At 35.4% G+C, this 144,179-nt stretch overlaps 1 protein-coding gene and 1 pseudogene across 6 annotated transcripts; one reads left to right on the forward strand and one right to left on the reverse strand.

Annotated features, from left to right (window-relative positions):
- Nucleotides 1-19,218: 19,218 nt before the first annotated feature.
- LNPK (lunapark, ER junction formation factor) lies at nt 19,219-84,718 on the reverse strand. Of its 6 annotated transcripts, none has more exons than XR_012507050.1 (15): nt 84,560-84,718; nt 79,090-79,178; nt 77,489-77,530; nt 76,306-76,493; nt 64,652-64,710; nt 59,994-60,034; nt 53,836-53,919; nt 53,701-53,752; nt 37,273-37,485; nt 29,456-29,561; nt 28,139-28,209; nt 27,182-27,352; nt 25,554-25,636; nt 25,212-25,379; nt 20,104-20,243 (listed from the first exon to the last, which is right to left on the reverse strand). XR_012507050.1 is itself a non-coding variant. In XM_074363919.1 (14 exons), the coding sequence occupies exons 2-14, from the start codon at nt 79,114-79,116 to the stop codon at nt 20,235-20,237; spliced, it is 1,158 nt and encodes a 385-aa protein (XP_074220020.1). In that variant the 5' UTR covers nt 79,117-79,178; nt 84,560-84,718; the 3' UTR covers nt 20,101-20,234. The 6 variants fall into 6 exon arrangements, 4 of the variants coding, with proteins under 4 accessions (XP_074220019.1, XP_074220018.1, XP_074220020.1 ...); XR_012507049.1 differs by having other exon boundaries at nt 53,836-53,931; XM_074363919.1 differs by lacking the exon at nt 25,212-25,379 and having other exon boundaries at nt 20,101-20,243; nt 53,836-53,931.
- A 41,824-nt stretch (nt 84,719-126,542) lies between these two features.
- Nucleotides 126,543-127,325, forward strand: LOC105073458 (small ribosomal subunit protein eS4, X isoform-like; annotated as a pseudogene).
- Nucleotides 127,326-144,179: the final 16,854 nt, after the last annotated feature.

Below are 144,179 nucleotides of genomic sequence, written 5' to 3' on the forward strand. Positions count from 1 at the left end.
GTAACCTATAATGAAAAAGAATATAAAAACACTTATATATACATGCACATGTATGACTGAAACATTATCCTGTACAACAGAAATTAACACAACATTGTAAACTGACCATACTTAAAAAACAAAAGTCAGGCAGAAAGAAACACAGCTGGGAGTTGGAGAGAGCAGGAGTTCTGAGGGCACTTGAATGTCTAGATCCTGTTGTCCCCAAGGATTAGTCACATACCTCCCCTACCTGAATTTAGGCCACGTACAATAAACCTATAGGCTTCCAAAACATTCCCCTCTTTCTTAATCTAGCTGAAGTTCTGCCACTTGCAGTCAAAAAGGTCCTGACTAACACAAGCATAAAGAATTAATGTACATAACAATACTCAAGAAAAAAAAACACCTTTACAAACAACCTGCAAGCAGGGGCTGCTGTACACATCTTAAAATACCATGTACATATACATGTGGAAAGAGTTTGATCAGGGGACCCTTTCCTGAAAGTAGTAATTCGCAACAGATAACTCAGTTCATGTTGCCAATTGATTCAGCTTCATCCATCCCTCTTCTCAAACCCCAGAAATTTTAGGGCTAGGCAATCCTATATGCTTTAAACCATGGCAGTTCCCAATAGTTTCCCGAGTTCTTAAAAAATCTGGAAGAGGTCCATTTCTAAGTCAAATTGAACACAAGTTGTGACTCCACAGTGAAGCAACTTATTTTTAAATAAATATGCCAGAGGCTAAAGTCCAAATGTGTGCTTTTTCATTCAAAGCCATCCCCTGCGGTCTGTACTTGGTCTGTGAGGCTGCCGTGTCTCAAAGCAGCATAGGAACTCCATTTGGGGCATGGCCTTCACAACTTACCACCTATGCTCTGAATATTCTTAATGGTACCAAACCTTTATCATTGGAGACAAGTCTGCACTTTTGGAATGAGCCAAAATATTTGGAGCCAAGGCTGTTGATTAAGGTGAGTAACACAGCTTAGAAAACCACTTGGCATCAGAAATAAAATTTGAATATAAATATGGAGATAGACTTTTCTTTCGTTACTGACAAATTGCCTCTGACAAGTGATTTTGCTCAGTTATAAACTGTTATAATTTTATTATATAGTTTAACTGCGAAGTAAAATTTAAAGATCTTATTTGTATGATTTATCTAATCAAATTCATAAATGAGGAGAAGGAAAACCTCTTCTCCTGTCCAAGATCTGACAACAAGAGAAATGCCACTAAAAGTGTGTGGAAGAACCATGTCAACTTGTTTAAAAAAAAATTACTTTGGATTTTACAGAAATGTCCATTCAAACTTCAACAATACTGAATCATCTGGACTACCATCTAGCCCAAGGGAGACATTATTACCTTGAGGGATGAGAAGGGACAATCCTTCACTCTAAATTCTTCCCTCTAAACGTGATCATTTTCTCTTTGAAAAACATAAAAGTTAAAAAATAATATATTTTTTGCCTTTTAGAAAGTTTTCTTCCTCTGTAAGTTATTCTTTTGCCTACCCCATGAGGCCAGTGAGTCTACTGAGGACTCTCTAAGGGTCCAGGAGACAGAGATGTTCGAGGATTCTCGTCATATTTTCAGAATGATACACTATACAGAACTTTCCAAATCCTCTTTTTCACATATTCTCTGTGAAGTTGCAACCCTCTGTGAAGAGCGTTTCAAAGCAATCTCTCATGTTTCCCAGAAAATAAATACATCTGATTTGGAAATTCTTACATCAGCAAGATTGTGCGAATATTATTTGTACCAGTTATTTCTTAAATAAATAAATAAAACCCAAGAAAATCTTTTTAAAACATCATTTCAAACAATACAAATAGAAATGTGACATGCATGGCATGGCTGTCTGCTTTACTTGCACTGTTTTACTGTTTCATATTCTGAGCAAACAGAGAGGCTATTTTCCCCCAAGGGTTCAAGAGGGCATACGATTTCATTTCTTCAGAAAATTGTTTCTCAAGATTTCAATCTTCTTCGCTGGAGATGACAAAACATAATATCAGAAACACTTATGCTTTTTATGTACTATATTTTCAAAGCATAAATAAAAGCTCAGTATATATTTAAGACAGGTAGATTCAAACTTACGTATAAATCACAAACATATTGCAAAATAGTTTTATAATGTAAGAATATTTTTATTTTAAAATGTTTAAGAGAAGGTCAATAGAAAAACTAAGCCCTTTAAAAATATTTTGCATTGTCACTCTTATTTTACTCAGGTAGCATTCAATTTTCTAAATCTTGGGGTTAATGAGACAAGTAATACAAAATTAAATTGGATTTTTAGAAAGAGGGATTCAAATGAAGAGCATTCAGCTAAAGCTTCTTTTTCTTTTTCTTTGTACAGTGGTGAGCACTATTTTGGTTTTCAACCCCATTACACTTCTATTCATAAAGCATCGTATAAAAACTTTAAACCTCAAATGTTTTAAGAATAAAACAAATCATGCATCTATGAAAAGATGAGCATAACGGCTTTTTTTGTAGCATGCCTAGTGCACTTCTTAACTGGTCTTGCACAGCATTAGCTGAAGAATTTCCATTAGCGTTAATATCCTCTTAAGTTTCTACTGTCCTATCATTTAAAGCAATAATTTGAGGATCAGTTCGATTTCATGGGAATTTCACGATTCCAGGTCAGCTTTGTGGCTCCGTGACACAGAGAAATTCAGTTGTTGAGACACTGAAGTTTTCACGGTCTTTTGTACAGTAATTGACACCTACACACCCACCATACACATTATTTAACTAACGCCATGGATGAAACCAGTTACAAAACAACGCCCATCAGCCTCCCACTTTTCTTTTCTTGGCTCCTAGCTTGTTTGCAGACACCACAGCGAATAGGTTATCCAGGAAAACATCAGGGTTGGTCCCTTAAGAGATTTAAGAGACACTTGAATACTTGTGTCCCTGTTCCATGAGGTTGCTGTCTTGGGTTAAGGCCTTGCCTCTATAAGGTCTCTGATAAGATATCAATTTCTGATCTGGGAAAACTTAGCAGGAACTCGTTAGCAGAGTTCCCTACATGTAGCTGATGTTCAATATATGCTTATTGAATTGAAACAGCACCCATGAGATCATGTCTGTGGGATTTGTCCAATTAGTAATGAGCTGAAGCATCAGAGGACAGAGTGAGAGTTCTGAGTGCAGGGTTGGGGGGCAGAGGAGAGAGCAGAAAATACAAATCTCACCTGAAGATACAAAATTCTTATGTAACTGGAAAAGGTTTAGGAAGGGGCTTCATTGTGTGCTGAGCAAACTATATTCTTTTTTTTAAAACATCATTTTATTGAGTAATAGTCATTTTACAATGTTGTGTCAAATTCCAGTGTAGAGTACAATTTTTCAGTTATACATGAACATACATATATACACTGTCACATTTTTTTTCACTGTGAGCCACCACAAGATCTTGTATATATTTCCCTGTGCTATACAGTATAGTCTTTTTTTATCTATTCTATATATGCCTGTCAGTATCTACAAATTTTGAAATCCCAGTCTGTCCCTTCCCACCCCCTGCCCTACTGGCAACCACAAGTTTGTATTCTATGTCTATGAGTCTGTTTCTGTTTAGTATTTATGTTCTTTTTTTTCTTTAATTCCACATATGAGTGATCTCATATGGTATTTTTCTTTCTCTATTTCACTTAGAATGACATTCTCCAGGGATATCCATGTTGCTGCATATGGCGTTATGTTGTTGGTTTTTACGACTAAATAGTATTTCATTGTATAAATATACCACATCTTGTGCAGCCACTGTGGAAAACTGTATGGAGATTCCTCAAAAGACTAGGAATAGACTTACCATATGACCCAGGAATCCTGCTCCTGGGCATATATCCAGAAGGAACCCTACTTCAGAAAGACACGTGCACCCCAATGTTCATAGCAGCACATTTACAATAGCCAAGACATGGAAACAGCCTAAATGTCTATCAACAGATGACTGAGCAAACTATATTCTTGACACCAAAAATTATTTTTACTGGTTGCAAGAAAGTTCAGAGAAGTCACCGCTATAAGCTTAGGCAGCATTTTATATTTTCTCATTCATTCAAAATAGAAGAGGCCCGAGGAATAGGAACATTGCACCATGACTGAGAGGTTGTGAGACCTGAATTTGACCTGACTAATGAACCTACAAAAACTTCAGCAAGTCTCCTGGCTGACCTTGGAACTTTATCCTGTTACACTCTTGATAGAAAATCCTGCTCCAACCTTAGTGTAGCATCCTAGGACAAACCCTAAAAATGAGCAGTTACAACAGCCATATAACATGCATTAAGAAGTTGAAATACAGGCTTTTCACACACACAAAATAGAAGACAGCTGATGGAAGGGATAAAATGGAAGAAAGAGGCTGCTAATATTTGACAAAAGCAAAATACCCAAAGATCAGAGAGAACCACATATTAAGAACTTCTAAGACAAACCACGTGGCTAAACTGTTCACAGGTTGGTCTTCTTCTCAACTTAGTGTGGCTGAAGATTCTATATTCCATGTTCTTCCTGCATTCAGCTGCTATTGTTGGGTGATGTAAAGCATTAATGATCTCAAGGAAGATCATGTATGGCCGACATGACTTCTGAGTCATATTGCCCTCATTCTCCTATTTTCCAGTTGCATAAGAGTTAATTCCTGGAAAACACGCTACAGACTCTCCTGGAAAAGCTGTCGCCCAAGTGTTGACATGGTACTTTTTGAGAAAATAGAAAATGTCTAAGTTTCCTATATGCATTAGTCCTTTAGTAATCTGAAGGCAGAAGCCTGAACCAAATAACCTCCAAGCCTCATCTAGCTCTTCCATTTTAGGAATATTCAATGCTGGAGTAACAAGAGCAATTTTATTTTTTAAACAATAGGTAAATTACAATAACTGTAGATGATATAGACGTAGATGACAATAAATATAGATACTAACTGGCGGGAGAACATTGCCTAGTACCTCACGTAGAAGAGGAACTTTTCATTGAGAGGTAATGATTTTGAAATTCCAACGTAACAAGGGCGCTTAGGCAAACAACAGAGATTAAGCAAGTCATCTATCAGGGGATACCCCAGCTTTTGGGAAACAAGTGCCCAAGGTCTACCAGGGTTTTAGATCCAGGAAGGATCTCTCAAGGTCATCAATATTTCCAGCCTTCGGGATTGTTCAACTAATGCATGGCCAACAGGCTATGTTCTATTCTGTTGCGTTTCACCAAAAGAATTTATCCAGGCCCCTTTCTTTTAGGCTCTTCTTGATGCTAAACAGCTCACGCTTTTAATCTGCTTTATTCAGCACAAAATATGAAATACAAAATAAAAGCAGTGGTTGACTTCCATAACCACCTTTTGTTTTACCTTGTTGGCTCCCTTGTGCCCTATTTGAATAGTACTGTATCTCCTTCACATTCCATTCTTAATGAGGTTATTTACCTTGCATACCCAATGAGATTGTGCCTTATATAATAAATTCTCTTCTCTGAGATATGTCTAAGAGGGCAGCCTATTTAACTATTAAAAGGATTAACCTTTTAACTGAGAGTGTTCTTAAGGCTGGACACAACTTTCATGCTGAGCTTTCAATTACTTAAAGATGTCACCATAGCATACAGAGGTATTTACATTTACATATACTAGTAGATCAACCTTAGAAATAGGCACTCACTAACTCTGCAAAATAGTTGGTAAAGAAAGCTCATTTGTTGCTACACGCATATTGCTCTTGCCTTTGTGTGTTAGTGAAATACATGTGTGCTAATAATGCAAACTGGAAAGTAAAGAATATCATTTTTAATGCATTAGTATTGCCATCAATTATGTGTGCTAATGAAATACATGGAGGGACAATCCACACAGACCCTTAAAATTTCCTTTTAGCCAATAATTTTTCTTTTCTTCCCCACTCAACTTTTTACCATAAGTGGTAACATGGACTACCTTAATTCTTCTCATATTGTCATTCCAGGTAGGAATGAAAACAAACAGAGAAATGGCCAAAATTCTAGAAACAGAGAGGCACAAGTAAAAGCAAATGGCTTGAATAATCTACCATTTGGACAATAAGATCGCTTGACTTCATCGATGGGGTGGTGGAGGTGAGGCGGGAGGTGGTTGGAGGTTAGGGAAAATAGAGAAAAGTCTTACAATTATGTATTTAGGCTTATATAGATTCTTGCATTTGAGGAAATATTAAAAATAATTTTCATAAATCATTTTTCCTCCAAAATCCAGTTGACTTTTGCATTATGGCACATCTCACTCTCAGATTCTCATGAAGATTATCACTTAGTCTGCTTGATTAAATGTTGTTACTGACCTAAAAAACATCTGTTTATAGTGGCATTCAAGGAACTGGGAGAGCAGCTGTCTGAGGTTAAAACATTTTGATCTCTTTTCTCAGGAAAGGACTAATTGAAAGGAGAATCTCTCCTTGGACAAAACCCATTTTGTCCTGCAGTAGTCCCTGGAAAATCTAGTCTGTTTACTAATGTTTTAGGGCTTATGTGTTATTTCTAGAGAATTCAACTATTTATTGATAACCTATCAGGTACTGAGAATACAACAGGGAATAAAACATTTAGAAATTTCTGGCAATTTTCTACTGGGGGGAGGGGTACAATAAAGATGCAAAATATACAGTACTTTAGATGGTGATAACATTGCTATTGGATGTTAGTGATGATAGAGAAGTTTTAGACAATTTTAATGTAGGAAAAAAGCAGGAAATGAAAATGAAAGGATATTTTAAGGAGATTGCTGTCAGGTTAGGGAAGGCAAGTTGATATCCGAGTAGAAACCTGGGGATGGGAGGGTCCAGCTAAGCAAATACGTTTAAGGCAGAGAAACCATTAAGAGAAAAGGCTCTGAGGCAAAAGTATGGCTGGCGGGTTGGAGGAATGCCAAGGAGGCCAGTGAGGCCAAAGAGAGACGGGACAATAAGAGCAGGAGCATGAAGCAGGGGGTGAGAGTGGATAGTGTAGGACTTTATGAGCCATTGCAATGTCTTGGGCTTTTACTCAAAATAATAGGGGGAACTATGGGCCTAAATGTCCATCAACAGATGAATGAATAAAGAGGATGTGGTATGTACACAATGGAATATTATTCAGCCATAGAAAAGAAAGAGATCCTGCCCTTTGTAACAACATGAATGGACCCTGAGGGCATTGTGTTAAGTGAAATAAGTCAGAGAAAGACGAATGCTGTATATCACTTATATGTGGAATCTCAAAAAGACAAACTCAGATAAACAGAGAATAGAATGTTAGTTACCAGGGTTTGGGGGATGGTGGGAGAAATGGAGAGCTATTGGTCAAAAGGTACAAACTTCCAGTTATAAGATGAACAGTTTGGGGATCTAATATACAGTGTGATGATTCTAGCTAATAATACTGTGTCATACACCAGAATATTGCTGAGAGTAGATATTAACTTACTACAAAAAGAAATGGTAACTATGTGACAGGACAGAGGAGCAGCTAATACTACAGTGGTAATCAGTTTATAATTTATAGATGTATCAAATCAACATGTTGTACTTCTTAAATTTACACAATGTTATGTGTCAATTATATCTCAATTAATCTAGAAAAAATGAAAAAAAAAAAAAACGAGAACAAAAAAAGATGGGGAACTATGGAATGGTTTTTGAGTAGAGGAGTGATCAGACCCTATGAGCAGGCTCACTTTGGCTGCTGCTGAGAATGGATTGTGAGGAAAGTGGATGAGTGCCTGTTACAGTAACCCAGAGGAGAGATGAGAGGGGCTGGGATCTGAAAGAATCGAACCTTTGTTAAGACAGCATGGAGTGAAAATAGAATTTGTCTATACAGACAGCCAAATATCTAGGTTACAAATGATTTTATTTTACAAATTCTAATTCATATCATTTATGTATTGTGAAATCAATCCATCGGTAAGAGCACAATTAGTGGCCTCCCATGTTAAAATACATTATAAAGCACATTGCATTCTTTAAAGTTACTGCACATTCACATTAAAACTTGAGTCAAATGTTTGAGGAATGACAGAAGGACCCTGTGGAGTCCAGGGGTTCTGTGGAGCAGAACATGAAAACTAGAGCTCCCTAGGCTGCTGGGAAAGATGCCATATCCTGTGAAAACAGATGAAGGTGGCCTCAGACCACTCTTGGGAGGCATCAGGAGAGGTGGGGACTGTTGAAGTGACTGGAAGCAACAGGACAGCCCACTTCCTCATTACTCTCCTGGGAGGGACTGAGTCTCACAGCCCTGAACTACTTCTTTGCCTTCCTTACCAAACATCTGCCAATAATGTCTGATAGCAAAATATGTTAGCAGAAGTTTGTAGAATGCATGCTCTTCATGACCAGAACCATCACAATGCATGAATTACATATAGTTAACAGGAGTCATGAGAATTACATGGAGAAGCCACAAAAGACTAGGGGAAATGTTGATATCCATCCTGAATTCAATAGAAGGACATGCCAAACACTGGGGACACAGGTGCTGGGTGAGAACAGGATGATTGCAGAAGAGGATACAAGAGAAAGGAAGGGGAAAGGGGCCAGACAAGGCAGCTAACTAGTATGGGGTCCTCCATGGGGCCAGTGCCTCTAACCAAAGGTTAAGTGGAGAGAGGCAGCTGATCATTGAAGGTAGACCTCTAGGTAAACCCAAGGGAATGGGACAGCAGCATTCCATACCCCTCCCTCCCTGGCTTCAGTAGAAGACTTAGAGGCACAAGGAAATCCAAAACTGAGTTTTCTTCATTTCATTCAAAAATCTTAAGTTTCAGAGAAGGTAAGCATCTATATCAGGGGCATAGCATCCTACTAAGAAATGATTCCAATTCAACAACATGCATGGAGAACATACTGTTTGCAAGCATTGTTCTAAGTGGAGAGGTGAAGGTAACCATGAGACAATTAGTCCCTCAGTGAATGTGCAATCCAGAAGGAAATATGCATCCTTTGTACAAGCCAAACCAGTATTTGACGTGTTCTCAGAAAAATGTATTTTTTTAACTGAAGTATAGTCAGTTTACAATTTTGATAGACAAGAAATAGGAGATATTTTTCAGGACTTTCAGTGAAAATCTCATTGGAAAGACTGTTTTTTAAATGTCACAGACTCAGAGAATTTAGATGTTGGTTTTAGAAATTTACTTAGTACAAAGAATAGAAAGGTAATTTTATACAGAACAACTTATGATCATCTTTTCTGCTGGTTTTCACAAATCAACTCAATCTGCACGGTAGCACAGAAGTTTATAAAGCCAGCGGTGAAACGGAAAAGAACGCACACTGTTCCTTATTAAGTGGAGGAGAAGCCAGCAAGCAGTACCATATTCTTTTTCAGCTTCTAAATTAACAGCAACATCTCCATTAGTGTTTCACAAAATCAGGGCAATCCAAGGCGTGACTATCTTGCTAAAGGGATTCTTCAAGATATCCTTCAGAATATTGACCAAAAATATTACTATGGAACATTTTTACATGATATTTTAATCACTTTAAAGCATATAAGGTAGAGAGTATTGCTGGCAAAAAGCCATCTTGAACAAATGAACAAGACCAAAGCTGGTATGATATAGTAAAATATTTATGAATCAACCTAGGTTCAAATCCTGCCTTTGCCACTTACTAGCTGTGTGACCTTAGATGCATTACTGAATTTCCTTGAACTTCAGTTTCCTTATCTAGAGAATGGAGATAAATAATTTTCTGTTTCAAAGAATCCTTCTAATGATCAAGACATTATGTACACAAGATGTCTTACAGCAGGTTGGATCTATATTAAACATTCAATCAAGTGTGGTTCCCAGGTAGGAAAATGGCACATCAGAAAGCGGCCTCTGTGTACACTGCTGTACATACGTAGACATTTAACATAACTGCCCATAAAATGAATATTTCTACAAAATCTTACATGTGTTATAAATTTACCTATCTAGTCTAAATCATGAAATTTATTCTCATCTCTATCACAAATTATCACAAATTCTCAATTTGGGACACTTGAGTCAGATTTTGCTGTAATTGCTATCACAATTCCAGAGTAATCTGCACCAAGATGCATTACTGCGTACTGTGTTGTGATTATTTCCAAATGTTTATCAGAACCCAGATTTAGGAAATTATTTGTCCATCCATAAGAAGCAGTCTTGACAACTTGTGAGATTTCCAAAGAAATATATTAAGGGAAGATCAAGGATTATGGTGCCATATTGTGTATAAGAAGCAACTGCTTATTAAGACAAAACCTTTGATTCATTCCTCTTAATTAAAGGAATTAATGAGCTGTGCATGCCTATATATGTGCGTATAAGGGAAGGAGGAGAAACTATGTAAATGTATGCGAGCTTTCCTACCATTCTACTGGCTGAAAGAACTTTATTTAAGCTGCTGGAAGAAAAAAATTATCTGAGCTTCTCAGATTCCTTCCTAACTTTTAAGTCCACATTTTTCATAAAGCATTCATTTCTCGTCTTTATTACAAAGTAACAGAGGTCTTTATGCTTTTACTGCCCTGATAAACTTTTTTTCCCTCTGCCTTTTGAAGTTGAACTCTTTCCTAAGACTTTGCACATATGAAAATGTTCTGACTTTGGGAATAACTGAACTATTTACTTGAATTTAGAAATCTTTCTGTAACACAGTGATTTGTTGTAGATCACCATTCTAAAGTTTTAATTTTTCACTTTAAAAAACACTTGCTAAAAGTAATACACATTCTTGATATTCAGTTTGCAAAGTACGGGGGGGGGGGGAGTGAAAAAAAAAAGTAACATATACTACAACCCAAAAATGATTTGTTAAATTTGTTATTTTATAACATGTCATGTTGTTACATTTTTATAAATCCCCCTTAGATCCTTGTACATGAGACCAGACTATGTATAATGTGTAACCTCATATTCACTTTTCTCTTAATATTAAATATTGAGCATTTTCTCACATTAAAAATACTTCAAAAATATTTAAATGCATTATTTAAACCCTCACCCAACCTACAAAGCAAATGTACAAACTCAAAGTATATCCTGAAGGAGAAATGGAAGAAGTGGAAGGAATGAGACCAGGCATTGAAGCCCTCCGCCAGCATTCGCCAGAGTATGAGGACAAAAACTCTTTATCACTTGATAGCTGTTCTGTAGTCCGTAAAAAGTTAAGAGTTTGAAACTCTTCCCAGTAACCAGGTGCCCATGACTTCAGGTGCTATGGAATGGTCAGTTACTGGCTTGTGCTTTTGGCAACAGCAGTTCACGTGAGAGAAGCTACAGGAGGCAAGTGGGACCCCACAGAGCACAGACACAGTTTGGTTGTGTACATATCAATTTATAAAGCACATAAGCTGAAAGGACTAAAGACTGAAAAAGAACCTAAGGAAGAGAAAGCAGGTAGTGTGTTGCCATGACAGAAAGCAGTGAAATAACTGTAAAACTTTTTCTTAGCATTGTGCTTTAGATTTCTTATATTAAAAACCAAGAGAGAGAGAGAGAAATAGGCAAGTGTAGGTGATAAAAACTAATTTTATGGTTGCCTGAGCAGAAAGTTCCAGGATGGGGGTGGAGGGAGGAAACAAAAGGGGGGTTGGTGGAACTTTAATCATCAAATCCAGTAAGATACCTTGTGATTCCTTACAATACCCCTATCTTATTTTCAAAATGCAATCTCACTAAGCTGACAAGTTTTAAGCAATTTTCACATCTAAGTGATCACAGATAAAGCTATCAGCAATCTAAAAAACACACAAGACCAACACAAGTAACTATAGTTTCATTTTTATACTGATTTTGCCACTGCTATAGTATTGCTGCTTTGTACCTGCCATATAGCTTCTGGCCATGGGGATGATTTGATGTATTCTTTAATGCCCAAAGACAAGGTGCTTGAGATTCAATTGATTTTTTACATCATTAAATATTTCAGTAATGTTAAGTAATATCCTTGATAGTTCTTCTCCTAGAAGAGAGCTACAGCATTCCTGCTCTAGTGATTCATGGTTTCCTTTGAAAATTAGATGAGAGCTATGTATTCTCTTCCTAGAAAAATGTGCATGCACACTTAAAAAAGTCGGCAGAAAAGTTCCAGAGGCCCTGGGACTCCCTGAATCCCTGCTGACAACCTCTGTACCAGAAAAGGAGGAATTCATAAGGAAATAGTAAACTGGCTGAGCACTGTAAAGGGAGATCAAGGAAGGACAGGACGTAGAAAAGGAAGTTTCCCATTCTAGTCCAGAACTGGCCTGGACTTGCCCTATTTACTTCTTACAGCAGCTCTGTGTATTCCTCATCATTTTTCTATAGTCAAGGAAATCAAGGTTCAGAGAGATTACATAACTTCCCCACAAGGTCATACTACGAAAGTGGCAGAGTCAAAATGCAGGCTCGGTCTCCTGACTTTCTAAGTCCAATGTACATTTCACTTAGCACTTTCTAAGTCAACTTACTGGGTTTTCATCTTGGGACTTCTTAAAACAGAACTGACCTATTAGACTAAACTTCTACTAGCCTGTGAACTCCCTGAGGGTAAGGTCCATGTCTCATTCATTTCATATCTCCAGTGCCTGGCACATAGAAGGCACTCATAGAAGGAGAAATGAATGTATAAAGTAACACACTGGGGCAACAATCCCATACACAGTGGTAGAAGCTACATGCAGCTGTGTGTGGGCATAACATAAAAATCCCTGTCACCATTAAATATTCCTTTAGATAACCACTGGGCAGAGACTTCAACATATTTTAAACTGCAAATGGTAAAACTCTTGTACAGAAACAAGATTCAATCCTTTTGGGAAAAAACACATTTATAAGACACAAAGTAGCTTTACAACAACCTGCCTAACATTATCATGTCAACAATTAACATCTTTTGATAGTGAACTACTGCATCTTATTAAAAAAAAACCAAACCCATATTGAAAACAAGGGCATAAATTAGGACTGTTTCTAAAGATATCTAATTTTACAAATTTTATAAGAACACAAATGCATTTTTTGTTTTTGCAATAATTGCTCTGAAGATTAAAACTAAAGCACCATTTCAATGTAGTAAAGGTAATTGCTGCATTTACTGCTCATGTCATGTTGATGTATGACCATGTATCAAAGGTCATCCTTCTGTACTCATACATTATCAAATTTGAAAGCACAATATTTGATTCTGACCAACCTTTAAACTGCCCACAATGTGTGTGAAAAATAGATGAAGTTCTACTTTGGGTTTAAAAAAAAAAAATGAACCCATGTTTCGGAAGCAGAAGGGTCAAGAAGCCAGTGGCGAGGTTAGATGTCAGCACCATGAATCTCGCACTGTCTTAGCTTATCAATGAGGACTCGTACAATGATCACAAGCTAAAATTGCTGTACTAATGAAGACAAAGGTCTAAAAAATTAGATAGCACAGGCTCTCTGACAGAGGGCAGTACCTTGCAGACAATAATGAAGAAATAAGGGCATAAATCACTCTTTAGAGACAATAAAACCTATAATGCACAAATGGAACTGTTTACATGACTATTGGAGGCACTGTTAAAAACAAGTGTCAGCCACCATACCTCTTGTTATGAACACAGCAACCCCAAATTCAGCTTCTTCATTAGAAGGCAAGTCATCTGCTGCCCACCTCCTCTTCCTACTCCAAATACACAGCACTACCATCCTAACTCACAATTTAGTAGTCTTGTACCATCCTGACCTAAAAGAAATACTGAACATTCTCGCTTGCTTCAAACTACTGCTGACAATTGTTTGCTGGGGGGATAAATTGGTCTTATCAGAATCTACTAAAACCTGAACAGCTGCTGCTCTCTCCTTTGCTGGTTGAGGGGAGGGGAGGTGGTGTGGCAGGGTGGGCCAGGGGGAGGGCAGCAGGAAAGAAAAAACATCCCCACTCTTAAGTAATGATTGTGACTGTCTTCAAATAAATAAAATACTATTTAATTTCACCAAGCCCAATTACAGGAGATTGCCTTATTAAAAAGATCATACAAACATGCAAAACGAATCCAGGTCTTCAAAAATACGAGAAACCCAAGAGCCTGAGTCTATTTTTTTCAGATGCCAAAAAAGGAAAGGGCTTATAGGCAGTAGAGAAAAGGACAGGACTTCAAGATCCCAGATTCCAATTCCATTTACAATATCCATAAACTAAGTGATCTTGGGGAATTAATTTAATCCCTACTTGACAGGATTCCATCCCCTCACATGTCTGTGTGAGACTGTTAAGAGAATGGATATGAAAGTAACCAGAGCACACTGCCTGACCAGAAGTACATATTCAAAAAAAATGTGCATGTAATGCCCCACTTTCTTCATTCCTTCAAAATCAGACTAAGATAGAAATATTTATTTTCACAAAAATAAATGATTTTCCCCAGTTTTCCTAAATCGAGTGCCAGGGATCTGGTAAAAGTCTTTGGCAGTTGAAAATTTGGCCTATTCTCATATAATCCTGGAATAAGAACTTAAACTAATTTATGAGGGAGATTTTTGAGAACTCTTTTTAATCTTCTCAGAGTGCTTCCAAATTCTATCAATTTTGCTGCCAAAGGAAAAAGGAAGGTACAAATATTAAAAAGAAAAATGCATAAAGCAGAAAATCTAGGTTTAAAAAAAATCAAATAATATAGAAGTAAGTAGACAGTGTTCTCCTAAAACCCATGAGTAGTATAAATGAAACTACATATAACAGGGCCTGTAGAAGAGAAAGGATAGGAAATTAAATGGAACCTAAGTTTCATACAAAGGCAAGCTGATAAAGGTAACCAGGGGACATCCACTATCCAATAAATTCAACATTTTTAAAAGGCATTTTAAAATAGTATTAAAATAGTGTAGATTTGTTTCTGAGAAAAGAAATTAGGCTGAGACAAATAGTTTATGGATTGATACACTTTAATAAGGTTTTAATTCTGTACTCATTTTAATTTTTAATGTTGATTATATTCTAATAAATGTACTTTTCTATATTTTCTATTTATCTGTCTAAACTCAGATCCTGAATCTGTGGACATAAATCAAACACTTACTCATCCTTTAAAGGAGTTCACCAGCATACTTGTTAACCAGTCTCATTTGCTTCTGTCTTTTTTTGTGCATAGTAAAGTCAACTGACCGAGTGACCATGAAAAGGGACTGACTGGGGTTCCTGTTTTTTAGCAGCTGTTCCTCTTCAGCAATGACCATGTTATTGTGTGATTATCTCAACTGGTTTTAATTGAGGCAGAAACTAAAGCTCTACCAATGAACTGTTCAAAAACAAGACACTAGTTTCTTACATTAAAATTGTTCACAGTAACAACAGAAATTTTATATATTCACATTTTACTTATTAACTTGGTAGATTTAATACATTTAGGTCTCTAATAATTTTGAAACAAGTCAAATTACAAACTAAGATTTAGCAGATCATCAATTCACAACTGTATCTTAGTCCATCTTTATGTAAGTACTTTTATTATTTTTAATAGCTCTTTGGGAGTTCATAAATTATATTTAAATTTCTTCTATAATTTTTACAATGAACTGAAGTTATACTAGATAATAACTTACTAATTATTTTCTTTCAATTTTCTAAAGCAGCTCTGTTCTCCATAATTGTTTCAAAATAACTACCATAATGCCATAAATTATCTTCATTCTTTGACCCTTCCACTAACTTACTTGCACACAATCCAAGAGGTAATATTGTAGAGTAATACTGTAAAGTATTATTATAAGGAAAAGAATTAGAAAAAAGTTTTAAGATAGTTAAGTAGTTACTGTCAGCTGGAAATAGAAGTAAACATGTTACGTATTTTAAATAAACTCTAACACCAATACTGATTGACAGTGTAAAATCGGTGGTTTAATATAAAGCATCCTACATTAAGAGCTGAGATCTGAGTGATGGCTTGGCTCAGGTGCTAGATATCCCTATGACTTCATATAAGTCATTTATATTTTCCAACACTCACCATACAATATTTAATGAAAATCATTATACAGTTAGTATCTCTTCCCCAACCTCACGAAGCTATAGCTCTCCTGATTCACTTATGTTCACCAAATAATAGTGACTGTATCTAATGCATACAATGAGAAAGACCAATTTCAGGAATAAAAGGTATAACTTAGTAACAATATTAGCAAAATTTCTAAACTTGGGTTCTAAATGGAACTATTTTAATTAAATTCAACAACTATTACTGAGTGTCCCTATGTCTATGTGAGGAAGAGCACTAGGAGGCTGGGGGATTAGTAAAAACTTTGTACATGCAAACCACAGAAAACAGTAGCACAGCTGTATTAAAAGTGGGGGGTGGGGGGGGACAAGGCAAGAGGAATGGTGGCAGTAGCTGTGGTGAGAAATGCCAGAGATAACTAGGAGTAAAATGACTTAGGCTTTGCAGGCCGTAAGGGTAAGTTTGGATTTTATTCCAAGAACAGTGAGTAATGATCAAAGGGTTTAAGTAACAGCATGACATGATTTGTTTTCCAATTGTGAAAACTCTTTCAGGCTACAGTGCACAGAATAAACAGCCATGGGCAAGACTGGAGACAAAGAAATCAGTTAAGAGACAAATTTGAGATGATACAGGCCTGAATTAGAAGGCAGTACAAAAGTAATTAAGAGCAAGATTTCTGAAGTCATTTGCCTGCATTCAAATCCCAGCTTTTTCATTTACCAAGTTGCTTACTCACTACACCTGTTTTCTCATCTATACTTCAGAGAAAAAAAATTTCTCACAGGGCTGTTGCCAAAGAACAAATAAAATAATACTCATACAACAGTTAGCATATTGCCTGGCACAGAGAAAGAATGCAAATGTTTATTACCATTAACATTAGTGGGATGGAGAAATGAGAGTATAACTGGAAGATGTTTAGGAGATGGAAACTGACAGTTAAGACAGAAAAAGGGGAAAGGGATGAGTGGATAGACTCCACTCTAGTTTCTGGCTTGAATAGTACCACTATTTGATGAGATTAGAAACACAGAAAGTTTGAAAGTTCTGAAGGTTTGAAGCAGAAAATAGTGTTCATTTTAAAATAAACTGATTGGGACAGACATTCCAGCAGGCAGGTGAAATACCACTCTGAAGTGAAGGAAAGAGATCAGTAGCGATCCGACAATCAGAGAGATAGATGGTAATTAAATCCAGGAGGGTTGATGAGAGCCCTAGAGAGAATACATGGAGGGAAGAAATGCTGACATAGTAGAAGCTATGGAACACCAACATTTAAAGGATGGGCAGGGGAAAAGAAGTCTGAAAATGACAGAGACTAGCCAGAGGAGCAAGAGAACAGTAGTGTGAGAACTCAAAAGCTAAAAGAAAAAAAACTGTTTCAAACTAAAGGGAGTACTCAATACTGTCGGACAGTGGAATAAGTTAAGACTGACAGTTTTCACTGCATTTAGCAACAAAGTTATTCATTCACATAATAAATATGTGTGGAGCACTGTGCTAGGCCCTGGAGATACAGGGGTAAATAAGACAGGAGTCTTGCACACATAGACTCTATGTCATGAAGGGATACAGTAAACTAGTAAGCAGATAAAATACTTACACATTGTGATAATAAAGTGACATGACCCAGTAAAAGGCAGAGGTCAGCTTTAGATAAGGAGCTTGGGTGGGCATCTTTCTGAGAAAAAATTTAAGCTGAGACCTAAGGTGGGAAAGGGGTTAGCATGGTCAGAGAATTCAGAGGCCCTGAGGCTATGTGGAAGAGGGATGGAGAGAGAAGCCAGACCTTGTCTGTAGATTATGCTAAGGGTATAGTGAGAAAATTTAGATAATGACCTGTTGAACATTAGTAAGTAGGGAAATTAAGATCTCTCTAGCTAATAGCCCTTAGCATTAAGTTTGCTTTTTCTCACTTATACTAGTCTTAATCAGAAATAGGACATTTTACCATTCTTTCAACCATCAGCTGTTTATTACACTATTAGAATAAAGCTTTCTATTTTAAAGGGTACTTTATGATTACAGCATGTTACCCGTTGTATTAATTTTACTAATCCTCCTTTTAACCATCTTCTGTATTTCTTTCAAAGATATTTCTCATAATATATGCTTGATTTTATCAACAAATTATATTTCTCTGAGGTATTCCTAATTTTCCACTGATGTACATCTGACTTTGAATGTTTTTTAATAAGAAAACTCAGTAAGGTGTTCCTAAAATAGTATGGTCCAATAATGCACAAAAAACCTGATATCAGGCTTCATTAAAAAATACTATATTCAGTAGGACTATATTCCATAGTTTCAGCTTCCTATTTCCTTAATTTATGCATTTATATACATGTATATGATAAAGAAAAGTTGATGAAGAAAACTTTGGCTTGATTCTGAACAGCTGAATTATATGTTCATATTGTTTTTTCATTTCCTTACCTGCAAGAGGAAGGATATACAGCCCTTTCATATTCATAGTATAAAATGCTACCATTTACCATTTATCTATTAATTATCAGGCAATGAGCTAATCACACTACATAAATTATTTCTAATTGTACCCATACCCCCAAAAGTAGGTGTGATTCTTCCAATTTTACAGATGAAGAAAACAGTCTCAGAGAGGTCAGGTGACTTGCTCAAGACTGCAGAGCTGGAATTAGCCCAGTTCGGTAATCTTGAAAACTCTGGTCACTATACCATTACACCTAAGACCATTAACAGACTGGGCTCCTTAAAAATACCTATCAGATATAAGATATTAAAGCATAAAGATGAATTTTTAAATGATAACAAATGGTATTGTCCCTCTGGCATAATAACTTGATTACAATTTTCTTTTTAATAATAGAGAAGAGAGATAAAAGGAAGATAGAAAAGATAACAGTGTACTTAAAAAAAACGTCCAAGAATTACCATTCTGGGTCAAAAAAATTTCCCAGTTAATCCTTAATACAAATTAAATTCAATGAACAACCAGTAACTAACTGCTTATTCTCACAAAACTATGTCTCTCGAAATAAAAAACTACAAATGGCCTAAGTTTTTCCTGAATCAGAAAAATCTAATCTCTAATTAGATTTTAATTGTCACTATTTCTAAATGTCACTATTTCTCTGAATTGGAAAGGCAACAAGTCTAAATAAAAAGATCATAATTTGATCTCAGTTGAGTGTATAGGCTTATTGAATGGTGAGCTCTTCCTACTAAGACTTTTCAGGTAGCCAAGCATCCACCCAAGATGTTGTCTGAAGGAGGCTTGATATTTAACAAAAAGAAACTGCTGCCAGATATCTTTATTTTCCTTAACAAAATACACACAAGAGCACAAATTCACTTATAATATCATCATTATTTTACAAATATAAATAACGTTCAAAATGCAAGTACAGTCAAGTGCAGAGATATTTCCTATATGTTAATATGTAAACATAAGCTAATTATATACATCAGGTACCTCTGGCCCAGCTGCAAAATAAGAGACATCCAAAAGTAACTCTGCACTTGACTGTTCAACTTTATTCTTAATGAGGATTCATGTCCATGCCTATATTGTTACTGCAGTAACTTTCATACCTCTTAATGTAAATGCCTAAATAGACATTTCACCCCCTGGCAAATATCTCAAGAGTTAAAATTCTATCCATTTTAATTATGAAGTATTAAAAAATCTTAATTGAGTTTCATTCCTTAAAACAAACACTTTTAGAACTTATTCCTAACTAAAGTTCTTCCTATGTCAAAATGGATAGTATTTACAGGTCACAACTAGAAAATAAAACTCCTATCATATTTGTTTAATTTTAGAATGAAAAAAAAAATACCTAAAAGCTGTCTAAACAGTATCAGTTTTTGTACATTCAGAAGGATCTTACTTTACTGACACCACTTGCTTTTAATTTTAGTACCCAGTAGACATAACTTCAACATACTGAAATAACTAGGCAATCTAAATTCAAATGATATCAAGCATGTCTTTTGAGTGGGAAAAAAAAAGCACCACCTAAAAAAGCAATAACTGGCATCAACAAGACTACAGATACCCAGTTGAAGGCACGTGGAAGCGTTTACTACACTGTCAAAGGTTCTCCACATAGTTCAGGATTAGGAATAGCATCAGCTCTGGGAACTGCTGATTTGGCTTCACTCATTGAGGTTTCCTCGTTCTCAGTCTCTTCTTGCTTCTCCTCTGGTTCCTCTGTGCCAGGTGCTTGTTCAATCACTTCTTTGGTCTGCTCTGTATCTGGTGTTTTATCATCTGTCTGCTCTGTACTGTTATCAAGAACATCGTGTTCTTCTAAAGATTCTGAAAAGATAAAAGGGTCAAGATTTTAGGAATATCCAAATGTTGAAACTACTGAGTAAGATAAGCACACGCATATGTGGACTAAGAAACAGTCTAAGAACAGTCTAACATTATCCTTAAAGTCTTTGAAAATATGTCCTTAACCCCCTATAGCATACCATATATGAACTGGTGTGAATGAAGGGGGAAAAAATTAGGAGGGAAACAAAGCCATAAACATACTTTTACCTAAAACCCCATATATCATGAAATATAAGAACTTTCATAATATTTAGCAACTTTCCTAAAGATGGATTTGAAAGTTCAATGTTCAACTATATCAAAGTCCCAAGAGAATCATGTGCTGTAAGACAACAGCCTAGCAAACAAAGCAAGTATACTGACTCCCAGATTATGTTTCCTGAAGGAACTGGTCTCCCTTGTGCCCAGGCAACCCTATGACCAATGTGTAAATGTAAACTTTCGTGTTTGTGTACGTGTAGGTGGTGTGATTTCCCACACTGATGTACTTCTCTATTATCCAAGGACTGGGGAGGTCTGGATCCACCTTTTCCCCTCATCCCTCTGCAAGACAAGTCCTCAGGATCTAAACCGCTGGGTCAGAAGGGACTGCCAGGGAGAGAAAGGGATGAGTCTTTTGCTCCTGTCTCCATAGCAAAAGCCAAGGAAGGGTCTTAGTCCCTACCTGGAAATTTACTCCCTTTAAACTCTTTTGAGTTTCATTAAATTCAAATCTCTTAATAATAATTTAATAATAACAACAACAATAATAACAAGTTTAATTCTTTAAAGTTTAAAGAATGGGATAGGGAAGGGAATGACAGAAACAGAAAGCTTTGGGCCACCCAATTTCCAAATCAAAGTAAAAACCTAACGCTGAGGTGTTTCTTTGTTTTGTCTTTGTAATAAATAGCAACTAATATTCTTGTTAGGAGAAATATGTTTAAACCACATCAGCTACACAAATAGGATTTTTGTACCCTCACAGATGATCCCTTAGAATATATTACAAATGTTACTGATTCAAAAAATCTGGAGGGAAGGCCAGTCTACATTAGTAAAAAGTTCCAGTTTAGTTTCTTGTATAGTACAGGCCAGAATTTTCTAGATAAATAAAATAAATAGTTTTGCAAAGAAATTATGTACTATATATACACATGTTGACATGGAGGTCTTACAAATTTATGGTTTCATCGTATCAGTTTTAATAAATTCAAATTATCTGTATCTTACACACTCTATGCCAAGACTCAAAAAATATTTTAACTATTTCTTCAAACAGATACCTTAGACGCTAGTTTACAGAATTAATTACAATCTCTTTCTCTCTTTTTATATATAGAATGAAAGGCCAAAACTGCACAGTTAGGGACATCCAAGTTAATGAGGTTTTACTGTATGAAAATTTCACATGATCACAAAAAGCAGTGAGGAATGTTCACGTCACAAAAATGCTATTTTTATCTTAAAAGGAACTTAAAATGGCACCACTGTACCACTTGGAATCTTACAAAAATCCAAAGTGGAAAAGCAGTAGGTCATTTGAGTTTTGTTATTTGAATGCCTCAGTGCTCAAAGGAAAAGCAGAAAGTGAAATGAAACTCTACAGACATGTACATGTCATTTCTGCTACAAGGGCAAACAAGTCCTTCAGCGAAAAACTTCAGGAGTCACTAACCATTTGCATTTCTACCTTCACAGAATTTATCCAGGGCAGAGTTTTAAGAGCCATGATTTTCCACAACTCTCTGGCCATAGAGCAATACTTACTTGCCAAGAACTTTACAATTGATTATAATTTAGTAAGCTTTCCAATAAAGTCACACAAAATGAAAAAACATAAAGCTCAGAATCCAAGACTCTGTTCATCAATAAACGTATTTAAGTGAACACAGGCCCACATAATTTTTCATATTCTGTCTGACAGACTGCCTCAGTACTGAACTTAAACAGGGGAGGTATCAAAGTTCATGATTTATCATATTACCAAAGCTTTGTGATACAACTATTTTCAGAAACAGACACATCCCTAGTCAAATCCAATTTAATTAAAAAATTCTGGGGTCTTAAAGAAGTAGTTAATACAAAGAGAAGAACTATAGTACTTAATTTCGTAACACTACAGGGGTGAATTTTAAGAAATACCATGTGCTGTCACAATCAGAAAACAGCATTATACACATATACAAGTACACCAAAACTTGCTCATCAATACTGTATTGTATTTCAGAGACTATATAGAAGACTAAAAACTAGTGAAATGATGAGTGGGGTTTGAAAACAAACAAAAAGCCTATTAATGACTACTTTTCTCTCCCCAGGTTAATTTGCAGAAGAGTAATTTTAATAGCAGTAACATTACAAAAAACCTGTATGTGCACATGTGTCATGATGCCTATAATGCAGACATCAGCTAGTAAAAACAATGTAGATATTCAATGTTTGGAAGCCAACGCCATTTTGTGAGAAGTCATCCCAACAAGATTTAACTGAACCAGGTGTGCAAGATCAACAGAGAATTGTATTATCAGTTTAATAACTAAACCACAGAGCTTTATAATAAGATTAGTAAATGTATTCCAAAAGTACACTTTATTTCTATGGGAGAGTATCATTTGCCTATTCTAAAAACAGTTTTTCTATGAAGCTGTGGTTTAAAATAGCTTGGTGGTATAAAATGCATTACAGTAGATGTCAATATTTAGGCATAAAATGCTGAAAGAGAAACCAGCCTTTGTGTTCACACAAATTAAATACTTCTCCCTTATGTACCACCAGTTTAAGACTAAACCTGACACAAAGTTACCTGAATGACCTAATTTCATCTGTAAGAAAATTTTAAAAATCACCTTTGACATTTGTTATGCCCAGAAAACAAAATATCACAATGCAATGAAACAAAAATGACCCAAGGAATTTGTTCTTTTCCCCACTCCTGCCCCTACCCCACTCCCACCCCAATATTCTTGAAAGAGAAGCTTTTTCCACCAAATTTTAACAGCTGTTGTTTGGGCAAAGCTTCCAGATGTTTGGGCAAAGCTTCAATTCAGCTACACAACTCACTCATAACACTGAGCGTAACTGTGTAACAAATACTGCTATCTCACTCATACACCACACACATGCAAAAACAGGTAAAAAGATCACCTTACCTTTAGGTTTTTATTCTAGCTCTTGAAAGAATAATTTTCTAAGAAAATTAAAGAATAGTCTAGCAAAACAATTTCATATATCTCCAAAAGAAATACATAATTTCCACAGCAAAACACATGATTCTACTTAGATTATGCCTTCAAAAACCCCTCATATTGTAGTGAATCCATTTAGATTCTTTTTATTCCTTTTTGCAATAACTTAAAAAAAATTTTTCGCCTTGCTAACATATCAGTATCCACTCTATGTGTAGACTATAAAACTTACCCAAAGGAAATCTGTTAAATTAATGGACAATTTGTCTTTGAACTCAGATTTTAAACAAAACAAGTTTTTGCAAGATCACTCTGCCTTAAGGGAAATGGCTAACTTATATTTAAGGAATAGACATGAATTTCACTCCGAAAACTCAACTCAATGACTCAATGAATAAAATTCAAATAAATGAAAACCACCTATGAAAAAACAGTTCATATTAAACACACAGACTATTGTTTAATTATTTACCATTGGTGAACAAACCCATTAGGTGAGTATAAATGTTAAAACTAGTAGGTGAAGATGTTTTAGAAAAGGGAATCAAAAGGCCAAAAGATCTCTATGCCTAAAACAAATATGCAAAAACATACTACAGGTAAGTTTACATCTTCAGTAAGCTATATATAATTAAATATAAATAAAGGTATAAGCTTTTTGGACCTGATAAATACACAGAATTCAACAAAATTTACATTATCAAATAGTTCAGTTTCTTACAGCATCATAATAAATAATACTAAAAATAGAATTTTCCCTAGTTCAACATAACCTAATTGTAACAGTACATTGCTTAAAAGAAAGGAAGAGCAGAAATCAAATTATCAAGATAAATTACACTTTAAATAAATTTTACTTGCTATTTTTGATAGTACTGATTAGATGCCATGGGTTTTATAATTAGCAAGTTACTTCCACTCCCATAAGTGCTATATTCTACTAAAAGAATTAAATAAGATCCACTCAAATATAACTGAACAATGAAAACAATATTAGTATTTTTCAAACATGCTAACTACAAATCATTATACTGGAATACTAACTGCAGAAACCTCATATGCTGATTAAGAATGCTATGTATCAGTTATTTTGGAAAGCACATTAAAAAAAACACCTGATAAACCCACTTTAACATGGCTTAGCAGAGACTCAAATATTACTATATTATTCATTTCACAATAAAAGAAACCGAGGAACCAAAAAGCAGTTCATCACTTTGGCATACCATATCTAGTATGTTCTTAGATAAAATGACAATCCTAATTTCTTGCTTTCTCTAACGCTCTATTACCAAAGCATCTGGATACACAGTTCTAGAAAAAATTCTAGGAATTCAAATGAGCAATTAATGGGAGGAATTTCTTCTAGGTCTCATTCTTTGACGAAAACTTTCCAAGATTTCATATGTTGTTCTAAAGAGTGATTCGAAAATTTCAAAAGCCTTGTGCCTCATCCTAAATGCAAAATCTTCCAGTAGCACAATCAAGACAAAATTTAATTTCAAAGTCTTGCATCATAAATTGAAAAACAAGGTTTCTTCTATTAATCCTACATTTAAATGGTTATGGAATATTTGTTGAAAAAAATTCAGATGGAAGAAAGTTACCTTTTAGTTCCAATCAAAGAGCTATTTCAATATTTTTTAAAATTTAAAAAATTAAAGCAAGAGAGTTTTTCTTTCAGACCTCAAGTTTCCACATTAAAAATGCAGAAATCAGCAAATATAAGCCCTTAATAACACTGGCTGTCAGCAGAGAGACTGAGATGATATGCTCTTACTTCATAGTTCAATCTAATCATCAGGGTAAGCCACCAGCATTCAAATAAATGCAGCTTCATCTGTTCATCAGAAATGCTTCCAGTTGTTTACTAGTGGAATCCAGCTTGGAAATGACAACTGTGTATCACAGTCTTGAGGCAGGAGTCTTGGAAAAAATTTTCAGTCTTCTGGAAAACCAAAAAAGTAAAAGGTGCTCATAATAGCCATTTTGATAAATCCAAAGAGATGAAGAAGTTACTATTCTAGAGACTACCTTAACCAAATGGAATTGGTGCTTCAGTTTCTAGCACTGTGGAGTTATCAGACCCTGCTTCAAGCTTGTCTTCACCTATTAACATTACCTTATTAGGGTTGAGTTTGAGCCAGTTAGACTTCATTCCAGAGATTTCTGACAGAAAATGAGACATCTGGGATATTGCTCCTCCTAGATTAGATGAGAAGGAAAGGTACAGAGCTGGGTGTTGTTTGCTAACTATGCATCTTGACCTTAGTAGAAGATAGAAAGCATGGGGCTCATTATCAAGATTTCTATTTTGTTGGTTGTTTTCTCTTTTTTTTTGTCCCAACTACTGGTTTTCAAATATTCACTTTAGCTTTCATAAGCAAGGTTACTCATGGAAAGGACTTCAATTTTTCCTCTAGGCATCTTCAGTATGAAATTCTTTAATTTTCAGTTCCAAGAGGCTGCAATGGCAAGGCAGATGATTTGCATGTGACAGCATGCAGCTCAGAGCATGACTTAAGCAAAGAAAAAATCTGATATTCTGTTTGGAGTGGACGTTTCAGACTTGGAGAAGACGAATGCATTGATTCAGTGTTGGAAGTACACAGGCCTCTTGTAATGGCTATTTGTATTCAAATTCATTTTGATATTTGTTAGTAAGCCAAAAGCCAAGCCCAAGTCAATGCATGATATTTTAAGTTCATTTTCAAAGTTTAAACAAACAAACAAACAAAGACACTCAAATTATCATACTAACCTTCCAATATGTGAAAATTCACTACCTCATATATTATTCTCAGTAAAAGCAATCTTTCCACTATTCAGTGATTTTGTAAAGAAATCAAATACATGTAATTGATAATTTCTAGAAGTTAAAAGGATGAATACTGACTGTTAAACTATGTGAACAAAACTTCCTATATGGATTTTTTTTTCTATACCAGGCGAAGCACCAAAATATCAGGGCCTGTGTCATAATTTTAGCAATCTTCATAATTCAGAGCTGCTTAACAAACAGCTCCTCATCCAATATTAATAGCAAGAAATAGTTGGCAATTAATAGTCAGATCTTCCACCTTATCTTTTTCATTTTTCATGAAACTTCCTCAAGAATTCCTAAAACAGAATTGAAAGACAAGTTCTAAAACCCAATGAATCCTAATAAAAATCTGTTTCTCTAAAATAAGGTTGTTTTACAACAAAGACATTCATCAGCAGCGTTAATCTCCTGGACCTCGATAGATTGTTCCAAAGTCCTATCAACACAGTCATCTGAAGAACATAAGGATGACTTTCCAATTCCAAAGTTTCCTGCTTTTGAGTAACTCCTATTCATTCAAATCATAAGCACAAATCTATTTTTATCAATGTTAATTATAAATCTTATAAGAAATTTACCCGTAGGAGTAGTAGTTTCATGATGCTAATAATCTGCTTCATTTAAATAAATTGAAAAATTCCATGAAAACATTACTAGTTAAATCTCCCAAGAGCTATTATAAGAGATAATGCCATAAACAGTATTTACCTAGTTGTTTCTAGATGTTGATTAACACAGTATAACTTGTGCTTTAAAACTGAAACACATCATACAAATCACATAGGAGGCCATAGTATCAGAGCAATAGCTGATATATACATGCTGCAAAATCTGATCCATTGCAAGAAGCCTAAAAGCATTGTGCTGTTATTGTTAAACAGCAAACATTATTAAGAAATAAAACTTTTTAATTAACATGTTCATACCTTCACTGATCTGGTTCTCTGATGAAATCACACTTTCTGAGGGCAAGGAACCAACTGAACTTGAACCTTCCACTGCCTGCCTCTTCTCAAAACTAAACTCTGGAAGTCTTGGAGCCTGGGGCCTGGTCTTTCTTGCAGGATTCAAGAAAAAACAGTAGGCACAACGAAAAGCTGCAGAGAATTAAAAAATAAATAAATAAAACCATGAACCAAATAAATTTTAAGGACTAATCAGGTAACACTCAAGATTACTTTTACAAATAGTCAAAGAACCCTTCAAAAGTTATTTATCCCTTGTGAAATTCCATGTGGTTTTAATAATATTATGGCAGGTGTTCTAACAAAGTTTATTTTAAAGCGTACTTTCTAATTATTATTAGAATTATAATATCAACTTTAAAGCAGAAAAGATAGTAAGTTACATAGCAGGTTAACTAATAGTAAAGCAATATTAATAATTACCTAAATGCATTACAGAAATTACATTTCTAGTCACCAGGATCATTAGGTATGTTCAAATCCAAAACCTTGTTCATTTGCCCCCCAAAATGTAGTATGTCATATTTGAGAAGCATAATTAATTTAGTACAATATTTTTAAATAGTAGCTGCACATGAAAATACTCTGAGAATCTTTAGAAAAGATATACCTGATACCTGGACCCCACCCTAGATCAATTAAAGCAGATTATCTGTAGGTGGGACCTTGGCATCATAATTTTAAAAGCTCTCCAAATGATTCTGAGGCACAGTGAAGTTTGAGGACAACTGGCTGAGAGACTGTACATTGTATGAAGATAAAAGCAGAGTTGTCTTTCCTGCTTTGCTGTGTGTTCTACAATATACCTGAACAACATGACAGAGACAGTACCTAAAATATAATGACATTACATGGGAATTGGTATAGAATGAAATATTTGAGTAAAATATTTCAATCTAACTGCCCAATAATTCTTACCAATGTATTCAAATTCTTCTTTCAAAGCCATGCCATTGTGAGAAAAACATTGCTGACATATAAGGGCATACCTACACCAAAAGGAAAAGTGAACAGACCAATTACAAATCAGACAAAAAGCCCATGAGAGAGGCTACTTCAGCCATCACAGTGAATTTATATTTTAACATAGCTAAATGTGTCACAACAGATTAGATGTTACTTAGTAAACAATAAACAGTACACTTTAAGCATGACAACAGCCAAAATTTCAACTACTTTAAAACATAATTTATACATCTACTTAAAAATAAACTAAGCAACAGTCAAAAGAAAATAGTCTTACTAAGTAAGCAGAACTATATTTGATAACAGAACACTTCAGTTTCAATGTTTCCTAACATATATTCCTGGAGATGACAGACCCCAAGTCTGTGGTCAGATAAGACTGGAAAAGATGAAACCTCTCAAAGATTCACAATGATTATTATTAAAACCTCTGAGAAGACTTGCAGTAAAGAAATGAATTTAATTTTGTTTAGCTGAGTACAAAGGCTAATTCCTATACATCATGATTACTGTATCTATCCCAGTTACACTTAAACATCTTCCTCATTTTCTATTTATATACCCTCTGTGTTCTCTGTGTATGTACATAACAAATACTTGGCCCTGTCAAACAATATTCTACCTGTTTTGAATAGCATACAATTTATTTCATTAACATTAAATTCTAGTCCCTTTATTAAAACAACAATATTAACTGATAACACTGTCAAATATTTACTCTAGTATCCTAAGAATTATTTAAAATCTATACTGTAACAATTACTCTCCTCATATCATACCTATCTTCCTAGAGTTACTATAAGGATTAAATAAGATAATAAATGGAAAAGCACTTTAGAACTGTAAGTGCCAAATATATGAAATTGTCCTCACTGTTAGTGAAATTATCACCATCATTAAGTCTAGTACTCATATCTATAAAACTCCAACTCTGCACTATTTATGTGCTCTTCAAGTTTAAAGGATTCAATGAAATGATTCAATTTTACCAAAAATAATCTTATAGTACAATTATAACAAGGCAGAGTTACAGTATTTTTTCCATTATATATAATACATTTTAAAATATTTTACCTAAATACTTTATCCAAACTGCTACTGAAAAATAATTGAATAAACTCTTTTGCAGGGCTATAAAATACCCCACTACGTTCTAAAATCAGGAAACAAGAGCCACAAAATGGTAGAAAATCTAATACATGTGCACACACACCCTAACCAATAAGATTTTCTTTATTTTCATTTATCTACCACCCTAGTAAACATTACCTGTTTTGTGGACCATCACCAACTAAATATTCAACAATTCTATCCAGAGCACCTCGTTCTCGGGGCAGAATGGGTCTTGCTAAAGGTGGGCCAGGAGGATGAAGACCTAGTAAATAAATAAATAAGTATATATAAAATTTATATATATATTTAAAATTTAATTCAGTTGCCAAGAACTACCTATGCTTGTTAGAACTTTTAAATAACTTTTTAAAAATAAAAATAGCTATTAATCTGTTTTCAAATTTGCATTAAAAATACTGCATTACAAAAAATTTATTTACATATGTGTTATATTATAGAACCAGCAACAAAATCTATTAAGGAATAAAACTATGTTGAGTTCTGTACAAATTAATTTTTGTAAGTGCCCAGACTCTTAAAAGCTTATGTAATAATAAACTAGAGGACTTCCACTTTGGACCGTAATAGAGTAATCAGTGTTGGATTTAACCTTTCCACCCAAAACAACCAAAATACTGTGCAAAATATATGATGCAATGGTTTTAAAGACATTGGGTATCAGGCAATGTAGGATAAAGATCTCTGACAGACAAAAAGCAAATTAAGATGAGCCCTACAATTGCCCCAGCTCATTGCCTGGAGAGTGTTTCCAGGTAGCAGCTCAGGCAGGCTAAATCCAGGTGAACTGCATCAGTCTCCCTGAGTTGAGGAGATAAAGCTGGAACTCAAGGGAGGCCAAGGGAGGTTGAGTTCACTGGAAAGAGTACCAGGGAGGAGAGAATGCATAGAGCAAGAACATCAAAGATCTCCAAAGGAGTCATGTGAGAAAACTACCTGAGGACAGAGAAAGAAATTCCCTAAAATATTAAAGGTACCAGTGTTCACATGGGGCAAAAAAAGATCACATGTTCCCAGCAGCCAGAGTAGAAAACTTCGTAACTCATAGGTCATTGGGTAAGTATTCAGAGGAGCTTTGTATAGGAATGTAAAAATACCCAACATCCTATAAGGTAAAATTTACATGTCTGGCATCAGATCAAAAAATTATTAGATACGCAGATTAGCAAGAAAATACAAACCATAATGAGAAAAATCAATCAAAAAAGTAACCCAGAAATGACAGAGATGATAGCATTAATGGACAAACATATTAAAACTCTTATTATGATTATATTCTATATGCTTGAGAATCCAGAGGAAAGACTCAATATATTAAGCAGAGACATAGAAAAAATTTCAAAGATTCAAACTGAACCCGTACAGATGAAAGCTACAATGTCTTAGATTAAAAAAATCCATAGATGTAATGAAAAGCAGTTTGGACATTACAGAAAAAAAAAATTAGTAAACTTGAAGACAGAGCAATAGAAACCATACAAAATGAAACACAAAAGACTGAAAAGATTTTTAAATGAACAATCATCAGTGAGCTGTGGAACAACTTCAAGTAGCCTAGTATACATATAACTGGAGTGCAGAAGAGGAGACAGAGGGAAAGAAAAATACATTTGAAGAAATAATGCACAAAAAATTTCCGTATTTGATGAAAACTGTAAACCCACAGGCCCAAGGATATCAACAAACACTAAGCACAAGAAACATAATTTTGCATGAAGGCAAGCATAATCAAATTGCTTAAAAACAGTGATAACGAGAAAGCCTTAAAAGCAGTCAGAAAAAGACACATTATGTACAGAGAAACAGAGGCAAGAATGACAGATTTCTCATCAGAAAATAGGCAAGACAGAAGACAGTGAAACACTATCTTTAAAGTTCTGAGAGGAAAACTATCAAATTAGAATTCTGCATTAGTGAAAATATCTTTTAAAAATGAAGACTTTCTGAATACAAAACTGAAAGAATTTATCACTAGCAGAATTGTGCTATAAGAAATGGTAAAGAAAGTCCTTCAGACAGGAGAAAAATGACACCAGACAGAAAGTTGGATCTACACAAAAGAAAGAGGAGTACCTGAAATGGTTACCAACTGGGTAAATATATAAAACTTATTTAAATCTCTTTAAAAAACAATTGATGGCTTACAGAAAAACTAATGCAGGCTTCCCTTGCTATCCAAAAGTTCCTATGAAAGCTTTCGTAAGCCAAATGGCATAAAGTGAAGAAGTAATTACCTTAGGACACATCTTGCTAACGGATGCACAAAATAAATTGAGATAAAGCACAGAGGCTCACAGACATAGTTCAAAGCTATGGTGGCTTGATGCTGAGATGCTGAGTGTAGTTCCCAGGGAAGGAGCTTGGCGGTGCCACTCTTGCTGCTTGGGATGTGCGCTGCCTCTATAATGGCTCGCTGCAAAACAAATGCTAAACGCTATTTTCGCTTATCACCTTTTTTTGTAAAAGCGAAAACCCTCTTCCAATTTCTTTCAGGTAGTGAAAACAGGTACTAACGTAGGTCTTTCACAAAAGCAAGGTGGTGTAAAGTGAACTTTCAAAAAGCAAGGGATATCTGTAATTCCTTGAGGGGTTTACAACACATGAAAAAGTAAAATGTATGACAACAGCAGCACAAAGGCCAGGAGGAGAGAAATGTAAGTATACTGTAGTTTGATTCTTAAACTACATGTGAACTAGTATCATACCACTTGAGATGAACTCTGATAAATTAAAGATATATACTGCAAACCCCAAAGTATAGCTAAATAAGCAATGAAAAAAAAGATAAAATGGAATCATAAAAGATACTCAACCCACAAGAAGGCAGAAAACAAGGAGAAAGGTAACAGAACAGATGGGACAAATAGAAAAAAACCAGCACGATAAAGAGATTTAAACTCAAACATAAACAAATCAATCATTACATTAAATGTATGTGGCCTGAACATCCTCACTATCAGGCAGGTTGTCATAATGGGGAAAAAAAACACCTAACAGATGCTGCTTACAAAAAAACTCATTTTAAATATAAAGACAAAAATAGATTAAAAGTAAATGATAGGAACCTAATTACCTCCCTCTTCCCTAAAAAAAGAAAACCTTAAAAAAAAAGTAAAATAAATCTGTTCAAAAAAAAAGTAAATGATAGAAAAATATATATAAATACACTAACACTAAAATATAAATACACCACCACTAATCAAAAGAAATCTGGAGCAGCTGTATTAACTGCAATCAGAGTAGATTCTGGAGGAAATATAATCAGGGATAAGAAGGGTAATTTCATAATGACAAGGAGTCAATTCATCAAGAGGACATAACAATCCTAAACAAATATGAACATCATAACAGAGCTTCAAAACACATGAAGCAAAAACTAATAGAAATATGAAAAGAAATAGACAAATACACAATTATACATGGAGATTTCAACAGCAGCCTTTCAGTAATTGACAGAACAAACAGAAAATCTTTAATAATATACAACACTATCTACTACCAACTTGACCTAATTGACATTTATAGCCATTCTATCCAACAGGAACAGAATAGATATTCTTTCCAAGTGAACATAAAACATATACTAAGACAAATGATAGTTTGAGACATAGAACGAGTCTAAATACATTTAAGAAGATTAATATAATACAAAGTATGTTTTCTGGCCACAACAGAATTAAATTAGAAATCAACAACAAAAAGACATGGAGAAAATATCTGAATATTTGGGGACTAAATAACATACATCTAAATAATCCACGTTTAAAGAAAAATCAAAAAAGAAATTACTAAGTATTTTTAACTGAGTGAAAATGAAAAAACATATCAAATTTATGACATGCAGCTAAAGCAACACTTAGACGAAAATTTATACCACTGAACACCTATAACACTAAACACCTACAAAAGAAGATGGGTCTAAAAATCCATTAATTCAGCTTCCACCTTAAGACAAAAGGTAAGAGCAAATAAAATCCAAGGAGAACAGAATAAAAGAAATAATAAAAATCAGAGAGGGAATTAATAAAAGAGAAAATGCAAAAATAGAGAAAAGCTGCTTCTTCGAGATCAATAAAACTGATAAATCTCTAGCCAGACTAATCAGGGGAAAAAAAGGAAAGATACAAAATAAAATATTAAGAATGAGAGAACTGTCATAAATCTAGATAGTAAAGATATTAAAAGAATAATTAGAGTATGTTATGAATAACTTTATGCCAATAAATTCTGTAAGTTAGATTAAACAGACAAATTCCCTGAAAGACTAACAAACTACCAAAACTCACAAGAGACCAGGCCCAGATACTTCAACCTGTAAATTCAATCTGAAACATTTGAGGAAGAAATAATATCAATTCTACCAAAACTTGTCCATAAAACTGAAGACAAGAAAATACTTTCTCATATTGAGGTGAGTATTACTCTGATACCAAAACCAGACAAAAATATTACAAGAAAAAAAACAAAAACAAAAACAAAACTATTGGCCAATATCCCTAAAGAAAACTGATATAAACATTCTTAGCAAAATTTTAGCAAACTGAACCCAACAACACATATACAAAATAAAACATCATGACCAAGTAAAATTTACCTCAGGAAAGCAAGGTGGTTTAACATCTAAAAATCAATGTTAAAAAATCAATCCATGTATTTCATTATACGAATAGAAGTCCAAACAAACAAACAAACAAAACCTAAAACCCTATAAGAGCATCTCAATAGATGCAGAAAAAGCATTTGACAAAATCCATCATCTATTACTGATAAAAACTTGCAGCAAACTAGGAATAAAAGGGTACTTCTTCAATCTGAAAAAGGCTATTTAAAAACAAAAAACAAAAAACAAAAAACAAAAAACAAACCCTTACATCAGGCTGAATGGTGAAAAACTAACTGCTTCCCTCCTAAGATCAGCAATAAGGCAAGGATGTCTGTGCTCACCACTTCTATTTAACACTGCATTAAAGGTTCTAGCTAGTGTAATAAGGCAAGAAATAGAAATGAAAGGCATCCAGATTTAAAAGGAAGAAGTAGAATTGTCTTTATTCACAGACAATGTGATAGCTTGTGCAGAAAATACTATGGAATCCACAAAAAAGCTATCAGAACTAATAAATGAGTTAAGCAATATTACAGGATACAAGATCAATATACAAAAATCAACTCTATTTCTCTATATATTAGCAATGAATTGTAAATAGTTAATAATATCATTTACACTAGGATCAAAAATGAATTAGATGTACATTTAACCCAAAAAAGATGCACAATCTATAAACTGAACACTCAACTGAACACTCCAAAACAATCCTGAGAGAAACTAGAGGAGATCTAAATAAATGCATAGGTATATTGTGTTCAAATAATAAATTAAGCAATATCAGAGGAGATGAATGGAGAGCAGAGAGAGGAGGAAAAACCTAAGATTTAGTTAATGATTACATCATATCATATAAAAGCAGTAACAACAAAAATAGTTACACTTTCAAACTCTATGAATTGTAACTCCAGTCTCTGAAAACTGAAAGAGAGCTGTTTGCAGGAAATACTCTGAACTGAGAGACTACAAAGAAGAAGGCACTTAGAAGAAAATGAGAGAATAAAATAAGTAAGATGGGATGTTTGCCTTTGTAAAGCAAGGCTAGGTAAGAGTAAGATAGGCAGCAATGGAGGTTTACATGGAGACCTTGTAGAAGACTTTGAAACAAAATGAGGTCTTGTTGGAACAAGCCCTGCAATACAAATGGTTTTCAAAATGACTGTGACAAAAACTTAAAAGCATTCAAAAACAGGTTTAGGGCAGCAATACGATATTAATATATTAAAGAGATTTTTCAGAAAGAGATTTGCTTTCACAAATCTAAAGGCTGCTACCATCTTAAAAAGGGCAAACGATGTAAAATTATACCTAGTAAGTGAAATTAAGGTTTTAGAATAAGTTCTTAGTATTACAAATCAAGTACATTTTTCAGATTTCATCAGTTATTGGCATACTTGTACCAAAACATTCAATCATTACCATCAAAAAATAAACTTGTACGCAGACACTGTCATCCTTCGTTATCAAATTTTCAACTTGAATAAACATGCCAAATTAGATTTTGAAAGCATCTAAGCCAACTTAACTTTTGCTGGAATATTTTACTTCTATACATTTAAAATGAAAATGTCCATAAAGGAATCTGGATACATGAAACAACAGATTTCATAAAAATATATTAAATCCTTTGCATACTAATAACTTTTAAAGTAACACATTTTCGTATTCATGCTGTTATAGATAACGGCAATTAATACAAACATCAAGAGCAATCATTGTAGAAATACTGGTCATTTTTACACAGTTGGCAAATTATCAAGTACCTGCTGCTTATTAATTTTCAAACATATGGGAGCCCTGTGGTAATACACATTAAATTGATTCTCTTCCACAAATATGGCATAATGAAAAAATGAATTATTAATCTTCCCTATAAGAAATCACTTAACTCATTCATATTTCTGGCAATGTACAACTTAGATACATTCTTTTACATAGAAACTAATTAAAAACTTCAGTAAAATATGCTATATTTACATGATCACAAAATGGTAGGCCATCATTCCTGCTATAATCCTATTATTACATGTACTATAATACAGTTTTTATTACTTTATATGTTGCTAAACTTAAATTTCTTTAAAACTAGTCACACAAATGTATATAATTCACGCATTCTCACAAAAAAAATTCTTTCATTAAACAACTAAGAACTTTACAAACCACGGCTGTCTTAAATCAACCAGATAACTGAAAAATGAATAATTTTCAATAAATTTAATTTACTCAGTTTCACAAAATATATGGCTTCCTTGAGTGACATCATTATATGTCAAGTTTCGAAGCATTTTTTCAATTAACTAATAACTAAAAGTTATGATTTGTATTTATTTCATTTGTAGCTAGCTTTCTTAATTTATTTATAAATTAATAGTTTTCTAGTTTTCTAAAATCTTACATGAAGAAAATGCAGGAAAAAATCTACTGTATTAATAACATTAGATTGCTTATTGACTTTATTACATAAGTGCCCTGAGTACCTGATACCAACTACTGACTGGCCTCAAAATCATTATAAAGTACATGTTAGCAATTAGTCATGAAATATCAGAGTAATCTAAATTAAAATTAAATATCCCAAAATAAGATAAATAATTTACTATCATATTCAAGAACATGACATGGAAATCTACATAAAATAATGTGATCTGCTGAAGTAGTGAGCTTCTATACCCCAATCACACTCCAAAAGAAAGTTGCAGGGTAATGTAAACTATTACACTACAAGAGTCTTCCCCTAGAGGTCTACCACATTGAAAAAAGAGAATCCAAAGAAATAAAATAGTTGTAAAGGCAGTATGTTATTTCAGTAGAACTTTATGTTAAAGTATCTGTCAGAAAATACTAAGGTTCTACGGCTTAAAAAAAAAAAGAAATCTACCAAGCGCATATTAACATTAGTAGTATTATACACTATAGTGCATGAATATTCTTCCTGAAATACGTTAAGTAACTGTCATATTAAAAAAATAAATGAAGGGTTTAGCAAAAAGCATGAATATATTCCAAAAGTGTTCTCTTCTATTCTCATTTTATATAAATCTGGAGCCATTCTAAAGCTGAATATAAAAAGATACGCTATACTGTTGACTACAGAATACTACAAAGTTTTATTGCCATTTAAACAAAGAAGCCGTAACAGTTAAATGAGCTCAAGAAATAGGTTTCAGTATCACAAGGTGCCAGCTGTAAAGAGTTATGGCTAATTGAATATGGAACTCCTGCTTAATCAGATAACTGCTCTGCTATTTCCAAATGAAATGCCATTTCCATACTGTCTGAAAATGGCCCGTTTTATTGGTAACCAGAGAAAACAATATAAACTGTAAATAACATTAAGTGCTCTGTTTACCCATTCCAGGCACTGAAGTAGCAGGAGATCCAAGACGTCTTGGTAACACATTTGACGATAGGGCTGGAGTAACAGTTCTTTCTGGGGGTCCACCAGGGGCTGAAGTGTCCTTTGGTGGTCCAGGAGATACCGGAACTTGTGGAGGAGGGCCCTGGCTAGAGCTTGCTGGTGCTGGAGAAAGGTTTCTTTGAGCTGCAGTTCGCTGACGAATCTCTGAGAGTAAGAATAAAAAGTACGGATTAGTTCAATACCCAATATACCACCATTAGCCAATGTGACAAATGACCTACATTTAATAGTTCTGTGGCACTAGAAAGCATCTGTAGGTCAAACTGCTTGGAATAAGCAATCTATAAAATGTAACACTGAAAATTGACTATAAACAGAGTACTCTATTTCTGAACCTACAATTCAACCGCATATATAAATTTACACAACAAGCCTTGATCTAAGTCTATCTGCTGATATTATTTTCAAAATGAATTCAAATAAAATAAAATCATCACCCAATTATGCATTGTATCCTTTTACAATAATCCTTCCCAAGTTATGATAAAAGAAAGAAAACTTATCAGAATTACTGAAAATTACATAACTGTTTTTTCAAGTTCAAAAAATGATAATGCTAAGAAATGAGTGAACAAGTATATTCTGGAATTATCAAATAATTTATTAAGTAATTAATCTAAGTAGTCATAGAAATGCTGAAAAAGTATTCTTTACTATTAGGTACTATTCCCATCTCCTTTATACTACTGCTATCTTTTTGGGTAATTTTTTTTCCCAATACATTTAACAAAGGAAAATTTCCACTCTGCATTCACAATGTACTATCATAAATAAATCTTATCTTTTAGTTGCAGAAATTACAAGATTTTCCTTAACAGGGGTTGGTAAACATGCCAAATTCAGGCTGCCACCTCTTTTTGTAGTTTTATTGGAACACAATAATGCCTTTGTTTACATATTGTCTATGGCTGCTTTAGAAGAGTTGAGTAGTTACAACAGAGACCATATGGCTCTCAAAGCCATTTACTATATTTACTATCTGGTTCTTTACAGGAAGATTCATGATCCCCTCCCTACTTGATAATGTATAATTCAATTCTATCATTCCCTCTTCCCACCAATACTTATTTGAATGTTGATGGTAAGATCTCAAATTTTAAAGAAGCACTTAACAGCTTTTTAATTCTATATTATCACCTTAAATTATTATAAATCCTGAAACTACAGGCTAAAACAAAAGAAGTTAAATTTTAACTTTAATTGGCATGATTGGTTTTAAAAAATGCATAGTTTCAGAAGCAAAATACTTTAGGGTTCTATTTGACAGTTAAAGATTTTTATGAAAAGTTCATTGCAATTAAAACCACAGCTTAATCTGTACTGCCCCTGGGGCCCCTAAATTAGGCAATCAGAGATTTTTACCACCTTAGGCAGGGTCAATGCCCCTACCCAGTCCTGAAGCAGCTACAGAAGATGGACCACTGTCCCTCTGCACCCCCATAAGATTATGGGAGTAAAATCTCTGAGGGAGGAATGAGACAGAAGGGAAGAGGGCAGGACACAGCCATTAAAGGAATGCCACAGCAATTAGTACCAAGATGGCAGGAAAGTCAACTCCCAACAGATCTGGAGGCCCAAGATGGTGGGAGATTCAACCTCCAGTGGACCTTGAGCTATAAACATTGTAATGTATGCATTATACACATTGTAATGTACTAGCATGGTGAATGGTACACCCACAAGTGCCATGACAGTTCCAAAGCTAACCATGAAGGGTCAAAGAGAGGGTGGTGGCCCAATTCCTGGGAATCCATGCCTCTTCCCCAAAGTAGCTGGAATAATCCTCTCACTTATTGGCATATAAAAACTAGCAACACCACACATCTCTTGCCTTCCAAGCCTGCACTCTGTCTATGGAGTGTGCATCTACCTTTACTTTAACCAAACAACCCTCCCTTCCCTGTGTACATCTCTCTAAATAAATATACTTTTACTAAAAAAAAAAAAAAAAAAAAAAAGTACAGCTTAATCATTAGATTTTAGTTTGCTATAATTTAATCTAATACTTAAAAACCTGGGCCCTGTGGTCAAAAAGGTTTGATTAGACTCCTACATAACCTCAGATGGGTTAACTTCACTAAGCCTCTCATTATCTGTAAAATAAGGATAGTAATATCCTAACTCAAAATTGTTATGACAATTAAATAAGATAATGCCTATAAATTGATAGCTCACATTTATTGAATACATATTATTTCAGATGGCAGTGTTTTCACACAACAATATATTTTCAAATAAGCATTTAGCTATAATTACTGGGACCAATCAGTTTTCCATTAGGTCTCAACTTAATCTCTAATCCAGCCATGGCAATGGTAAATTACAAGCATGTCCTCATTATATAAATGGAATTGCCTTTATATTTGGCAATTTTCCTTACAGTTCATAGAAAATTTCAGATTTTACGTAGACTAACTGTATCCTAATATCTTCTGCAAATTAGCTGGTTACTTAATTATCTTTTACTCACAAGGAACACCTTAAAAGATGGTTACACATTATAAAGGCCATTAAATGCTGCAAAAGGTACTGAGATCAATGAAATTATATAAAGGTTCAGTCATTTAAATTAATTTTTTAAAAATTAAACATCAAATTTTGTAAATCACTCTTAAGCAGATTTCCAGATAAAATATGACTGAAAAAATGACATTTTTCTTCCAGATAAATAAATGCTTAACATCTATTAGACTATATTAAAAGTCACTATTATCCTTTCACTTCTAGAACAAACACTTGAGACTGCTTCTTCTGAGTGTATTTACCCTGTGAAAATTAACTAAAGCCTTCTTTTTTTTTTTTTTAACATCACTCATATGCTACTATAAGGTAAGGTCTATAACTAGTTAACAAAGGACACCATGTCTAGCATTCCATAAAAGAGATTTGACTTAATAATTTCTAAATCTAAAATTAGGCAGACAAAAGCGAAAAATGGTATGTAAGAGTCAGGAAAGGGAGAAAACAGAGTTTCAATGTTCCTAAAGGAAAAAGCAGGTAACAACAAGTTATAATGACAAAGGTTGAAAACAGTTAGCAATATAATACCAAATCTATATTTGGTAAAGTGTTATGAAAATTCTGGTAGTCTCAATTTAAAATATCTAAGATTCATCTACTTTTAGCCACATGCTGTTTACAAATCCATTGTATTATAATTCTCTTAAAGAGTTTCTAGTACTCAATGAAGTAGTCACATTGGTTATATTGGTTATATTTCCTGCATTTAAATGCAAAATACCATCCCTCAACAACATTTACCAAGCATTCCACATCCATCTGTAAAGCATAATGACAGTTGTATAAAGTCAATTCTTGACCAGAGGATGTTTCAATATCCTTATCAATGATCAATCAACAATTCAATAAAAATCACACCAAATATGAGGACATTTCTATAATTTTAAATTCAAAATAAGGCAAATAGAAGCAAAATGAGATTAAAAACTACTATATTATGGTAAACAAAAGGAAGAAAATAAAGTGTAAAATACTGATAAAACAGATACTTGTTAACAACATAGACTCTAGAAACAAACTATCTTGACTTAAATTTTAGCTCCACCCCATTTATTAGATAGATGTGCATTCAGCCTTTTCCAGGTTGACGACATCTCTCAGTTCAGCTTTCTAATAATGAGAAGACTTAACCCTTATGGTTGTTGTAAAGAATAAAAGAGATAATCAACACAAAGAGCTTAGCCAGAGAACAAGGACTTAATAAGCAATAATATTAGAAGTAGTATACATCTAAAGGTTCCAGAGATTACAATGAATCTAAAGCTGAGCAATCTAGAATTTCTAAAGCAATTATTAAAATAAAATATAGACATTAATTTACAAGTTAAATACTCTCCTAAAGTTACTTGTGAACTTGTTTAAATATATAAATTCACGATTTATGTAAAAACTTAAATTACTCTAGCTTGCTATTAAATAACTCTTGAGATGAATGTTCATAATAATAATCTCTTAATTTATCAGATTTTAAAATACTGATTATTCACATACTGGTAGAAGGTTTTGTCTTTGTTTTGGTATTAAGCTGTCATAGGAAGAATGCAACACTTAGGAGGCCTGGATTTTCATCCTAGCTGACATCACCAGTTCCTCATATGAACTAAAAGGTCTTCTACCCACTCAGGTTTCAAATTTCTTTAGAGTTGGCAGAACTAAAAAGAGAGTCTTTGTATTTTCCCTGGCACTGGTTAAAGACCTTCTGAACTACTGTGTTCAGTTCTAAGCCTCATAAGAAAAAATTTCAATAACTAGGACTTTAGTAATGAGCAGCATAAAAATCTTTAAACCTGTGAATGATTCACAAATGCAGGTGAGGACACTCCTAAACTTAGGGTGATTTGGTTCTTTATGCGATTATGAGATACAGTTAGATCAGAGTGGAAATATATTTTCATGAGAGTTTCTATTTTTGAATTTATTTATATATATATTTATTTATATATTTGAATTATATTTGAATTCAGATCTCTATTGGTTAAATTTAAATGATTCCTTTAAGTAATAAAAACAATAAAGATCATGCATCTGATATCTCTTCCTTTTACTTTCAAAATTTTCTAATGTTTACATTCACTGTACCATCTTCTTCACATCCTACTCAAACTATGCTCCTTCAATTCAGCTTCTGCCCTACTTCTCTACCAAAATTGTTTTCTCAATAGGTCAATAGCTTTTAATTAATAAAAATGACTCCATAATCTCTTTCTTTCCATAGAGGCAAAGCTTTCGGGGGGCGGGAGGAGAAAAACTTCCCTAACATTTCACTCCTCAACCCAACACAATCTGGTTTTTGTCCTCCTTCTTAACTATCAAAGTATCAACCTAGCACTGAAAGTACCGTTGTTTTGGTTACCAACTTATAACATTACCATTACTGTTGTTGTTGTTACAGCAACTTTTTATTAAATTCCTATTATTTTCTAGGAACTATACTAGGCACTTTACATGAGTTTACTAACTTCATCTAATATTTAGACTAACTTTTTGAGATAACTCCTATCCTCAGTTTTCAAAAGAAGAAACCAAAGCTGGGAAGACAAGTAACTTGCTCTCACAGAAACCAGGATACAAATCCAAGTTTTTATAACAATGATGCCCTCACTCTGTTATACAACTTGTCAGATTCAGTGGCCTCATTTGTCTTCTACTTACTTGATCCTTTGCAGAGTTTGACAGAGGATATCATCCCCACTGACACTTCAACTTTCTACATGCCAGTTCAAGTCTGCTTTTAACTCTGCTCATTTCTTCTTTTTCCTGGGATCCTTTATTTTCTATCTACTCTTAAATGTTAATATTCCCTGGGGTTCTGCCATAGGTCCTCTTACACTATTTTCTCTCTCTGGACAATTTCACTCAATCTCATGGTTTCAATAAATATCACCTATACTTCCCAATGACTCCTGATCTGTATTTATAACCTCATTCTTTTTTCTAAGTGCCACATGAAATAATTACCTATAAACTGTACCACTTGGATTTAATTCCCATGTAACAGATTCAAAAGCAAATTCATTATCTTCTACACAAACCTACTATTCCAATTCTCATGTCCTTTATCTTGTTCAAAACATTAATCTGGGGGGAGAATATAGCTCAGTGGTAGAATGCATGCCTAGCATGCACAAGGTCCTGGGTTCAATCCCCAGTTCCTCCATCAAAAATAAACAGATAAATTAAAAACCTAATTATCTCCCCCCCTAAAAAACATCTAACATCTACCAGTTCCCAAGCCAAAAACCTTCACTCCTCCTCCCACTCCCCACCTTCCAAATCCAATCACCACCAAGTCCTGTCAATCAACTCTGTTCTTAAAGGGTGCATGCAAAAACTCACTTAATCCAAATTCAAGTACAGAGGCCAGGGTCAGACCTATTTGCCAATCTCAGAAAGCTTCCTGGAAAGAGAGGAAGAAGGCAGCTGGAACTGTCCTGGGGAATGAGAGGTTGGAGGCACACACTTTTGGGATTTCACTTTACCCTGATGACACCAGAATTAGCAGGCACCATTGCGGAATCCTCTAGCCTATTAGGACAGGGAACTGCCTCACCCACCGGGTTGCTCACAGCAGTCTCATGTCACCAGGTCTCATAGCCAGAAGTGCTGGGGGGTCTGCACTGCCCAGCAATGTACCCCCAGTAACAGCACAAGGCAAGTCCTCTCAGCCAGCTGGGCCTGGGGCAAGCCCCAGCAAACACACAGTAACTGGCCCCACAACAACAGAAAGGGGCACACAGCCCACAAAGGGTACACTCCTGAAGCATCTGGATCTGGTAGACAGAAGGGAGCATGAGCGTTGGCCCCACAGGACATCTCTTACATAAAGCCACTTCTCCAAGATCAGGAAATGTAATGGATCTATCAAATACAAATAAATAAACACAGAGAATTAGGCAAAATGAGAAGACAGAAGACTGTTTCAAATGAAGGAACAAGACAAACCTGAGAAAAATAACTAAATGAAACGGAGATAAGCAATCTATCTGATAGGAAGAGTTCAAGGTAATTATCATAAAGATGCTCCCCAAACTCAGAAGAATGGATGACCATAGTGAGAACTTCAACAGAGTTAGAATATACTAAATTAAAAAAAAATAGAGCTTAAGAATATAATAACCAGAACAAAAAACACACCAGAGGGAATCACTGGAAGATTAATTTAAACTATATAGAAAAACAGACCAGCAATCTGAAAGACACAGTAGTGGGAACTGACTAAGCTGAACAGAAAAAAGAAAAAGAATTCAGAAAAATAAGAACAGTTTAAAGATCCTCTGGGACAACATCAACATTATAAGAATTAACATTCACATGATAAGAATTCCAGAAGGAAAAGAGAGAAATAAGGGGGCAGCTAATGTATGAAGAAATAATAGCTGAAAACTTCCCTAACCTGAGGAAGGAAAACAGACATCCAGGTCCAGGAAGCACAGACAGTCCCAAACAAGATGAACACAAAGAAGCCCACACCAAGACACATTATACTTAAAATATCAAAAGATAAAGAGAGAATCTTAAAAGCAGCAAGAGAAAAAACAATTAGTTACACATAAGGGAACTCCCATAAGACTATCAGCTAACTTTTCAGCAGAAAATTTGTAGGTCAGAAGGGAGTGGCATGATATATTCAAAGTAACAAGGGTGGGGGGGGTGGGGGAGTGGGGAGGGAGACTACAACCAAGAATACTCTACCAGCAAGGTTATTATTCAGAACTGAAGGAGACACAAAGAGTTTTACAGACAGCAAAAACTAAAGGTGTTCATCACCACTAAACCAGCCTTACAGGAAACATTAAAGGGACTTCTCTATGTGGAAAAGAAAAATCCACAACTAGAAATAAGAAAATTATAAAGGAAAAATCTCATTGGTAAAGACAAACATATAGTGAAGGTAGTGGATCAATCACTTGTAAGGCTAGTAAAAAGTTAAAAGGCAAAAGTAGTAAAATCATCTATATCTATGGTAAGTAGTTAAGAAATACACAAAACAAAAAGATGTAAAGTATGACATCAAAAACAAAACGTGGTGGGAGCTAAAAATACAGAGCTTTCAGAATGTGTCTGAATTTAAACAAGATCATCAACTTAAAATAGATGATTATATACATAGGCCATTATATATGAACTTCATGGTAACCACAAACCAAAAACCTATAACAGATACACACAAAAAAGGGAAGGAATACAAACATAATGTTAAAGATAATCATCAAATCACAAGGGAAGAAAGCAACAGAAGAAAACAGAAACAGAGAAGAATGACAAAACAACCAGAAAACAATAAAATGGCAGTAAGTACATACTTATCAATAATTACTTTAAATGCAAATGAACAAAATGCTCCAATCAAAAGACAATGGATGGCTGAATGAACAAAAAACCAAAACCCATTTATATGCTGTCTACAAGAAATTCACTTCAGATCTAAAGACACTTATAGACTGAAAGTGAAAGGATGGAAAAATATATTCTAAGCAAATGGAAATAAAAAGAAAGCTGGGGTAGCAATACTTATATCAGAACAAAATTGACTTTAAAACAGGCTGTAACAAGAAACAAAGAAGAGTATTACATAATGATAAATAGATCAATCCAACAAGAGTTATAACATTTGTAAATATCTATGTGCCAAATATAACAGAAGCTAAAAATATAAAGCAAATATTAACAAACATAAACAGAGAAAGAGACAGTAACACAGTAATAGCAGGGAACTTTAATGCCTCACTTACATCAATAGATAGATCAACCAGACAGAAAATCAATAAAAAACTGTCCTCAAATGACATATTAGACCAGACAGACAATATATACCAAACATTCCATCCAAAAACAGCAGAATACACATTCTTTACAATTGTATGTAGAACATTTTCCAAGATAGATCACATGCTAGGTCACAAACCACTCAATAAATTTAAGACAAATCATATCAAACATCTTTTCTGACTACAATAGCATGAAACTAGAAATCAATCACAAGAAGAAAATGGAAAAAACACAAACACATGGAATCTAAACAACATGCTACTAAACAACAAAAGATTCAACAACAACAACAACAAAAAAAATCAAAGAGGAAATTTAAAAATACCTTGAGACAAATAAAAACAGAGATGCAACATACCAAAACCTATGGGACATAGCAAAAGCAGTTCTAAGAGGTAAGTTTATAGTGATATAGTCTAACTCAAGAAAGAAGAAAAGTCTCAAATAAACAATCTAACATTATATCTAAAGAAACTAGAAAAAAAAGAATAAACAAAAACCAAAGTTAGTAGAAGGAAATAATAAAGATCAGACTTGAAATTAATGAAACAGACTAAAAAAAGAAGAAGAAAAAGAAAAAATCAGTAAAACTAAAAGCTGATTCTTTGAAAAGATGAACTTGACAAATCTTTAGTCAGACTCATAAAGAAAAAAAGAGAGGGCCCAAATAAATAAAACCAGAAATGAAGGAAGTTACAACTGACACAACAGAAATACAAAGGATAATAAAAAATTACTACAAACAATTATAAGCCAATAAAATGTACAACCTAGATGAAATGGATAAGTTCCTAGAAAAATACAATCTCCCAAAACTGAATCATAAAGAAATAGCAAGTATGAACAAACCAATTACCAATAGTAAAATTGAATCAGTAATCAAAAAACCCATGACATTTTTCACAGAACTGGAACAAATAATCCTAAAATTTACACGGAATCACAAATGACCGAGAACTGCCAAAGCAATACGGAGGGAAAAGAACAAAGCTGGAGGCATAACCCTCCCAGACTTCAGACAATACTACAAAGCTACAGTACTTAAAACAGTGTGGTACTGGCCCAAAAACAGATACAGGGATCAATGAACAGAATAGAGAGCTCAGAAATAAACTCACACACCTACAGTCAATTAATCTTTGACAATGGAGGCAACAATATACAATGGAGAAAAGACAGTCTCTTCAACAAATGGTGATGGAAAAGCTGGAAAACTACATGTAAATCAACTAAATTAGAATACACCCTCACATCATACAAAAAATAAATTCAAAATGGCTTAAAGGCTTAAATGTAACACAGGACACCATAAATCTCCTAGAAGAGAACACAGGCAAAAACATTCTCCGACATAAATCGTAGCAATGTTTTCCTAGGTCAGTCTCCCAAGGCAAAAGAAATAAAAGCAAAAATAAACAAATGGGACCTAATCAAACTTATATACTTTTACACAGCAAAGGAAACCATAAACAAAATAAAAAGACAACCTATGGACTGGGAGAAAATATCTGCCAATGATGCAACTGATGGGCTTAATTTCCAGAAAATACAAACAGCTCATACAACTCAATAACAACAACAAAAAACCCCCCAAACTCAATCAAGAAATGGGCAGAAGACCTAAAAAGACATTTCTTCAAAGAAGACATAAAGATGAAGATCAACAGGCACATGAAAAGCTGCTCAACATCACTAGTTATTAGAGAAATGCAAACCAAAACTACAAAAGTATCACCTCACATCTGTCAGAATGGCTATCACCTCACATCTGTCAGAATGATAAATGCTGGAGAGGACATGGATAAAAGGGAGCCCTCCTACACTGCTGGAATGGAATTTGGTGCAGTCACTATAGAAAACAGTACAGAGATTCCTTAAAAAACTAAAATAGAGTTGCCAGATGATCCAGTATTCCCACTCCTGGCCATGTATCTGAAGAAAACTCGAATATGAAAAGATATATGCACCTTCAGTGTTCACAGTAGCACTATTTACAATAGCCAAGATATGGAAGCAACCTAAATGTCCATTGACAGATGACTAGATAAAGAAGTTGTGGTATATATACTACTCTGTCATAAAAAAAGAATGAAATAATGCCATTTCTAGCAACCTGGATAGACCTAGAGATTATCATGCTAAGTGAAATAAGTCAGAAAAAGACAAATATCATATGCTTTAACTTATATGTGGAATTTAAAACATGAGACAAATGAACAAAACAGGAAGAGACTCTCAGACACAGAAAATAAACTTACGGTTTATTTACAAAACAGAAACTCACAGACATAGAAAACAAACTTATGGTTACTAAAGGGGAAAGTGTGTGTGTGGGGCGGGGGGTATAAACTAGGTATTCTGGATTAGCAGGTATAAACTACTATATATGAAATAAATAAATAAGGCCCTACTGTATAGCACAGGGAACTTATTCAATACCTTATAATAACCTATAATGAAAAATAATATGAAAACGAATATATATAAAAAACTAAATCACTATGCTGTATACCAGAGACTAATGCAACATTGTAAATCAACTATACTTCAATTAAAAAAAAAATTAAAGAAAAAAAACAACAAAAGTTCAGGACCAGATGGCTTCACAGATGAATTCTATCAAACATTTAAAAGAGAGTTAATACCTATCCTTCTCAAACTATTCCAAAAATTGAAGAGGAAGGGTCACTACCAAATTCATTTCACAAGGTCACCATTACTCTGATACCAAAATCAGACAAAGACACCACAAAAAAGAAAATGACAAGCCAATATCCCTGATAAACAAAAGATGCAAAAATCCTCAACAGAATACTAGCAAACCAAATTTAATGATACATTAAAAGGATCAAACACCATGATCAAGTGGCATTCATCCCAGGAATTCAAGGATAGTTCGATATTCACACTCAATCACTACAATACACCACATTAACAAGACAAAGATAAAAATTATGATCATCTCAATAGATGCAGAAAAAGCATGACAAATTTAACATCCATTTATGATAAAAACTCTCAACAAACTGGGTGTAGTGGGAACATATGTCAACACAATAAAGTCCATATATGACAAACCCACAACTAACAGCAGATTCAATGGAGAAAAGCTCAAAGTTTCTCCTCTAAGAATCAGGAATAAGACAAAAGTGCCCACTCTCACCATGTTTATTCAACACAGTACTGGAAGTCCTAGCCACAGAGAGACTAAATAAATAAATAAATGAATAAATAAATAAATAAATAAATAAATAAATAAATAAATAAACAAATTTTAAAAAGGCATCCAAATTGGAAAGAACATAAAACTGTAACTATTTACAGATAACATCATATTATATACAGAAAACCCTAAAGACATTACCAAAAAAAAAAAAAAAAAACAACTTGTAGAACCAACTAATGAATTCAGAAAAGTTGAAGGATACAAAATTAATATACAGAAATCTGTTTTGTCTCTATATAATTAACTATCAGAAAGAGAGATTAAGAAAACAATTCATTTATAATTGCATCAAAAAGAATAAAATAGCTAGGAACAAATTTAACAAAGAAGGTGAAAGACCTGTACTCTGAAAACTGTAAGACACTGATGAAAGAAACTGATAATGACACAAATAAACGGAAAAATATGCCATGCTCATGGATTGGTAGAATTAATGCTGTTAAAATACCCATACTACCCAAAGCAATCTACAAATTCAATGTAATCTCTATCAAAATACCAATGGCATTTTTTCACAGAACTGGAACAAATAATCCTAAAATTTGTATGGGACCACAAAAAACTCCAAATAGCCAAAGCAATCCTGAGAAAGAGGAACAAAGCCAGCGACATCATGCCCCCTGATTTCAAACTATACTACAAACCTATAGTAATCAAAAAAGTATGGTACTAGCACAAAAACAGTCACATAGATCAATGGAACAGAACAGACAGCCCAGAAGTAAGCTCATGCTTATAGTGAATTAATCTATGGCAAAGGATACAAGAATATAAAGCGAGGAAATGGCAGTCTTTTCAATAAATAGTGTTGGGAAAATTGGACAGCTGTGCACAAAAGGATCCTACTACTTTCTTACACCATATACAAAAATAAAGTCAAAATGGATTAAAGACTTATATGTAAAACCTAAAAATTTAAAATCCCTAGAAGAAAACATAGACAATAAACTCTTTACATCAGTCTTAGCAAAATCTTTTTGGATCTGTCTTCTCAGGCAAGGGAAACAAAAGCAAGAATAAACAAATGGAACTAATCAAAGAAAAAAGTTTTTGCACAGTGAAGGAAACCAACAACAAAACAAAAAGGCAACCTACTGAATGGGGAAAGATGGCAAATGACATATCCAATAAGGGGTTAATATTAAAACTATACAAATAACTTAAACAACTCAATACCAAAAAACAACAACAACAACAACAACAAAAACAAGCAATCTGATTAAAAAATGAGCAGAGGACTTGAGACAACATTCATCCAAGGAAGACATATGGATTACCAACAGATACATGAAAAAATGCTCAATATCCCTAATTATCAGGGAAATGCAAATCAAAACCACAATGAGATATCAACTCACACCTGTCAGAAAGGCTATAACCAAAAAGACAACAAATAACAAGTGCTGGCAAGGAGAAAAGGGAACCCTCGTACATTGTTAGTGGGAAATGTAAACCAGTGAAGCCACTGTAGAAACAGTATGGAGGTTCCTCAAAAAATAAAAACAGAACTACCAGAAAATCCAGCAATTCCACCTCCTGGGTTTCTATCTGAAGGAAACAAAAACACTAATTCAAAAAGATACATGCACCCCTATGTTCATTATTTATTTATAATAACCAAAGTATGAAAGCAACCTAAGTGTCCATCCATAAATAAATGAATAAAGAAGATAAGGTATATATATATACACATATACACGCATACAATGGAGTATTAGTCAGCCAAAAAACAGAATGAAATCTTGCCATTTGCAACATGGATGGGCCTAAAGGGTAAGTGAAATAAGTCAGACAAAGAAAGACAAAACCATATTATTTCATTTATTGGGAAATTTAAAAACCAAAACAAAGGAACAAACAAAACAAAATAGAAAGAGACACACAGATACAAACTGGTAGTTGCCAGAGGGGAGGGAGTTGAGGGATAGACAAAATAGAAGGGGATTAAAAGGTACAAACTTCTACTCATACAATAAATATATTATGGAGATATAATGTACAGCATAGGGAATATAGTCAATAATATAATAATTTGTTATGGTGACACATGGGTATTATATTTATTGTGGAGATCACTTTGTAATGTATATAAATGTCAAATCACTATGTTGCACGCCTGAAATTAATATTGCATGTCAATTATACATCAATACCTTTTCTTAATAAATAAAAAGAAACATAAGGGATAAAAAAGGGGAGAGAGGCAGCCAGCAGCCAGATTAGCATTATGTTCAGTAAATATTATACTGCTTTTAGTGCTAAACCTAAGCAAATCAAAGAATACTATTCTTAAATTTTATAATCAGTTTCAGTATAATATGTATCATTAACACCTAAATAATAAAAACAAAAGAAAGCAATCTACTACACATGAATCAAAGTTCTGGTTCAGCAATCATGTAAGAGAGCTAGTAAAATAAGGACACCTTAATTAGATTCAATTTGGAGAGCAGATCTATTCAAGTGCCACACATGTACATACATACACCTTTAGTACTTTTTCCCCTTGTCTATTACTTAAGTTCAGAAATAAGTGAAAGAAAAAAAAGGAAAAGAAACAGGGAGGGAGACAAGAAGGTGATGGGGAGAAAGAGTGAGAGAGGAAGGAAGGGAAGAAGGAACGAGCAAACAAGCAAACGAACAATGGTTTAAAGCAAAGAAAGACTTGACTTTTAACTCACAGAAACACAAAACTTAAACATAAATAAAATATGACTAAGTCACCTATAAAAATGACAGTAACAAGATCAAATTAAACAAGAAAACTGAATTATAGTTCTCAAAAAGTAGACTAAATTTGAGATACAGTTTAGAATTTTTTTTAAATAGGGAAAAAATTCCAAACAGAATTACTATGGACCTAGAAAAGCTCCGAATACTAGAATAGTATACTCCAGAAGAAAGTCTTTTAAAAAATAGGTTATAAGCTTCTTAAGGTCAAAAACCATATTATATTCATCTGTTTATTCCCCATGGTGTTTACACATAAGAGTTATTTAATACATTCTTTTAAGTGAACAATTCACTTATATTACAGCTAAATGTTAACTCTCCCTAAAAGAATATCCAAAAGCAGTGCTGCAAGAATCCAAAGTAGGGAGACCACCAATGGTTTTTCTATCATTACAGTACGACATTAGAAGGAAAAATTTGGGTTTCAGAAGTTTCTAAGCAAAGATAAGTTTAGATTCTTAAACGAACTTACATTGCCTAAATATTAATAAACGCTTAATAGCAATATAGGGGATCATACATCTGTTCTTTCTTTAATAAGAGAGAACAGTGTTTTTCTTTAAGTAACAGCAAGAGCTTTCTGCAAAATATTGCATTTTAAAAATATATTCACCAAGATTATTTAAAAAGCAGTTTTGAAAAGTTAGTACCAATTATACAAAATACTGTAAAAAGTATAGAAACTTGCCCTGCAGGCTAATAAAATTTTTATAATTACTAGAAAGAAGTGTAAATTATAGAAAATTTTAAACTGATTATGAAAGTAGGTGTTTCATTGCAAGTATCTATGTCTGATTTATTTTAATCATATTTAAACTTTTGATAAACTTTCACATTTATCAAAAGAGCAAGCTAATATCTCTATAAACCAAAATCTTACTGATAAAGAGTGGAAGAGGGTAGAATTCTTCCCACATAGCTCCACCAATTAGAAAACCTAAAACTGTTATGACTTATTTAGTACTCAAGGTCTTTGCGGATATTTATAAAAGAATTGGCTTCTCAAAGTTCTGAACGTAACCCTAACTTTATAAACCAGGCTCTAATTCTGATGATTTATAAAAACAGAAGTTAAATTTTTAATGGTATATTCTATTACAAAAGCCTTACGAACTATAGACATACCTCGTTGTATTATGCTTCACTTTATTATGCTTTGGAAATACTGAGCTTTTTTTTTTTTTTACAAATCGAAGGTTTATGGCAACCCTGCATTGTCAGATGATGGTTAGCATTTTTCAGCAATAAAGTATTTTTTTAATTAAGGTATGTACATTGCTTTTTTTTAAGACATAATGCTTTTGCACTTAACAGACAACAGTGTAAACGTAACTTTTATACACACTGGGAAACCAAAAATTCATGTGACTCATTCTATTATAATATTGAGTTTACTGGGGTGGTCTGGAACCAAACCTGCATTATCTCCAAGGTATGCCTGTATATTATTATATTCTAGAGAAGAGAACAAAGAGGGAAGCCAATGCAAACTCGAAAATATCTTTTCATATGCCAGTCTTCGGAATACTTCACGTAACCACTTAAAATAACATTTTAAAAATTACATAATATTTAATGATATAATAGTAATTGTTTCACTAGTAATTTGGAAATATAATCTCAGAAAGAGTTAATGTTATCATGTAGAAGTAATTCAATTTTTTCCTCACTTCTAAACTATTTTATTTTCTTCCTAACTAAAAGTGTTATTTCAGAAACTCAAGTTTGACAAAAATTTTCATTAAATGCCTCTAAAATAAGTCATAAAAATGTAAAAATTTTCATAATAGCAGCTATCCCAGGAGATTCTTATTTAAAGAGGGTAAAAATCTTATAAAATATTGGTGAAATAACTTAAATTTCAAAAGACTAAAACCAGTTATATATTTAGTCTCAACAGGTAACATCTTTACTTATCAACATATTCTTTTAAAATCAAAATGAAATAAAATCATTGCCATCTGCTTTAAGTCATATCCTAAATTACCAAATACAAATTAACATAAAAGCACTCTACATAAGTTTTTATACACCTCTACCACACTTTTGAACTCACTTGGGTAAATATGGATCTTTCCAACAGCAGCAGCAGTTTCTACAAAGTTATTTACCTTGTCCAGGTCTTGCAGTTACAGCTGCTCCAGCAGATGGCGGCTCAAACTCCTATCAAATATAATACTGTTATTACAGTGACCTACTACTTTTATGCAATTTATAATAAAACAGTAGCGATATCACAGCCTCACCTTTGCTTTCTTTGAGTCTGGATCAAACCTTTCAAGAATTAATTTAGCCGTTTTGTAAGTTTCTTTTTCCATGACCTCTTCAAGCTGCAAACAAAACTTTCCATAAATTGTCACATATTAAAACACACATACACTACTTATTTTTATAAGTCTTATTCAAAAAGTATTTAAATACAAAGCTTAAAATAAACAGCACATAACATACCCAGATAGCATGAAAGACTTCCTACATTCAAATAATTAAAATCCGGATTTTTAAAATGGCTTCTAACCTCTAATATGTTACTTTTATTTAACAGCTTTACTGCAAGGAAATACCAAATATTGCTAATTGTTTACGTATAATGAGGAGAATAATTACATGCACCAACTTCAATAATGGAATGTGCAAAAATCTATCAGCTATCATTATTGGAAGTTATTAGACATGACAAGCAAATGACAGGCAATTCCTCAGATTTATTTCCTCATAGCACTTAATGCTATTAATTTAAAGAAGGTCGTTAGCCAAGAGCTTTACAAAATAAAATCTCTGTGCCAATTAACTGCTGTCAGCATCGATTTTAGATTATTTATTAGCAGAAGCAATTAGCTTGCTGCAAATGCAGTGAAAACTCACTAACTGGGAGAACAGCCATGCTCTCTCATGGAATTTGCTCAAATGACTTTAAAAGCTGAAGCTCCCTCTTTTTTATTTAGATTCATACAACTTTAGAAGGGAAAAACTGAACACAATAAGAATTTAAGTAAAAATTTTACTGAGCTCTATGCTCACACTAGGGATTGTAATTAAAGCATTCCATTATTATAGCATTTTATTTACAATGTACTTCAGTCACTTTATGGTTGAATATATGGGTTTAATTTAAAAAGTAATCACTAGTAAAATATCATTTTAGCAGTTACAGCCCAATATCAGAAAAAGCTTAACTTTAGAACAAGACAATCATAGTTGTGGCAAATAGCTAATGTATAGAATAAAAGACTTATGTAAAACTTGGAACAGGACCTTTTCCTTCTCATTGACCACTGATAGCCACTTAGATTCATTAAATATGCTTATTTCAAAGGACATTTATTTTAAAATGCAAAGAAGAGCACATTTACCAAGTTAAAATACAGCTTAAAATATACTGCCACAATAGTAGTTAATAGATTCCTCATTAAAAACTCAATTTCACATTTAAGAAGTGCTTAGATGATTTATTAACCTTGGTTTAGTGAAATTAAAACATTTTTCTAATTATTTCAAAATTATGATAAATTCTCAAAACAAGCAAGTTTAATTTTCTTATGTAAAGAAACTGTAACATCACCTTAGAATTGGGGGGAAATTGGGGGTGGGGATAGAGATAAGGCATGATAGAATATATCCCCAAATCAACATAATCTACATGAAATATCAAAGAACTGAATCAATCCCTGATCTCTACAAATTAACTTAAAAAAATTTTTTTGGTGGGGGGAAGTAATTAGGTTTATTCATTTATTTTCAGAGGAGGTACTGGGGATTGAACCCAGGACCTCATGCATGGAAAGCATGCGCTCTACCACTTGAACTTAAAACCCTCCCCCTTACAAATTAACTTTTGATGGTTTAGACCAGTTTTGTAACAAGAGAACTTTATGTAATGATGGAAGTGGTTTATATCTGCACGATACAGCAGCTACTACTATATATGTGATAAGTGATCACTTAAAACATTGCTCGTGAAACTAAGGAACTGAACTGCAGCTACTTTTATTCCATTTTAAATAATGTAAATTTAAAAAGCTACATGAGGTTAGTGGCTACAGATTTGGACAGCATAATTCTACAGTAAGGCTATTGCTAGGTTTAAAAGGAAGATTAGATACAACTATGATCTTTAAAACAACACACAAAACTCAAAACCAAAATGCCACTTTTACCAAACAACTGCAATTCCTAGTACATCATTCAGCAAGTATTCATGCTTATGTATATGTACATGTAAAGTAACTTAAAATCATTTTAAAAAGCAAAAGATAAATATCCATTCTCTCTTTCTTTTGCATTTACTTCTAAAAATTTTTCCCATAATAGCTTAACACATTTCTCCTACAACATTTTAAGTAAATAATATGTTTTATAGACATCTGATCAGTTGGAAGAACATGAACATGAAACTCTGAAGTCAGAAAAGATCTGGGTTCAAAGGACATCTCCATTCTTAATTAGCTGTAGAAAGACTTTGAGCAAGTCTGTTAGCCTTAGTTTCTCCTTTTGTAGAGCAGAAACATTAACACTGTCTCATAACACTGTTGTGCAATTTAAATAATGCAGGAGAGTCTACAATAGTACCTAACACAAAGACACAAAATCGTCAATGATACTTAAATTATTCAGAATGCGTCTGAAACAGTCTTTTCAAATATCCAACATATTAATCCATCCCAGGATTCAGGAATGAAAAAGTGAATTCTCAGAATTCCCTAAATTGTAAGTTATTCTGTATACTTCATAATATTTTATATATTTTAAACAAGAGGGAATGATATAACAAAGAGTGAGTTGTTTTCTTGTGATATTGTTATACTAAAAGTTTCAGAGATTTTTATTTAAAAAAGAGAATCATAAACACATGGTTGCTTATTTATTATGAATCAACATTATTTTGACAAGATTATATATTTTGAGAACATACAAAAATTACTTCTACCTGATACAGAATTTCATCATAGAGAAATGAAAAGGACACTAACATAAATGTCAATTTTTTTTAATTTTGAAAGATAATTCTATAATATTTAAATTATAATTCTTGAAATAAAATTTTAAAACACACAAAGCATTAATTGCCCTATCCAATATTCATGATCCTTGTTTCATAACAAGTATTCCAGATATAGAAAAACTTCTTTCATTTTGCATTGACTTGGATCAAATTATTAAGGGTGTGCCCCAAAACATCCTCAACTCAGAGTTAGGTACATGCTGTGCCATTTAAATTCATATTTTTATAATGATAAATACATAAAAATATTGTCTCATTTCCCTGATTTTGGTTTTGCTTATGAAAGCAATATTGTTTTGACTAATTCAGATTTTAAATCATTTTCTGATTTCATATGAGTATTCCACAGTAATAGTAATCTCTCTCTCTGCATTTCTTCTGTTAAAGTGGTTACAAAGATCTGTAGCCTACAGTGAATATTCAAACACTGGAAAATGCCCGCAAACATTATTGGGTAATATAAAAATGTAACATTTGAAACTTCTAGTGAGGCTAACAGCCCTACATAGAATCACTTGATGCAACTGCCAATTGTAGGACTTCTTTTGCTTCCAAAATTTATTTCATGGACTATCACTCACAGGATTTTGTATACAGAATACTCTGTATATAAACTCATTAATATTTATCTGTAAGAATAACTCACCATCATTAAGAGAAAGGGCCTATAAAACATATTTATAACATGGCCACAAAAGGAAGACTGCCTGATTAGATTGTACCACTTCTCTTCTCTATGTCCTATCCTGTTCCCTGAAATGTCCACATTAACCTACAGCTCAGCATGTCAAGATATCTTGCTCTTGCTTTCAATGACATTAGTGGATTCTTTTGAACCAGTAACATTTGTAGTGATTGTTAAGCTTAAATTCTCAGAGAATTATAATACTTCCTTCCATGTTCCCAATTTCTCAACTGATCGAGAGAATTTCCTGAGAAATGCCAGAAAAGAATCACCATATAGAAATACCTGTATTATTCTGGAAAAAGCACAGCACTTTCATGAAGCCACTTCGAGAGGTCATTTTGACTCATGTTTTGATGGATTTTGACTTAAGATCACAAAATATGTGACTGGCAGAATGTACACATCCAAACTTGGGAAGGTTTTTTAGGTAACTAAAGATTAATTCCTGGCTTTATTTTAATAAGTAAATTACATTACTTACACTAAGTTCTTAGATTTAAAACGTTGTTACTCATTTTCCCTTTCTAAGTAATTTAACTTTTTAATCAGTTGATGATTCATATTTATTGTTACAAATTACTTCCACACGTTACAAATTACATTACAAATCTATCCAGATTAAAGAGATGCAACCTTGAGGAAACCACCTTTAATAAAACGTCAAGTAGTAAATACAATTTATATTAATTTTTTTAGTGAAAGAGAAGGGTTAGGAGTTGGCTAATTTTAAACCAATAGTTATTTTTTTTTCTGCCAGCATTTTTAATATAAATGTGGAGTTAAACACCAATGAACATCAGTTTTGATTACATTTTGCTTTTGCTCCAAAGTAATGTCCCTTCTTTTTCCTCTCAATACCAGAACAATCATTAGCAAGCATTGCTCCTTATAAATTCACTCTTAATACTTATTGTTCTAAACAAAGTGTAAAACTACTCAAACAAAGCAGGTCTGTTAAGGACTTGAGCAATAAAGGCCAGGGAACAGCTCCCAACAGCAACAGTTCTTTAACTAACAATCAAGTCAAAGCAAACTGTGTTCCCTAATTAATGAAATGAGTTAGGGCTGCCAACTTATTTTTCTTTAATCATAGTGCAAGAGAAATGTCATGCTGAACTAGTCTGTAATATTTTTGCTTCACGAACCATTTAGATACACAAAACTATTGAACCCTGAACTGAATTTTCCAACTGTCAGACCTAGACGGAGCATCTTTTATGTTGTGATTCCATCAAGGGCTATTAAAGAATAGCGTGGTTTGCCCTTTCACAGAATTTTCCAAGTCTGCTCTGTTACTCTACTGAGAGTTTTTCCCCAATCATGTGTTCTCCAAGATTCTGTCTTCTGGTCATATGATGCCACTAACATTGATTCAGCTTCTCATCACTTAGAATTTTTTCTCCTTATTTTTTTCCTTTTTTTTTTTTTTTTTCCTTTTTCTTTTTCCTTTTGTCTCCCCTCTTTGTATTTTCTACTTTAATCAACATTTCTCCCTTTTGGTACAAGTAGGGCTTGGCTCTGATCAACACTACCAGCTCTTCTTTTTATTGCATTGGCAAACTAATCATATCACAACTTTCATATCATTGAGAACCATCAGTATTTCCTCATTTTGAATTTCTGGCTGTTCCACAATTTACAGAATGCCAGAAATATAATAAGATACAATGGGAATATTTCTATGTTTCAATTTAGAACCATCAAAAATGGCAATGCAATTTGGTAAATACCTCACAGAACACTGAAGAGGGATCAAACAAAATGGATAATTTCAAAATTAAAGTTCCTTTATTTATTCAGGTACTTAACTCCCTCAAGACTAGTGTCTTGTCTTACCAATTCATGTAATTTTTAACATTAATCTTAACATTCATAACTTTTATTAGTTTCATACTTGTTACTTATTACATGTTAGATTAAAATACACTGAATTAATTTTGCATCTGATTAAATTTAATTAAATAAGTTTCCATGTAACATACTGCTATCAATTATCATTTTTATATCTCAAAAATATATGAAAAAAGTATCAGTAAATTCAAGCCAAACACCAAGTTCAATTCACTTATTAAAACTATTATATACCAACCTCTAAATATCTAGAGTCCTTCCTCTCTTACTCTTGGCCCTCCTCTTTCCAGCACATCTGAAGGACGCATTTAATGGCTCCACAATACATGCCCATGTGATCAGAATTACTGATAGAAAATGGGAAAAAACAAAGAAAAACTATTCTCTCTTCCTCTCTCTCCACCCCCTCTTCTTCAGCCAGGGCTGTTTTTGTTTTTGTTTTTCATGTTAAATTTGTCTTTTACAACCTGTCTTCCTGATTCCCTCACTCATAGCCTTATCGTGTCAAGAAAATCTGAGAACTGACATATGTTTGGCCCTTTTGGGGCTCTATTAATCAATCTAGATATCTACCTTTTTACCCCTCTACCTCATTTATTAGTCCCCCAATATGATTCATTTACTTACTTCTCAGCTTCCAACTGACATGGACTCTCAGAATCTCAAAAGTCCATCTAACTACTTTTTCCTGTCAATCATTATTACCTAGCAAAAATATTCATAATTTAGCTTCACCATTAAATTGCTATCTAAAAGCACACTTGTTCCTTGGAAAGTCATTACTTACAACATATAAGTATTAATTATTCAGTTCTTAATTTATTAGTTTTATATAAATTAACTTTAAATAAAAGTTAACTTACTATTTTTTTCTTCTGTGATTTTAAATCATCCAATGCTTCATCTAGAAAACAAGATTGAAATGAAAACTAAATCAGATATTAAGATACTTAGATACAAGAAGAAAAAATCATGCCAAATGATATACATTAAGCAACTGCAAGAAAACTTTCTCATTTAAGGATTTCTCACTGACTTGTACAGACAAAAATTATCTCAATCTTTATCCATATAAATTTCATATATTTCCCTATATTATATTTTATAAGCTCAGTAGGGGGAAAATGGCTTTACATAGAATAAAACACCTTTCCAAATTAAAAATATATATATATATACACATACACTTAAAATGTTTTCATAAACATTACTTTTTATTATTTCTCCTCCCTTTCAACATCCCACCCACATTAATTTACAGAATTAAAACCAAGTATCTTTTTATACATTGGTAATAAAAATGTTCTCTCTTTGTTTATAAGGAAAGAAGTACATATTTTATTAAGTTATTCAACCTTCAAGATATTGAGCACTAATAAAAAAAATCTTTGAAAATCTGTAGTATTATACCTAAGGAGGGACTTGGAAAGGAAAGGAATACTACTTCCTTTTCAAAATTAAAATTTCCAAGATTTGACTGCTTAGTTAGGTTGCATTGGTGGAACATGAAGAATCACTTCAAAGGATATCATTTATGAATGTCAATATCTGCTTTACAAATTTATTTTAGGTTTCTAGTTATCTCTAGAAATAATTAACTGGTATAAATAGGAATACTATTCTGGCTGGAAAGAAGAAAGACTTATAACTTAATTTAAACCTTTTACCAAATAGAATTTAAATAACTGTTCTTAATGTTTAATTAAATTTACAAATAAAACTGTTATCTCGTCACTGAAGTTCTGGAGTAGCAAACATCTGAACATCCAATTCAAAACATATTATTTACGTAAAAATCCAAAGAAATACAAGCTTATAAAAAGATGATTTTACTATACTTTTTCCCAAAAGGTATCAAGTAGTCTTTAATGTACTAGCAGACTTATTAAAGGGAGAAAAAAATCTGCTGACATCTTTAAAGAGAATAGTCATCTTGAGTTGGATAAGATCAAGCTAAATATCTATGGCAAACTATTTTAATGCAGAGATCAGCAAACTTTTTCTGTAAAGAGCCAGACAGTGAATATTTTAAGCTTTATGGGCCAAAAGGCAAAACTGAGTCAGTACTTTCAAAGCAAAAGAGTAAACAAATTTCCACAAAACTTTTATTGACCAAATTCAAATATAGTAATAATTGAGTTCAATTTTTGTAACATAGGTCTGGCAATGAAAAGAATGGAATTATTTTTTTTTTGGGTGGGGGATAACACTTCACTTGATTGAGATTCACAGTTAGTGTTTCCTATCAACAAAACTGACTGCAAATGTTAATCTGTTTATCTGTAATGAGATTTCATAATTTTATTTTTGAAAATTTTTTTCACACAGATAAGTGCTGCTAAATATTGAAATCAATCCACAAGCACATATTTTAATTAAGCTTATTCACTTTGCGAAAAGCATTTAGAAAATTCTTTAGACTCTTCTCTTGATATCTGCCTTTTATCATGTCACTGCAAATTAATCATTTCCAGTTAAATGGATTTTGAAACCTGGAAATTTCCTGCGTACTTACATGGGGTCTGAAAAACACTGCTGGAAATGTAGTTTGAGCACAGATAATGCACTTGCTACAAATGTGTGTCGAATGGAGATCTTGCTTCTTAATTTTTCATAGCACTTCTTGAAAAATTACTTTTTGTCATTACAATATTATTTGTTTTCTAAATCACTTTACAACAGTATAGATTTCACATATAAGGACTGTTTTGTCTTGTAATCTTAGATTAAATTCATTAAGAACTATTATCAAGTCTGCAGCAAAAGCTAATTTCCAAAACCAGTTCAACTCATAGTGACTGAAGGTGGTTCTTGTCACTCAGAAACATTTCAATCTGGGCTCTGAACTCAAAATATCACAATAAAACTTTACTACTACTAATCCATCCAACTGCCATGCAGGTCAAGATTTTAAGCTTCTATTTCTGATAAAAGTTGGCATAACTGATGATGATTAAGTCCATAAAAGCAAATGAACTTCCCCACTGAAACTGCTAGTTCAATAACACATGATAGGTTCAAGTATGCTCTGCAAGTATCTCTTGTTGAATAACATAGTGGATAATAACACTTACAGTTTCGTGGGCTTTGAATTAATCCAAGTAAGCCTTTTTCTGTTTCACACATACTCTTACCACATAGTTGTAAATACATCTTAGCAGATTCCACTTCAGGTTGTACTGAATTAGTGTTTTCTCAACTTCTTTGAAAATATTCTCTCCCAGAATGTTCTACACAGACTGTTTCTAAAAGCTAATTCTTCAGTCACATCAAGTTCAATATTGACATATCAAGTTCAGTATTGACACCTCAAAAAACTACAATTGAGTGATATCAATAACATCTGTCAACTCAACAAAAGCCAGTGACAATCACTTGAAATCATTTGTCTTGTTTTTAAATTAACTATATTGCTTCCGATGTTCTTAACTCTTCAAGCAGTTGTTCTTGCCAAAAAGGCTAATGGCCAAGCAATGTTTTCTCTAAACACATTTCTTCAGTTGCTGTCATTACACAATTAACTCACCATTGATAAATGTATTTCTTTGCTTCACAAATAAGCCACTCAGATAGTTAACTTTGCTTGAAACTCCATTTTCACTTTTTATTTTTATGGAGAAATTCTGCTATGATGAGATATTCCATTTTAAATGTTCTAATTTTTCTGACCATACCTTTTCTGTGTGTTGGGGATATCATGATGAGAATCTTAGCATAGTAATGCCAATGTATATTTGAATTCTTCTAGTACATTTATAATGTCATTGCACAATAAGCACAATGCTTCATGATTTGGTAATAAAATAGTCCACACTCCATTGTGCTCTAAAAGTACAACATTTGAAGTCCAATTTTCCCTTCTTGTTTTCACATGATAAGCATGTACTGGTAATAGTAAATAAAACTGTCACAATATAGCAATATACAAGGCACCTGAAATGCTGTCAATTTATAACTGTGTCACTATGATTTGTTGTGCATCCTGCAAAAGTCTGAAGTGTTGAGAATACCATACAGCCTGTCACAACTACTCAATTGTACCATTATAGAATGAAAACAGCTATAGACAACATATAAATGAATGGGCATGTCTGTGTTTCAATAAAACAGAAATTTGAACTTCATAAAATTTAACATGTCACAAAATATTATTCTTTTGAAATTTTTCAATGTTAAAAGTGTAAAAACCATTATTAGATCATAAGCTATATAAGGTGGTGGGCAGGACTTGGCTCACAGACTGGAATTTGCCAACCCTTACTTTACTCTATATTAGGTCCAACTTGTAAGACAAAGTAAATACAACTAACAGAGAACAAAAAGCAAGGACACAACCAATAGCTTCAGGCTTAAAAAAAAAAATATATATATATACACACACACACACACACATACATATATGGTACCTAACTTTATATGCTAAAAAAAAGTGTAAGACTGCAAGACAATGTCTAATGAAGTCTATTTTATGTACATGCAATAGCTATTCAAATGAATTCATAAAAATTTTTTTAAAATGAAAGGATCCATGAAATAAATTTTTAAAGCAAAAAGCTCCTTTATAAATAACAAAATCCCACTGTATAGCACATGGAACTATATTCAATATATTGTAATAGCCTATAATGAAAATTGAATATATATATATATGTATAAGTGAATCCTATGCTGTACACCAGAAATTAACATATTGTAAACCAACTATACTCCAATTTAAAAAAACCCTTTATATAATAAGTAAGTCCTGATGTGCCTACTTGTAAGTTAAACTATTTACACATTTTCCTTAGAGAAGTGTTTCCAAGGGCTCTTTTAAAATAGTTTCTTATATTTTTTACTATTTTGTTAGTTCCATGAGGTCAGAGGGCATATTTGTTTTAAACTGTCTTCCCAGCATCTACTATATTACTAAATATCACTGGAAACAATACAATAAGTTCAATTTCCCTAATCTGATTAAAAGTATCAATAGTTTCTAGAACCACAGCAAACACACTTAAAGGTAAAAATTAGAAGCTCTTCCAACAAAATCTCCTGATTCCACTTCAATTCAATATTATACTAAGTCCTAACCCATTAAATAAGGCAAGAAAAATGTAAAAGGCAAGAAAAATAAAAAAAGAATAGGAATTGGAAAAAAAAAGTCAGTAGTATCAGCCCACATGTGTTTAACACTTTGCAACTTTCATACACTTTCACATATAATTTCATTTAATATTCGTAACGGTCCTGCCAAAACAAATATTTCTGTATTCATTCTATAAACTAGGAAACTGAGGTTCAGAGAACTTAAACTTATTTGCAGGACAAAACAGGCATGATAGAAATAACACAAATGAAAAATAGAACCAATTCGATCATTCATAATCCTTCTTATGCTTTACAGTAAACAACTCTTCAATATTTACCATATTGTCATTTCAATATACCATTTCACAACCTTTCATTTCAACTACAAACCAATGTATCGTAAGACGGGTTTTTTTAAATGTATCTATAAAAATTTAGAAATTAAACTTACTATTTCTTTCTGTTCTCTTGGAAAAGAAGAAAATAAGCACTGTTCTTATGCTCCAGATACTACAGAGGAAGCAAAATTCAGAAACAAAAACCGTAATTAGGATGCATGAATTAGAAGCCATATAAATGAAAACAAATACACATTTCCAATTAGAGTTAGGTACACTGTTTCCCTTTACTTTTTGAAAATTAAAAGCACTCCTTTCTTTCAGAAGCCACCAGAAGTACACTGTGCTTTCAAAGGAGTTCTCAATCTAAACTCCACAGATCTCCTGAGAGTCCCCCTAAATTGCAAAATTGCTTTTGTGTACGAAAGTGCATTTCTCTGGAGAGACCACTGCCTTTATCATTCTCAAAGGGGGTCTATGAATCCCTCAAAAGATTAAGAACAGATTATAAAATTCCTTCTTACTAGGTAAGCATCAACTCCAAAAATTTATCTATTCTTATGTGTTAGGGAAAAACATGTTTTACAAATCAAGAGCATTATACAAATGTAAGCTGCTACTCCTTCCCAGTTATTTAACATTAGAGGGATCTTTTCTACTAAACAGAATAAGCTATCTGGAAAAAAATAAAACCTTACTCTTAAAGAAATAAAAGAATGATCCTAAACAAAAACTTATCCAGATCATCTCTTAAATTCAATGTAAATAAACCAAAATTCCTTTCTCCATAGAACATGGCAGAATAAGTATACAAACATTATCACTTTATAAAAGAAATACATTGTATCTAAATATAAATTCAGATAATAAGTATGAAATTAGTTTTTCACTCTGAAATATATCATTGCTATTCCTAGGAGTCAGCCTGCAAGGTCATCACCAGTGAACCCTGTCTCCTGGTATTCACAGATTTGTATAGTCCTGTCTCACCAGTGTTGGTCAGTGTGACCAACAGCATATGGCAGAAGTGACAGTATATCACTTCAAAATTAGGTTATAAAAGACTGCAGCTTCCATCTCAGGCTTCCTCTTCCTCTTGTTATCTTTCTCTCTCTTGGATTACTTGCTGTGAGAGAAGCCAACTGGTATGGCATGAGGACATTCAGAAAACTCTACAGAAAAGCCCATTTGGAGAGAAACAGAGGTCTCCGGCAAACAGCCAGTGAGGAGCTGAGGCTTGCAAACGACTACATGTGTGAGCTTATTAGAAGTAAATTCTCCAGCATTAGTTAAGACTTGAGATGATGGTAGCCCCAGCCAATAGCTTAACTACAATTTATATATGAAAAAAGACCCTGAGCCAGAACCATCCTACTAAGCTGCTTCCACATTCCTGCCCCTTAAGAATTGTGAGAGATAATAAACATTTGTTGTTTTTAAGCTACAAAGTTCTGGGGCAATTTGTTACACAGCAATAAATAACTCATACATTGTTTTTTATATTGTGATGATTTACTTTTATAATATGAAAACATGAAAATAACCAGCACCAGATTCCTACATGGTACATGGACAACCACCTAAGCACTAGAAGAGAAAAAAAAAAAAAAAAAGATACTGAGCATTGTCCTTATCAAGGGAAAGGAGGTAAGAAAAAGGTTAAGGACACTGCTCATAACCCTCAAAGACCCTGCAGCAGTAGAAAAGTCCCATAATATTTCCCCACTGCAAACTCCCTGAAACAGTGGCAAGCAGAGAGAGATGATTTAGGAAAAAAGTATAGGGAAAGAGAACTGAGGACACGAGAGAAGGAACTGCAGAGATGATGACTAAAATTCTGAAGGAAATCAGTAAATTTTCTTAAATGGTAGACACTGTTTTTAAAGCACATATAATTGTCAAAGCATAAAAACTACAAGAATGGAAATATACTTCCTTGCTTTAAAATAAAACTCATTAGTCCCCCTTTGTGGACAACAAATTCTTATTCTGGTTTTTATCAGAACTACTGGTGGAGAAAATGAGCTATCAAATAATACACATTTCCAAGTGTCAAGTCTTCAAGACTTTAAAAGGTAGAACAACAGAATTAGTTATTCTTTAAGGCTAAATTAAATGAAATTCTTTTAAATAAAGAATTCCTTAAAATAAAATTTAGGGAAGAATTAAAGTATTTCAGGAACATATATTTTAGTTATCCCAACAAAGGTTTTGCTACCATCAGAATTTAACAACATATTTGTGACAATATTAAAGATATTATTATTGACTCTTACTTTAACAATGGTGGCATAATCTCCATTACCCCTTTCTCTTCTTAGAAATCATTCAAACAGCAAGAAGACAAAGACAAAAAGAGAAATTCTTTTTCTGATAAAATTAAGATAAGCTAAAACCCAACCCTCAAAATATGTGGAAGGGCTCCCAAAATCAATGGAGATGATGCAGGCACTCAAAAGAGTAAAAGCAGGGAAGGAAAACTGCTTATCTCACTAAAAGGCAGGAAGATAAAATTTCCCAAAATGTAAAATCTAAAACCCATGTTTATTATAATGAGAATAAGATACATATGCTACTGGCAGAAACTCCTCAGTTTGATTCCAACAATGAAACAGAAAAGGCAAGAATTAAAAAGAAATCACTCAGAAATGCCCTATTTACAAAGAATATTCTGTTTCTGTGGCAGCAGTGAAGAAAAGAAGTTTCATATTATGAAAAAATATAGAGTTCCCTAACCCTACTACCTGGAAAAAGATAAAAGCTGAACAAACTAACACACTAAATCCTGGGTCATAAGGAAAATTCTAGATAGTCTGAAATCTAGGAAGGCATGCTTCTACACTCTCACATAAACCTCTTACAAATAACTGGGCCAAAGTAAACATACCACATAACTAAAGATTTTCTTTTTAAGTTATAAAAACCAAAAGCAAAATACAGAATTATGTTCCAAAACTTAGACCAACATCTTTTATCTCAAAAATGTAAATGAGCTAAACTCACCAGAGCAAAAGAAATAGACTTTCAGACAGGATCATAAAAAAACCCCAACCCTACAAAATAAACTGACATCTAAAACTGTTTTTGAAGGTTGAAAATACAACAATGGGGAAAAAAATACTAGGCAAATATAAATAAAATAAGAGTTGTGATCTTAATATGCCACAAGATTGAATGCAAAACCCCCTCCCCTCTGCAAAAAACTTTAAACTAGAAAAACAAGGTCATTTTATAGCATTTAAAATGATGCAGTTTCTTTCAGGTAAACAAAAATACATTCTAAGAACTCTGCATCAGCCTGTTCAGGTTGGAAAAAAAAGGACACAGTTTCTTTCCAATAAATGATAAAATGGTGCCGAAGCAACTGGGCATCCACAGGCAGGGAGGCAAGGAGGAAGGGAGGAAGGGAGGAAGGGAGGAAGGGAGGAAGAAGGAAGGAAGGAAGGAAGGAAGGAAGGAAGGAAGGAAGGAAGGAAGGAAGGAAGGAAGGAAGGAAGGAAGAATCTCAATGTGAACCTCATACTTACATTAAAAATTAGCTCAAAATGGATTATGAACTTGAATGTTAGAAGAAAAAAGCATAGACAAAAACAAAGGAGAAAATCTTCAGGACCTATATCTACAGAGGGGTTCTTGACAACAAAAGCACAATACACAAAAGGAAATTTTTAAAATAATAAATTTGGCTCTGCAAAAATACCCTATTAAGAGGATACAAGGACAAACTACAGACTGGGAAAAAAATCTTTGCAAAACATATATCCACCAAAAAACTTGTCTCTATGTATATAAGGAACTCTCAAAACTCAACAGCAAAAAGACTAATAATCCAATTAGAAAATTAGCAGACATGAACAGACATTTCACTCAAAAGAAGATACACATGGCAAATAAACACATAAAAAGATGTCCAACATTATTAGCCATCAGGGAAATATAAATTAAAACCACAATGAGCTATCACTAGACACCTATCAGAATGGTCAAATTAGAAAATAGTGGTAATACCAAATGCTGGTAAGGATGCAGAGAAACTAGATCACTCAAACATAACTAGTGGAAATGTAAAATGGTACCCCTACTCTGAAAAACAGTTTAGCAGTTTCCTGTTAAAATAAATATGTATTTAAATGTGCCTCAGAAATTACACTCTTGGGCATATACCCTAGAGAAACGAAAACTTATGTTCAGGCAAAAACTGTTCACAAATGTTCATGGCAGCCTCATTTGTTAAAGCCAAAAACTGAAAATCATCCAAATGACCTTCAACAGGGGTATTGCTAAGCAAACTGTGCTACATTAATGCCATGCAATACTACCCAGCAATAAAAAGGAACTACTGATACACTTAAGAACTTAGATGGATCTCAAGAACATGCTCAGTTAAAAAAGCCAATTTCAAAAGACTGCATACTATGTGATCCCATTTTACAACATTTTTGAAATAAAATTATAGGGATGGAAAATAGATTAGTGGGTGGTAGGAGTTAGGAATGAGGCAGGCAGAAGAGAGCTGGTATGATTACAAAGGGGTGGCAAAAAGGAACTCTGTGAACAGTTCTGGATCTGAATTGCGGGGAAGTTACATGAAGCTATACATATGATAAAAATGCATAGAAATACAAAATACATACACACAAATGAGTGTATGTTAAACTAGGAAAATCTGAATAGGCTCTGTGAATTAAACCAATGTCAATTTCCTGCTGTGATATTTAACTACAGTCATGTAAGATGTTACCACTGGGGAAGGCTAGGTGAAGGGTACACAGGACCTGCCTGTACACATTTGTTTTTTCCAATTTCTTGTGAATCTATAATTTTTTCAAAATAAAAAGTATTTTTTAAAGGATGTGCTTACAATGAGGATATAACAGCTAGGAATATCTATTCATCAAATAGAAAAGTATCAACACTCATAAAGCAAAACTAAATGAAATACAAGGAGAAATATAAATACATTGTCATTAGGATACAGAAGATCTATATAGCATAGTAAGGTAGTTTTCATATTAAACTCTGTGGACCGGGGAGGGGGGGAATCTTCAAGTGTTCATGAAATGCTGCAATTGACCAAATAGTATGTCACCCCCAAAAAAAGTCTCAATAAATTCAAAGTGGATATATTATTAAACAATATTTTCTGAAAGCAATACAATGAAAGTAGAAATAGTAATTAAGCCAAAAAACCAAATATAACAAATACACATTTGCCACCTGGAAATAACTCTGAAATTACAAAAACTAAAAAAAGAAAAAAACATTGAATGATACAACCAAAGTAAATCAACTACATATCAAGACCTGTGGGAAGAAACTAAAGTGGTCAGAAAATACCATGGCCTCAAATACATGTGCAGTGTATTGTGTCAAGAAATAAGAATGAAAATAAATATGTTAAAGCATCCATTTTGAGTTATAAGAATAAAATAAGCCTAAGGAAAAGAAAAAGAATTAATAAAAAAGAAGTAATTTTTAAGCTGGATTTTTTGGGAGAAACAGCTAATAAAAATAACCAAAAAAGAGAATATGTACAAATATACAAAATAAGAAATAAGGAAGCAATACCATAGTTACAAAGAAAACTTTAAAAATCAGTAAGAGACAATGATGACTACTACTATTACAACACTAAGCAAACACATTTTAAAACTGTAGAATGGAGATATACATATATCTCAAATTTTTAACAAAACTAACCTTGGAAGAGACAAAAAAGCCTAAAAAATTAACTACTATTAAATTTTAAAAGTTGTTAAGAGCTACCCTTTATTAAAAAAAACACGAAGCCAAAAAAATTTTAAATGGAATACTACTAAACCTGTAAAGGACAGATAATGCCAGTACTATTTAAACTGTTATAGAGCATTAAAAAGGAAAGAAAAGCTTTCTGATATTTCTATAAAATGACTACAACTATGAAAGGAAATATTCCTAGAATTCAAGATTTCAGTATTTGATTTCAATATTTAACATAATCTATCATATCAAGAAATGTAAGATGAAACAGCATTTAACAAAATTCAACAATCTTTCTTGATTTAAAAGAAAACTAAATAAAATACAAGTAGCTAGAAAAATTCTTAACATAAAATATATCTTCTCAATTCAAAAGTCAGGATAATGCCCAAAGGCGAAACGTCAGAATCATTCCCAAGGAGCAAGTCAAGGATGTCCGCTATTTTCTCTGTAACTTAACAATGTCTTGAAAGTATTAGCCAATACAATTAGCCCAGATGGAAAAAAAAAATCTGAAAGGAGGTGAAATTTTTTGCTATTTACAAATAATATGACTGTATACTTGAAGTGAAACTCTCAAAGACTCAACTAAACAACTTGCTAGAAACAACAAGACAACTATACTTGGATACAAAATTAGTATAGAAAGTCAGTAAGTTCATAGATATAATCAGTTCTAAGATATACTAAACCCTTTCTTAACTCACATTCATGAAATCATTCCAGTTGTTCTTTTCTGAATGAAACTGAACATAAATACAGCATGAATTTTTGTTAAATACTATAAAATTATAAAGGTGTTCTAAAAGGAATACTTGGAACTTCAATATAACAGAATCACTCTTTATATTCAGTAAACATTTTAAATCCTTAATATTCAGTATTTTATTGTACTAAAATTAAAATTGCTAAAAGTTAAAATATAGCAGAAAATAGTTAAAACTCTATTAATATAATCAAACCTTTCTCACTTTTACTAAAGGATTAACAGTCCATAAACCTGATTACTTCTCACCAATCTTCATATACAAAGGAGTTTTTACCTATCTTATCCTTCCTGCCAAATTTAAGTGCTTTCTTCCCAACAATCACACAAGCCCTATACAATTTATTGAGATGTTTTTAAGATGAGATTTAACAATATAGAAAGCTAAAAATGAAAAAGTACAGGTCTCAATATTTATAACTATGTTGACTATTTTGTCAGTTTATTTAACCATCAAAGGCTTTAGCGAGAATTACTTTCGCATTCAGACAATGATTTATTTTGGCATAAGGATAAAGCCTTTTAAAAATTATCTTATTATTGGGGGGTTGGGGAAGAAGAGATATGACTTAACACCATTTTCAAACCCAATGATTTGAAATGCTATCTTTATCATATATAAAAACCATATATAATTTTTTAAATCCTATGGGGATTTATGAATTCTCACGTCTCTTTCTTTGGTCTGTGTCTCTATTTAGACACTGTACCAAACCTTTAATTAATGAAGTTTTATAATGCATTTGGTATCTGGTAGACCTCTGATTCTCATACTGCTCCTTTTTTAGAATTTTCAAGACTATTATTATGAGCTTATTTTTCTGTTAAAAATTATGGAACAAATGCGTCAAGATTTTTAAAGCACTGCTGGTATCTGTATTGTGATCACAAACTTTTAGATTAATTTAGGGAAAACCAATCACATTACAATACTGAGTCTTCCTATCCAAGAATAGGATTTGTCTCTTATATGTCTCAGTACGTAATTCTTTAAGTATAAAATTATATCAAGTGAATATCAACATTGTAAAAGAGATGCTTGCAAATTATTTTCATACCTATAAAAACTAAGAGTAAATATTCTTCTTGAGTAAATATCAAGAGATGTCTGGATACCTTCTCCTGTAAGAGCCAACTATAGTTGATAAGAAACACTTTGTATTATTATTAGAGTACCATGAAACAAATATTTAACTTTCCTCAAAAGGCTACAAATTACTTTTATTAGTTGTCTAGCTAGATTGAGGAAATATCTCTTACAAAATGGTTGGGAGGAGGAGAACTGGGAAGGAGGCATAAAAATTGTATAAGATCAAAGTTCTATCCTCAAATGGCTTTCAATTTAAGTAGAAAAATAAGAAAACATAAGGAACAGGGGACAAGACTACCTTCCTCGGTTCCTTGAATTTTACCTCCATAATTTCATTTTAAAAGAAACACACGAACGCACACACACACACACACACACACACAACACATGCGGAAAGAAAATATGGCTTAATCCTCTGCAAAGGTCAACATTTTAGGCTAGATGAAATGATATTTTAGAGAATGGAATTTCTACAAAGTTATAATTTTTAAGAATAAGGTATCCAGGAATAAAAGCTGGTAAGATTGCTTGTAGAGATAGTTAAGTGTAGAGACAGTTTATGGTTGTTCACTCTTAAAAAATCAACTAACTTCCAAGGTAATGCATATCTGCCAGCATAATGTAGAAATAAAAAAATTTAACTGTAACCCAAACCTTCCCTCACTATGGAGCATAGTCTTAGTAATTCCTATGAAATCAGTTCACTATAATTTGTTTCAGTAACAGTTAAAAAGATCAGAGAAATGTTATTGAATCTGACAGAAAGAAAAATAGGTTGGAATTTCACCAAGTTCCTCCATATTACATCCTAAAAAGACAACATAATAAAATCTAAAAGTATCTTATATAGAGTATTGATATTCTACTATAAAAGATGATTTTGAAATAGTCATGATTAGGCAATATATGCTCAGTTCTGAATCCATGACCTCTCTGCCAGTAAAAGCATTTCATAAACTTGGAATGCAGAGAGAGTAGTCACTTTTTGCAGTTATCAGGTAGATTTCTAAACTTTATAATCAATGTAGACAGTGATGATAAAGCAATATATTTTATTGCTCCTTCTGCCTCCATTTTCTTAAGCAAACCCTGGTGCAGACCTCAAAACTTTGGTTTTCAAAGAAAAAGGTCCAGGGATAAGCTTGGGCAACAGCTCACATTACACACAAAAGAAAATGTCCTGTGATAAACCTTCTTTCTATTTACCACAACATCTACTCTCACGTTGTTGTATTTTATTTCATGCTTTTTTGATTGTCATCAATCAGAAGGACAATTCTATTCTTTGTTGGGTAACTGGTCTATGCTTCCAAAAGTGAAGAGCTCACTGAAACAGAAACTGTAGCAGTTGAGAACCAGGTCACAGATGTGAATGAGGCAAAGTGAGAAATGGCTCTGAAGTTTAATAAGCCAAGAAATACTAGACGTAGGTGATGCAGAACAGGTAAAAGGACACAGTAAGGATAACAAAGCTTCATACTTAAAACAGTGAAAAAATCAAACTGAAGAAATAACAAACATTTTTAAAGAAATGAAGTTTTTCTACTTTTAAAAACAACAAGTATATGACTTATTTACAAAAAAAAAAAGTCACAATAGCTGATCACAATTTGTGGACAGAAATTAGAATTAGTGTAATAGAGTCCCTTATCAAACATTCTTTTGCAACTAGATACAATATTTCTATAATCAGAAAATCAATTTTTATATGGAAATGGATGTCAAATTGAGTTGTTTTAAGTTTTTAAAGACACTTAAATTAACTAGACTCAATAACCTCATACTTATTCCCTTTCTAAATCTTTTTTCTCTCTCTTCATTAAAAAAAAAAAATAGAAGGGAAGCAAGGGAAAGGGGCTCAGCATTATGAAATCCATGATTACACCTGGGATAAAAAGCATTCCAAAAGACTTCAAAAGAGAAGGAAAATTGTTTAAATGGCAGAGACAATTATTTTGTAATATGCATGCACTCAACTTTTGACTCTTTTATCTACATACAAAGTTAAAATTGTTATCAGCTCCAGGATTTTCCATTTGAAAAATATGCCCTGCATTAAAGACTAAACAAAAGATGTTTACTATAGAAGTCCCAAAGAAAAAGATTCTACCCTACCAAAGTCAAACCAAAAAACTTAAGTATCACCCTGATTCCTCCCTTCGTTTTCTCTTTCCTTTCATTTCCTCCCATCAAGTTGTCTCAGTTTTACTTCCAAAATATTTCCAAATCATCTGTTCATCTCCACTGCCCACTGGGCAATCCAGTCTATTTTCATTGTTCAACTTCTATAACAGCCTCCTAGATGATCTGTTTCTACCCTTGTCCTCCTTACTCCATCTCCATAAGGCAGCACACATGATCTTCTTAATTTAGATTTCATCATGCCAGTCTTCTAAAACCTTTACAAGCCTCCCATTTCACCCAAAATGAGATTCAGACTGCTTCCCCTCCCCTGACCCTGAAATTTAAAATTCTTCCCCTCACCCCGCATCCAACCAATCATTAAGAGCCTCTCTGTATTACTTCAGTTCTACCTCCTAAATCTCTTCAACCCAGTCACTTCACACAGCCCATCTGCTTCTCTTCAACGCTGCTATCAACACTCAAGTGCAAATCACCCCTAGACAAATACGGTAACCTTCTGCCTTGCTGCTCTGGATTCATTCTTACTCTCTTTTAATTTATTCTCCATGCTATAGCCTCAGTGGTTTTTTCAACATAACAATATGATAATGTCATACTCCTTTTTAAAAATCTTCAATGGCTTCCCACTACTGTTAGATTAAGACCTAAAATCTTTATCATGGACTATAAGGCCCACAAGAAATGTCCTTCTAACTATCCAGACTTTTCTCTATTATCCAGTCTTAGGCCTACTTTCAATTCTTTAAACCCATCATGCTCTGTACTCCCTCAGGGCCTGCAAATATGCTGTTCCTTCTGCCTAAACCACTACCTACCCTGTCACACTACCCTTGCTACAAATACTTATCCTTCAGGTCTCAAAGTCAAACATCACTTCCTCAGGGAGGCAAGATTTTCACTCTCTACTTATACAATCAAACAGTAATCTAGGTACTGCTGTGATGGGACTCTGCAGATATAATAAAGTATGACTCAGTTGATTTTAAGATAGGGAGATTAACCTGGACTATCAGTTGAGGCCTTAAAAGCAGAGGTTTCTTCCAGCCAAAGGCAGAATAGGAATTCAGAGAGGTGCAGCAGAAATCAGCCAACACCCTGTTTGAGCTTGGAAGCATACTCCCCCCAAGACTCCAGGCCAGCTGATAACTTTGATTTAAGCCTGCAAGACCCTAAGCAGAGAAGTCAGTCAAACCACCTGGACTTCTGACCTATGCAACTGTGATATAATAAATGGGTGTTGCTTTAAGTCACTAATTCTGTGGCAGGAATAGTAAAGAATACAAAGGCCCTTCCCTGACCCTCACCCTCCACTCCAGACTGTGTTAGGGACCCTGTAAAATGCTCCCAGAGCATTTGGCATTTCTCTCCCATAATATTCATCATACATATTACCTAATTTAATGTATACAGTCTAAGATCTATAGTCAAAGGTTTTGTATTTTTGTGTACCATACACCATTATAATCCAACATCTACACAATTGGTACCTATAAATGTTTGTTGATTGAATGAAGATTTTTTTATTCAACTGCCTCCCAAAACTCTCAATCATAACCTTCTGTAAAGTGCTATACTATAAAATATTTCTATAATAAAGGTGAATTGCTTTATAGTAGTTACTAAAAAGAGAAGTGAGGTAGGATGCATGGAATACATTCAGAATCATTGGGGCAGCTGTTCCTTTTGTTTTACAAGTCCTCCCTCACTTGCCACTACCCACATTTGAAATGCCCATTCCAAGCCCAATACCCCCAGGGAAGCACAACCATCTATCAGAGAATCACAAAAGATTACCATATAGAGCCATTATTACTAATGTCACTGCATCATATTCTTCAAGTTTGTTGGACTGTACATAAAGATTTAAAACAATTATTCTACTTTTTAAAAGACACAGTTTTCAAACTGCAAAAAAAAAAGCAAGTTTATTCAATCTATATTACTATTTCATAATAAAAAAAGAAACTGACTATATTAAAACTATCTGGTCAGACAAAGGAAAAGTCAATAAAAAATATTTTACTTACATCAATGGGAAAGCAAAAAATGGGAGTGTCATGGCAAGTCTTGCTGTAAATTCATCGGGAAGATACCATAAGTATACAATTAAACATGTAAACAGATAGAGAATTGAAGAATAGAGAATTAATCTTCCGACCCATAATTTTTGTAATCTCTGATTTTTTTCCCTAAATTCTTCCAATGCTTGAATTTCCTGTTAAGAGAAAGTTATTCTATATTATTAAATCTCAAATTCATAAATAAATTAAAATGTTAAAAAAATTTTAACATGATAGGTTACAGAGAAAGAACTCTTAAATATCAATCAAATATAATACCTTAATATTTTAAAACAGAACATAATGTGAAAAAGAAAACTAAAAATGAAGTTAAAAAATATGAAAAATGCCTATTATGATTTGACAAAATTTTAATGCAAAATTAAGATATTTTTAAGCTATCAAATTAGCAAAGAACAGAGGTATGAAATTGGTATCAATAAATAGTATTTGTTAATTCAAACAAGTAATAGTTCTCCCTGTCTAAGGTCTAAAAAATATCTGGCTATCAAAAAAGGAATTAATAAAAATTGAAACAGTGACCCCCTACTAGATTCTTTCAATCTATTCATCACTCTCAATGAGCATATCATTTTTTTTAATTTTTGACATTAAATAGGAAGAGGGTCTCACTGTTAAATTAGGTTTAGTTCTTTTCTTTCTTTTTTTTTGGGGGGGGTAATGATGTTTGTTTGTTTGTTTGCCTATTATTTTTTCATTTAACAGAATTACTGGGGATCAAACTCAGAACCTTGTGCATGCTAAGCATGCACTCTACCACTGAGCAATACCCTCTCCCAAGTATACATTTTGTATAATGATAGAAACTATAAAAAGCTGTGACATTTGCAAACTGATACAAATAGTTGCAGACTATTCTATAATCTACCTTATCCTATCTGTAACATTGATTTATACCATGCTGTAGATCTAATTTCATTCTAACAGTAACTATTACTTGACACAGAGTTCTTAAGTCACTGACAGACTTTGGATCTTTTTTGAAATCATGTAACATTAAAGTTCTCAGACTTACTCTATATCACCTCTAAATTCCCATACAGATCTGGTCTACAAAATAATATACACTAAAACAATATTTATATAACACCTAAAATCAATTAATACACCGTAGAGCCAAAGAACATACCTTATCTATATTTTCCAGAACTTCTACAGTCGAAGGTTTTGTCTGTTATAGAAACATAAATAAGAGACAATATTAACACTTGCTATTGTAAATTTGGGAACACTCTGACTTATGAAATCATAAAAGAACATTTTAACCCAAAATTAAGTTTTTCAGTGTTGTCAAGCAATATGTATTCCTGTTTATTTACAAATGAGATTTAGATTTAATTAAAAATTATAATTATAAACAGAATCACATGAGATTAAAGAAATAAGATGTTCCTACTTTACTTATTTTTAGTCCTAGAAGTACTTCAACTCTGATAGCTCTATATTTACCATCCTTAACCCCAACATAATATACTTTTATTGAGAGAAACAATTTTTTCTCCAAGAAAAATTTTCTCAGATATGATTATTCAAAAGAATTCACATATTTAAAAATCCAAGACTAAAGATGGTCTGATTCAGTATTCATAAAAGTTCACTTAGGACTCTGGAGGTCAAAAATCAATAGGCTGCCTTCATTCTGAATTCCTAATGTACTTTTCTGAAGACCAGATTTTTAAAGGGTATCAAAGAATACTTCATTATAGCAGAGTTTGTTTGTCAGAGGTATTTTTTATATCACCTAGAATAAAAACCGGCCAAAATGGCTCACACAAAGCTTAAAAAAATAATTACCAATTATATATACTCAACAATCTAAGAGAGTAATGATTATTAAATCATTGTAGCTCCCACAGGTATTGTTACTATTAGGTTGAACCATGTGAGATTGCTGTTTACATAGTCAAAACTGTTAAAGACTGGCAATTTCACAGGGTTCAACCTAAAAAGAAAGACAAAGGAAGAACAGATATATCTGATTCTCCGGCAGAATTGTGATAAGGTTTTAGAGGGAAGTAAGGGGGCGAGTGTCAATATAAAACCAGTCCAAAACAAAGCAGTTCCAGCAATAATCCAAAAACTAAATTGTGTACCAAGTATTGCTAGAATCTATTATTACAGTAAAAATGAGTCAAAAAATAAGCATAGTTTGTCCTAGACTACATTATCTCCTCTTATATTAGAAAAGAGAATTTATCAATATATTTTATATATTATTGCTCTAAATTTGAGATATCTCCTCTAAAGACTTAGCCAGTAAAATCAAACTGTATTTTTAATTTTGTTTAACCTATTAATTCCTAAAAGTATATCCAGTGTGACTTCAGTAAATATCTGTGACAAACTTTAAGCAAAAAGATATAGCCCATAAAAATGTAAGTATTGTATGGAATACTTAATTACAAGTATCTTTCAAATAAGATTGAAATTTAGGCAGTATGAAGAGAAAACAAGATAATCACTTGTACACAAATGCATAGAGAAATAAAAATTCGTAAGTCAAAGTGAAGTAATTCTGTCAAACAGTGACATCAGACAACTATATAGTAAGTAGAACCATTAAAGTCCAAATAAAAAACTAATTCATAAGAGGAGTAAAAAACTTAAACAGAGTTAGGGATAATATCAAACTGCTACTCCAATCTACTCCACAAAGGAGACCTTTACAAATAGCTTTATGTGACACTTTTATATTAGACTACGAACTGGCTGTAAAGAAAAGTAACTTACCCTCCATCGAGAAAATAATCCACCCATTTTTTATTTGTAGAAACTGGGCACAACGATAAATACCATCAACTGTCCAAAGGAATTCACAGCTAGAAATAAAGCAAGTATTTTTAAAATTTAAGTTAAACATACAGCATACCCACTATAAAATTAAGATGCTGCAATATTGTCCAAAAATACCATAAAATATTCATTTCTTTGGACACCATTTATATAGAATTTTAATTCAGACAGTCGTAGGATACATTCCACCTTTTAAAAAAAATCCTTCTTCTAAGCCAGGACATATTTAAAAGTGAAAATAAAGCTGGAAAGGCTTTTTTAAGTGGCAAGGCATTTTAAAAGTGTATATTCAAAACAAATCGCAGTTTTCTTTTTCCTAAAGTAGGTCCCCTATGTTGTTCTTGTAAGAAAAGTTCTACTATACTACTTTCATTCTTCATTGTTAAATACAGTCATTTCTATCATTCCGCTGTCTCCTAATTCGAGTTATCTCAAATTAGGGGTGTTCTAAAATGTTTAGAATAACGTCATCTTACAAATGATAATAAAAAAGTGAACTGGATTTTGAGTAAGAAAACAAGGGTAATAAGACTACCTGGGACAGTAAGCATATCATTTAATGTTTCTGAGCCATAATTATCTTTTCTATAAATTACAGTTAATAAAACTACCACTTTTCACAGGATAGCCGTCATTATTACCATTTTACAGATAAGAAAATTAAGTGGGAAGAGGTTTAGTGATTTGAACAATAGCTCAGAAGAAACATTATCCAAAGCCACTCTTATCTTCAGACTTCTGTTCACTACCATTCAACACCCAAATAAACATTTCTCCCTGAAACTGTATCTAAGTCCCTCAAGTTAGTTGACTATGTCAGCTAGCTATATATCATATCCCCTTCTTTAGCTGTTTTTCTATGGCTCTCAAATGTATTAAATCTTACAGTACATATAAAAGTGTATCAGCAATATTATATCCTAAGTCAATTCACCAGTCAATAATTATATTTTATTTTTTTTAATTGAAATAGTGGAAGTATATTTTCAAACTTACATATTTTTACCAGGTTACAGTTATATACTACCAGTGTATAAAACTGCTTCGTTTCCACCCCAAAAAAGTTAGGCCATAATTCTTACATCTTTTAAGCCCATAAATGTAATGACAAAAATAATGCCAGTACCAAGTAAGTACTCTGCAATACTATTTATAGGTTGGAATTAACATAAGGCCTGCCTATCTTGGGCTTTCTTGGTTAGAGAAGTAACAAAAAGCCTAATTATGAAATATTTACACAGTGGCTTTTAGGAACAGAAATACCTATTATCTGTCCTGAAATTTTTGAAGTTTATAAATATAAATGTTATCAGGTACATTTAAGTTGCAATCTAAGTATTATTAATCGTTCAATAGTAACTGAGTATTCAAATGTCTAAAATGTGGTTATTGGAAATCCAAGAACTTTAATGAATAAAAGTATAAATCGCTGAGTCAAGACATTAAATAGATCTTGAAACCTTAAGATGCTAAAAATCACCAAGAAAGGTGACTGGGGAGGGGAGATTCAGATGAACCATTTAATTTCTGAATTTTCAAAGTATGTATCCCATGTACGTATGGTGTCTAGCACAGTGTTTCTGTACACAACTGACCTACACATTTTTGTTTCAAACAGTAATATGCCTTCAAGATAAATCTGTAGACATCACAAATTAGAATTTTTAATATTTGAAAGCAATGACAATGATAATATCATTTAAATACTTCGTAAGCACTTAATCTTCTAGCAGGCCCTAAAACAAATGCTTTACATGAATTTTATCATTTAGATACTACTATCACTCCATTTTACAAATGAGGAGACTGAGGCTATGGAAGTGAAGATATTTGCTAAGTTCCCAAAGATGTTAAGTAGTAGAGACAGACATAGTATTTAAGTTTTGACTTTCTAAAAAAGCAACAAGTTAGGAGTAGGGGATTAAGATGTACAAACTACAATGTATAAAACAGATAAGTTACAAGGATATATCAAATAGCACAGGGAATATAGCCAATATTTTATAACTATCAATGGAGTATAATCTTTAAAAATTGTGAATCACTACACTGTATACCTGAAATTTACATACTGTAAATCAACTATGGCTCGATTTAAAGAGGAAAAAAAAAAGCTCAAAATCAGAAATAAAATCTACTTCTATAGATTAGATTGGAATATTTATATATAAAATACATGAAAGCACCTTGGACATTATAAAATAGCTGGAAAACAGAGCTACTAAAGTGGGAAGTGAGTTACAAACACAAGAGACAGGGTTAGTACAGTGTATCATGCAGCCCAATTCCTTCATTTGATTAAATCTGAATGCTTAAATCTGCATGGAAAAGCAGCAAAATGATGTGCCAAAACCATGTAGCTCCAGCGAGGGGCAGAACTGGTACTAGAAGTCTGTTACCACTGCCTTTACTTGTTTACTACAAGCCACTTTTAAAATAAGTGCAATTATGAAATGTATGCATAATATTGCAATTAATACCAACTTTGACATCAATTATTTGCTTGGAGAATTGTTTTGGTGTTAATGAAACAAACCATATTTTACTCTTTAAGATCCCTGAAGCAGAGGATTGTGCTTCTAAATTTGTTCTCTAAAACAACATTATGGTAATAGTCATTAAATGCCATATTCATCCTTTCAGGTTCATAATCAAAGAGCCAATCAATCCTCATTGTTCCATCAATTTTTCTAACTTATTTGTTAAAGAAGCTTGATTTACCAAAATGCACATGTAAAGGTAGTACTTACCAACAGATACAAAAGCATAACAAAATTAAGTAAATCAACTATTTCTCTATAGCTTTTATTTCATACCTCTTCTATTTTCAAACACCTTTTCCCGCTTTGCCACCCAAACATCTTAACTCCAATTCCTGTAGCCCATTACTATGAAACCTTGGGCAAGTCAGTTACTTCACCTCTCAGTTACTCATTATCTTCATCTGCAGAAGAGTGATAGTTAAGAACCCTCTTAAATGTTGAAAAACTTAAATGACATAATGCATTCTAAAGTATTTACAACAGTGCCTGACACATGCTAATTTCTCAATATAAACTGTTTTTACTGCTGTGGTTGTTGCCATTTTCTAGCCCATCTCTGCTTCCTTTCAACACATAGAAAATACACGGGAATAAAATAACTAGCATTTCTTTCTGAAGCATAAATCAATTTGCTTGCCCTTGAGTGGACAGATGGTTCAATCTCAAGTGGCCTGCTCCAAGAGACTCCATACACAAAGAGTCTCTCCACTCTGATATCAAAATGGGACCTGACATGACCTTAAGAACTGGGTGCATCTAATGTGTTTTTCAACAAATAATAAAGCTTGTCACATTATTTTAATGTCTTCTACTAACTGGTATTCACACTTAGGTGTAGGTGTCAGAATTTAAAGTCTTAGGATGTGTTATTCTTAAATTTTTAGCTTACTTGAAGAGATACTGAAATAATGGAATAAAAAAGGTCTGGATTCAAAATATGACTCAACCACATACTAGCTATGTGATTAAACCAAGCTATGTGGGGTAAACTAAACTCTCTAAGCCTCAGTTTCAGCATTTATAAAGTGGTGAAAACATCTACACTTCACAGAATTGTATGAATTAAATGAAATTCCATCTGTTGAGACAGTGCCCAACAAATGATAAATGCATAATGAATTGTACCTATTACTACTATCACTGGAAAACACATGAGCAAACTTCTCATATGGAACACACTTCTTTCTAACTTGTTTCATAATTTTAAAATTGAAAGTAAAATTAGTTTGTATTTTAACTGAAACTGTATGGTTCTCATTTTCTCCAGCAAAATACTCTGAAGACTCTTCCATTAAAATAATCCTGTAGGCCTTTAACAACAAGTTTAGTTTTATGTTTATCAAATTGCAAACTTAAGTAGGAACTATTCAGTCACCATGCACAGTACCTCTATAACACATTCTATTATTCAAGTTAAGATTAAAGGTGTTCCTTCTAGAACTCAAACTTTCAAAGGTCCTAACTGAAAAGATAACTCTGAAATATCCCAAACCAACACATTTATTGCTCAAAAATAAAATTACTGAAAAGAAGTATACCTCCAAAAGCACTTATACAGTGACTGAGTTCTGGTCTTCATGGTAAATCAGTTCATTCTGAACTAAATACTACCAAAAAATGACTATCTGATTAGAAAGATTTCTACAATAAATCATACCTGTTGTAAGCCATACAATTTCTTTCTTTTCTTATATTCTTTCAATCTAATAATATATAAACACTAAGTTTATTAACAGCATTGGGCTGATCCCAATATATGACAGAGAAACTCGAAATTCTAATTTTAAATGCCTCACCCATTTAAAAAAAAATGTGTTCAAAATCAACTTGGTCCTCCTAAAATGAAACTACAGGGGCTGCTGAGGACAAGATATTAACATTCCCTGACAGTTTGAACATATGCCTGAAACCAAGCTTACTCACATCCACACAAACCGCTGTTGAATTTTGTGTGGTGACAATTTTGTCAATGGTGACACCCAGGCCAAAGAGAAAGGAGAAAACAGTCGACACTAGGCACCACAAACCAGAAGCCTACTGGGAAAAGCGGAACATGGAAAATTCAGTGAGTCACAGATTTTACTTAGTACAGTAAGGACACCATGAACAAAACTGAGTTCACCAATCCCAAATCTCTCAATCTCCACACACAGCATTCAAGAATTAAAACTATGGATGTAGTGTAGGTTTGCTCTTCTTCTACTATACCTATGACACCCACGCAACCTCGCCCTTCCCTCTGCCCCCTACAGCGCCTACTGTCGCTCAAATAAGGACAACGGTCGTAGAGAGGCCTCTCTAAGTGACACGCAATCCACGCCCACACGCCTGGGCCGAGCAGCATGACACTGACAGTTTTCAGTCGCTTCCGATCTTTCCAACTCCTGGAGCCTCCGCACAACTCAGAAAAAGACGCCATGGGTAGTAAAACACACTCAAAGCGAAGGCTTAGCGTAGGACCTTCTGACCCATCGCTCGAACACGGAGGTGGGCCAAAGCCCCGATACTCGGCTCAACCCAATCACCCCCCGCCCTGAATCTCCCAGAAAAGGCTGGGGAGCCAGCTCCCCTTGGGGACAGAAAGGGGTCTCCAGCATTCCAGAGCCACCCCTTCCACTGAGCTGAGAAACCAAGAGGACCGGGCGGCGAGACTGGGTCAGTGCGCAGCCAGGCAGGAGTTCGACTAGCCGCCGCCGCCGCCGCCGCCGCCGCAGCCGCCGCCGCCGCCGCCGCCGCCGAGCTCGTAGGCCACTCGGCAAGGGGCGGAGGCGCCTGAGAGAGGAAAGCATATTTCCCAGGCAAAAGCTCGGCGCGCCAACCCCTCTGCCGAACCCTCCTAACGGCCCTCATTTTGAGCCATCTACCTTCAAGAAGCGGGCAAAGCCCGGCGCTGGCGTCCACCGCTGCCAGCTTCGGCCGCCACCGCGCAGACCGCCTCCGGTCCGGGCAGCAGCCGCCACTGACAGAGCGATGGGCCCGGCCAACTCCTTCCCATCAAACCCCGCGCTCCCGCCGCCGGCCAATCGGCGCCGCAGCCAGCGCGCGCCGCTCCCCGTCACGTGACCGTGACCCGGGGGCGGGCAGTGGAGGGGCGAGGCTGGCTTTTGGCCCCAGGGCGCCCGACCGTGCGGCTTCTGCAGCCAAATAAGGTGCTGGACGTCGCGTCTCAAAGGTGGACTGCCCTTTACTATGACTCTTAAGATACAGTTACTTCTTAACTCTTCCTCTGCCTCCTTCCCTTCTTTTAAAGCCTGTTCTGCCAAGGCTCACTGGCGAAAGGAAAACCCGAAATTGGCCCTGATGGTTCTAGACCGCCGCGAGAGAAGGGTGGAGTTGGGTCCTAAAAAGGAGTCCGCCTTGAAAAGTGCTGGATCAGCTGTAATCTAGCCGGCAGCAGAGCGAGTTAATACTACACAGCTCAGAAGAGCCCGGTTCCCAAACAAGCCAGTGGAGAAATTCAGCCTAGATTCCAGGAGGGCTTGAGGCTTTTGTGACTCTTAAACGTCAAAAAGGGTCATTTGATGACTGCATGCTTACCTCATCAATGTGTGATAAGCTTCAAATGCCCAGTGGTGTTGATTTAAAACCTCTGAATAACAACATAACATTATTTTTCTATGTTAAAACTCTGACCTCAAGAACATTCCCTTCACAAGTGCCAGTAGTGGGCCCACAAATAAACCACCCAGATTTGAAACATTGGCTAAAGAGAGTTAAATTTTCCCGATCAACTGGGAGTGACAAGTCTAAATAATAAATGGTACTTGAGCCACACAAGGTAACAAGGAGGTAGGTAGAGAAACTTCAGCAAAAGCTTTGTCATGTTTTACCTGAGTGCAAACATTTTTCTTAGGATTTTTCTATTTTATTCAGTTACGTACACATTTTAAAATAAAGTGCTTCCATCATCTTTAGAGAATAATCATTTTCATATGCTACACTTAAACTTTGACAACCGAACAGGTAAAATAAGAAGAAAGTGAGCATAGTATCTCGTTGGTAAGAATTTATTATACGGAAAGCTGTCAGATAATTCACGGAAGTTATGTGTCTTAACTGCTAAAATCTTTATTTACAGCTTTGTAAACTTGAAGAAGGGAAGGGAACCAGTTTTCCTGTGTACTCTGGGTCAGACACTTTACAAATCTAAGAGAAAATGAAAAGAAATATTTCGCCTGTTTTGGTATGGAAATTTAACCATTTTTATTTTTCATTCTTTGCTATTTCAAAGTTTTTTGTTTGTTTTGTTTTTTAAAAACCCTGTGCAGTTATACAAATACATCTTCTCGTAAGAACAAGGATGAAATATTTTCTACTTGCTAATGATTTGTTCTTTAGTTTTATTTGCGCTGTCAAGATCTACTGTAAAGGAGACAAAAACAGGTGGTGAGAAACAGAAAAGAGCTAGCTGGGTGCAAGAGATTCCAAAAATCTAATCCTGAGACAAAATCCCCTAGGTAATTGATCTTAAAGAGAAGAGATTTGACCTGGCAAGGGAAGAGAGAGAAGTATTGAATCATTAATTAACTCTTTTAATCCTTCCAAGAGCTTTTTAAGGTAAGTATCAGTTTTCAAATGAAGAAACTGAAAAGTAGAAAAATTACACATATACTGTTAAAGGTAATACTATACCACTGCCTTGTATATATCAAGTGGTAAGAGATTGTCAGGCATAGTGAGAGGAGACATTATTACAAGCAGAGAAATCAGCATGTATACTATGTAACTGGACTACAGGCTACAAGGGTCATTCCAGATACTTACTGAGAACAAGACTCTGTGTAAATAACTGTTGTTGTAGAGGCAAATGTTCAAAAGATTGAAAAATGATAAGGCAACAGCAGCCAGAGGGGATGGGAAAGCCAATGAAGGTGGTGCTTTAGCTGAATCCAAATATTAAAGAGTTACCCCTACTAATCCTAAAATTGTTCTGGGATAGATTCTAAGGAAGTAAAATCAAAAGAACAGAGAAGAGCAAGGAAACATTGTTCTAGGCAAAGGAATTCTAAAAGGTCTAATTCAATACATAATAAGCCACATTTATTTACAGAAATAAATGAAAGTTGCAAGAGATTGGTGCTATGAGAGCTTATATTAGGGACATTCACTGATCTGGTCAGAGAAGTTAGGTAAGGCATCCTTGAGGAAATTGCACTAGAATAGATCTGAAGGGTGAGGAAAAAAGAAGAAAAGAAAACAGAGGGAACATCATGTATAAAGGCCTTTTGTCAAGAGGGAACAGTGCAGGCCTGAGGGACTAAAAGGAGGCCATTGTGGCTAGAGCATAGTTTGCAGGGAGAGAGTGCTACAGTGTGAAGCCAGAGACCAGACTAAGCAGGGCCGTACTGAGAACCTTCACGTTTTTCTTGGGAGCAAAGTGGGGAAGGGATTTGACCTGATCAGATCTGTTTTGAAAAGATCATTCCAGCTACAGTGTGGGAACATGAACAGGGCCAGCCTTGGACCAATTAGGATTTATGGGTTGTGGTTAGTGTTGATAGTAGTTCAGATGGATTGGGATGAGAACAAGGAGATGGAGACAAGTCGGGTAAACGGAACACTTTAGGAAGTAAAATGGGAGGTCTCGGGAATGGAGTTAGGTACTGTGGAGTGGAATGAATGGGGATTGAAGGGAGAGGAAGGAGTCAGAAAGACAGAATTTCTGGCATGCCCAGTGAGTGGATAGCAATGCTCACTGAGGTGTGAGGAACACTGAAAGAGAGTCAGGTCTGGGGGAAGGTGATTTCAATTTGAACACGTTGAGTCTCAGATATTTTTGTGACTTCAAGGAGAGATGTCATGTAAACAGATCTACAGGTCTGCAGCACTGAGAGGTCTAGGCTGCAGAAAAAATATTTTACAATTTGTAGTATGTTCTTTTCCACAGGTACTTATTTTTATCAAAACGCAAATATTTTATTATAAATATATATATTGTTTTTAAGTACATTGCAGAAAAATGAAAGAAAAAGTGGAAATCTCTAGAGCAGTTTCCCAGAGTTACTTTTGAATCACCTGGGGCTTTCATTAAAAAAACAAATTTTCAGGCCTCTCCCCTAAAGATTCTGATTATACATGTCTGGTATGGGGCCCAGAAGTTTTGATTTTTAACCAGTGCCACTGTGATTCTTATCAGGGAGTTTCTCTGAGCAGTGGTACTCCAGTGTCGCAGGCCACTTGCATGAGAATTAGCTGAAGTGCTTATTAAATATAGACTGTTGGGCCCTACAGACTAAGATCTCTAGGAGTAGAAGGGATTGGAGGAATGGCGAAAGAGACAGTATGGTACCAGGTGGTCCAAGATTTCACTCTCCATCTTTGACAGAAGTGTCCTAGGCTCTCCACTGCGCAGTTCAGGGGACGCTGGTGTCCTTTTTTGGATGATGCAAATGTAGGCAGCAGGAAGCCCCTGCAGGCTCCTGTGATAACAGCTTTCCTGGCTCCTAGCCCTGGCCTCCTGCCCTGTCCAGTGAAATGGTGCTCAGCCCACTCTGATGCTGCCTTTTCCCACCATTCCTGTTAAACCTCATCCTTCCCTTCCTGGCCCCCTAATCTTCTTCAGTGTTGTACTCCATATACTCCTCCCAGTTCAGGGGTTTCTTTTAGCTAATCTGGCCAGGGTTGGGAGGGAAATAGGTTCAAATGCTGTGTTTCCCTCTCTGCAAAGCTTTTTCTAATTTTCGAGAACCTACTTTGTAAGCGTTTTTATTATTAAAGACTGAATATTTGCTCTCTTTATAGTCTTGCTGTAACTGTTTCTCTGTGAGGCACTGTAGATATAGAGGAAGAGTCAGGAAATAATGGGGAAAAAAGAGAAGATTAGAATTATTTTTTATCATGGAAAATAATCACAAGCACACAGAAAAGTTCATTAAACAGAAGTGTACTGCTTAAAGACTATAACCCAAACACTGATGTAACTCCTGCTGGGTCAAACATTACCAACACCCGAAAAGGCCCCAAAGCACCCCTTCCTTTATAACCCTCAAGTACCTAGAGAAAACCACTATCACGATTATTAACATATTCACTTCCTTACTTTTCCTTACAGTTTTATTGCCTAATTACTCTTAAATAATAGCTTATGCTTGTTTTTAATTCTATGTAAATGGAATCATAGAGTAAGTTTTTTTCACATCTTGAATCTTTTAAATCAAAGTTATCTTTAAGATTCATCCATGTGAATGTGCCTGTAATTTATTCATTGTCAGTGTTGTAGGTTACGATATTGCATGGATATACCATAAATTATCTATTCTACTATTGATGGACATACAGGCTTTTCCAGCTTTGGGCTAATTATAAACAGTGCTGTTGTGAATGTGTGTGTGTGTGTGTGTGTGCGTGCGCGCACATCCTGGAGCACATAAATACAAATTTCTTTAGAGTCTTTACCTTAGTATAGAATTCCTGGTTCATCAGGCATGTTTATCTGCAGCTTTACAAGACCATGCCAGAATTTTTCAAAATGGTTGTACCAACTTATATGACCAACAATAACATATAAAAGTGCCTGTTGTTCCAAATCCTAACCAACACTTGAATTGTCTAACATTTTAATTTTTGCCAATCCAATGGTTGCCAGCTTATTGTGGCACTATTTTGCATTTCCCTGATTATTAATGAAGAATAGCATCTTTTCATATGAGCATTACTCATTGTTCAGGTATTTCCCCATTTTTAAATTGGGTTGTCTTTTTTATTGATTTGTATTAATCAATTTTATAATGTGGAAACAAGACTTTGGTTGATTATATGTTCTTCAAGTATTTTTTCACTCTTTGGTTTGCCTTTTTACATTCTTAATAGTATCTTTGACAAAAAAAGAAATTCTTAATTGAATTAAATTTATCACTTTTCCTTTTTTTTTACCCATTTATTCTCCCTGTCTTTGGAATCAAATTGTCAGGAATCCTCTAAAAGCCCATTTAGACTTTTATTAAAATACCTTTAATCTAACCACCTTGCAAAGAGAAATTTCTCTAGCTGGAGCCAGTCAAAAAGATGAGGTAGAAGAGGGAAGCTGAGGAGAGATGAGGCAGAAGAGAAGGTCAGAGAGATTCAAAGCGTTAGAAGGACTCGATCCATTGTTGCTGACGTTAACAATGGAGGAAAAGGACCATGAGCCAAGAAATGGAGGCAGACTCTAAAGCTGTGAATGCCTCCTGACTGACAGCTAGCAAGCAAATGGAGAATTCAGTCCTACAAGCCGCATGGAACTAAATTCTGTCAACAACCTGAATGAACCTAGAATCACATTTTCCCTCGGAGTCTCTATAAAGGTGCAAAGCCTGCTGATACCTTGATTTCAGGCTTGTGAAACCCAGAGCAGAGAACCAACTGAGCCACAACGTGCCTGGATTTCTGATCTACAGAACTGTAAGATAATAAATGAGTGTTGTTTTAAGATGCTAAAGTTGTAGTAATGTGCTATGGCAGCAAAAGAAAATTAACATACATTTATTATTAAGCAGCAATCTTTTTTTTGACTCCTAAAGTAAGCCTTCACTCTAAGTAGGATGACACTACTTTACTCAAGTTCTGTAGCTGAGATTGCTTCACCTTTCAGAATCCAAACTTTAAAATGCATATATATCTAAGGGAGGTGGCACCTAAAGCTACTTTCAGCTACCCCTGAAGGTGGATTTGGTAGATAGCTAGATAGTACTTGAGAGGAGAGGGACAACAAATTGGGAAAAGCACAGCACCGAAAGCCAAGAGCTTAGAGTGCAGCAGAAGGAACAATGCAGCTCCTCAACCTGTTTGCTCACTTCACGTTTAGACTTGTCCATCCCACACCACAGAAGAAATGCATGCTAAATGTGGTTCCCATATTTCAATAAAAAAGCAAGGAAATAAGGTCTAAATGGCTGTAAAATAACAGAAAATATCAGTGTATTTTGATAATTGGCATTTATCAAGCCTAACATTAAAGATTCCTAGTATCCTAATGCATAATTCCAGAACCATTTGAGTCTGAAAGGTATGATTTAAAATTAGAGCACCAAGTATCCTGGCATGTAGATAATTTCATGTGAGCTCGATCTATTTATTGAGAAAGAAAGGAACATTTCCTTCTTAAAATGAAAAAAAAAAAAGTTGCTTAATCTGAAAAAAATGCATATATATAAACTAAGCAGGTTAAAATAAATTATTGGCTTGGTGCCCAGTAATTCCAAAAGATAGCATCCTAATGCTACCTAAAAAATAATGATACACATGACAAATCAGGGAGCTGGTCTTCTTGAGTCTTCCCATATATGCATGTAAAGCTTACACATGAAAGAAGGAAGATGTAGCTTTAGCTAATTCATACTGAGATTCATTGTTAATAGGAATCATAAGAGTATATGGCATTTTACAAAGCATAAAATATGGGAGACAAATTTTCTATCCTGAAAAGCTTAGTAAAACGTGTAGGCATTAGCTAGCAGGAAAAACATTGTCATGGTGATTTACAAGTGATCACCAGTGGAAGACTGGGTACCAAAAAAAGATGTCTTATAAAAACAGAAAATTGGAAAATGCCAGGGATTTGAAAAAAAAGAGATTGCAAAAATTTGAAGGAAGAGTGAAAAAGAGATATGAGAAATGAAAGACAAAGTTCTAAGAAATGAAGACGAAAAATGGAGATAAAAATTAAGGAAAAGACTTATCACTGTGAGGCATGAACCAGTGCATGAGAAAAAAATGTAGGACTGATTTGCTTAACAAAACTCTGAAATTAGACAACTGGAAAGCCTAACTAAATAACTCATTTCTTATGAAACTTAAGAGCTAGTTTGCCCAAGCAATAAATATTAAACCAAACTTCCTGTTCAAGCCATATTATTCCATCTGTAACATATATATAGTAATAAAAGTTCATACAGCTCTGTATGCAGCTAAATTGTGAACAACTTAAAAAGCTTAAGAATATTTTTGAGCTATAGTGTAAAAAGTTTACCTTACAAGATACATTCAAAAGCACTAGTTTTCTTTATATATGTATATGTTCTAGAAAAGTCCCAATGCTATGGCAGTACTGAAATCAGACCCAAATTTCTTTACAAGATAAAGGCCAACTTCTGGTGCAGTGTACTCAGGGCCCAGACCATCTCCAGGTGCTACCTTTGTGGACACAGCAGCTGTATGGTTTTCTTTTTATTCCCCAAATAGATCATACTCAGGAAATTATCTGTTAAAATTTTTTTGCCCACTTTTAAATGGCATTATTTGTCTTTTTATTAATGAGCTTTGAGCATTCTTTATAAATTATGGGTATTAATTGCTTTTCAGATATGTGAATTTCAAATGTTTCTACCAGTCTGTGGCCTGTCTATTCATTTTCAAAGAGCAAAAGTTCTTAATTTTAATGAAGGGAATTAATCTTTTTTTTCTTTTATGGGTTGTGCCTTGGGTGTCATATCTAAGAAATCTTTATCTAACTCAAGATCACAGGAATTTCCTCCTAAGTTTTCATCTACAAGTTTTATGTTTTGAGGTTTTGCTTTTAGGTCTGTGATCCATTGTAAGTTAATTTTATATAAGGTGTGAAGTATGAGTTGAAGTTCATTTTCATAATTGTCTTTGCATATAGATGTCAAACTGCTACGGTACCAGCTGTTAAAAATATTATCTTTTTTCCATTGAATTGCCTTTGTTCTTTTGTCAAGAATCAGTTCACTATATATTTGTGGATCTATTTCTGGACTCCCTGTTCTTTTCCATTGAACCATGTTCTATATTTTTGCCACTTGCCACACCGTCTTGACTACTGTACCTTTACAGTAAGTAAATGAGGTGGTGTGAGTCCTCCAACTTTGTTCTTTTCAAAAATTGTTTTGGCTATCCTAGTTATAGATAAAATTTTAAGCAAATGTATCAATTTATAGAAAAAATTTTGCTGTCATTTTTATTGAGATTGCATTGAATGTATAGATTAATTTGAGGAAAATGCCATAATAACAATATTGAGTCTTCCAATCCAAAGACAGAGTATTTCTCTCCACCGATTTAGATCTTCTTTGATTTATTTTATCATTATTTTATAGTTTTCAGCATACAGAGCCTGCGTATTTTTGTTAGATATTTATCTAAGTACTTCGTGATTTTGGTACTATTTTAAGTGATACTGTGTTTTAAATTTTGATTTTCAAATATTTGTTGGTAATATGTAGAAATAAAACATTTTTATATTTTGACCTTTTGTACTGTGATTTTTCTAAAATGGTTATTAGTGCTAGGAGCTTTTTTTATAAATTCCTTGGGACGTTTCTATGTAGAAAAATCACAGTCTGAACAAAGAGAGTTTTATTTCTTCCTTTCCAATCTGTTTGTTTTTTTTTCATCTGTTTCTCTTGCCTTCTTGCACTATCTGGTGCTTCCAGTATAATATTGAATAGGAGTAGTGAAAGCAGACCTCCTTGCTTTGTTCCCAATCTCAGGGAAGACATTCAATCTTTCACTTTTAATGTTTAGATATAAGTATTTTGTAAATATCTTTATCAGATTAAGAAAATTCCTTTTTAGTTTGCAAAAAGTATTTATCATAAATGAATGTTGAATTTTATCAAATGCTTTTTCTCTATTTATTGAGATGATCTTATGGTTTTTCTTCTTTTGTGAATTGACATGATAAGTGATATTGATTTTCAAATCTTGAATCCTATAATAAACAGAACCATGAGTATAATAATCCTCAGTGAGTTCTGTGAGTGCTTCAAGTGAATTGTTGAACCTGAATGTAGTTTTGAGAACCCCCCTAAACTTGCAGTTGGTGTCAGAAGTCTAGAGAATTGAACCCTTAAATTTCACAGTTTGACTAACTCTAGATGGCATCAGTCAACAAATTTAGGTTCAGAACATACGTTTCATCTCTCTTTCTGTGAGTGATGGTTCCAATATTAGTCTAGGGTCTTTTTTGTTTTGTTTTGATTGATTGATTTTTTTAAAATTTATTTGCTGGGCTATTTTGTATTTTCTCATGTACTACTAAGAAGTTAGTTTGAGATTTGAGATTTATAGTTCCATTCTCAAGATCTTAGCTATGTAACTTATGTCTGTCCCCACTGCAGTAAAATTAAAATATGTATTTGGGCTTTGTTCCAGGTTCCTGGCATAGAACTCCTAAAATCTTAGAAATCTTGAAATCTCCTTTATGATAAGAATGTCTTTGGCATGCTAATGAGATGACTGTTGACTGAGGGGCTCCTAGATAGTTTCAAGATAGAAGCTAGTCACCTGAAATACCAAACCTTAATTAGAAGCTTAGAACTTTTAGCCCCATCTCCCAACCTCCAAGTAAGTAAGAGGGGCTGGAGATTGAGCTAATCACCAATGGTCAATAATTTAATCAATCATGCCTACATAGTGAAACCTTCATAAAAACCCCTAAACCATGGGGTTCAGAGATCTTGCAGACTGGTAAGCATATTGAGGTACTAGGAGGGTGGCATGCCTGGAAAGAGCATGGAAGCTCCGTGCCACCTCCCTCCCCCATATCTTGTCCTATATGCCTCTCTCATTTGGCTGTTCCTGAGTTGTATCCTTTATAATAAACCGGTAATAGTAAGCATGCTGTTTTCCTTAGTTCTATGAGCTGTCTGAGCAAATTACTGAACCTGAGGGAGAGGAGTTGGGGGAACCTCTGATTTGTAGCTGTCAGAGGTGTGGTAACCTGGGGACCCAATACTTGTAACTGGCATCTGAAGTAACAGCAGTCTTCCAGGACCTAGTCCTTAAACCTGTGGAGTCCGATACTAACTTTAGGTAATTAGTGTCAGAATTCAGTTGAATTGTAGGACACCCAGTTGATGTCCAGAGAGTTGGAAGATTGGTTGATGTAAGAAAAAAACCCCACACATTTCATATCTGAAGCATTGTAAGTAAAACAGCTCATCTACACATGTGCAACTCAGTGCTGAGGCTGGCATTGTGCTGCTTTATCACAGAATTGGGGGATCATCTCCTAGTCTCTCCCTTACAGGATTTCCCCCACACTCTCCAGCTCACAGGGGCCCTTTTTCCTGATTTTCTGGCCAGAAAGATGGGATTCCTCTTACTGCTGCATATTCCCACAACTGGGGCCACCAATGGGGCAAGGCAGAGGGAAAAAAGAGAAAGATCAAGAAAAACAGGAATTCTTCCTACCTTCTGTGGCCCTCAGAACTCTCCTCTGGACAGGAAGACAAGAAATCCATTGCTTCAACTCCCCTCTAGGCCAGCCCACTGTATGCCACAAACCAAAAAAAGAAAAAAAAGAAAAAAAGAAAAAAAAGGAAGTAAGAAAAAAGAGTATTACCCCACACTCTCTGGCCCATAGGGACCCCCTTTCCTGGTCATCTAGACAGAAAGATAGGATTTCTCTGAGTTTTAGCTATCTGGTATGGATGCCCCAGCTTTGCCAGGGGCCCACCCTTGGCTTAAGACCATAAGCAAAAAGAGGAAAACAATGGGAAACTCACCATTGTGCAACTCACTTCTCCAGGTTTTAACTCCTTTCCCCAATCCACCTGCTTCTCTTTACTTTGCAAAGTTCTGAGATAGTTGCTTTTTGTATTTTGTGTAACATCTTTAGTTGTAACCAGCAGAGAGATAGGCTTTAGTGGGCTGATGTCTTGGCTGCATCAGAAGTTCAACCTGCTACTTTTTAATTGCCTCTTCATGTGACAGTGATTTTGTAATATTTTCTATACAGAGTAGAAAAATAATTCAGACTTTTGGTTGATTAAATTTTTTGCAGGGAGCCCTCCTACGCTGTTGATTGGAAGGTAGTTTGGTGCAGCTATTATGGAAAACAGTATAGAGATTCCTTAAAAAGCTAAAAATAGACATACTATATGATCCAACAACCTGGGCATATACCGGGAGGAAAATCTAAATTGAAAAGGTAGCACCCCAATGTAGCAGCACTATTTACAATAGCCAAGGCATGGACATCAAGAGATAACTGGATAAAGAAAATGTGTGTGTGGTGGGGTGTGTGTGTGTGTGTGTGTGTGTGTGTGTGTGTAATGGAATACTATTCAGCCATAAAAAATAAAAAGAATGCCATTTGCAGCAACATGGATAGACCTGGAGAATGTCATTCTAAGTGAAGTAAGCCAGAAAGAGAAAGAAAAATACAGTATGATGTCACTTACATGTGGAATCTAAAAAAAAAGACACAAATGAGCTTATTGACAAAACAGAAACAGACTCTCAGACATAGAAAACAAACATGGTTACCAGGATGTGGGAAGGGATAAATTGGGAGTTCGAAATTTGCAGATACTAGCTACTATATATAAAATAAACAAGTTTATGCTGTATAGTACAGGGAACTATATTCAGTATCTTGCAGTAAACTGTAATGAAAGAGAATATGAAAACAAATATATGTATGTACATGACTAAAACATTATGCTGGGCACCAGAAATTGACAACAACATTATCAACTGACTATACTTTAATTTAAAAAATGTTTTTGCATTATTGACAGTTCAGGAAAATATCTCAGCTTTTTATTAATATCATGTGAATTTTAGGAATGGCTGTCAAATGTGGGAAGAGTACTATCAGGTTGTTAGTTTTTTCATATGGGCATTGTAAGACATCAGGGTTTTCAAGTTTCCTTATGCAGTGATTAATTGATAATTTTCTTTGAATCAGTAATAGTTAATTACTCATTCTTGATGTCCTTGCTATAATGGTATATTATAAGTTTAAATTACTTTTTTCAAAGTAACCATTTTGTGTTGAATACCTTTTCCAGTGTGTTCATGTGATTCCCTCCTCTCATTAATTGGATTATCAAACAATCCAAGAGCCTACTCATCACTTTTGTTTGAAATGTACCTCTTCTTTCTGGTTAATTCCTGCAGTTGGTGATAATTTGAAATCTTTTTTGTTACAAATACTTCTTGATGTCAGAATAGTTTCTATTGATTTAATTGCTTACCTTTTCCACTTTTGTTTCATATTCCATTAATTTTACATGAATTTTTCTCAATTCTTTATAAATAGCTTTAAATATGACAAAAGATGGTCCCCTTTATGTAATTCAAATAAGGTGACTTAAGTTTTTAAAATATCTAATAGAAACACTTCAAAGTGTCTTTCTGTAGTACAGTTATAATGATGTCTATCTATTTTTTGAATAAGCTTTTTGGTTTTTCTTTTGTGTTGGGGTTTTTCTTCTAAATCTTTGAAAAATATATTTTACAGCCCATAAAATGTCCTTGACCCATGTTGTAAAGCTGGAACAGCTATATAATGGATAACCCATTATATTACACTTAGACTTTTTTTTAATCCAAGTTGATATGTGTATGTAAAATATTCCATTTATGAGAGGAACCTGAAATGAAAATAACTGTCGTAAAATGCCAACATGGTTAACAACCGTGGAGGCAGCTTTTTCTCTTACCAGATTAAAGGAATAAGTTGCACATGGTGTACATCCTGCACTCTTATTAATATCTTTAAAGAGTGCTAGGAGCCCTTTTCCTCACCTTTCATAGCAGCCCCATTGTTGGACAACACTCCATGAATGTTTTCAACCACAGGTTACTATTTCCAAGAGTTATTTCACATTGTTGAATAAAGCCACAGGCTGGTTTTCAATTGGTGAAAAAGTTTAAAATTATACATAGAGTTTTCAGTCACAGCAGTAGAGCACAGCAATGGCCTAATCAGTGTCGGACACATCCAGCCTAGATTCTACAAAAATGGGTTCAGTTTCTGGTTAGTTTATCTCTTAATTCTTTCATTATACAAATATTTTCCTATTATTTCTATTCTTCATAAACTATTACTTTTTTCTCATTTGGGGCATTTTTCCAAGTTCTCATGCAAAAATGAGTTTAATTTAAAATTATTTCTAGAATTCCCATTAAATGTCCATTATTTGAATCATGGTCATTATTTCATCATGATCTCTGAAGGTTCCCCTAAAAATACAATAACCTCAACTACTCTTTTCAGCTCTTCAAAATTATATGGAATGTTCTTATTTAGCTGTTTTTTGATTTATGGGGTAATCTAAGAAAATATAGTTGTCTTGTGCTCCATAGAATAGTCACCACTTTTGAGAGCTTTTAATACATTCGTTTAGTATGAAAACCCATCCAGTGTAAGTAACGTCTGTCTTCTTGTAAAAAAGAAAAAATTGTAAAAAAAAAAAAAATTACAAACAAAATATTTATGACCTTTCTTGGCCTTGGCATAAACTAGCTAGAGTCTCCTAAGAGTATGACTATTTAAAACTTTTTTTTCCAAAGTATCTTTCTGAGAAACATCCCTTTTGCCCATTATATGTTCTGTTTGATTCTATATAAATGTTATGAGAATCACAATTTTGAAGGTAAACGTATCTTTAATTAAAGTATTGAATGACATTATTACTTTTTGCAATAGGCCATAGTAAAAGACCATGGTCCTCATTAAAGTCAATGAAGTCATCAACATGAAGCTGCTGCCAACCTTTGTTGACTATACACATTGTATTTTGCTTGACTATTTTCTGTTTCTCCCGCTTTCTCATTTCCTCTTTAGGAGTGCTCTGATTCTCATAATCTGTATCTCTTCTGTTGTCATTTTAATCATCTACATTTTCTTGGCTCTAATGAATGCTTTCTTTACGATTTTGGCAATTTTAGTGTATATTTCAAAATAATAAGTTTCTGATATTTTGAACCTTTGTAAATCTTCACTTAAAATTTTTGGCTTCCAAAAGGATACTTTTTAGTCAGAATTCAATTCTCCACTTATAATTTTACTCATCTGATGATGGAAAGAATTTTCCACAGACTAGCTTCTAGCTCCATACGTTGCAAACCTTGTTTCTGCTCCTATTCCCACTATCCAGGTACCATTCATTTCATGGTAGCCTCTGGCCTTGCACCTTCATAACACCATGCCAAGTGAGTCGGCAGAAAGAGTAACTGAAGTATGCTTAGAGGTTATTCTTACCCTGAGAAGTCTAGCAATAACCACAGGAGTAGCTGTAAACTACATAACTATATCCCACCAAACCCAAAATAGCATATCTCAACCATCCCTAAGCTAGATCCCAAAAATGCCTAAGCAATTGCCAAGCCACCTAAGACAAGGGGAAGTACGATGGATGGAAAGCCAGAAGGAAAGATACAGCAATCTTCACTGATTACTGTTAAAATATCTTAACTGGGGAAAAAATTGCAAAATATTTAATCTTAGGAATACATCATTAGAGTTCCTGTCAAGAAGCATTGTTAACAGTTTCTTCTGAGGGGTCGTGACACAGCAACCTCCTTAGCTTCAGGGTAAATCTACCTCTGGATATTGCTTCCAAGCTTTATCCACCATTTCTCCCATTGTCTTATCCCTTTCTCTACTACTGGCAAATCCCTGCTCTTCTTACAGGGCTTCAAATGTCAGTAGTTTCCTGAGAAAGAACCCAGTGTGTCAGAAAGAATTTGGGCTTTGGTAAAAGACAGACAGAGGGTTTCAATCTCGGCTGGGCCACATACTGTTTGTGTGTCACAAGCAAAGTATTGATTGCTTTGAGCCTCATTTTCTTCATGTATAAAATATGGGTAAAAATATATATACCTTGCTGACTTGTTAAAAATTTTTTTTATTTAGCATTTCATCAATTCTGTTTTTTTCTCATTTTAATATCTCTCCATAGAATATTGGGAACACAGAAAATGGTGCTTAAAAGAGGCTTTACGTTATTTCTCTTCTTCTGACATTATTTTATTATTTGGTTGATCAGAAGAACTGGAACTGGGATGAAGTGAGTGAGGTATTTGCCTCAGGTCCAGAATATAGAGAGGTGTCAAAAACACAGTAATCCAAAACAAAACAAACAAACAAACAAAACCCCCCAAAACAAAAAACAAACTCAGTAATCAATACAAATAATATTTTAATTCAGTATTTTTAAAAAATCAATGCAAAAAAAATCCATGGTGAACAAAATATATCAAAAATTTTTTTAAAGATGAGATCAGTATTACTGATTTTCCCTTTGCCTTAGGCTCCAATATGGCTCACATTGGTACTGGTAATCCAAACTTGATGAAAGAATTTGGAAAATTATTTCTTTTTATAACTATTCATAGCAAATTTAAATTATTTTTCTTTATATTCAGGTGTTTTTACAGATGTCATCTTTCAACATCTCCAATATTAATTTTTCTAGCATTAAACTTAATGCTCCACAATAGATGATTATGAGCAAATTATCTTTGACCTTAGAAATATTGTTTGTGCTACTGAAAGTAGCTTACTGTTTTGGAAATCAATTTCTATTAAAGATAACTTCACTCTAGAATTATCTACTTCACTTTTTCCTACACTGAAGCTACTTAAATTTCACTCTCAACCTTCTGCAAAATGACTCATTTCAGAGTACTTCAAAGACCTGATGCTTCCTTTTAGGGACTCTAGCTATATCTCAGTAAGTTCTTATTTTTCATCTAATTATTTAGCCGAATTTATTTATGACTATTCTCTGAAATGACAGAGTAGAACACTTCAAGTATTCTACTTGAGATATGCTCTGTAATGTGTACTCTCATATACTGTTGGTGAAAGTATAAATTGGTACTTAAAAGTCAATTTAAAAATAACCACCAGAACCGAATTCAATTTCTTGTAATAACATATAATGGAAAATAATCTGAAAAGAAAAAATATATATGTATGTATATGTATAACTGAATCACTTTGCTGTACACCTGAAACTAACCTTGTAAATTAACTACACTTCAACAAAAAAATTTAAAATTTTTTAAAAAAGAAAATAGCTTATAGCTGTTTAGAAAAAATAATAATAAAAATCTGATCTGAAGAAAATGAAAAAACCCACCAAATTTGAAATATACATGACACATGTTATTTTTATAATTAAAATAATAATTTTTTAAAAGAAGTAATTTTTTTCTCATTCTATCTTTCTGAGTGAAAGAGTAGAGGGTCCCTGGCTTCAAGGACCTCATACTTTAAGAGTGAAGGAGAAAAAAATGATAACTGTGGTCTTTACATAGGGTGATATTTTTAAATTGTTTTGAGGTATATTTTCATATTATAACCCACCTAGAAAGTATAAGCAGAGTCTAAAAGTTTTTGGAATTGCCTTAATTCTACACTTTGAAATTAAAGATTATTTTGTGTTAAATTTAAATAAATCCTCAAACTCAAAATAAATGAATTATTATACTCTTCACAATATTTGTCTTTTTAAATTATTTTTGTTTAATTTTTGAATGGGTAATACACACATATGATACAAAATTCAAAAGTTGCAAAAGGGCTAACAGTGAAAATCAAGTCTCTCTCCCACCCTGTTCCCAGGACTCATAGTTCCTCTCCCTTGAGGCAACCACTGTTTTGCCAGCTCTTGGTTAGCTCCTCAGATGTGTTTTATGAATATAGGGATGTATTTCTCTCTAGCTTTCTCTCTTTTCCTTTTCCTTTTTTTTTTTTTTTTTTTGCACAAAGAGTAGTTCATTATCTACACTATGCTGCATGTATCTTAAGAATTAATTCTTAGTCTTTTTAGAGGCTGTGTTATATTCAATTGAAGGATGTAGCATTTTTCATCACCAACAACATTTAGGTTATTTCAGATCTTTTACAATTACAAACAATACAAAAAAAGTCTATAACCATTTGCATGTGCCATTTCTTTCTATGTGAATATACATCTGTAAGAGAGAATTTCTAGAAGTGGAATTGCTGGGTTAAATGATATATACAACTATGATTTCAATAGATATTGCCAAATTATCCTCCATAGAGTTTGTACTAAATTACATTCCCGCGAGGAATGTGCCTTTTTCCTTACCCTGGAAAACACAGTGTATGATCACAGTTTTTTTCTATTTTTGACAATATAGGTTTTTTAGAAAAGGGTATCTCATTGTAGTTTTGTATTTTTCTAATAATGAGGGAGGTGGAACATCACTTACGTGTTTAAGAGCAACATTTACTTTCAAGACTCATTACATAAAAAATAGTCAATATTTCCTTCTAAATTTGACTAGAATTCTTCCCTTCAACAACAGTAACAAAAAACTCCTACTGAGTTGTAACTTTACAACAGTTACCATTAAAATAAATAAATAAATAAACACTACAACATCTTAGAAGCAGAGTTTTCCCACCTTTTCTGGAAGAATTAAAAAATTTATCTATGGATTGTAACAAACATGTAAAGTTTCATTAAGTTTATCTATTAGTAAAGCTGGAAGTCCCCATAATATATAAATACTCAACTTGAATTGATTTTCACCATTCTATGCCAAATGCAAATATTTATATATCATTAAAAAATGTTTTTCTTGCAAACAATAGCTGCGATATTGTAAGGTAATTAATAAAGCAGACTTCTAAGACTTAGGAAATCCCTCTTCTAATGAAAGCTTGTCTAGGGACTTTTTAACATGATTATTGATGACTAATATAAGTACAGTATAAATTTGAATGCAATATCCATAAATAGCATTCTTACATTGTTACTTGTGTTGCAACACCAATGTAAGTGTTATAAATGAGTATCAACAAATGTTTTTCTCTGTCTTATGTCATTTCACTGGTGACATCAAATCATTATCTTTTGATCATTGTTACAGAAGTTAATCTTACTAAATAAAATCTAGCACTTGAAATGTATCAAAAAATCTTAGAACATTTCTAGTTAGTTTGTATTGATAGCATAGCAATTACTTAGTATCTTAGAGTTCTGGTATAAACTATACTTTTTAATATCATTTTTTTCAGGAAATTAGTCTTCCTACTCCCTCCTCTCCACCCACCCCATCATCCTCACCCTGAGAAACAGCTCCCTCAAGATACAGATAAGAGATGCCAATTAATCAGTCTGGCTGGTCACTGGAGTGAAAGATGTCACCGCCAGATCCCCTAATACCCTGTATAGTGGCACAGACTCCTGGAATTGAAAGGGAGCCAGTTCAAGGAGTCATTTAATCCAGACCTCTCTCTTCCTGCAAGGCTCTGCCTGAAATGTCTAAGACAGATGGTTTGTCCTTAAAATTCACCAGGGACAGAGATTCTACAATATTACTCTGGAGCCTTTTCTAATGTTTAATCACTATTACTGTCAGGTCAGTTTAAGCTCTCTCCTGATAGTTTTTCCTCTGCAGACATAGAAAACAGTTGGTCAACAACCTCTATGTAATCACCTTTCCAATATGCAAAGACAGTTACCAAGGTGCCATTCAGCCTTGTTTTTTCAAGATTACATAACTTATCTTCTATCTATTTTTAACATATCAATATTTTATTTCTATATCAGTATTTTATCTCATTAATCATTTGGATTACTTTTCATTAAGCTCTTTCCATTTGTTCTATATCACTCTTTATTTAGTATTATAGTAAGTTCTTTCATTGTAATGTGGTTTTTAAAATTTTAATTACCATAGGACAAGGTAACTACACTTTTGTTTATTCACTAAATAAGTACTTATTATGAGTATTTTGTGCCAGCAAGAAAAAGGCAAATCTCCTGCTCTCATATAATATACATTCTAATAGAATAAATCAAGGATAAGCAGTCAAAAATGAATCTGTAATAAATATAATGTTATCATAAGAGTAAAGCATCTTGTATTATTTAGAAAAAAGCTAGGCTGCTGTGATAGAGACCCAACAATAATTCAGTGGTTTGAAGAAAAGATTTGTTTCTTACCTAACAGTCCACCCTGACTGCTCTGGATCATCAAGAAGTTCTGCTCCACGAAGCCGTTAAGGGTCCTCAGTTCTTCCATCATGTTGCATCATCATCCCTCAGGTCATTGGCATTATCTTTATAACATAAGCTAGATCACCCTGAGTTCCAGCCAGCAGGGAGGAGAAAGACAGTGTGGACGAACCTATCCTAGGTCCAGAAGTGCCACACCTCACTTGCACTCTGTTCCATTGAAGAGAACACAGTTATAGGGCCACCACACTTGGCAAGGGAGATGGGAAAACACAGGCTAGCCATGTACCCAGGAAGAAGAGGAAAATGAATTTGAGGGGACGAGATAAGGTGTTGCAATCACTATCAATGTTTCTCCCCAGTATTCTCAGATCCCATCTTACCTCTGTGTGTGTTTCTGCTTCCAACACCAAATATGACTGTTTTCTCTGTGGCCAGGACGGTTCTAAAGCACAACTTCCATTCCAGAGTTCCCATGCAAGCACAGGCAGACGCTCTTCTCTATGGGAGCTGGCCTGAGATTCATCCTTGCTTGGATGTCTTCTCTTTTCCATTCTGCTTTCCCCATCCCCTTCTTGGTTTCTCTGCAGAGTACTTTCTTAATAAATCACTTGCGCATGAATCCTCATCTCATGGTCTGCTTCTAGGAACTAATCTAAGACACAAGGTAAAGGGTTAAGGGTGCTAGATCATTTTCAGTGGCTTCACACGTAAGACCAAAGGGAGTATTTGGACAAATATGAATGACAGCTCACAGTTATCAGCACTGCTTTGGGGGAAAAAATGTATTTCTTTTGCTGGGGTCACATTCATATATATAAATTTAGCTTTTGTGATGTGGATATCCGCAACCTTTTGAAAAAGTGAATGGATCTGTATCTTGTATATTATCAAATTAAGCTTCAGAAAAGCAATCTTCTAATTGGGTCTTTGAAGATAAAGGGAATACAGTTAAGTGAATAGAGAATGGGCAACAGAAGTGCTCAGTGACACCTCAGCACAGGGTAACCCACAGGGACATAAAGTGTTTCCAAATACAGGATGTCATGGATTCTAAAGCACTAAAGCGTGACATCTTTCTAGGGGACAAATATATTGCATATAATTGTTTTGAACAAGGGTACTGGCTGCTGAACCACAGGGAAAACAGTGTGAGGGTTGGGGTTTGGGGAAGAGGACTGCAGAAGGAGAAACTGGAGAAAGATCAGCTGATTTCGTTTTGACTTTACTAATTGTAATCATCTGTGATTCTTTTCTATGATCTTAATTAATAAATCAACACAGAAGCTTATATTACACAGTATTTTTTACAATAATATTAAAGTATATAAATATTAGACTTATTTGTGTGTTGCAGAATTTTAAGTTTTATATGAATAATTGACCCAGCAAGATAGAAATTTTTAAAAATAGGTTTCTAAGTTTAATTATCACCTTTGATAAATACAAAAATCAGGAAATATAGATGCTACTTAAAGTAAAATTAGTTTACATTGAGATTAACATTGTACAAATTTTACCCTCTTGGAACCCTGCAGACTTCTCCGAGACCTGTGGTTTTGCAATTGCACATTTATTTTTGTGCTCATTTGATTAATGCCTGTCTCCCATACTAAACTATAGATCTTTGAGGGCTGTTTTTGATCACCATTGTATCTTTAGCATCAGATACAATGCCTGACACATAATAGGTACTCAAAAAAATGTGTTAACCAGAAAAAAAATTAATTAATATATACATAATAATTTATATTAAATTTCAAATAATAGACTCTTACCATCTAAAATACATGTACAAATAATTTATATATTACTTTATAAATTATAGAATATGGATAATACAAATGATTCTTGTCCATAGAAATGCAAACAAATTATATCCAATAGAATGCAGATGATTTTGCTCTATGCATAGATCAGCTTTGCATCATTTGTAAATGTGTTTTAGCTTTCCATATTGCCCACATGTATGTGGTTCTTTGAGTTCTCCTTTGAATTGCCTATAACTTCTGGTTCCCTCATTAAGTAATACATTAAATAAAATACATGATATGGGTTTATTTTATATTTGTATGAGTCATGATTTTACCTTCTTTTACAAAATATGCTGTAATACCTTAAAAACATCTTAAATAATGCTAATAGTTCATCCTTGTACACACAAGTGCATTGAAGATGAACTGCATGAGCACTGTGCTATGCCTGAGCATAATAAACAAGAGTGGGAACTGAATCTCTTCATAACACTTCTTTAAAGAATTTTACCAATCTGCAAAAATATTAGTAAAAGAATTATTCATACACATTTTGCTTTTTATTATTATTATTAGTTCATGTAACCACAAAGTACTAGCACTGCAGTGTCTCATTGGGACGCTTCCCCAGCTTCCTGGGATTCTCCTACTAGGGAAATATTTCACACAGACCATCCATACAAATATTTCAGAATGTCCTGGTGTGTGGTTAAATTTGTTCTTTTGTTATGTTTTCTTTTGTTGTTGTTATTTTGTTTCATTTTATGTACTTTAAAACTGAAGAATTACTCAAAATTAGAGAAAGAGACAGCACAAGCATTGAAATTTCCACTCCATACATGTTTCAAAGAGTGCAAAAGGTTGTATTACAGGGGGAGGGGTACTAAAATTACATATGATTTTTCTCAAACAAATGCCGAGAACTATATCTGCTAATAAGTTTTGCCCAGCTTAGAAACCAAACTCAGCCCCATAGTATGAGAATGCCAGATATACGACAATAAATATTTTTGGCATAGTTTCAAAGCTACATAATGCCAGACATAGACATGTAAAAGTAATGGCAAGAACTACAAAGATTATAAAAGAAATAAAGTCACAGTTCGTAATTCATATGATTATGTTCAATAGCAGCCTTAGACAGCTTTTCACATAATCAGATCCACATGTAAAAGCATCAGCTTATTTTACTCAGAAAAAGATAACAAATATTAAAATGGCTTTTAAAAGTAAAATTTTGTTGAGAGCTTGTAAATGTATTTTTGCAAGCTGAAGGAGAAGAACTTACATTTTTTGTTTGTTTGTTTGTTTCTATTTAGATATCCAACTTCTGCTTCCCTTTTTGTCACACAGAAAAATAAGAAAAGAAAATGCAACCTCAAAGACTGGGCCATCTCTGAAATATTGTCCCTATAATCTGACTAGTAAAAGTGGAGTTTAGGGAAAACACCATTCTTCTAAAATTAAATAAATCGTGCATTGCATTTAAAGAACAGATGAAGGAAATACAGCTGTCAGATGTTCAATCCTTGATTTGACTACTGGGTACAGATTATGGGGCTCAAAGCCAAAGTAAATAAAATAGTCCAAAGCAATCCCATTGCATCCTCCTGGAAGGTGAGTATCTCGGACTGGTTTTTAAGTGCAGGTATTCTAGCAACATTTTGTGGTACTTGGAATATTTTATTTTTGACCTAAAGAACTCAAACTAAATTGAGTTTGTAATGGATTTGATTTACAGAGATAAAAGAAGCACACTTTTGTGTTTTCCTTCAGTTTAATTGATAGATTAGAAGTAGTCGGCCATCAGGGTGGGCTAATGAAAAGCAAGACTAAGGGGAAATGCTAGTGAAAAAAGGATGGAAGAAACTGTAGAATCTGAGATAAACTGTCAGTCCCTTAGGCAAGATAAGCCAGAACACCACAGTGCCAAGAACAACTAGCTCGGATTTCAGTTCTCAGTCACAAGCAACACTGCAAAATGAGGTTCAGTTTTTAAAAAGGAATTTTACCGGGATAGAAAATAATGATTTAATAGGTGAACTGAAAATAGTCACATTTTAAGATTTTATATTAAGTGCAATAAAATGTTTGTTAGTATATAGGTCTATATTTTGTTGAATTTTTATTTTGTTGTGTAAAATATAAAGAAAAAGGCTTTTGTTTCTTTTTAACCCAGTGAAAACTTACAATGTAGGATAATACATTATGTGGCCTCTCTTATCTATCAACTATTATTATAAAAGAAAAAGAATGTTTTGCAAACACACATTTTCCTTAGTTCCAAGTTTTGCATAAAATTTTTAAACACTCCTCTAGCGGTGCACTATTTGTGTTGAATACATGTGTAATGCATTGGTGGTGATATGCACTTTTACTTAGATGTGTGTGAAAATGTTTTTTACAAAAAGACGCTTTCAGATTGAGTTCTATCCCCATTTACACATGGATCCCTTTAATGGATGTTGAGAGTCTTGATTTAGAACTTTTAATAGGCTCGTTTACATTTTGCAAATCTCTACCTTTGAAATAAAAATGCAGTGATCCACCCATCTGCAGACAATTAAGACCAGCAGCCAAGTATAAAAGGGTGGAGAACTTTTAATAGGTGTTTATAGATTGGAAGCACCGACCCCTTTTTAAATGAAAGAGGCCTAAGAAGAAATAGTAAGTGTTAAGGATAACCATGAAATTCATTTAACCCCCCAAGCAGAAGATCTGTTATCAAAGAATTGGCAGGACCCTACACCTTCTAACTTAAGGTTCTCAGCTTAAGTACTTAGCAAAAGTACTTAGAAAAGAAATATCTTATTTAGAAGTGTTTTGATTATAAATTCTTAGCTGCTTTAAGGTCAAAACACAAGCCCACAGGAAGACCAACAGTAAGGTATGTGATATAAAAACAAATATTTCCATAAAAATCTTTGCCCTAGCAAAAAGGGAAATTCTTAGTAGGTTCAAGGTGGGAATTTAGGGAATAGTATTTTTTTACAGGAAATACTGGTTAGGCGTTTTATATAGGGGGTTCTGCATTTGTGAAGGGATAATTTGCTCTAAAATATGTGGGCAACCAGCCTGAATTCTCTAATTGAGTAGTTTGCTCATAACCCCAGGCCATTAGGTGAATGTAAACTGTTACAGGCTTAGTAAGAAAATAGTCCCATTAGGATTTTTGTATTTGTATGTGGTTGTGGGTTAGAGTAACTGTTTCCAAAATCATGGATTAATGAAAAGCTCGTTTTTCTGAGTTTGCAAATACCAGCTTTGAAATGCTCAAACTCAAATTAAGCCAAGGATTCTTTTTTTCGTTGTTGTTGTTGTCGTTTTTTACAGTTAAAAAAAAATTTACAAGAGCAAATCTCAGCTATAAGTTCCACTGTAAGTCATCTAAGGAAAATCAGAGGTATTTAATTGACTGCTTGTTAATAAAGGAAAAGGGCCAAATTTTCTTTGATACTGTCATTCAATTACTTTGCTCATGTCCTAAAATTCCCGTCATTGGCCACTGCCAAGAAACTTGATACACAGAAAATGGGTATGACTTTTAGAAACTAAAGTCTAGGGCAGAAATTCAAGAAATGTTGTATACATGTGTTTCATTTAATACACTTGCGGCGGGTAAGCTCGTATTTCTGTGAAGGAGAAGACAACTTTATGTGCTGCTTCTTGCATCCAATCTTGGGCTCTTCTCTCATAATGAATCCCTTCAGTTAAACAGTCTAATTCCTTTCCTGTTCCACGATTCCTGTTAACTCATCACATTGTTTCTTACGAGGCATAGTATACTTGTACAGCAGAGCAAGGAAGGAACCCAAAATAGACTATGTAATATTCCTTTAAATCAATAACAGTCCAATGCAGAAGAAATTCAAAGGAAGAAAATATCTGACCAAATATATCAGATAAATTTAACAGGCATTCAGAATTGAGATAATTCGTGTCTTTTTCATGTCTCCATTTTCCCATTGAAATTGGCTATAGTACTAATGAGGTTGTGGATGCTAGCATTACATCAAACCTTCTTTAAAAAACTGAATTATACAAGAACTTGTCTTTGCAATTAAATAAATAAATAAATAACAAAATCACAGTTAGAGCCCAACACCAAACTTTCGGGCCCCCAGGGCCAGTGCTGGGTGTTTTCATAGGGTGTTTAACTTTTACTCTGTCAGGTTTCCTTTATTCTAGCATTTCCTATTTCAAAACATTATAACAGTACAGCAAAATGATAAATATGTATTTCCCTAAACCATTTAGTTGAAAAAATCAGAATGATGTGATATGAGAGGAAATACATTAAAAAAAAAGAAATTCTAGAAGATTCTAAAGCAGAATTATTCTGAAATAACTTGTTGTAAGAAGTGAAAAGTGAAACTCATATACCCAAGAGTATGTAAAGAAAAAAGGGATTTTTAAGGGGGCCCTGCTCTTCTATGAAAGTACGTATAAACTCCATACGTTCACAGGATGTCCTAAAGATTTTCAAAATAGTTTGATAGTTTTGAATAGCTCTCTTAAAAATTTTCTGAAACATATTACAAGGAGATTGTATTTATTATCTTCTTTGGATTGAGACTGAAGCTAGAATACTTGAGGAATAAATTTTGGATTAGTTGAGAGATGAGATTTGCAGAAAGGTCTGACAATAAAGGAAACACAATGACTCTAGTAACAACCAAATGGAGAGAAAAAAACTTATCTTCAAAATTCTTCCCTTAATCTATCATTCTCAAAAGTATAAAAAATAATCCTATAGAGAAGAAAGGCAGTGACTCCCCTGATTCTTTCACATACCAGTTTACCAATATTTTTAATATCAGCTTAACTAGGAATTGTGTTATGAGCAAAATGAAAATACGTAGATGTTCCCATGGAGAGCAACCCCACTTGGAGTAACCAAAAGAGACAGTTCCATCTTTTGTTAATAAAAGCTGAGACCTAACAGAGGAAAAAAGATCCATCAATAGAAATATAAAATTAGAAACTATCTGCATATAAAGATGCTTCAAGAGGATCCTAGGTGATTTTTAGAAGAGATGTAGGTGGAATTTTTAAAGAATAAATATCCCATCTCCCTTAGTTTCATCTTGCATGTACAATACCTTTAGTAAATATTTTTAGGTGAATGAGAAAGGAAAACAAGCCTGTTATGACACAATATCTATTTCATGAGAAAGGAAATACAATAAGTATTTGTTCTTTCAAGTTTACTAAAATAGGGTTTGCAGTAGGTTCCCAGTAGATAACTGTGGAAGTCAGGTGAGGAGGTTTCATTTTAGCATTCTCTCGCATATGTTTGAAATTTTCCATAATAAATATTTAAAAAATGAAAAAGTGTATTCTCTGGGGTTTGCAGAGTCGATAAAGTGGCATTTGCAAAATTCACGTTTTGCAATCAAAACATGGAGATTGTTGTGGTATTTCTTCTCGAGGAAAAGACTTGCTGGGAGAAGGGATAGCACCATGGGGTCTGCTCTGTCTAGTGACAAACACGGAGGTGGCATGAGGCAGAAAAGGAGTCAGAGGGAGGGGCAGGCAGCCGTTTTAAGTGTGGTGGCTATTTTAATACTACAAGACTTTGTTCTTCGGATGCTTCGCCACCTCATTAACCTATGTGTCATTCTGAAGTATTTTGCTATGCTCTGATGATTAGAGACTTGCTCGCTAACAACACAACATTTTAAATGCAAGCTCTTCCCTGGAGTAGTGGTGAATTAATTTTCAATTAGTTTTCATTAATGAACTTCATTTTTATGGGTCTAATTGCTGTCCCAGCTTCAGGAAATTCAGCGAGTACTTTGGTGGGGTAGGAGGGGGCAGCTATACGAGTCAGGAAACCCTGGGCCCTTTTCTGGAGACCTTACTTCAATCATCATCCAAAACAAAAACTTATGTCTAATGATATATCAAACACGTACCAATAGAACCCATGCATCTTTCCTGGTGTCTATTGAGGTAAGTTTCATTGCTGGCTGCACACAGTGTTTATTTTGTACCCCAAACCAGGCTCAAGAAGGGAAAAGATGGGCATTTAAGTAGAAAAATGCTCTGGGCATGGCACTCACTCTTTCTGTACCTTTACTTCCTCTCACAGATAAAGGTTGAGTCCAGATTGTCTAGCCCCAGATAATATGTGTCTGTAATTGTTGGCAAATAATAAGTATGACTAATACAGAAAGATAAACTACATAGTAAAACCAATGTTCTTGGGTTGCTAACAAAGGACTAGTACCTGGGTAACCCACCCACAAGCCAAAATTCTAGCAGCTTCTCAGGAAGAGTGTGATGCTCTTGTGCCCAAAGACTGTAAGTTTTCTATGCTCTTTCCATTTTAAAAACCTGCAACGGAGAGCTGTGATATACTCACCACCCATAGCCCAAGTCTTCACCTTTATAAAATTTAATAAACATTTTCCTTCCTCATGATTTTTCCATGAAAACGCTAAGCTTATCTGTAACTTAATCCTTTGGTGTTTGCTGTTAAGGAGGCACACATTTTTTTTTAAAGCACACTGTGATTTTAGAATCATAAAAAGGTATTTAATTTCATCTTGTTTCTTTGACTCAGAAATAAAGTTTATTTCCTAGTTAATGGAGTTAATTCTTCCCTTCACACAGAAATGATTAAATATTCTTTTAGTAGGCATTTCTTGAGTGCTGATTTATTCCTAATACCAAGATCTTCAGGATCATAATCTAAAAAACAAAGACAAAAAGCTAGAAGATGGAGTCCTGTGCCAGTGAAATGATAAAGTAGTTGAGATGACAATAGAGGAGTACATGAAACTGTAGAACATGACAAAGCAACAGATGAATAAATGCAAGGTGATGCAGTCGAAATTGTAAGGGGAAGTACCCAGGAAATGTAAAATAGAGCAAATCACGATGCCATAAACCTTAGTTGGTGTTTTATTATCTTTTTTCCTTTCTTCATCACGAGCAGCTTCTCTGCATTACTGATCACTCTATTGTGAAAACAAACCCAGATTTAAATTCTTTTTAAATGAGTAGTATCTTATAGACAGAAGCATTTCCTAGCATTTGGTTCCTTACCACAAAAAGGTAGAAGAATAAAACTGGGGAGGGGGCAGGTATAGCTCAGTGGTAGAGTGAATGCTTAACATGCATGAGGTCCTGGGTTCAATCCCTAGTACTCTCCATTAAAAAAAATAATAAACCTAATTACTTACCCCCCCCCAAAAAAACACACAAACACACACACACACACACACACACACACAAAATAACATTGGGGATCTTGTATAATGATGTAAAGATAATGACTTCCCCCCAAATCAGCAAGAAACTAGAAATATGAAATAACTTATTATGTAAGTCACGTTTAAAGATCTGGAATATCACAGTACAGATTAGAATCCAATCTGTAAGAATAAAGAAAGAATGAAAGATCATAAAACTGAATTAATAACGTACAGGAACAAAACTGACCCTCAGAAGAAATAGGTGGCCCATTAGTTAATGCAATGAGTTAAAGACAATTTGTCAGAGCATTCAGAGGTGTTTAATCTTTAATAAATTTATATGTTTCTAATAAATATTGTCTACCTATGTAATTGGTTACAAACTTAAGGTCTGCAGTCTGACGGCGTAATAGAAAGCGCTCAGGTTTCAGAGTCAGACAGACTTGAATTAATCCCACTTCTGACGTTTATGAACAGGTTCTTGGGCAAGTTTCTTAGTTTCTCTGAGTCTCGGTTTCATTATTAACAAAGGACAAACAATAATAATGCCTACATTCAAGGATTTTTGTGAGGACTCAATGGGATAACTCACGTAAAATGTTCGCACATGGGAAGCACTCAATCAAAATAAACTATTGCTATGACATATATTCAGCTGAACAAGAGACAAGCCAGACTCTCATTAGTGAAGTCTATAAAATATTTTTATTAAAAACTTCTAATACATTTGGAGACATAACCAAAATGAGAATTATGTGACTGCCATTACTTGGGCTGACTGGTGGTCAATTAAAAAAATTGATGAGATATCATCAGTTTCCAAATCTCAACTTCTGGCACAAAAGTCAAGTATTTAATATTATTTTGCCTTCATAATTCCACAGAAATATCAAACTATTGGGTTCTATCTTTTGCCTAAACTCTCCTAAGTTAAATCAACAATAATATATATGTCCTGTGTCTTCCCATGAATAAAACATAAGTGAACATATGTGCGAAAATAAACTCTCCTGCAGCCATCCACCTGTTTTCTACATATTCTAACATGGAAACATCAATTCTTGTAAAAGAACCACTGTGAAACTAGCATTTTAGTACATTTTTCTAAACTCAGCATAATAATGCTTTTTTAACATGACACATGTTTGTTTAAGACATTAAATGACTTTTTCGGGATTCTCTAATCTTGGTCACAGTGTTCTCATAAGAAGAATGATTTTTTTATTACTTTAATCTTTTTAAAGAAACAGCTATACTTAGTAGCTGAAAGTCAAATAGTAATACCAGAAAAAGGCAATGAGAGAGAACTGAGTTAAGTTATAATTCTAACTCTGCAAGATACTTTTTAAAGTAAATCATTTTACCTGTTAAAAAAATAAAATAAAATAGACTGTTATTGCCCTCATTCTAACCTAATAAAATGTTAATTATTTTGTCTTCTATTTTTGAAACAGTAATACATGTACATAGTTCCAAACATTGAAAATTTCAAAAGGATATCCTCCCTCCCTGAACTCACAACTAAACTTAGTTCTTAAGTTGGAAGCACTATAAAGTCATGCACATCATAAATGATTTACATTGATTTTTCCAGATAGATAGGTAGATAGATAAAAACTTTTACTTCTGACTTAATATATATAATATATATTGTATTATATTATATTATTTTATACTATAATATTAGCTCATAATGTATATTAAATCAGAAGTAAAGTAACAAATAGGACATAAGTTGCTGCAAGTCTTTGGTGATTTTTAGTTTTGAAGAAAATATTTAGCATAAGATGTAGTCTATTGTAGTGTAAAAAGTTCTGAAAACCATTTCACTTAAGGTTCTACTTACATGAAGTCAAAAGGAGAACTGAAGCAAATACTATAAGCCCCTATCTAGTCAGACTCAAATAACCAGAATTCCTTGTAGTCATAGGCAGTAATTTATGTTCCTATAGATAGCCCTACGACTCTGCAAGATGAAAGTACCTTCTGAAGCACAAAGCACTACTAGCCTAGTCCTAGTCTTCATAGTAAAGTCATTTTATTATGTCCTTGAAATGTAAGATTCAGAAGTAAAAGTTACATATGTGTGGCAGTATTTTTGTTACTTAGAATATTAAATGAATCATAGTATTTCATTACCCTTAAGTTCTTTTTAAAAAGAGTTTTCTTGGGAGGGTATCGCTCAGTGGTAGAGCGCATGCTTAGCATGCACAAGGTCCTGGGTTCAATCTCCAGTATCTCCATTAAAAATAAACAAACAAATAAATAGATAAATAAATAAATAAAAAGAGTTTCTTTTAAGTTTACTGTGGAAAGAAAGAGGACCTGTGGAGAAAAGGGAAGAAAATCCTTGCCTACACCACATTATGAGGAAGACTTCTGTTTGTCCTTATTCTTGAGAGCATTAGTATTAATGTTGCCTTAAAATATGCTAAGCAATTTCATCTTTTTTTCAGTTTTTCCTAATAAATAAATTGCATACAGTCAAACATTCAGATGTCTTCTTAATAGATTTTGATTCCATAAACACAACATTTTAAATGCATATAAATAAGTGTATTTTTAATGATTAAAGTACAGCTCTTCAGATTATTTTCTACAAGGAAAAATACTTTTGGTAAACACAGGTTGTTATGCTGAGATATCATAAATGTACGTTGAACATTTACGGTACTCAGTTTTATAAGTTAACAATTTAATGCCATTTACTACTTTTTTACATAATTAAATTTCTTCAGAACTAGTTATTTCTGTTTTTTACAACCATTTTAATAATTATGCATTGTACATAGTTTGAATAACAATGTTCAAACCTCTCTCCCTGAATCTAATTTGGAAGATATATTTTCAGCAGAGAAAATTGTGTTTAGAAGTTCCTATTGAAAAATTTAAAAATATTTTATGTATGCTTTGCTTTGAGTTTTAAAAATGTTTTGAGCATTTTTAAATTGTTCCATTATGAACTATTACTTTTTAAATATTTGTATGCATTGCATTAGAATACTTCTATTTTGACAGATAGAGACAAAAAGAAGCAAGGAAATGCACAATTACACCAGAAAGATTCTGTGTCATCCAATACTCAGTACTCACCCGAGGGTATGCTCAGAGAGCCACTACCACAGCGTCCTGTTGTGTTATGATGACATATGATAGGCTTCCAAAATTAAGAGTATTTGGCTGCCTACTGGCACGTACCAGTCTTAAGAGATTTGGGGGGTTTTGGTTTTTGCTTTTGTAGAGGGGTACATTTAAAATGTCTTCTGTGTTTTGATAAGTACTTTTGAGAGTTTACAAAGCATTCATCTCTTCAGATTTGTGATTCTGGTTAAGAAAACACGCTGAAATCACATTTCTTCTGTTTCTGCTTTCTTTACAGTTCTCTCCTCCACCCCATGCCTCTCTCTCCTCCTTGTACATTGGGGTCACTTCCATGTTCCCTTTTTCTCAACCAAACTGCACTTTCTAAAATATATTTTATAACTAGATTAGGGAAGGTATAAATTTGTTTGGTTCTGATATCTGTCTCTCGTGCCTGACCTGGGTTATGAGTGGCCCCCAGACCTTCCATATGTGCACCAGCATCTCCAATTTTGTTCAAGACCTACAGGGTTAGCTCTGCCTCTGCACACCCTTGACACCCACGGCGTAACCGGAGTCACTCTCACTTAACTTCAGCTCTATAAAATATGCAGTTTATGCCCTAGAATGTGTCCACTATATAAATCAGATTTCAGTAAGATTCCAAAACATGGAATGTATTTCTAAACCATAAGGAAGAGCATAGAACCTCATCTCAAACTGCACATAGCCAGGTCACTCTGTGGCACTGATTGTTTTCAAAATGAAATGAAGGTTTTCAGAGTCATATAAACTCAACCTCAACATCCGTGTATACACTTTCTAAATATTAATTAGGATGTTCTGTGGCTTCAGTAAACTCTAGTGGGGCCTCCTCCTCCAAATCTCCAACGACTGCCATCTGGGTCTGAAGCATCCATTGGCCATTTGTTTTTCCAGGTGTCAAATTTCTTTTTGAGAGTGTTATATGTAGATTTCTGAAAGAGATGGCAGTAATACTTAGCTCTATTTTCCTCACTTAACCCCACAGGGATCAAAGGGCAGCACATATTTTGAGGTCAATTACTCTGTCTCTTTGGTTTAGAAGGACCTTAGTTATGTCCTCTTCAAGATACAGAAGGTAAAGGAGTCTTCCTGTACCCAAAATTACCAACACCGCATGGTGAGAGATTACAGCCCTGCCAAATTCCTCTTGGCTTGGTGTAATACAACACAGCACAGACTTGAGGCAGAGGATAGCTGGAGTGCTGTGAATTGCCTTTAGCTGACTTTCTCCTCCTGGGGCCAGGGGAAGACTCAGACGTAGCAAAGCCAGAAAGAGAGGGAAAACTATCATATCACTTACATGTGGAATCTTAAAAAAAAAGACATAAATGAACTTATTTACAAAACAGAAATAGACTCACAGACACAGAAAACAAACACGGTTACTGGGGGGAAAGGGGTGGGAAGGGATAAATTGGGAGTTTGAGATTTGCAGATACTAACTACTATTATAAAATAGATAAGCAACAAGTTTATACTGTATGGCACAGGGAACTATATTCAATATCTGTAGTAACCTATAATGACAAAGAATAGAAAAAGGAATATATGTATATATGTGTATGACTGAAACATTATGCTGAAAGCCAGAAATTGACACAACATTGTAAACTGACCATACTTCAACTAAAAAAAAAATTTTTTTTAGATAAAATTTTTTTTTAAAAAGAACACAGGCACTGGGTTGTTCAAATTCCACACATTGCTAGCTGTATGGCTTTGGACAAGTTAATTAAGCTCAACATTCTCCTGTATTGGTAGATAATAACAGCATATACTTCACAGGGCTTCAATGTGATCATGCGTGTAAAGTGCCTGGCACATGGTGAACATTCAGGAAGTGTTGGCTATTATTTCATTCATTCATTCAACAAACGCTGAGCACGTATTACAAAGCATTTTATGGATGAGACACAGAAGTCTTGTGCAGTCATACCAAGTTCCTGTTGAAATAGAACTGGGACATAGATGTCCTAATGTTTACTTTCATCTCACCAGGGTGAGCTGGTTTTCTTAATGGGATAGTAAAAACCCAACTTAGATTTGGGAAACGGCCAGGAGCTTCTCAAAAAATTAAATATTTCACAGAAAAGCCAATTTCCTGTTTCAATTTTGTGAATGGTATAATGATTTCAAACACGTCTAAAATGTTTTCATGAGTGGAACCAAACAAGACTGAGATGTAAATGTGCCCCACAAAAGAAAATGCCAACAGATCCTTAAGTCACACAAAAATCCATTTTATCTATATCTTGCATGATCTAAAAATCATGCCTTGTTGTCAAGTAAGGGCCTCGAATTTTTAGTTCTTTAATTGTACATATTGTCTTTATCTCTTCATATAATGATATTCTTATCAATTTTAATCAATACTATATATAGGAAATAATAATCAATAAGGACAATGGGTGAGGGGAAGGAGGAGATGAATTGATGATTTATTTTCCCAAATGAATGCTGAATCCCAGAGATTGCCTAACAAAGTAAAGTTATTACATTACACATTAGGCCACACCCTCCTTACCAAATGCTGATGTTAGATTCCCTAGGGAACAAAAACTACTTAAATCTTTAATTTCCATATTACTACTACTGAATTGAAAATTCCAGGCCCTGTAAAACCAGAATATCTTATGAATGGTTAAAAGACTATAATGAAATCAAATTAAATATAAATTTCTTCACATATTCTAATAGGAATCTAAACATACAATATTTTGATTATTTCTGCATAACAATGCAAAAATATGTTTATGTTAAAAAGTGATAAAATCAGTAACTAGTTAGCGTGGTCACTAAAACACTTCAGTGTTTATTCAGGACCAAAACAACAACGAGACTTCCCACTGAAAGCAGAAAAAGTAGTTCCATTAAGTCTGTCCAAATAATTTGACCAAATTTAATTAATGCTCTGCAGGTGGATTTTCCAAACATCTTTAACCAAAATGCTGAGGTTTGACAGAGAAGACCTACATTTCATGACATGAATATTTCGGTGTTGAAACTGGATTTTTCCTAAATCCCGCTAATTGAAAACTGTACCAAGATTAATAAAAAGTAAATAAATTTTGAAACAGCCAAGAGTCAAAATGAATATTTTGAGTGACAGCAGTTCTAGGCTTATAATCATTTCTTTGGCCCATATAAAAACCTCCTTACAGCCCCAGTTTCACAGTTGTGCATTTCAGATGAGGATTATTTATTATAAGAAAAGCAAGATAGTTCTGGTCTGTGTAAATGCATTTAAAATTTGCTCTGCTGTGAGGTATCATCTTGATTATGAAAGAAACTAAGAGCTAATATTATTACAAATGATAAGACTTTTTATGCAAAACCAGCACTTGACAGTGTCATTTACAATAACAGTGAGTCTTTTAATCCATGTAATTCCTGGAGTACGTTATCTGTTGTACATGGTCCTTTTCAGTTTGGGGTCACATTGTAGCATAGCTCCAAACTTAACATTCACTTTTATGTTCCCCCTTCCCGGCACAATAGCAATTTTGAAGCTGATCAAAGTAAGATTACTCCTTATCTAATAGGAATTGATATGAATCCATTCATTCATTTCACACATTTTTATAGAGTGCCTATTATGTACCAGCTAGAGACCTATGCTGAGGAAAAGTCATGATCCCTGTTCTCATAAAGCTTAGAGTCTACTGGAGGAACCAGACTTTTAACAAATAAACACACAAATAAGTGTATCAATCAAAGGTGATAAGTTTTATGAAGGAAAATTATAGGGAACCATTTAGCTAGAATAGGAAGATTCTAATTTAGTTTGGGAGCTGTAAGGAAAATCCTCTAATTTAGTTTGGGAGATTAGGAAAATCTCTCGGCAAACCTGACATTTAAGATGAGAATTAAAGAAAGATTATGATTTGGCTAGGCAATCTAGTGGAGGAATGGAGTGGACTTTGCCATTCCCTCTCCCCACCCCTAACATGAAGTACACTGCCACAGGTTTGGGCTGGTATAGAACCCACCCTCATCTCAAAGATTGGGCCCAGATTGGTCCAATCAAATCTCCTTGCCATAGTGATTGGTTCAAAGTCGGACTGGCTTAAGCCAATCAGTATATGACAAAATGCAGGTTGAAGTAACTGGTTCATCATGGGCATGTGACCCAAGCTGGATTAATCAGAATGAAGGTCAGGACTTCTGTCTGAAGGTGAAAGAGAAAGAGCTGTTTTCTCTTCCTGGATGTAAATGAGAACATGTAGCCTGTGAGCTAGTGGCAGTCATTTCTCTACCATGAGAAAAGCCAGCTTGAAAATAAAGCCAACAAAAGAAAGAAAGAAAGACAATAAAGCCAACATACAGGAGAGAGAAGAATCAGGAATATAACAGTGAAACAGTGCCCTAACGGTATTATGAATTTAAAACCAACTTCTGGTGCATTCATCTTGGGTTTTTTGTTAATGGCTACCAAAAGCACTCTATTATAGGCAAAGAGGATTCTTGACAGAGAAAATAGCCTACATGAAAACTCTGAAGCAGGAAAGAATGTGAAACAATGTTAGATACTTCCAGTTTCCAACATATATCTACTCATTTTACCCCTAAGAACACTAGGCTCCCGGTCAACTCCAAAGCTATGCTCATGCTGTTCCCTCTGCCTCTGGTATTTTTTTGTACCTGCAGTCTACCTGGGAAATTACTTCCCCCTTCTCCATGAATTCTTCTCTAACCATTGTTACCCAGAATGATACTCTTTCTCCTAACTAATTCTAGCCAACTTTTTTCCAATTTCAATATCAGTATCTGCTGTGTCACTCCACCTCCCCTTTCAACCTGTTTTCCAGTGCACTTCTGCACCTGCATGCTTTGCCCAACATATCTCATATTTCCTCTGCCTGGAAATCCGACATACCCTTCAAACATCTATAATTCCACCTGGCTTGGAAAGCCTTCTCAATCCCCTAGTAAGACATGAACATGTCTATTTCTTCACTAGCTTGTCCTTCCTTAAGGACAGGGATCATCTTTTATTCAACTTTGAGTTCCCATTGCATCATTACAACAGAATATACACTAGAGACACATGTTTATTAAATGAGTGAGTGAGTAGATGAATGGATGAATAGATGGATACTTTCCTCTAAGTATATGTATTTATATGCATAAAAGTTCTTAGAAAAAGGAATCATATCTAATTTTTAATCTTCTCAATACACAGCAGAATACATGTGCATATTGTAGGAGCTAAATATAAATATTTACTGAATGAAAAAACTTGTATGAGATGCTAGAATTTAAAATAATTAGAATTATAAGAATTTAAGCAAATCTTTGTTTTATATTATTCTCTTTTTTATACTAGAAGCTACAGAATGTTATTTAGCCACTTTTCCTTTAGCACCAAGAGTGAAGCACACTCTTTACTTATGACATAAACCATCACCCTTACTAAAGTCACTAATATACAAGAATAGGGATCTAACAGAAACCAGAATTGTTGTTCATGTAAATTTTGGTGAATTGCATTTAAATAGCAAATAGCTTCATCTCTAAATACTGGACTAAAAGAATAAAAACTAAAGTTCACTTTCTTCTACGAAGTTCTCTTTTGAAATGGCAAATAGACTTGTGGTGAGAATGTCTTTCAATATATCAAACTGGAAACTTAATTGCTTTATCATTTTCTTTAGAATATGTAGCTTCAGAATTTTAAATTAGGTTAAGATTTTTGGTGCTGCTCATACAATGTTTGGTGTGAATATATGTGGGACAAGTTTTTTGGAATGATAATTGGACATTATCTATCAAAATGTAAACTATACATAACCTTTGACCCATTGAATCCACTTTTACGAATCCATCTGAAATAAGAAACTAGAACACAGAGAAATATGTACCAAAAAATTTTGAAGCAATGTTATTAGTTAGAGATGATTTAACTAGCCATCAGTGTGGAAATGGTTATATAAACTGAAGTATTCTGATACTATACTGCTGCTAAAAAGAATGAAGTGGGTCTGTATGTATTGATATGGAAGAATGTCAATGATAAAGTCTTGCAGAAGCTGGGTAGTGAGCACTTACTCTTCTCTCTATTTTTTTAAATGTTTGAGAAATTTCCATAAAACAAAAGTTTTTTTTTTTTTAATATCGTCTAGAGTACTACTTCTGCTTCAGGTCTAGAAAGCTTCAAGAGAACATAACTTTCATCCCAAGAACAAGAAGAACCCAGCTAATCTACAAAAACATAATTTTTTTTAATCCACTAGAGACCACAAGGCAACTAAATGAACTAAATTCTAAAGAGTGACAAGTGCCTCGAAAGAAAAAGGGGAACATATAAAATTTTACCTTGGGAATGGGGAGGATATAGGTCAAGTGCTAGAGCACATGCTTAGCATGCACATAGTCCTGGGTTCAATTCCCAGTACCTCCTCTAAAAATAAATAAACCTAATTTCCCCTCCCCCAAAACAAACCAAAAAAAGTTAAAATTTTACCTTGGGCACAGCATGGAAGGATGGAGAGCCACCATTAAGGTAGGTAAGAAGAAAACAGCTAAACTTTTAACAAATTCTTAAAGGCCAGATGTGGCCTGGTGTATCAGTTTTGAATAAGTAGGAACCCTAGAATTCCACAAGGAACACTGTGCTTGTTTCCAAGCTCTTATCCACCAGGTGATCACAAGAAAGATTAGGGGAAGAGCAAGAGGTAGGAGAGAGTCTCCTTTAGGCAATGATCATCTCGCACTGGGGGAAAGGTGTGAAACACAGCCCACTTCCCCACAACCTTCTGATATAAAGCAAAAGTTTTGAGCACGTAAGGGGCAGGAGGAGAGTAGAAAGTCCCCCATACAGGGACCCAGGCAAAGATCCACGGCTTCTGGGGAAAAGGTAGAAACAAAGGCCCCTTGCCCTAGGGGAGAGCCATGGAAACCTAGGGGCCCGAGATCCTGCAGTAGTACAAAGCAGGGGCCCTGTTGGCACAGGAGAAGAACAGGAAACTCATCTGCTCTAGAGTCTGTGCAGATGTCGAGATCCACCCATAGCTGCATGCTTTTTAAAGAACTACCTTACTCAAATCACTAAAATCATCAGTTCTATTAAGGATCATTCTTCTCTACATGAAGTAATCAGATAGTAGTGGAGAATTTTGCAAGGAATCAGAAACAGCTAGTGAGTTATCCTCCAAACCAAGCTGGAGAGGATATATTCTCTTCATTTTCAAATGGAGCCTATAAAATCGATGGTGATTACCTTCTAATGCTGAGAGGACTAAGTCTACTAATGAGAATTTTTTTTCCAAACAGTTTTCTCCTGTAATTATGGTATCTGGGCTTACTGCAGGCAGCTTACTGTAGGAAAAACAACAAGCTTTGGTATTTCCCAGGCCTATGGGATCATGTGCAGAATGCTAAGCATCAGTTTCCTCATTTGTAAAACAGGAAGTAGTGGAAAGTGCTTACCCATGTGGTTGCCTATGAAATATATAAAACATCTTCAGAATAAAACAAATGGCTTTGTCCTTGGCATATGAAAAACATATACTGTAAATGCTTGGGGCCTTTTCTCCTCACCCCACCACTACGCTATTTCTGAGTATTTTGTGTTATGGATTTAGCCATTGTTTGCAGATCTTACTGCTATATACCACTCTTAGACAAAGGCTTTGATGCAGAAAGCCATATTTCTTGTTCTTTTGCACCTGGCTGAACTGCGAACTGTTCTATTTTTTTCTTTGTTTCACTTTCTTTTTTATTGACGTATAGTCAGTTTTCAAAGTTGCATCAATTTCTGGTGTACAACATAATGCTTCAGTTGCTCTCTTTCTTATCTGCTTGCCCTTTGCCTCAAGGTTGCAAGACATTTCTGCAGCCCTCCTTCAGCTCCTATCATAACTGTGTATGTGTTTTTACTGATGCTGTTTTTTAATCTTATTATAATAATTGCCATTAAGCTGAAGTTATTTCTCTGTCCCAGTGAATAAATGACACATGGGAATATTTCTAGGCAACAAATTGCCCTGTACTTAGACATTTTCTACATCCTGATTCTTGATCAGTTCATCTTCTGTCTTAAAAATAATACTGTTTTTGAGCTAGAAGACAATTTAGAGGACATCCAGCTCATCCCCCAGGAGAGGGCAGTCAGCCAGTTAATGACAGAACCAAAATTGAAACCCAGGTCTTCTGCCTCATCTCATCATTATCAAGCAAATCGGCTAAGTGATTTTAAAAATCAAGTAACTGTGCTAATCTCTGTATCACAATTAAAGGTCTCTAAAATATGTAAAAATGCCAGGGTGAAAGCTTCTATGAGTGAAAGCACTCCAGGACTTCAGAAGAAAAGGAGCTGTATTAATCCAAAGTTGTAGCAGCATTCATTATTATTACTATTGTTATTCAAACAATTGAATTATTTCAGCTAATTTTACCCTTGTACTCTGTTAGATTAAAGATGACCACAGAATTTTTGCTAGCTTCCCCCCACCCCCTAGAATCTGGGCTGAACTTGATGACCTCATGACCTATGAAATACAGCAGAAGTGAGGCCCTAGGACTTCTGAAGCTAAGTCATAAGAAGTCTTGCAGCATCCACCTGGGTCTCTTGGAATCTTCTTCCTGAACACCATAAACTGGCATGTAAGAGATCCAAATATACAGCTTAAAACAACAACAAATAACTCCATTTTAAAGTGGGCAAAAGACTTTAATAAACATTTCTCCAAAGAAGATACACAGATCACCAATAAGCACATCAACAGATGCTCAACATCACTAGTTATTAGGAAAATGTGTATCGAAACCACAATGAGATACCACTTCACACCCATTAGAATAATTACTATTTAAAAAAAAACAGAAAATAAAATATATTGGTGAAGATGTATAGAAACTGGAACACTCATGTATTGATTATAAGAACGTAAAATTGGTGCAGCCGCTCTGGAGGACAGTTTGATGACTCCTGAAAAAGCTAAACACAGAAATACCATATGGTCCAGTCATTCCACTCTAGGTATATACCCAAAAGAATTGAAAGCAGGGACCTGAACAGATATTTGTACATTCATATTTATAGCAGCATTATTCATGATAGTCGAAAGGTGGAAACAACCCAAGTGTCTATCAACAGATGAATGGATAAACAAAAGGTGGTATGTATACAATGGACTAGGATTCAGCCATAAGAAGAAATGCGGTTCTGACACTTGCTGCAATGTTGATGAACTTTAAAGATATTATGCTAAGTGAAGTAAGTTAAAAACAAAAGGATAGATATTGTATGATTCCACTTATACAATGTACCTAGAATAGGCAAATTCATAGAGACAGAAAGTAGATTAGAGGATACCAGAGGCTGGGGAGGGGGAAGGCATGAGGAATGGGGAGTTATTGCCTAATGGGTGCAGGGTTTCTGTGTGGGGCAATGAAAAAAATTTGGAAATAGATGATTGTACTACATTGTGAGTGTACGTAATGCCACTGAACTGAAACTTTAAAATGGTTAAAAAGGTAAATTTTATGTTATGTATATTTTACCACAATAAAAAAAAACAAGAAAAATTGGCAAGTGATATCACATATTTTAAAAGAAAAGAAGAAGAGGAAACAGAAGAGGAATAAGAAGGAGGAGGAGAAAGCTGTTCTAGTCCTAATACCTTGAGACCCTCACAGGGGAGGCCATTGTAGGTGCACTGGTTGACAGACCCGGCTGATCCTGACCTCCCAAGAATCCCTGCAGGAGCCAAACAAGCAACGACAAGGTCCTACTGTATAGAGCACAGGTAACTATATTCAATGGCTTGTAGCAACCTATAGTGAAAAAGAACATGAAAAAGAATATGTATGTATATATATATAACTGAATCACTATGCTGTATACCAGAAACTAATACAACATTGCAAATCAACTGTACTTCATTACAAAAAAGTAAATGGGAAAGGAGCCAGACAGGCAAGTGAAGCTGCCTTCCTTTCTCCAGAGTAGCCTGACTTCCAGCTGATTACCTCTGAGTGACCTCAAGCAATGTCTCTTGGAACTGAGGAATTACCTAGCTGAGCCCTGCCCCACTCCTCAAAATCACAGACCTAATAAAATAGTCGCTGTTTGAAGTTGCCGGGTTTCAGGGTAATCTGTTGCACCAGGCATAGATAACCAGAACGTACTCCCCTACTTTCTGTAAGTGGGTTGGCCTGATGGTTAACGGTGGATCTAGAAGAGTGATATCAGTAAAAAATACCACTCAGGCAAGTTTTAGGATGTTTGGAGAAGCATTTGGAGGGTGTCCAATGCTGGTCCCCCTCATCTAAGGTGGAGGTCAAAACAATCTGCCTTAAGCATTGTATCCTAGGTTGCTGGTAAACATCCTTTACAGACAAAGGCCAATTCAGCCATAAATTTAAAAGTTTACAGCCTGTATTTTGCTTTCATTCAAAATGAAGTTACTTTTATGAAGTCTGGGGATGGGGGGTGGGTAGTACACATCATAAAAAGTACTACTATTCCCTTTACTGAAACGTCAATGAGGAAAGTGATACTATTTTTCCACACAAAAATATTACTATTTGGTGATATTTGAGAAACAGAATTATGAAAGCTGCTTTCTAATTTTTGTCCTAAAATTGGAAGGTGAACAGGCTTTGCTGTGCCTATGAACTTGGGGCTGCTCCTCAAGGCCTCAGTGGAGAGGAGTATCTGTTTGAGGCAAAAATAAATAGTTACTACCTGTACGCTATAGTGTGTTATGACAGATGCCAGGAGACCTGAGTCCTTTGCTCACTTTCACCCACCATGGAACGTGAGCAAGATACATGACTTCTCTGGAAGTGTGTTTCTTCATCCACAGAAATCAGCACACTGGAATAAGCAACCTAAGATATGACACTTAGAATCTTGATGCCCAAGCTGCACCCCAGGCCAATTACATGGGAAGCTCTGTGGGTAGGACTCAGTACTCAGGAGTTTTTTTAATTCCCCAGTGCCTTTCAATAAAGGCAAGGTTGAAAACCACTGAAATGGAGGAATGAGGCATGGATATATCTTTAAAATTTCCATCCAGCTCTAAAAATGTTGTAACTTAGCTATTTCATCAATGCACTGGAAGAGGGTGGTCCTCTTTTCATGCCATGGCTCTTGGTCCCAAGAAGCATCTGAAGCATGTAGTGCTCCAAAGCATTGGATACTGGATAAACTGATCAGTGTGTCTGCTCTTTGTCCATCTACAAGTCCCCACAAGCTGAGAAAATGTCTCCTTCTCATCATTTTCCTAAGGAACAGATTTCAGTATGCCTTAGCAGGAGATGAAGTAAAGAAGATCTGTATGCCGTGGTTCATTAAGATTGATATAGCCTTACTTGAAATGATGTAACCTACCTTTATGGATGTCATCAGCCTTAATAAGCCTGTAGAGAATTTCCATCTGATCTATGACAACAAGGGTGGCTTTGCTGTCCATCGTATTACACCTAAGGAGGCCAAGCACAAATTGTGCAAAATGAGAAAGATCTTTGAGGGCACAAAAGGAATCGCTCATCTGGTGACCTATGATATTCACAACAATCCACTACCTGTACTCCCTCATCAAAGTGAACAACATCATTCAGATTGATTTGAAAAGTGGCAACTACTAACTTCATCCAGTTTGACTGGTAACCTGTGTCTGGTGATCAAAGGTACTAGCCTGGGAAGAATTGGTGTGCTCACCAACAGAGAGAGACACTCTGGTGTTTTTGATGTGATTCATGTGAAAGATGCCAATGGCAACAGCTTTGCAACCTGGTTCTCCAACATTTTTGTTATTGGCAAAGGCAACAAAATATGGATTTTTTTCTTTCCCAAAGAGAAGATATCTGCCACACCATTCTGAAGACAGAGACAAGAGAAGGGTGGCCAAACAGACCAGTGGGTAAAATGATGTCTAGGTGACATGATTGGAGAAGTTTTTGTACTTAAGTAAAGATAATATGGCATGAATAAATAAATGAATGAATATTATGTAAACTGATACCTCAAAATGCTATAATTCCTTTAATAAATATTTATCACATGCTATGTTCTTGGTATTTTGCTTAACACCACAGATACCAAGAGTAGTTCAGCATTCTAGATAGTGGGGGGAGCAATCAAAAAGAAATAGAGACGTATTCAGTCTTAATTCAAGGGAAGAAATTGAGTGGTCACTTCTCCTTGGAGGAGGGGAAAGAGATTCAAAGAGGAGATAACGTGACCCAACTCTTCAAGGATGATCTGGCACTCAATAAAAATAAGGTGCAGTAGTGGAGCGTAGAGGAAGGACAACTCCAGTTGTCCAGCTCCCTAATGTCTAACATTTACACTAAAACTATTGATATGATTAAGTGGAGACCTCTGTTTTGGTTAGTTCCGTGACAACAGCAAACTTTCCTAAAAGGGCTTGTCTTATGAAAAAAGGGCTCAAAGGCAATGTGATAGTTCAACTACTAATAACAGCTACCAGTTATGAGATGCTACCATGAGCCAGCACTGTGCTAAGCACACGATATTCATGAGTTCAGTGACTTCTGATCACACATGCTAACTGCCTCAGAATATTCAAGGGCCATAAGATCATTTGGATTTGTTCTATGTGGTCCTGGGTTAGAACCAGGCTCAATAAGTGGAAGCCACAGAAAGACAGATTTCAACTCAACAAAAGGAATAGTTACCAAAGAGGCCATACTAGGCCAGACCAAATAACCTCTGGACAAAGTAAGTTTTCCACTGTTTAACACTTTATTATTTGCCTTTGTAATAGACTGTTTTTACCCCAAAACTACTTAGAGATTAAGAACAAAGAGGCAAAGACAGAATGTAAAGAATTCTGAGTTTTTAAGAGTTTGTTATTCATCTCATCCACAGATACATCTCTATTTCCTACAAGACCAGCAGGAGGGAAAAAAAAGATAGGGAGAGAGAAGCTCTTGTCTCAAGTAAAATGCAAGCTTAAGCAGCTGGAGCACATGGAGTTCCATTGGGATGTGTGCAGCAAGTTAGTAAGGTGCACCTCACGAAACTCTGAAAAAGTGGTCCTTGAAGCTTACAGTCCCCTCTTCTAGTTATAGAGGTAAACTGGTGCCCAGAGTGCCAGTGTCAGCTGCCAGTCCCTTGCCTGGGTGGGTTCTTGTCCCCTGACATCCATCCATCTATGGAGTCTACCTACCCATGTGCTTTTTACTCTGAACCTCTTGTTTTGACAGATGGCTTTAACTTCAAATTACAAATAATTTTCTCTCTGGGTACGATCTCAGTCCCTAACTTCTGTTTAACATTTTAGGTAATAGCCTGCCGTTCATCATCTTAAGCAATTTACAGATTTAATCTTACACTTTGTGTGCATACATATGTATGTAAATACATACAATAGCCTGCCGTTCATCATCTTAAGCAATTTACAGATTTAATCTTACACTGTGTGTGCATACATATGTATGTAAATACATACGTGTTCTGATACAAATAATTTCCTGCTTCATTATTTTCTCACACAACATCCTGAACCACAGGAGGGTAAAGAAGAGGAAGCCTCCCGTGAACTGGGTACTCCCCACATCTCTATCACCACTACACCATACTTGAAGGACTCCACAACCCTCCAACTGGTAGAACTGTTGAAAAAGGCCTCCAAGGATCAGGTGGGTAGTGGAATGAGATTACCTGGAATTGCTCTCCCACATCTAAGAATCTGTAACTTTCTGATAATTAACTTGAGTTGAAATCAGCCTTGAGATGGGCCTATTTCCCATATCTGTCTTTCAGTCACAAGTTATAAATAATCATGGTTGCCTTTCCGAGATCAGTGAGGGGAAGGGAATGGGAGGATCAGAACACAAATGACATCACTGACTGACTGGTTGCAGCCAAAATTATAAAAATGAATAACACATGTTCTTATGCTTAGGAAGTTCATAGTCTGCTAGGGGAAACAGAGCCATTCCAGATCATTTTAGAACAATGTGGCAAATAAAGTGATTTTTAAAAAGATACAAGATGTCATGGGACCACAATGGAGGCACACACAGTAAGGTGCAGAATTTGGAAATCATCTGGAGAAAGTAATTATTAAAATTAATCTTAAAATAAAAGTAGGATTTACACTGGCATGTCAAGGGAGATATCAGTATTCTGATGTGGTGTTGTGTTGTGTTGTGTTGTGTATGGAGGTGAAAATTCTACTCTAGACCAGAGACATCAAGGCCAGCATGGATGAGAGATGGGGCTGGAGAAGACAGGAGGGGCCAGACCACCAAAGACTTCAGTGCCTCATTAGGGCATCTGGGCTTTACCTTGGTGGCAGGAGGAAGCCATTGTTGGGTCTTAAGCAAGAGAATGACATGGTCAGATATGCTTTTCAGATAACTGTGGCATGGCTTTGTAAAAAATTGATTTGAGGAGGCAAGACAGGAGGCAGGGACTACTGCAGGAGACTGCTGCAGTAATCCAGAGAGGAGATGATAAGGGCTTGAACCTGGGTGTTAGTAGTTAGGAAAACAAATAAAGTTGAGAAATATTACATGGTGAAATAGGGAAGCTCATGAGATGATTGGGCATGGGGGTGTCAAATAGGGGTGGATGAGGGACAATTTCCAGGTTATTCCAGGTATATCTTTACAAATATATGTTTTCTTTTCTTTGTGGTAAATACCTAGAAGTCAGATGGCTGGATCATACAGATGTTTTACTTTATACAGAACTGCCAAATTGCCAAATAGTTTTATTTTATACAGAACTGCCAAATAGTTTTCCAAAATGGTTATATGATTTTATGTTCCCACCAGTACCATATAAGATTTCACTTCCAATTGCTTCATATCTTCACCAATGTAGGTATTGTCAAGGTTTATCATTTTGGCCACAGGAGAAGTCAAACACAATACATTTTTCAGTATCTGCTAACACTTTGGAACATTCTATTATAATGGAGAATTTCATACATTCACTCAAGCATTAGATGTATCCATCAGTCAGCTTCAGTGATTATCAACTCATGGCCAGTCTGGTTTCATCTTCATACCCATCCATCCCCTCCTCTCATATTATTTTGAAGCAAATCCCAGACATTATATCACTTCTTCCATAAGTATTTCAGTATTTCCTCTAAAACAGAAGAACTCTTCTTAAATTAAAATGCAATTACATTTATGCGATGCAAAAATCCTTACCAAAATATTAGCAAATAGACTCCAACAGCACGTAAAAAAGATCATACACCATGATCAAGTGGGGTTCATCCCAGGGACACAAGGATGGTTCAACATACTCAAATCAATCAATGTAATACATCACATCAACAAGAGAAAGGACAAAAACCGCATGATCATCTCACTAGATGCAGAAAAAGCATTTGATAAAATTCAACACTCATTTATAATAAAAACTCTCACCAAAGTGGGTATAGAGGAAACGTATCTCAACATAATAAAAGCTATATATGACAAACCTACAGCCAGCATAGTACTCAATGGTGAAAAACTCAAAACCTTCCCACTAAAATCTGGGACAAGACAAGGCTGTCCACTCTCACCACTCCTATTCGACATAGTCTTGGAAGTACTAGCCACAGCATTCAGGCAAGAGAAAGAAATATAAGGGATCCAAATTGGAAAAGAAGAGGTAAAATTGTCACTATATGCAGATGACATACTATATATTACATTTCTTTAAAAAACAGTACTAGCTTAATATCATTAAATATTCAGGTAATGTGCAAATTCTAATTGTCCCAACAATGTCATAAATTTTTTGTACAGTTTGTCTGCTCAAATCAGGATCCAAATAACTACACATGGTACAATCAGTAAATTTGTCTTTAGAGGATCTTTTAATTCAAAGGCTCCCTTTTCTTTACTTTTATTCTCTGCAATGTTTTTGTCAAATAAATTGCATTGTTTGTCCTCTAAAGTTTCCCTCAGATTGGGTTTTGCTGGTGCATTATGTAAAATATTCCTCTGTCTTCTGCATTTTCTGTATATTGTACTTTGGATCTAGGAGTTTAATCATATTCCAGTTCAATTTTTTTAAGCAACATTACTTCATATTTGTATTGTGTTCTTCCATCAGGAGGCACATGATGTCTGCTGTCTTTCTTTTTTATGTCAGCACTGCTGATGCTCAATGCCTAGATCCTTCACTCATTTGGGGTTGCGAAATGGTGATATTCCAATTTTATTCTATCTTCATTTGTGTATTGAGATACTTCTATAAGAAGAATCTTTTTCCATCTACTGATTGGTTACCCTAAGGTACAATTCATATAAAAAAGACAATAAATTCTTATTTCCCTTGATTTACCAATGTTTTAAACAATGAATTCTCTACAATTCTTCAATGGACCAATTTGTTTAGGGCTTTTTTTGTATTATTAGGATAAACATATTTGGTGTGCTTTAATTCATTGCAGTTAATATCATTTTTGATGATCATTTTTTCTGCCAATCAAAAAGTACTTAGTCCACTGACAAATAGCTTTTAAAAACATTATTATGCTTCAAATGGTTTTTACTTTCAGTTTGATGCATGGCTGTCTTTCTAATTCAAGTAATTACACAGTATAAGGCAGTGCTGAGAAGGGGCAAGATCTTTACAACAGCATCATTGTTGCCAGCATCTTCAGAGAGCACCCACTCTGCCCTGGCCTCTTGTGTAAGCCTGTCTTGAAGGAAAGTTCCCCTGTCATGGACTTAGCTTGTGCTCTTCTATAACATAGAAGGGCCACTCAGAAGGCTACTAGAACTTGGGCAGCAGAGCACAGTGGTATTCACTAGAGCCCTGATCCTGACTACTTGGGTTAAAATCCTGGCCCAACTGTCAAACTCAGTGAAGTTATTTTATCTCTTTCTACCTCATTTTCTCTATCTGTAAAACAGAGAGTAGTAACAGTATCTCAAAGGGATGTTATGCTGATAAATGAGCTAATAGATGCAAAACACCATTTGCCTGGCATATGGTGAGTGCTCAATAAATGTACAAAATTATTACTGCTCTCATCATTCAAGCTGAACCCGGATTTCCTTTAGAACTCTCAGACCTACCCAGGAGTGGAGGTTTGAGACCTCAGATGCCTGCAGGACCACTAAAACGCCAGTCTCTGCTAAGAAGAAAAATACAGCAATTAGGTGCATGAGTAAGAGACAGTTGAACCATGCCATGCGCTAACTTTCACAAGACACAAGAAGGAAAAGAAAGCTGTGGCTCTTAGTGTACATTCCTAATTCTGTCAACTTAACTCATTTTTCCTGGGCCCTCTTATGTGCCAACTGGAATTATCTACTTTGGTAAAGACTTAAAACTTTGGAAAGCATTTTTACCTGCATCATCTCACTTGCTCCACTTAACAGTCCTGGATAGAGGTAGAGATGATCATCCCTTTTTTGACAAACAAGGGAGCTGGCAGTGACTTGCCCAAGGTCACAGAGTCACCTACAGGCACAGCAAGAACTAACCAGATTTTCTGTTTTATAGCAGCTTGAGGCCATCATGGCTGCCTCCTTTTATCCACTGATTTATTAGTTCAATAACTATTTATTGAGCACCTATTCATTTGTCAGGCACTGTTCTAAGACTAGAATGTTGTTGATATAGCAGTGGAGAGGAAGAACCACACAGACAAAAATTCTTGCCTTCGTAGAGTTTACTTTCTAGTGGGAGGAAACCAAAACAAGCAAACAAATAAAAACGCATAGCATGTCAGATACTAATCAGTGCTAAAAAGTAAAGCAAAGAATGATAATAGGGAGTGTAACAGAGGGACAGGGATGGGTTACAGCTTTAACTGACTAGTCAGGGAAGGCCTTACTGAGAAGGACAATTGAGTCAAGTGAGGGAGGTAAGGGAGGGGCCTTGCAAATATTTGCAGGAGGAGCTACCAGGCAGAGAAGTGGCAAGGGCAAAGGCCCTAATTGGGAGGCAGGCCTAGCATGTTGTAGGAACAACATGGAGGTAACTGTAGCTGTGGTGGAGGCAGCAAAAAAGAGATGGTATCAGGACCAAACTGTCTAGGGCTTTGTAAGTAATTGTAAGGCAGTTAACTTTTATTCTGAGGTAGATGAGATGCCACTGGAGGACAATCATATAATCCTTACCAGGAAGTGAAATCAATAATAATATATGATAACCCTAAGGTGACCCAGCAATTCCAATCCTAGGTATTATACGCACGAGAAGAGCACACATATGTGCACCAAAAAACATACATAAGAATGTTCATAGCAGCGTCATTCAAAATAGCCACAGATGAATACAACCTAAATGTCAGAAACAACAGAACAGATAAATACACTTTCTTTATGGATGTTATATTTCAATGATGTGTATTAAAGAAATAACATGAACAAATGAAAGGTCTATGATATCTACCCATGCTCAATGATTGAGCACCTACTATTACCAGGCACTGTTAATCACACTCAGCTTAATTGTTGGATTACTTATTATTATTGTATCACATACAACAGATCTTCAGGGAAGGGGTCTTAGTTCTCTTGATACAGTAGCAAGTTCTTTGTTTTGAGAGAAGAGGCCTAATGTTAAGCCCAGCCACCCACCTGTGGTACAATAATCAGGCAATGACAGAAGGTCCTCTTCTTAAGTGGTAAGATAAACACTTCTTAAGTGCTAAGATCTGCAAAACCTGCTCAAGCTCTTAACAAATACTTTCAATGAAGCACACCTGAATGTGATGTCTATCAGAAAATATAATCAAGAATAGATAAGTAGCCCAGAAATGAACCCACAAACTTTTGGTCAACTAATCTTCGACAAAGGAGGCAAGAACACACAGTGGAATAAAGACAGTCTCTTCAGCAAATGGTGTTGGGAAAACTGGAAGCAGCATGTAAAGCACTGAAGCTAGAACACTCCCTTACACCATACATAAAAATAAACTCAAAATGGATCAAAGACTTAAACATAAGACAAGATACAATAAAACTCCTTGAAGAAAATATAGGCAAAACATTATCTGACATACATCTCAAAAATGTTCTCCTAGAACAGTCTACTCAAACAATAGAAATAAAAGCAAGAATAAACAAATGGGACCTAATGAAACTTACAAGCTTCTGCACAGCAAAGGAAACCATAATTAAAACAAAAAGACAACCTACAGAATGGGAGAAAATTTTTGCAAAAGATGGAACTGACAAAGGCTTGATCTCCAGAATATATAAGCAGCTCATATGACTTAATAAGAATAAAACAAACAACCCAATCCAAAAATGGGCAGAAGACCTAAACAAGCAATTCTACAATGAAGACATACAAATGATCAATGGGCACATGAAAAAATGCTCAGTATCACTAATCATCAGAGAAATGCAAATCAAAACTACGATGAGGTATCACCTCACACCAGTCAGAATGGCCATCAATCAAAAATTCACAAATGACAAATGCTAGAGAGGCTGTGGAGAAAAGGGAACCTTCCTACACTGCTGGTGGGAAAGCAGTTTGGTGCAGCCACTGTGGAAAACAGTATGGAGATTCCTCAAAAGATTAGGAATAGACATGCCTTATGATCCAGTAATCTCACTCCTGGGCATATAACTGGAAGGAACCCTACTTCAAAAAGATACCTGCACCCCAATGTTCATAGCAGCACTATTTACAATAGGCAAGACATGGAAACAGCCTAAATGTCCATCAACAGATGACTGGATAAAGAAGATGTGGTATATTTATACAATGGAATACTATTCAGCCATAAAAAATGACAACATAATGCAATTTGCAGCAACATGGATGTTCCTGGAGAATGTCATTCTAAGTGAAGTAAGCCAGAAAGAGAAAGAAAAATACCATATGAAATCGCTCATATGTGGAGTCTAAAAAAAAAGGAAAAAAAGAACATAAATACAAAACAGAAACAGACTCATAGACATAGAATACAAACTTGTGGTTGCCAGTGGGGAGGGGGGTGGGAAGAGACAGATTGGGAGTTCGAAATTTGTAGACACTGACAGGCATATGTAGAATACATACACAAGATTATACTGTATAGCACAGGGAAATATATACAAGATCTTGTGGTAGCTCACAGTGAAAAAGAATGTGATGATGAAAATATGTATGTTCATGCATAACTGAAAAATTGTGCTCTACACTGGAAATTGACACAACATTGTAAACTGACTATAACTCAATCTAAAAAAATGTAAAAAAGAAAAAGAAAAAAAAAGAATAGATAAGTAACTGTAAGGAAATATGTGACCTTAATTTTTTTTTAATTCTAGTTTAAGAAGAAATTTTTAAAATTCTAGTTAATTGAGAGTAGACTAGCTTACAAAAAGATTTCATGTTTCCTCAATTGTCTTATATTCAAATCTTTTTGCCTATTATTAGATGAGCTATCCATCTGGCATTTAAATCTTATCTTCTAGGAGACAGGCTGACATGGTGGGTTTCTTACATTTTAAACTAAGGGATATATAGAGCAGTCATTAGAACCAGACCCTCAATTAAAGTCAGGCTGTATTAAAGCCAAATTACCTTAAATATGACATGTTTTCGTGTTCTATATTTTTAATGTATTATTAAATACATTATGTGAGTATTTGTAGAGGCCCACAAGGTGTGTATTACAGTCTTATGGCAAGAGTATTCAATCTCTACCCCAAGAGTAAGATCACAATAGAACCAAAACTCAGATGGGTGGAGGAAAAAAACAGAAATGACTCTGGAAAATACTTAGGGAAATAAGAAACCCAGAGCCTAAAGCAAACCATAAACCACAGCTTTCTAATTCCAAGATGATAGTGGGGAACATCTGTTTACCAGTTAAATACGCTGCCATTTACATAAGGAAGTACATTTAATGGACAAAGCATTAAGATCACTGAAGGGTGACATGTTTTGTTTGCAGGAATATGTGATTGCACAGCCTTTGCAACCAGTAGTCACGTCCAGCATAACTGAGGAGCCCAGTGAGCCCCTCCCACTGCATCAAATTCTCGCTGTTGAAATCCTGTGTCTGGCAAAGAAAACAAAGCTGCCCTGGATACTCCATGTTGTGAGTTCCAGGACCACAGAGCAAGTGGAAGATTCTCCTTGGAGACATTTTATGCTAAGAAGCCACAGAATCTAAAACCATGAAAACTAATAGTGTAATGACTTTGAGTTTTTATACTTATTTCAATCATTTTAAAAAGATGGAACCAGCAAGAACTTTCCTAAACACCTTGACTAATAAATTGTCAGTGTTTAAACAACAATTACATTATGAAATGGAAATTAGCTGTTATGATCAAGCCATATGGCTAATATAATTGATTGGTTCATATTTTAAAGAAGATAGAAAGCACAACCCAAAGAATAACTAAATAGATTTTACAAAATTATCTAGAAGTGATAAGTTCTATTTTGTTGGACAGGTTAGGGTTTTTTATGTGAAGAACAGAGAAAAACCTTTGTTATCTCTGATTTTTGAATAGAAACCATGATTAACAAAAAAAATCCTCACACAAAATGGAAATTTGCACATATGTATATACACACACAAAAGATATATATTTATGTGGGGCAGAGACAGTAAAGTGAGAAGCTATACAAATAATTCATGACTATAGCTGATAGCATGAGAAAAAATTGTTCTGGGTTTTCTCCCTGTTTTAAAAGTACACTTCAGCATATGTGGAGTAACTCTGCAGTTATATCATGTTTGACTATGTTTATCTGCAGCCTTCCTCTAATACATGCCAATTTCCTTCACTGATACTGGAGATACTAAGATGTGTTTACAGAAAAAATATCTCCAGGCTTGTTGGGGACACATCTTGAGTTTTTAAAGTCACAAACTGGGCACAGTTGTCCCTTCTCATCTGAATGTCCTGAACACCTTCTCTGAAACTGGATCGAGTCTTTTCTTCTGTTGATCTCTCAATCTGTCTGAAAATAAGCCCTAGACATTCTATACTGGAAATGTTATGTCTTTGGGGGTTTTCTCCTCTTTGCTTAGGCTTTGTTGGGGGGTTATTGTTATTGTTATTATTTTTAGTGAATTGCTGGCTCTGTCCTCCTGGGTTGCTAGTACAAAATGCTTCACATAGGTTATTTCCTCTAACTTTCACAAAGATCCTTTAAGGAAGCATGATTATCATCATCCCCATTTTACAGATGAGGAAAATACGAATCAAAGAGTATAGTGGATTTGCCATTGTAGAGCAGCAGAGACCAGAAGACAGATTACTTCTAAGCCCACATTATTTTCCCTGGGCTATCTGCAAAGACAACTTTATCCACTGCTTTTCTTCACCCTTTGAAATGGGTTTCTGGAAAGTGGTGATGGCCAGTGTTGCCCTAACTTTTAAAAAAGGCAAGGGTGGGGGGGAGTGGGAAGGAGGTGTTTCACAATAAATAGGGACCTTGAGTTGAGGAAGTAAGGAATTTTTCTCAAATCGGTTCAGCCAAAGCAGGCCTGGCATTTTTAAGCCCACTGGCCTCTACCTTTGAGCACCCACTCCTCTTCAACACTTCATATCCACAGGTCCTGAGTCCACTGGGTCTTATCCTGCCTGTATGTTAGTGTAAGAGAGAGAGAGGATCTTGTGTTTGCCCTAATGTCTGCATAAAGGGAAATGGCATATATGGAGTGCCTTCTAAAAACACATCACAGGCTTTCTGTGTGACATGAAATGACTCGTGAAATCCTTTGAGGTAGAACTATTATTTATTCCCATTAGGCAGAGAAGGACACTGAGAAAGGTTAAGTAACTTGCTCACAATCTCAGAGTAGATGATCCAGATGGAGGCAGGGATTGTAGACTTGACCAAGGGGTCCCCTGGGACCACTCTGCGGGGCTGTGTCACTTGAGTTCTCCTTAGCGCTAGCCTAGATTTAGTACAAGGGTCCTAGCCCCGCAACTAATGGTAGGGCAGAAGGCAGCGGGAGGAAGATGGAGGGCGTGAGAGTGCCCAACCCAGGAACAGGCACTCGAGCTTCGTTAGTCCAACTCTTCCTTTACGAATGAAGTTTAGAGAAGCAGCTAGACAGAAAACCCGGGCATCACCAGAGTCCCAATTTCTGCTGACCCTTTGCCATGCGGTGAGAGGCGCATGTGCACGCATCTGCCTGCCCACAGCAACAACGGAGGCCCTTGGGACAGTGTGAAGTTAGCAAGCGCCCTGCATTAACACTGGTGGCACGTTATAGAAAAGCCCCTGTAGTGTCCCGGCTCTTTGAAAACGGGAGGCCACGCTCTCCCTAGAACAACGTCTAGGGGTCCGACACTTTCCAGGAAATCTCCGGATGTTTCAGGGCAACCCCGCGATAGCTTTTCTAGCCGCCAGTCCCTGGGAGCGGATACCAGGCCTGCGGGGCCAGAGGTTGGCGCCTCTACTACCGGGAAAACGTTGCGGGCGGGGCCTGCCCTGCCCCAGCGCTCCTTCCCGGCCCTGCCCGGGCGGCTGCCGAGTCCATGTCCCCACTCGGCGCGACTGGCCAACACCCGGCTCCCTTGACCCTCGCTGCACAACTGACTCAGGTGCGATAGGTGTCAAGTCTTAGTCCAGGTCCAAAGTCTGGGTCCAGGGCCGCTCCCAACAAGCCCTCAGCTGCCTCTGTGTATGCGGCTGCGGACTCAACCTTGACATCCCCTGGTTACTACAGGATAGCGCATCTGTGACCTCTTTTTTTAGCTTCTGTTTCTTCAAAGAAAAAGGGAGTTGGAACCGAAGGTGGCCGTGGGACCTGGAGTTACCATCGGGCCAAAAGCCAACGTTTATTTCCCTTCCCTTTCTCTTAAAAAAAAAAAAAAAAATCCCCGGCCCTTCAAGGCCACTAATGCCCAAGGACAGAATTGTAAGAGGGACGGAAAGCCCTCGGTGATTTTCGCCGGCGCCGCGAGTCTGGATGCTGGTAGAAGCCGGCGGGAGCGGACCTGCTTCGCGTCAGGAGCACCAGGGTCGGGCCCCGCGGTGTTGGCCCCACTTCCGGGCCTGCGAGGACGCGGCGGGCCAGGCTTGGCCGGCTAGGGGAGCGGAGAGATAGCCAGGCAGGGCTCTGAGAGCGCCAGCGCCCGACCTGGTCGATGCCCCCTCGGTAACGCGAGCCCTTCTTAGCGGGATTCCGCTCCCGCATCCTGATCGGCGCTCATTAGTTGGAGAAAGGACTCTTGGCAAGTCGTCTCGGCACTTTTAGAGCCAAGTTCCTGAGGGTCTAGGCCTGTATCTGTTCCCCGCCCGCCAGCCACCCCTGTCCCCTAGCCCCCAGAAACCGCGTAGGCCCCCACGAGCTGGGGAAAGTTCAGGTTTGCACAGCAAGAGGAGGATAGAGGTCAAGAGTTCTGTCGGTCACCCGCCAAAGAGGGGCCGGGACTCCAGGAACACAAGGGAGGTCTTCCACTTCTCAGTTTTCAAAGTGTGAAAGTTTCTAATGCACAGAGTTCATCTGGGTTCACTCTCCATAAGCCCCAACGACCTCCTATCCTAAGAAGACACTTGCCAGTAGGACTTAGTTAAGGCCAACCAGGAGCAAGTCTGATGGTAGTCTTTCAAAAGCCTTCTAAGGAGGGCAGATATAGAGGTCCCTTTTCCATGCGGGGAAACTAAGCTTTCAACAGAAGATTCCAGAAGCTTAAGCCTGCACTTACCTGGCACAGCCGGTCCCCCAGCCTCCTGGGTCAGCTGCTCTGCCTCATCTGGAACCTTCCCCGTGTCCCACCGGTCCCCTTGAATTACTTGCGTTGGACTCCTCAAGGGCAGAACTTCAGGGTCCGCTTCTGTCTCCCAGAATGCTTCCGGGGCGGGGTGAACAGCGCGGTTCCCAGCCGCGATCCGCCCCACCCCTGGGGGCCTCCGAACAAGGTGCTTCAAAAATACCGTCCCTCCACTTGATGAGACGACCGCCCATCAAGCTGTCGTCGCCAGTGCCGTCAGCCCTAAGTCCCTGTAGCCCGGTGGGTCCTGCGCACCCAAGACCCGCCCTGTGCAGTCACCCCAGTTCTGCCTATAAATTTCAAAAGCGGCCACCGAAGCTCAGACCGGAAACAGACGTGAAGGACTTATACCCTTGAGCGCGCCCAATCCGGATCTCCCGCCCAGCAGGCCTTCTCTCTTGCCTGCCAGTGTGAAGGATTACAGGAACAGTAACTACAATGGCTATCATTTACTAACTACGTGCCCAGCAAACTTTAAAAGGTTTTATTGTCTAGAACAAGCCTTTCAACAACCCAAACGAAATAATTTCTATTATTATGCCCATTTTACAGATGAGAAAACTGAGGTGCAGGCAGGTTAATAGATCAATTACCTGAGCTCCATCCAGGAAGAATCTGCTTTCTCCCCACTTTAATTTTAGATAGGATGTGGAGCGTGTTGGTAAGGGAGGCAGCATGTGTTCTGCAGGGCTCTACTGGGCTCTCTGATCCTTTGGTTCTCCCATGTCACCCATCAACAAACCATAGGGAGCATCTCCAGGGACTCTGCTAGAGAAGAGGCAGGGCAAGGGGAGGCAGAACTCAGCTGAGAACCTCAGCCTAGAGACAGACTCATCTCACCTGGCTCTGGATGTTTTAGTTGTACAACCCTGGGCAAGTTGCTTAACCACTTTCAGCTTCTGTTTTCTCAGCTATAAAATAGGAGTGCATAATGCAGGTGGGCAACTTTTAAGATCCTTGTGAGGATTAGATGAAGAGACTTCCTTTTTCCTCTTCTTTTCCCTTTGGTTTCCTCATGGTGCCCAGGATGTATTATGCTCATGATAAGGTATTTTTCTCCCTTTTTGCATTTCTGAAAGTAGCACATAGTGCCTCCCACCCTATCCTACTCACTGCCTGACTCTGCCCACGCACCAGTAGAAGTAAGTGATGCTCTTCCTTCAACCTCAGGCCTAAACCTAGCAAGCCTCTGGGGAGGAGCATTCCTCAGACTTACCTTGGCCTCAGTGAGTGAGTGGCCAAAGGAGGGTGCAAGTCCAGGTCCGCAGACTCCCCACTCCTTCCTATTAACCAGGCCAATTAACATGTAGAACTTACTCTAATGACATGCTCTACCTAGTGTGAGCTTTACACATATTAACTCAATCTCCCCAACAATCCATTAAAGAAGGACAACCGCTATTCCATGAATGAGGAAATTGAGGCACAAAAGGACTAGTAATTTGCCTGTGGTCACACAATCAATGAGTAACAGAGGGGGGATTCAAATTACTAGGATTTATTGTCTCTTACATTGGGGGAGGGTAAGCAGTGGGGGAGGGTAGAAACACCCATGCCAGGGTAGGAAGCCAGTTAGAACCTGAGTCCAAAAGATTTCCCTACAGAACCTTTAGGTCCAGAGACTTGCAGGTGACAAGGCCCAGAGTGTCTGCCCACCATCAAACCATATTCTCTTGGCCCCAGCCCCGCCCCCCAGAGGAGCCACTCCCCACAAGCCCTGGACCCCGCTGCCTGAGAGGCCCATCTTCAAACTGCAGCTCTGTCCAGCATTATCCCCAGGCCTGGACCTATCTCAGACCTTACAGCTCCTGAATCTGATGCTGTCCCTGCCCAACTTCCATCATCAGTCTGTCACAGGCACTATTCCTTTCTGGGTCCAGGTCTCTCAACTCCATATGCCTAGGGCTCTTTACTGCTTGGAGATCTGGTCAAATTTCTAGGAAACTTCTGCCCCCTGCCCCCTTATCCCATTTTCTCTCCTCTAGAGACCCCCAGGGCATGGAAACTGGTGCAACCTCTGGGCCATTTCTTTTGTATTTGGGGAGTAGGAGTTGTTTCTTGGCAGATAGGAGGCTGCAGAGAGTTCTGGGCTCCGCATGGTGGATGTGGGGAGAATTGGACCCAGGAAAAAAACCCAATGCCCCTCAACCCCTAGTCCCTTTGAACTCCCCCTCACAGCACCCCAGCTGGGGACCACACCCGACTGGACCCTGAGTGTAAGTTACTACCTCTGGGGATCTCCTCCATGCCTTGCCTTCTGATTAAGGGTGACAGTTAAGGCAGCTGTTTCTGAGCTGGGCTTCTCCCACCCTCCATCCCTCCCATTAGCAGCCCTGGGTGCTTCAGGAGCCTTTGGCATATTCTCTGTCCCCATCATTTATTAATTTGTCCAGTCAACAAACATTTATTGAGCTTCTATTCTGCAGGGATCCAGAGCTAAAACTCAACACTTGCCCTCTCCAGCCACCAGACATTCAAGCCCAAGTGAGGAGAATTCAGTGATCCCTGAGGGGAAGGAGGAACAAATCAAAGAAGGTGGCTGAGGAGCTTACCCTCTGGGAGGAATAGGAATTGGAGCGGGGGCAGAAGCCAATTGGGGCATTCCTGAATAACCCTCTGGAGGTAACTTCCACATGGCCTCTCTCTGGACAGCCTGGTGGTCAGGGAGGAGGTGAGTGGGGCTGGGAGCCCGCTAAGCACCTTCCTGAACTGGTCACTTCACACAGCCCTGGGAACCTCCTGCAGTTGGGCCAGCAGAGCTCTGTCCACTACACATATAGAGGTGGTCTGTCCCAGAGCTGGACAGACGTTGCCTGCCCCTAACCATTTCTGGTCCCATGCATCTGAGTGGTGGTGGTCAACTTGTATAGAGCACCAGCACGCGCCCCCAGGTGATCTGGGCAGTCGAGGGTAGGGGAAGTGACCAACCTTGGCGAAATGAATGGGGAAGGGGGGTTATGTAGGCTAAGGCCAAGAGTTACTGCGAAAACTGCAGCCTTAAGCTTTTTCCCCCTCATTCTGGTCTCATTTGCGTCTCCTGGCTTCGTACCTCGGTCGTGACCACTTGGAAACCTCATGGAACAGGGAAACCACATTAGGGCCGGCAGCGAAGCTCTCGTGGCTCCTCCTCCAGAGGGTCCGTCCTCCATCCGCGGAGGGCGAGGAGGAGCGCGACCCAGCGGGGCGTCACGTACCCCCGCCCCCACTACCCGGAGGGCGTTTGGAGACCCAGCCCTGCGGCGCGTGGACTGGAGCTGTCTTCCCCAGCACCCGGCTCTACCCCCGCCTTCCGGCTGCCCTTGCAGAAACGCTGGGCCACCTTTAGGTGCCTTCTCGCCTGGTCCTCCTGCCCTGGGTGCGGAATGGAGCTAGGAATGTCGGGGTGGGCATCTCCTGGCTGCGGAGTCCCCTGGCCCAGCGGCCAGCCAGGACTGAACCTAAGAAGGCAGAAGTTTCGGGTTCGGGTTCGAAGTGGCGATCTCGGCAGCCCTCCACCAAGAGGATCCGCCCAGAGCAGGGAAGGGCCTGCCTGGGATAGGCCCCCAAATGGGTTTGTGAGTGGTGGTGAGATAGGACACCTCACCCCAGGCCGCGCCTGCGGGCCGGCTGTTGTCCCCGAAGCCGCAGCCTTCAGCCCACTCAAGAAGTCCTTCCTTCTTGTTTGGTCAAAGCCAATGCAGATCTGCCCCATGGGAGCCCCCCCCCCCCCATACGGGTATCCTACCCGCACATACCTTTCTTTGAGGCCGAGACTTCTGGGGCAGCTTAGCCTAGTGGCTGAGATCAGAAACTCAGGATCTGGGCAGCGGGGGGCTGAACTCTGGTCTGCCACTTAGAAAAAGTGTCTATCATGCAGCTCAACTTACCCCTCAGTAAAATGGAGATAATAACAGAAACTATCTCATCAGAGTGGGGTAAGAATTAAGTGAGTTAATATGTAAAAATTGCCCTTAACAGTACCTGGCAAATGGAAAGCGCTAAAGGTTTTTTTTTAAAAGGGGGGGGGGTGGCGGGAGCAGTGGAGAGGGGAGGCAGTGGAAGGTAATGAGTCCCTAGTGGAACACCCATTTTAATCCCTCGTCCCTCTCCGCGAAGCTTTCT

This window comes from Camelus bactrianus, chromosome 5, assembly GCF_048773025.1.
Source record: "Camelus bactrianus isolate YW-2024 breed Bactrian camel chromosome 5, ASM4877302v1, whole genome shotgun sequence".
NCBI lineage: Eukaryota > Metazoa > Chordata > Mammalia > Artiodactyla > Camelidae > Camelus > Camelus bactrianus.

Bases quoted from the DNA above. Each gene is read 5' to 3' on its own strand.
- LNPK (XM_074363917.1), bottom strand. From the start codon at position 79,116: ATGGGTGGATTATTTTCTCGATGGAGG. The intron at 53,753-53,835 runs GTGAGGCTGTGA...TATATTTGATAG, and splicing joins CAGACTCAAAGAAAGCAAAG to GAGTTTGAGCCGCCATCTGC. The intron at 28,210-29,455 runs GTAATGTTTACT...CTTTTGGTGTAG, and splicing joins GGTGATGGTCCACAAAACAG to GTATGCCCTTATATGTCAGC.